The sequence below is a fragment of the Pelobates fuscus genome, chromosome 6 (assembly GCF_036172605.1).
Source record: "Pelobates fuscus isolate aPelFus1 chromosome 6, aPelFus1.pri, whole genome shotgun sequence".
In the NCBI taxonomy this organism is placed as follows: Eukaryota; Metazoa; Chordata; class Amphibia; order Anura; family Pelobatidae; genus Pelobates; species Pelobates fuscus.
This window is the reverse complement of record NC_086322.1, coordinates 279,081,479-279,211,541: the sequence shown is the minus strand read 5'-3', so window position 1 is coordinate 279,211,541 and position 130,063 is coordinate 279,081,479. Positions and strand designations below refer to the sequence as shown.

The window sequence follows — 130,063 nt, the reverse complement described above, 5'->3', positions numbered from 1 at the left end:
AGTCATAGCCAGGGAACGTGAGGCTGGTGCTGCATAAACATAAACAAACATGATTAAAAAAAAATAATAATAATTTAATTTTTTATTTTATTTTCGTGCATGGTAGAATACAATACAGCCCATGTGGTCACAACAGCCATCCGGGATTCAGGTAAAACTTTCGACAACACATAGCATATAGACATGTTTGCTTCAGACAGGTGAAAATTCTTGTTATCTGCGAATTCAGCACGAGTTTTGTATTAGATGGAGTTTAACAGAAGTCGAGCTGAGTATGAAAACCTAATGCCCTGCTAAAACCGCTTGTATCTTACTAGGATGTGTACATTCGTCTAGCGTGGTAGACGTGGTGTCGAGTACGGTCCGGGGTGGTGCACGCTGTACGGCAATTAAAGGGTAAACAAGAACTGCATATGCCTAGTGTTGTAGTGGTCAGGCAAGCCTCGGGCCTGACCGGGGGTTGTCTTTTGTGAGTCAGGCTTGCGTGCCACCTAGTGTAGCCATGATAGGGGTTACCTCAGTTATTCGGGGATACGGCCATTAGTGTTACAGTCACAACTGTGAGGCTTCAGCAGGTCCTTACTGACTTGCAGGTGAGCGTTTATCGCCCTTCAGGCGCTGTCAGGTGTATGCGTCAGTTTGGTTGTGTGTTGACCCCTTACCCTGGGGTCTCAAGAGGGGGCTGCTGAGCTGTGAGGGGCCAGGGTTTTCAGTGAATGTGCGTTAGCCCTTGAGGGCATTGTCCCTCCGCCCTAGTGTACCGTTTTTAGTGGGGGAATTACATGTGCGTAGAGTAACGTTGGTTCAACTGTGAGTCGGGATCTGTAAGTAAAACATAAACCATAGGGAGGGAGAAGAACATAGAGGAGTTCATAAACAGTATGTCATATTATGCTTGTTTTGGTGGAACAGTTCAGGTCAGGGCCCCACTTCTCTCCATGTTTCTAGAGGTGAAAGGAGTTGATCTTTCCAGGTCCCAAGTGTGCGATGTCGCGGGGTTCCCCCGTGGTTGGGCTCGAGTTGGATGCCCGCAGGAACGATTCGTCCTCTTGCAGCGAGTTGAGGCTGAGTGTGGTACCTTCTTTGGTCACCGTCAGAGACCGTCAAGCCACCTATATGGTGGGTTAAACACTATAGTGATCCTTTAAGAGTAAAAATATAGTGACCATTGCTAACACCTAACATTTCCTAACATCATCAAACATTATCTGACTGGTATATCTGAGTGGCTATTCCAGGAGAACACCAGTGACTTTGTGATTTTTTTATAGAATTGTAGCAACTAGCATGTTTGTTTTTACCAGAACGTAACAATAAATTAATTGATATGGTCTCTTTTTATCCTATTCATCCTTGATTCCCATCAGGACATTTCCATCCCAGATAACCTAGTATCCTACCATCTCAGATGCTTCATATATATTGCTTCTCCAATGTCCACTGGGTCACACTGATCATGGGCTGATCATGTAGCCCCATGTAGCCAGAGCGCAGCTAAGCGGAAAAAGGCCTTGACAGGGGTTAGGAGGCGGGCTTAGGAGGAAGTAAGCAAGGGTTGGATTATGGGTAAATAGGATGGGCTATTTAAATGAGCAGCCATCTTAGGTGAGTCATTCTAACTTTCTACCCGGTTGAGTTTGTGTTCACCTCGGTGTGCGCGGACTTTGCTCGGTTGGAATTTTCTTTGTCTCCTCTGCAGGACCAATGGACGACGTGGAGCGATTGCTGGAGGGGATCAGGTCGGCGGCACGGCATCAGGGTGCGGACTGGCTACGGGCACAACTCGGCCCTGCCCTGGCGGAGGCGGCGGATCGGGACGGCGATGGCGGGAGACCGGTCAGGGCCCGGAGGCCCCCGAGGAGGCTGAGCCCGAGCATGGGGCCCGGTGAAGTTGTCCCCGGTAACAGTGGGGTTCCGGTTGCGACCGGCAGCAGGCCCGGGAGCCGCGTGGTCGAGGCCTTGCCTCCCCGCGTGCGGACGGAGCCTCGGACGAGTGCTCGGAGGCAGAAGGATTTCGTGGACGGGGGCGCTGCTGCTGTCGGGTCGGAAGTGGCCGGGCGGCCCCCTGGCGTGGCAAGACCCACGGAGGGGAGGTCCGGGCGGGCTTCCCCCCCATCGGAGAGTACCGAGGATGACGAGGCCGGAGCCGGGAGACCGCATGACCGGCCTGGGAGGCAGCAGGCAAGTGCAGGGGGCTCCGGCCGGGGCCCTCTTGGCGGGAAGGTTGTTAAGGGGAGCTCTGCCACGGAGAGAGGCGGGAGTAGGCCAGTGGGGGGTGCCCAGGCCTTAATCCCAAGGGGGGATGGTCCCGGGGCCCCTAAGCGCAAACGTAGGTCAAAAGGTGTGAGTTCCAGGGGCGGGGGGGGGTCTCGAGAGGTGGCCGGGTCAGATAGCGGGTCCCCCGTAAGGGTGGCAGGTAGGTCCGGGCTGTCGGGGTCTAGTCAGAAAGGGGGTAGGGGTAAAGGGGCGGGGGGAATAGGCGTAGGAAAAGGGGTTACGGAGGTGGCCAGTCGGAAGAAGGCAGGAGGTCGGGGACCGGGATCCTCGGTAGAGGTCGGGCGGCGGGGGGGCCCGGATTCTGAGAGTGGTAGCGATAGTCCATCACCCGTTGGGTCGCAGGGGTCCCGGGAGGCGCGGGGGAGGTCGGGTCGGCACTGCTCCCCCTCGGACAGCTCGGCAGGGGAATGTGCGGCAGCCCCTAGGTATGGTCGGCAGGGGCGGCCTACTAGTAGAGACGGGAGGAGTCGTAGCCCCAGGGGGTCCAGGGTGCCACGTGGTGGTAGAGGTCTGCGGGAGGCTTCGGTGCAGAGCAGGCGCTCCCGGGGTCGTGACGGGAGGGGTATTGATGTCCGTTACACCCTACCCAGGACTTCTTCTCCTTGTCCTAGGTCTCGGAGCCGTTCCGCCTCCTCGCAGGCTGGGCACCGGGTGGGCTCCCCGGTCGGCGAGACAGCGGCGGAAGTTCCTCTTCCTGGATGTCGGGCGATCCGCAATGCAGCCCCCGCCGTCCCGGTTTCGGGGGGCTTGGCCGGTGAGTCCAGTGGGTCACTACACTCTACCGCATTAATTACTACACTTCAGGCACTACTCCACTCATTGGGGGCGGGGGGTGACACTAGCGGCATCGGTCAGGTGTGGGCTCCGGGCGTTGGGGCTGCGGGCTCTCGGGGTGGGAACTCCACAGGGCCTAGTTCGGGCGGGGATATGGTGTTGCCGCAGGAAGTAGGGGAGCTTGGGAGCGAGAGGGCTGAGTTGACAGGGGGCATTCCCGACGCGGCTAGACAGCACGCGTATGTGTCATTTGCGGGCCCGTTGGGGGTCCATTTGAAGCAGGAAGTAAAGGATAAAATATGGAAGGGGGAGTTTTGTGAGATCTTCTCCCTCCTCCCCTTGGAGGACTTTATAGACCTCAAGGAGGAGGATAAGAAGGACGAGAAGGAGGAGGAGGAGAAAAGGAAGCGGTATCGCAAGATTCCGAAATCCTTCGGGAATTGGCTGAGGGCCTTTTGCGTACTGGCTAGCGTGCTCGGCGAAAAATCGCCGGGGTTATGCTCCTCGCTGTTTTGTTATTTGGATGGCATTTGGGAAGCGTATCGGACTTACGGAGGGTTGGCGTGGTGGCGGTACGATGAGCAGTTTAGGCAGCGGCTGGCGGCTAACCCGGGTATGCGGTGGGACCAAATGGACCTGCCGCTCTGGATGAAGTTAATGATGGCGCAAAAGGCGCAGCCCTTTCAGAACTCGGCCGGCGCTAGGGGGCAGTCCGCCTCGTCGGCCGCCTTACCAAAGGGCTTATGTTGGCTCTATAATGAGGGCCAATGCAAATGGGGGACCGCCTGTCGCTTCAAACACGAGTGCTCCGGCTGCGGAGGCGCTCATGGGCTCAACCGCTGCTTCAAGAAAGGGAAGTCCGGTGGCGCCGGTGCGGCGGCCGCGGCCGGTGGAGGGGGAGCATCCGCTTCCCCTGGGCTTAACCCCAGTGAGACTAAGCGCGATGGAGCCATGGCTAAGCCGCTACGTTAACAGGGCGGACGCCGCTGTGCTCCGGGTGGGTTTTGAAAAAGGGTTTTTCATTCCGTTTCAGGAGCGGGAGGGGGGATCGGGAAGGCTGCGCAACCTGAAGTCTGTGGCTGACTTCCCGGACGTGGTTAGGGAGAAGCTGGGCAAGGAAGTCGGGCTCGGCCGCATGGCGGGCCCATTCACAGTGCCTCCGCTGGGAGGCCTGCGGATTTCCCCACTCGGGGTGGTTCCCAAAAAGGAGCCGGGTAAATTTAGGCTCATTCATCATCTCTCGTACCCTAAGGGAGAGTCGGTGAATGACGGTATCCATAAGGACTTGTGCTCGGTGTCTTATGCGTCTTTCGACCGGGCGGTCGATTTGGTCCGGAGGGCCGGGCGTGGGGCTCTGATGGCGAAGGTGGATATTGAGGCCGCGTTTCGACTGCTGCCGGTCCACCGGGACTGTCATCACCTGCTGGGGTGTTTCTTCGAAGGGGACTACTTCGTGGACTTGTGCCTGCCCATGGGTTGTTCCATCTCGTGCTCCTATTTTGAGAAATTTAGCACTTTTCTCGAATGGGTGGTAAGGGTGGAAGCAGGGAATCGTTTTATTGTACACTATTTAGATGATTTTCTGTGCGTGGGGCCGGCTGATTCCTTGGAATGCCTGCGCCTACTGCGGACGGTTGAGTGGGTGGCGGGCCACTTCGGGGTTCTGCTGGCGGCGGAAAAAACTGAAGGCCCGACCACGTGTCTGAGTTTCCTGGGTCTGGAGATTGACTCTGGGTTGGGTGAATGCAGGCTGCCTCGAGATAAGCTGGACAGGCTTCGAGGGGCGGTGGCCGCTGTAGCGGGGGCGCGCAAGGTTACTCTGCGGCAGCTCCAGTCTTTGATTGGGCTGCTCAATTTTGCGTGTTGGGTAATCCCGATGGGACGGGTTTTCAGTCGCAGCCTGTCAGCTGCTACTGCGGGGGTTCGGTCTCCGCACCATTTCATCAGGGTGTCGGCGGCCATGAAGGAGGATTTGGGCATTTGGGATGCCTTCTTGCAGGATTTTAATGGGACGGTGTTGTTCAGGCAGGAGGGCCAGTCATCGGCCGAGCTTGAACTTTTCACGGATGCTTCGGGCAGTGTGGGTTTCGGGGCATACTTTGGGGGCTGTTGGTGTGCGGAGAGGTGGCCGGACTCTTGGGGTTCGAGCCCTCTTATGCGCAACTTGGCTTTCCTTGAGTTATTCCCGTTAGTGGTTGCGATGGCACTATGGGGCGACAGGCTGCGTAATCGGAAAGTGGTCTTTTTCTCAGATAACATGGCGGTGGTTCACGCGGTGAATCGTCAGTCTGCGGCCTCGAGGCCGGTGGTTAGGCTACTTAGGCGATTGGTGTTGCTGTGTATGTCTCGGAATGTTGTTTTTCGCGCGCGGCATGTTCCCGGTTATTTGAATGAGGTGGCTGACGCTCTGTCTCGTTTTCAGTGGTCCCGATTCTGGCTGGTGGCGCCGGGGGCTTCGAAGGACGGGCAGGCTTGCCCGGACGAGATTTGGCAGCTGGGAACATCCTGCTTGGAGGACTTGTGAAGGCTTCTCTGGCACCGGCCACTTGGGCCTCGTACAATAAGGTTTGGGGCCTGTGGGAGCGGTCGCTGGACGGGCTGGCCATGGACAGCGGGGAGGCCCTGCGGGATGCTTTCCTGTGGTACACTTGTCAGTTGCTGGCGAAAAGGGCGTCGCCTGCCATGGTGGACAGGTCCATGGCGGCAATGGCGTTTTGGTTCAGATGGCATGGGAAGGAGGACTTTACTAAGACCTTCATTATCAGGCTGGCCCTGAAGGGATATCGCAAGGGACGCAGGTCGCCGGATACCAGGCGCCCGGTGTCAGTCCGACTACTGGGGGATTTGGTGGGTTTGTTGCCCGAACTCTGTTTCGATGGGTTCGAGGCTTCTCTGTTTAAGGTGGCGTTTATTTTGGCGTTTTTTGGGGCATTTCGAATTGGGGAATTGGTAAGCGCTAATAAGATGGTGCAGGGGGGCTTGCAATTTTCAGGGGTTCGTGTCTTAGATGGGAAGGTGGTGGTGCACCTTGGCAGGTCCAAAACGGATGTCCGCGGCGTGGGCCGGGACGTGGCACTGGGGGCCTTGCCGGGCTCGGCTTTGTGCCCGTTGGCTGCTACGACTGAGTACCTGGCGCGGAGGCCGGTGATGGGGGGTTCCCTGTTGGTGCATGCCGACGGATCCTCCCTCTCCCGGTTTCAGTTCACGAAAGTTTTTCGGTTGGGCTTGGGGAAGTTAGGGCTTCGTGCCGAAAGATTTGGAACACACTCGTTCCGTATTGGGGCTGCCACGGAGGCGGCTCGATTGGGATTGGGGGACGAGGTGGTAAAACGGATCGGGAGGTGGGAATCAGTAAGATTCCGTTCCTATGTCCGATTGGGTCTGTTGGAATAATAGATTTGGGGACCGTTTTATGCAAAAAACAAAAACAAAACAAAACAAAAAAAAAAACTGTATATATGTTGGGGTTGAGCGACTTGTACCTGGCTGTACTGTAACGGTTCTCTGTGTTGTTTGGGCTGGGGTGGGGGTCTCTGTCGGACTTCCCTCACCAATTGTTTTTCCCCCCAGGGCGTGAGGCATGGATCGTGGGCCATTCGTTTGTCTTCTGGGCCGAGAGGAGGGCCGCAGCTCGAGCGCAAGGCCAGCAGCTGGGTTTTCCGAGGGACCAGTTGGCAGTTCGCTGGTTTGGGTATCGGGGTTTCTGCTGGGGGGATGTTTGTGGTAAACTGTTCGGGATGCTGGCGGCGGGATACGCGCCAGACTTACTGGTCTTGCATATTGGGGGTAACGACCTGGGTCTTACGGCGGCTCGTGAAGTGGATGAAGCAGGACATCAATAAGTTGAGGGGCCTGCTTCCGGGGGTCATGTTGGTTTGGTCGGAGATTGTCCCGAGGCGCCGGTGGCGGCACGCTCGGGATCCGTTAGCTATGGATAGGTGCAGGAAGAAGGTGAATAGCTTGATGGCAAGCTTTGTGCGGAAGGTTGGGGGCGTGGTAGTAAGGCACTCTGAGCTGGAGGAAGGGTTGCCAGGATACTACCGCTCGGATGGTGTTCACCTCTCGGAGGTTGGTTTGGACCTGCTCAACTTGGGTTGGCGGGATGGTATCCGGATGGCTCTGTTTCTTTGGGGTGGCGGAGCTCAGACAGCTTAAGGAGTCAAGGTCTGAGCTTGTGGCGGGACGGGGAGCCGAAGGAGAGAAAATAGGCTCCCCTGGATGAACGTGAGGTGGAATAACAGATTGTGGTCATCGGTGGTTGAGAGGTTTCGAGTCCTGGAGGTGACTCAGAACCTGGTGGGGCAGGGGTATCCGGGTATACCCCTGCCGTGGTTAATGGTTGGTTGGTACTTTGGAATGTTGGTGTATGTGATAAATATGTTATAAACATGTATAGGTGTTATTATATGGGGGTCATTGCCTTTTGTATGGTAGCCGAAGGAACAGGATGCCAGGGGGCGGAGTATGGGGGGCAATGACCCATGTTTAATATGTTAATTTATTATTGTTATTATTATTACTATTATTATTATTATTATTATTATTATTATTATAATTATTGGTTAATAAAGCTGTGGACAAATTTCCCCATAATACTTAGTGTCTGTGTGTTATTGGGTTAGGTTATGGGGGTGGTTTGTCCTGGATTCCGACTGCCCAAATGGCGACTATACACCTGTCATGGGCTCTGTGAACCAAAAAAATATATACCGTATCCTGGTGGCCGAAGATCTACATGGCAACCTCCTGGCTGTGATTTCCTTCTTTTTCTCCTGCCACAGCTTTTTGATCATGAATTTGCATGGGAACTGAATTAGTAGAGGCCCGACACGGTGTGGACAATAAGTGGGAGAAGTGGAGGAACCATTGTCAGCAATCATAAGAGCCTGTGGGGTTGGATGGGCCAGATTTGTCTGGGCTGTTCCAGGCTAACTTATGCCTAGGATGAATTTATGTCCCAGTCTGTACCTGTCTACAATTATTATGAGATTCTATAAAATTTTGGTCAACAACAGCTAGATTGATAAGGCAGGACACCCACAATCTGTTATAAGTAGAGGAATTTGACAAATAATATTTTGTACCACAATTATTGCTTCTGTTTGCCCTGGCTTCTATATGTATGTACATATATAGATTTATATTTTCATGGAATTTAGATCCCGTTTCACACTATTTATAGGCTAAATGTAAAATGTCAGAATGAATTACTTTACAGTGTAGATACGTTTTATGGTCATGTTCTCTCGAAGCCTTTATTATGTGAGGTGCATGGTTCATCTGTCTCATCTGATACAGAGAAATTCCTACTACCTCCTCAGTTAACCAGAAGGAGTCACTGTGAGTCAGGGTTGATTTTAGTCACTGGCGTGCAAGTGGATGACTCATTTGGGAGATAAGATGTTTCCTCAGGCTGACATAGAGGCCATTTTGTGTATCTTGGGAAATGTTACTGCTTCAGTGCATCGAAAACCCGTCGACTGTAAGCTTGTTTAAGCAGAGACTTCTTCCCCTCTAAATATCTCCTTTCTAAAATTGTAAAGCTCTGCAGAACATGTCAGCACTATCTGAATGATTGTAATAATAAAACAGAATTATTATAGAATGTTTAAATAACACTAAATATAAAATACGACAAACACCATCGAGAGAAAAGCCGAGAGACAAAATCCAGCATTTCTTATCGTCCATAACCTCGTTATGACACACTTTCTGTCTAGTTAAAGATTAACACATTATATGTGTTAGTGTATAGAACTTTCTTGGTCTCCATAAGAATTCTAGTCGAAGGACTCCACCCATAACTACCTGACTCCTAAGATTTGAGACACACCTGGATGAGAACAGGTAGCACCCTGCCTTGCAGGCCTGTACGTGTGCTGACGAGGCAGGTCTGCAACTCTGCAAAAAACAACGCTGTTAATCTTTTTTTTATTTTTTTCAGGTTTTCACAACAGCACTCGACTTTTACAATGTTCACAGACGTGTCGTCCAACTTTTACTGGGGAATAAAAATCAAACCTAACTGCTGGTTTACATTGGTATATTTCATAGTGAAATAATTAGAATGTTGTATCCACTAATGATTCTCACTCAGAGCTAATGCCTTTTATTGAATGAGAGGGACCAATAATGAGTATCGTAAATTTATACAGTGAGAAAAAAAAAGTGTATGTCAGCTGATGAGCAATACAAAGTCTTTGGCTACGATGGTCATAGGTCATGCTTTCCACTGGCAGTAGTTCACCACTCTTGAGTCATTACCCAAAATCCAGTCCTCCTCCGGTGCTAGTTTTGTGAGTCTCCATTGATTAGAAAAGACACATCACATTTTATATGACACTATACTGTTGACACTAACAGTACAGTATAGTTTGTATATATGTCTGTTTATTAAAGGAACACTTTAGCGTTAGAAATACAGATGTGAGTTCCTAACGCTATAGTGCCCTAGTCATCATTTAGGTGAGCCAGCCCCTGCTGGAAGGGTCAACAAGGTGTGTTTACTTACCTTTTCTCCCTCTCTACGCTTGTCTTGACCATTGAGTTTGTAAATCTCATCCAATTCAATGCTTTTCCACAGGAAAGCATTACGAGGCTAGTGCGCATGCACGGCAATACGCCGCACTGCTCCCTTCAGATGGTCTCTGAGTTTTACTCGGCTATTTCTGCAATAGCGCCTCTAGTGGCCATCTGAGAGCCATTAGAGGCATTTTAACCCTGCAATGAAAACACTGCCGCACTGCTGACATGGCACCCATTGAGATGAAGTGGTCTGGTTACCTGTAGTGTTCCTTTAAATGTCTACATATAGAGACTAGCTCGGTCATCAATCCAATGATGTCAGCCGAGAATCAAGGGAACTGCAGTTCAGAAGAGCTGGGATTCGTAAAGCGGCCTCTCCCTTGTTATACGATTTGGTTATATGATTGTCCTCTGACATACTACACTAGTTTATAGCACTGACTCCTTTTGTCACACTGCTGTGTGGTGTATTGTGTTTTTCGATCCCATGATTAAGACTCCAATAAATGTAACTCAATATGAAATATGGAAAACGAGCAGCTGTCACACATTCAATGTAAAAACCATGAGTCTGTTTGGGACGTGCCCTTTTTTTGGAAATACTACTTATTTTCGTCCTTTGTGTTTCTCCGGCAGGCCATACAGATACAATAATCACATCTCATTGTGTTCTTGAAAATAAGGAGCAGATCCCAATAGAGAGCAAGGAGTGAGCTTCGGGAGAGCCCCCACCCTCTCTCACTGATGTGCTTGTGAATCACTGGTTTCACCGACTCCTGGGAAAAGTCCTAGCCAGGAAGGAACCCACTGGGTGTTTGTGTCTGATATACTCTGTGTAGATATTTTTATTCAAACAGTTTACTTAGTATCACTGCTGCAAATAAATAACAGAAACTCCATACTGTCTATACCCAGTTATTTATATATAAATATTGTCCAGTCCATTCACACCGAGTTTATACATTGTGTAATAATGCACAGATTTAAACTGAATCCCCTTTAGACACCTACATATAATCCACTCTTTTCTATAACTACCCTACCTGTATGCATTCCTTAAAGGGACACTCTGGTCACCATAATTAACTTCATTTAAATTAAGTTGTTATGGTGAGGAGGCCCACGGGAGCACTCTTACCTTAAGGGGTTAAGCCGTTCTTGAACAGTGGTAAAAAGGAAACTTACCTTTCTTTTTTTTTTATCAATGGGGAGCTACTAAAACTATTAATTTAGATGAAGTTGTTATGGTGACGGAAGTGTCCCTTTAAAACAGAGGTAGGCAACTTTCAGAACTCCTGATGCTGTAGACTACATTTCCCCTGATGCTTTTCCAGCATTATGGCTGTAAAATCATTATGGGAGATAAAGTATAAAAACATTAAAGGGACACTCTAAGGATTATTACAACTTTAACCCCTTAAGGACACATGACATGTGTGACATGTCATGATTCACTTTTATTCCAGAAGTTTGGTCCTTAAGGGGTTAAGCAAATGCAGTGGAACATGAAGCATCCCATGTCTTCTCTTAACTTAGAATGATTTGTAAAATCTGTTGTAGCTCTAAGACAGCCCCCAAGAGCTGTCAGTCATGTAGTCGGAATGTTCAGTTCCAGCCTGTTGATATCAATTATGTCCAGCTTGTATGCTGTCTGGATGGCGAGCATTGTGCATGGTGCCAGAGTGTGCCCTTCAACATTGTCTATCCTAAGACTCTGCATTAGTTTCTACCACCTCTGCTGGGTAAATATTCTATGTATTGATGACTCTGTAAGGCTTGTACATTCCTTGACAAATTATTATAACAATATTATTGTAACAGTTTAAAACTGATGAACTACTAATAAAAATTATAACATACTGGAACATTTGAACACAAAGACAGAACAATGAGATAATAATGTAATTATGGTGCTTGGTGTGTCTCTCTAATTTTCTATTCTCTGCTAAATGATTAGGAGTCACTTGGGCTAGACATACATAAAGGGAAGGGAAACTGGGAGGCAGTATGGAGATAAGTTGTAAAAAGGCTGAGAGACAGCAAGTAAGAGAAAACAAAAATGATAGACAGATCCAGATAGAGACTGGGATACTATTGAAAAAAAAACTATTCACCACAAACTCAGAGTGAAACAGACATAATTTGGATATTCAGAGGTACTCCCAGGAACCTCTTCTCAACCGTATGCTCTAAGCAATGGTACGCGGCAGGAGTGCCCTCTCTCACCGCTACTTTTTGTCTTGGCTCTGGAGCCTCTCCTATATATGATAAGAAATTCAAGCTATTTATTGAGCACTTTTCTTCCTGGCTTCCCCACTTCCTCTCATCTAGCACTCCATCCCTTATACTTGGGGATTTCAATATACCAATACACAACCTCAACTGCACAGATGCCTCTTGTCTGCTCTCTGTAACCTCCTCCTTTGGCCTTACACAATGGTCAAATTTAGCAACCCATACAGTGGGAAACACTCTTGATCTTGCCTTCACCAATCTCTGTACCGCCTCTAATCTCTCCAATATTCCTTTTCCTTTATCTGACCACAATATGCTGACTTTTGACATCGGCATACCTAAGGCCCAATTGACACCATCGTCTGAACATCAATCTCACAAAAAACCTCCAATGTCTTGACCTAGAGCAGGGGTTCTCAACCTTGTCCTCAAGGACCCCCTACCAGTCCAGGGTTTAGGGATTACCTGGGTGTGTCTAAAGTGTTTAGAAAAAAAAAAAAGAAAAAACACCTTAGAGTCTAAGGTGTTTTTTCCCCCTTTTTCTAAACACCTTAGATACACCCAGGTAATCCCCAAATCCTGGACCGGTAGAGGGTCCTGAGGACTGGGTTGAGAACCCATGACCTAGAGCATTTCTCCACTAATCTCCAAACTCTCCTTTTACCTATTTCAAACCTCACCTGTCCTAGCTCTGCAGCCTCCTTCTACAATTCCACCCTCTCCTCTCAACTAGACATCATGGCACCTCCTACATTTAAACACAGCAGACGCCCCCAACAACAACCTTGGCACACCAAGCTGACTCAATATCTTCAAAAATGCTCCAGAGCTGCTGAATGCTGTTGGAGAAAGTCTCACTGTGAGTCTGACTTTCTCCTCTATAAATTTATGCTGCGCTCATACAGCTTGGCTCTTTCCTCTGCAAAAGTAAATTACTTCAATACCCTCATAACCACACTTTCCCGCGAACCCAAACGACTATTTCACACATTTAACTCTTTTCTTTGCCCTATTGTTCCTCCTCCACCTACTAACTTAACTGCCTCAGACTTTGCAACTCACTTTACTGACAAGATCTCTACAATCAGGGAAGAAATTTCTCATCTTTCTTCTTCCCCTTACAATACTTCTCCTAACTTCACTCCCTCTGCTGTTTTATGTTCATTCGTACCCGCTACAGGGGAAGAGGTTTCTGCTCTGCTCCAGTCCTCCCACCCCACCACTTGCTCCCTAGATCCAATTCCCACGCATCTCATCTGTACTCTTTTTCTATTTCTCTACCTGATCTCTACCAGATCTACTCGCTGCAAAATCTTGTGGTCACTACTTTATCCTAATTCTCCTTGACCTTTCTGTGGCTTTTGATACTGTCGATCATCAACAGCTTCTTCTCATCCTCCGCAATATCGGTCTACAAGATATTGATCTCTCCTAGTGCTCCTCCTACCTCTCCCAGCGCTCTTTCAGTATTTCTTTCTCTGGCTCTACATCTTCTCCCCAACTCCTCTCTGTTGGTTTCCCTAAAGGTTCAGTTATTGATCCCCTACTGTTCTCCATCTATACTGCCTCCCTTGGTAAACTCATTAGCTCCTTTGGCTTCCAATATAATTTCTACGTGGATGACACGCAAATCTATCTGTCCTCTCCTGATCTCTCCCCATCCCTCTTGACTAGTGTCTCTGACTGCCTCTCTGCTATTTCTAACTTGATGGCGTCCCACTTCCTTAAACTCAACTTGACCAAAACTGAAATTCTGGTCTTTCCTCCCTCAAGTGTTGCTACTCCTGTGTCTGTCTCCCTCCAAGTCAACAGTGCTACTATCAGCTCCACCACGCAGGCTCGCTGCCTAGGTGTTCTCTTTGACTCTGACCTCTCCTTCACGCCTCATGTTAAGTCTATCTCCAAATCCTGCCACTTCCATCTCAAAAACATTGCGCGCATCTGACCCTACTTAACGCCAGATGCGATTAAGGTGCTGGTCCGTTCCACTGTCATTTCTCGCCTTGACTACTGTAATCCACTTCTCAGTGGTCTTCCGTGCTCCCAACTTGTGCTGTTACAGTCCATAATTGATGCGGCGGCAAGACTCACCCTTCTGTCAGTCCCTACATTGGCTTCCTTAAGATATAGGGCTCAATTTAAAATTCTGGTTCTTGCTCTCAAATCTCTACATAATGCTGCTCCCACCTATCTATCCTCCCTAATACACAAATATGTCCCGCCTAGGCCCTTGCGCTCTGCTGAAGACTTACGTCTATCTTCTGTCCGTACTCCCACCTCTGATGCTCGCCTTCAGGACTTCTCGAGGGCTGCACCGTTCCTGAGGAACTCACTTACCTCCTCCGTTAGATGCTCACTCCTTAAAAAAATCATTAAAAACCCACTTCTTCATAAAAGCGTATCAATTAAAATGTTAATAGCTCCCAACGGATTCCTCTCTTGCAACTGTAATTAGTCCAATACTATCCTTACCTTTTGTGTCACTTTACCCCACTCACTCTAGCATTTAAGCTCATTGAGCAGGGCCCTCAACCCCTCTGTTCCTGCATGTCCAACTTGTCTGGTTACAACTACATGTCTGTTCATCCACCCACTGTAAAGCTCTACGGAATTTGTTGGTGCTATATAAATAATAACATAATAATAATTAAAATAGCTCAAGAAGAATTTAAGGTCTCTCCCTACACAGATGATGTTCTGTTAACCCTCTCAGACCAAGATACATCACTACATTACTTACTACTTATTTTAACCTCCTTTAGCCACTTTTCAAGTTATAAAATAAACTTAGACAAGTCTATGGCAATGCCGCTGTGCTGAATGTGTCAGTTGCGGACGCGGAACTGTTGGGGGCCAAGTACAGGCTCAGGGTAACACAGACATCTTTCACATACTTAGGTGTAACACTAACAGCAGACCCAGAAAAACTTTACCATAGTAATTACACAACACTAATATGGACCCTCCTCGTTGACCTGGACAAATGGCATGAGAAACCTATCTTGTGGATTGGAAGGCTACACTCTATACAAAATGCATCTATTGCCAAGAATACTATTCCAGGCACTTTCTATCAAAATCACCAAACAAGACCTTGCACATTTACAAAGAGTGATAGATGATTTTATTTGGGACATTATGTCTTGCTGTACCTGCCCAGATCGGCAGCACGTTGAGTATTAGAAAGCTTTACAATTATTACTCCGCGGCACAAATTGTCACGTGGCACTCACCGCCGTATAAACAAAGATGGGTGGATCTTCATGTGTACAGACTTACCAAAATTTTGGGTTTGGGTGCCCAGACAGGATCGGCCACAAGTACGCCCCTCTCCCGGCCATACTAAATTCAACAAGTATTTGAGACCTGACAGCTACCAAATTTGCACGCGTCCTCCTTACTCACACCTTATCGACATAATAAAGCGTTTGAGACAGATTTAACAGCAAGAGATTTTAAGGGGTTGGAAAATACAGGCCTATTATGCTATATGTATTTCTATAATGCAGTTTCCACTCATTGTAAAAGCTAAAGCAATTATCCCCATTAACACCGGGGCGACTTCTTTAGATATATGCAACTAAAAGACTTTGCTAAGTCAGATACTATTAAAAAGACGGGCTTTAGCCCACTAAATTGTTTTTAAAAAGGTATTGCATAGCTGACACTCCAAAGAAGGGCCTCATAATAGCAATTTAAGCACACATTAGCGCACTGGAAGGGGATGACGGCATACCAAGATATATCACTCAATGGGAAGAGGACTTACAGCACACTTTAGAAGGGGGAGAATGGGAAGGTATTTGGTAAGCGGAAAAAAAAAAAAAACTTCCATCTGTGTCAACTTACAAGAGCAATCATATAAGACCATGATGAGATGGTACGTCACCTCTGTGAAATTGCAACATATGGGCAAATCCTACCAATGAAGGCATTCAATTCTCTGGTAGACTCTGTTCCATCCAACAGATGTCTGGCAGCTCACCAATAGCTGCACCAAGATGACTGGGAGCTCAAGATATTCACCAGCACTTCCTGAACCACTAACCTTCTATTTTCAAGTGTTTTTTTACTCCCTGTCCATTACCAGAGGACTCGGATTCCGAAAATTGAATCATTAGTAACTTTTCTAATATCAAAGGGTTGAATTGCTCAAAAACTATTTTTAAAATGTTTGAAATAAAAGTGTATCATAATCCATAATTGAAAACACAGATCCAAGTTGGGACCCTCTCTGTTAAGGCCACTATTTCTCGTCAGGACTTAATTTAGCTGTATGGTAAAATTAGTTCCTCTGTGTTCATTTCTAATCCCAAATATACAGGGCCGGGGCCACCATTAGGTGAACTAGGCATCCGCCTGCTGGGGGCCCCCACTGGGATGTTTGGTGGGCTTCCCTTGTCTGGGGCTGCAGAGCTGGGAGGGCTCTTGAGCCGCCCCCAGCGCTGGGCCGATCCTCAAGGTACCCGAAGGTGAGGGCGCTGAGAGGAGCCCTATCACAGGGGGGCCAGGAGGTGGCAATTTGGCCACCTCAGTGCACCCCCGATGCAAAGCTAGGTAAGGCAGAGCAGACACCCTCGTAGCTTGATGGTGCCTGCTCTGCCACTAAATGCCGGTGAGAGGGGCAAGGAGAGGAGGAGAGCATATGGAGCTGTCAGACTGCGAGGGAGCCTCACACTCCTCCCTCGCACGCCCTCTGTGATGCCGGGAGCCGGAATATGACGTCATTCCGGCCCCGGCATACTTAACGGCGCACTGGTGGAGTGAGGAACTGCTTCACCCTGGACTTCAGGGAGCTGAGTGTTTGATTGTCAGTGAGTGAGTGAGTGTCTTTGTGTGTGTTTATCAGTGAGTGAATGTATGTCAGTGAGTGTGTCTGTCTATCTGTTAGTGAGTGTATGTATGTCAGTGTGTGTATGTATGTCAATGAGTGTGTGTCTGTCAGTGAGTGTGTGTTTGTGTGTCAGTGAGTGAGTGTTTGTATGTCAGTGAGTGAGTGTATGTCTGTCTGTGTGTGTTTGTGTGTCAGTTAGTGAGTGAGTTTATGTCTGTCAGTAAGTGTGTGTGTCAGTGAGTGTGTGTATCTGTCAGTGAGTGAGTGTATGTCTGTCAGTAAATGTGTATGTGTGTCTGTGTCTGTCAGTGAGTGTGTGTGTCTGTCAGTATGTGTGTGTGTGTCTGTCAGTGAGTGAGTGACATGAGCGGGCGACAAAATCGATCTTTGCCTAGGGTGCTGGCCTGCTGGTGGCGCCACCGGGATGTTTCCTGGTGGGTTCCCCCTGTCTGGGGCTGCAGCGCTGGGAGAGCGGTTCTTGAGCCGCCCCCAGCGCTGGGCCGTTCCTCAAGGCTCCCGAAGGTGGGGGCGCCGAGAGGAGCCCTATCAAAGGCGGGACAGGAGGTGGTCATTTGTCCACCTCAGTGTGCCCCTATGCAGGGCCAGGTAAGGCAGGGCAGGCACCCATGTACCTTGACGGCAGGTGCCTGCTCTGCCACTAAATGCCGGTGAGAGAGGCGAGGAGAGGAGGAGAGCGGATGGAGCTGTCAGGCGGTAAGGGAGCCTCCCACTCCTCCCTCGCGCGCCCTCTGTGATGCCGGGAGCCGAAATATTACGTCATTCGTGCCCCGGCATACTAAACAGCGCACTAGAGGAGTGAGAAGCTGCTTCACACTGAACTCCAGAGAAGTGAGTGTTTGACTGTCAGTAAGTGAGTGTCTGTGTGTGTGTGTTTATCAGTGAGTGAATGGATGTCAGTGAGTGTGTCTGTCTGTCAGTGCATGTATGTATGTCAGTGAGTGTGTGTCTGTCTGTGAATGTGTGTTTGTGTGTCAGTGAGTGAGTGTTTGTGTGTCATTGAGTGAGTGTATGTCTGTCTGTCTGTCAGTAAGTGTGTGTGTGTGTGTGTGTGTGTCAGTGAGTAAGTGTGTGTATGTCTGTCAGTAAGTGTGTGTGTGTGTGTCAGTGAGTGAGTGTGTGTCTGTCTGTCAGTAAGTGTGTGTTTGTGTGTCAGTGAGTAATGTATGTCTGTCAGTAAGTGTGTGTGTCTGTTAGTGAGTGAGTGTGTGTCTGTCAGTGTGTGTATGTGCCTGTCAGTGAGTGTGTCTGTCTGTCAGTGAGTGAGTGTATGCCTGCCAGTAAATGTGTGTGTGTCTGTAAGTGAGTGAATGTGTCTGTCAGTGTGTGTGTGTGTGTGTGTGTCTGTCTGTCAGTGAGTGAGTGAGTGACATGAGGGGGCGGCAAAATGGATCTTTGCCTAGGGCGGCAGAAATCCTTGCACCGGCCCTGCAAATATATCAGAGTGAGCTTTGTCCCGAGGGATAACAAGAGGATGTAGATTCCACTGACAGGCTCTATATAATGAAAATCTACTTAAGACACCTGTTCATTGTCTTCAATTTTAACTACTAAAGGCTATAATCTTAACATTACAACTGAGTTTGGCAAGCTGTACCAACTCTCCGTTATTGACATATGCAGCATATTGATGCCAAAGAATGTACATTAATAGAACCACCACTAATTCAATTTTTAAAATATTTAGGGATTACATGACTGCTGACTACCCCCAGGAACAACCCCCACCTGTTGCCCAATAAAACATGTCAGATCTTGTTATGTTGGGTAATGGCAACGGCCACAGCTTTTATTGATAATCAATGCCAGCAACTATTCACCACTGTCGGCTGTTGGGATTCTTCACCAACAGACAGGTCTATCCCGTTAAAGCATGAGTCCGGAGCAGCCTGCCCCCACCATCAGCTCCCGGCAGGCTGCGACCCCCCAAGCCTCCTCGGCACCTTCTTCCGCTCATGACTGCGCTGGCCAGGACTCCCGCATGCTGTGACAAAACAAGAAGAGACAGAACACCAACGCACACACAGACATTGACCAACAATTCCACTAACCCCTAGGGAGGGAAAGTCAGGATCCCTGCACTTTTCCTAGCTGACTGTTATGTTCCCACCCAGTGGTCTCCTATATATCCAGTCCCCATATTGTCACAATGTATCCCTCTTGTCCCATCCCCTTATCTCTGCATCAGTCATGTCTCCCCCTTCCATATCAGTCTAGGGAGGGCCTGGATTACAAATTAGGTTAATGAGGCTCGCAAATCATGTGATGTGCTATGGATTGTGGAAACGTTATGCTCATCTCAGTTACAGTGTGTGTTTTTATTCCCCATAGGTGACTACATCTATTCACTAAATCTTGTGATTCGCACCCTTCTTTACATCTTTCTTAATTATGTATGTATGAGATATTTAACAAGCTGATGGGCTGTAAAAGTCTTGTAAAAGAGTCCAGCCAGGGTGGGGATGGGGCAGGCGTGCTAGTGACGAGGCTTGGGTTTGGGAACCCTCCCAGTGTTTTCTTTTCCACAGAATAACAATTTAGGACGGTGATGAAGAGTAAGGAACGTGAAGTTTATGATGCTATGTATGTGCCCAAATATAAAATGGGAAATTATATTGTAAATGACTGTACATAGAAAGTGTGTAAAAACATTTGGAAAAATTGCTTAGGAAGAAAAATCAGGAACACAGAATTCATTAGGGGGCATTGCAGGATTATGAGGAGCAGAAGACAACACATTTTGGACAATTCTGGATTATATTTTTTTGGAAAGTGAAATATTAAGGTTAATGGTCTTAAAGGAAACAAAAGTGTCCCAGTTACCTAGTGATTCTCATATAGAAAATTTGAGCCCTAGGTTTTTTACCTCTATTGGAAAAGTAGAAAAACAAGACAGTAAGTACCGGTCATTAAAGAGGCCAGACTTGACATGGGGAAGGTAAACAGGCCAAATAGTGAACTTGCAAGTATGTAGCATAGTCAAGAACAAGCCAAGGTTAACGGAATGTTAACGGAATGTGAATGATTCACAAATACAGGGACACTATAGTCACCAAAACAACTTTAGTTGAATGAAGCAGTTTTGGTGTATAGATTGTAGCGGAGCACTAGTTTCCCATAGACTTCTCCGCTGGTGTTAAATAGTAATGCAGGAACAAGAAGTTAACCCAGGATAAACAGCATCAATAACAAATAAAATAATCCAGTAATATCCCAACACGATTCCCAATAACTGGACGACACACAGTATCAGGAGCAGAACTGATCTTTTATGCCACATACCCTGCTTTTATGCATCTCCCATGCAAGGGAGACACCGACAGTAATTTGTACAGTTACCAATCCTACACAAGTTACCACCCACACATCTCCTCCCCTCAGTATGACACATAATCCACTTAAGCAGTATACCCTTTTCCCCAGTTTCTGGATGTACCCCAAATACATAGGGTACACCTCTAAATATGATATCCCCTGATAGCTCCGATCTGGGTGAACAACATACTCAAAAATCACCCAGATCGGACCAGGATTCGGGACTTAGGTGAAGCAGTTTGTTTGACCGACTGCACACGAGGTAGTAGCCGAAAAGAGTTCCATACGTTTTGGCCTTGTGGTCGACAGGTCTCTGTTCGTGAACTGAAATCTGTGGAAATACTGGGCTGAATGGCTTGTGTTTGCATTCGTATTAATCCCCTTGTTCGCATGATTCTTTCTACCGAACGGCGACCCGTTCGGTTGTTTCGACACAAATGTGTGGAAGTCTGGAGGTCTCAGCTGTGTTCGCGTGGTCGAGTGTCCGATTTGGGTTCCAGACACTCGACAACCAAACACCGCTGTGCATTTGTATGGCAAGATGGCCGCCGCCACGTGTTCGTATGCCGAACAGCGGCCATCCAGGGAACACACACCGAGCATTCGTCTAATTGCCAATTAGACTGTGGTTAAAGATCGATCAGGGGGGTAAACTAGAGGCACACTTCTCTCTGGGGTGGTCTGATTGTTCGGTAGTTTGTTCGTATGGCGAACAGAGTGGTTTTACCGAACAATCAGACGAATACTTCATACATTACAGATAGTACATGAAACGAAAATAACATTATAACCATAGTATTTAGAGACAGCCCAACACAATCCGCTACATAGATCATGCCTCTGAAGTCTCACTGCTCAATTCTCTGCCATTTAGGAGTTAACTCACTTTTGTTTCTCTTTATGCAGCCCTATGCACACCTCTACAGGCTGTGACTCACACAGCCTGCATGGGAAAAAAATGGTTTTGCTTTCAATCAGATAGCAGCTTACTTTAAAAGTTTTTATCTTCTGTCCTCTAAATTGAACTTTGATCACATACATGAGGCTTCTGAGTGGCCTAGCAAGCTATTAACAGAGCAGGAGATAATATAGTCTAAATTGAACAAAATTAGCAATAAAGGTAGTGTAAAGATTAGGTGACTCTTTATAGGAAGTGTTTGCAAGTCACATGCAAAGAGGTGTGACTAAGGCTGCATAAACAAAGTGATTTAACTCCTAAATGGCAGAGAATTCAACAGTGAGGCTGCAGGGGTATGATCTATACACCAAAAGTGCTTCATTAAGCTAAAGTTGTTTTGGTGACTATAGCGTCCCTTTAAGACAGAAAAGCACGATCAAACTCAAAATACCAAGAATTCACCAGAGGAATCTAAAGGTTCTGTTGGGTGTAGAACCCAAAAAACCCAATAGGGCAAAGGAAAGAGCACCTGAAGGGGCTGTATAGGCATCAGACATTCACTATTGGCAAACATAATTCCTGTTCGACAGAACATGAACAACTAAAGTTGCTTGAATGGTGGCTTCAAGAAGTCATTCAGAATGACGTAAGCCTTGAGGACTATAGCAGCTCATAGAGGGCCAGTGTCCAGTGTCAATTATTAAACCAGAATTATGCATAATGTCAATACAGGAGCCAGAATGAAGGTCACCTTGGTACAGCAAGTGACGTGACATATACAAAGGTTTAGGCAATCCGCGTTATAACATGATGCACATGGAAAATCATTAATGATTAAGTATTTTGAGGATACTGTTTTCTAATTAATCCCTTTATTTTAGGGAAAAAGTGATTGTCTATCAAGATTCCATAATGGGACATATACACTAGAGACTGAACTATAGCTAGTTGACAACTGAAATAAAAAGAAGTAGATTATGCAGCGTTTGCATTAAAAAGTCTGCAGGGACTGGTAATAGACACCACAACCACTACATTAAGCTGTAGTTTTTCTCAAGACAATAGGGTCCCTTTAATCGAGATGTGGGATGAACAAGGGGACAACAAATTCGATTTATGTCCAGTAAAAAACCTTGCACTGGCCCTGGTTTGAATATACCAATCAGCTTGATAAAAGCCCACACCTGGGGTTAAACTTTACTGAGATCGTGAAAACATTTTTGATTTTCAGAATTCACAGAGTGACTAAGGTATCATTTGACATGTATATTACGTAATCGGCAATGAATCTAGCCTTGCATCTCCTGTTCATAAGATTTGAAGTTCGTGAATTTCCCTCTGTTCCACGGCAGGTGAAAATTCGTGGGGCGGGAAAGCAGTTTTTAGCAAAAATCAAATACACCCCACACCACCACTCCCAGCACACTGAGATAGCATACATGCAGCCACTAGCACAGTAAAGCAAGGGTCAGCTGTTATCAAGCAGGGTAGAGCTGCATATTCAAACACGTTTTTTAGATAATCTAGAACAGAAAGGGGCATAGATCAGTTGCTAGGTAACATGCATAAACAAAACAATATGATTAACCTAGAAGCATAAATTCCACACCAGATAACATGCATGTACAAAGTATCGTGGCTGTTACGTATGTCAATATTTCCTGCATCCGGTGACAAAGTGCAGCACCATCTGCTCATCATACAATATCGTTCAATGTGGATGACCCTAAATAATTACATATATTCATTAATATAATCAAATTAATAATATCCAGGCGCTGACATGGCACTGGATATGAGAACACGAACCCTGATAATTGCTTTAGCTTTTAGCGGCTGTTATACTATGGACCGCCTGACCCTGCACCAGCTGATTCTGCAAATGTACTGAGACACCTGACTAGCTCACCCATGTCGTTGAATTATTAATGATACATTGAAATTAAATTCTGCATTTGAATACAAGGAATTGCAATTCATTATTTTAAGATGTAATTAGCTTTGTGATTGAAAACGCAACAAAAAAAACTAAATGTTTGACTTCAATAAGCAATACACCCCCATAAACATTAATATTAAACATTTTTGCTGTGATCACAAAGTCAAACATTTTGGGGGAAGAGCGTATTGGATTTACACACAGCGTTGTAGGGATCAAAGACCACTCTATGGTGCGGAGATTGATGACCATGCGCGACGGTCGCAGAGCAGGTAGGTTAAAAACAGTCAGCTGACACGCTCAGCCAATCACAGGCACACATTGCTCCTCAGGTCAATACTTCCTCTTTGGACCAAGAAGCATAGAGGGGATTGGCTGCTGGGAACTCTCATTTAGTATTAAATCAACAAAAACGATATAAAACTGAGTGGAGAAGGCCAGGGGTCTCCAGACACGATAGCCACTTCTATGAGATGAAGCAGTTACAGTGCCAATAGTGTCCTTACAAAAACAATTTCTTATAATGACACAGACAATAATTGATCCTTAAAGTGAACCTTTTAAGAAAACTCCAAAAACAGTGAATATCTGTTTTATTGTAAAAATATATATTTCTCAGCATTCCGCTAGCAAAGTGAATAGATAAATTTTTGTGGGCTTTCAGAATTAATAGATGACATTTTGTGGGCTTTCAGAATTAATAGATGAAATTTTGTGGGCTTTCAGTTTATAGAGAGGCACGTTTAAAGGACCAATATAGGCACCCAGACCACTTCAGCTTAATGAAGTGGTCTGGGTGCCTGGTCCAGCTAGGTTTAACCCTTTTTTCTATAAACATAGCAGTTTCAGAGAAACTGCTATGTTTATAATAGGGTAAATCCAGCCTCTAGCGGCTGTCTCATTGACAGTCGCTAGAGGCGCTTGCGTGCTTCTCACTGTGAAAATCACAGTGAGAAGACGCCAGCATCCATAGGAAAGCATTGTGAATGCTTTCCGATGAGACTGGCTGAATGCGCGCGCGGCTCTTGCCTCGCATACGCATTCAGCCAAGGAGGAGGAGAGGAAGCGGAGAGGAGGAGTAGAGTCCCCCGCCCGGCACTGGAGAAAGAGGTAAGTTTAACCCCTTCCACCCCCTAGAGCTCGGCGGGAGGGGGACCCTGAGGGTGGGGGCACCCTCAGGGCACTATAGTGCCAGGAAAACGAGTATGTTTTCCTGGCACTATAGTGGTCCTTTAAGAGTTTATTATGTTGTGTTCCTTCCCAGCAGAGATCTTGCCAATATCATCACTTGTTCTTTAATTAAATCCAACATGTTTTTTGTTTATTTTGTTTTTCATTCAGTTATTTACTCCTCAAGTGAGAATTCCAAGTGAATTCAAAAAAGATTTTTTGCATTTAATTGAAAGCATAGGCTGACTTAGAGAATTCTTGCAGTTTGGCTATATTCACCTTAAAGGGACACTATAGTCGCCAGAACCACTACAGCTTAATGTAGTTGTTCTGGTGTCTATAGCCTGTCACTGTAGCTTGAGCAATGTAAATGCTGCCTTTTCAGAGAACACATAGGGACTCCTGGCCACAAGAGAGTGTTTCCTATGTCAGTGCAGCACAGTGTGCAGCACTGTCGTTCAGCGTCTCCATGCGAAGAGATGCACTGATTCGATGCATCTCTATGAGGAGATGCTGATGGGCACAATGCGGCATTTTGCTGCGAATGAGCAATAGACTCCCAATGATTTCCTACTGAAAAGCGTTGGATTGGCCGAGATCATCAAGATTGATACCATATTTAGCTAAGTTTAAAATCTTATTTCTACACTCTAACACTATAGTGTCCCTTTAAATTTAAAGTTCACTTAAAATTCACCTTTAAATTCTCACTCTAGTGAATAGTCCTGTATGACATTAAAACAGAGTAATACAATGATTCAAATGTAAAAAAAATAAATCATTTTTTACTTATATATAATGAGACATGCAGAGACCCCCTCTGAAAAATGACTTTTTATGTATAGTAGCATCGTTTAGCAAGCTATTCTAATTGTGGATCAATGTCTTGAAATATAGAACCCAGTAAAATTTGAAATCTCTTAACCTCGTCAGTGCCAGCATATTAATTTATTTGTAAGCAATTTCAAAAGGCCTGTTAGTCAGCAGTGCCTCCCCCTTTCCCTCCTCCTCACCCAGGTGTGTTCCAAGGTTTTACTCTAATGTCTATCAGGGCTTGAGAAAGGAGCGTGCTTAGACAAGCAGTCAGTCCGAAAAAAGCACTTATCTCGCATCTTTGGGTGGAACACTGAAACTCAGTACAGACACAGTACAACGCTGCATGTGTGTGTGTGTGTGCTGTGCTCTTTGGCGAAAAACGTTCAGCTTATGCTCTGAGCCAATGAGCTGGCCTTGTACAGCAGCGTTTAACTCAGGGCTGCTAAAGGATGCTCTGTGCAGGAGGTTTCAGCTCTCATAGAACATCTGTATTGGTATGGTACGATGTGAGATCTTGAAGGGTGTCTTTTGTCTCACAGATAGTGTTTTTATACAGACCAGGTTTATGTTGTAGCAGGTATAGAAATTGAAGCTGCTATAATAAGATTTGCACTCTGTGGGATAATAGGGGTTCTAAACACTGGGACAAAAACAAACAAACAATAAGACTAATATATCAGATATATATATTTCCATGTCACAACCTTTGACACTTCATTATCTGTTAACCAGAACAGCTTTTATATATGTACTATTCTTACAGAGAGCAAGTAAAATCCCAGGTAAGGATTTGATTACAGATTGCTCCTGGTGTTAGTCAGAGGGTTTTTAAAGGCACACTCTAAGGTTATAAATAATTATATCTACATGTATTTCTATGTTCATAGTTTGTTTTTAATTTTACATTTATGCCCCTCTTATAAAATTAGAACAAGGGGAAAAAAAACTACTTTAAACCTACCTGTAATCTACCGGACACTGGGATAGATAAAATGATCTTAGTTAAATCCAATACTTCTCATAGAGAAGCATTCGGGGCATATGGCGCATGTATGGCAATCGGTGCTCTCTGTCAATCAGATGCTTCTCATGAAATAGCTTTCAGTATCACATGTTGGCTGTGATGATGTCAAACGTAAAGGTCATGAGGAAGTGTCTCTAATAGTTGTCCATCTGACAGCCACTATAGAAGTGCTCTCTGGCATTGACAGAGTCTAAGCACTAAAACCACTGCTTTAAGATAAAGTGATTTTAGTGCTTAGTCTAGAGCAGGGGTAGGCAACCTTTTAGCAGCACTGTGCCGATATAGGATTGTGATGTCCTGTAGCGTGCCGGTCCTATTTTTTTTATAAATCGAGGTGTGTGTGCTGCCGTATTCTGCTTGTGTTTGTACTGTAATTGCTTTGTATCATTGTATTTGTGCGTATATATGCAGGGCTGTCTTTAATAATGACTGGACCCTGGGCAAAGCATTTGCTTAGGGCCCCCTGGACCTTGTCCCCCCCTTCCCAGGCATGCAATCACGTCCTACACCTCAACACAGTGGTGGACCTAAAGTAGAGAGGTGCAAGAATTCTTGGCGGTCTCCCTGTTGCACGGGTGATTAAAAGGTAGATCCCCATCTGTCGTGCAACTCCAGAAATGCATTGACAGCTGGGGCTCTACCATTTACTCATGTTTGCAGGTCTGTATTTAGCACTAAGCAGTTTTTGTGTGTTTTTGTGGAATATGTTTGTATGTGGTGTTGGCGTGATTGCAAGCACACACACACACAGAGACATACTGACATACACACAGACATGCTGTCATACAAACATACTGACACACACACACAGATATACTGACACAGATATACTGACACATAAATAGACATGCAGACATACAAACATATTGACACACACACAGATATACTGACACACACACAGACATACTGACACACACACAGACATACTGACACATACACATGCTGACACACAAACATACTGACACACACAGATATGACACACACACACACACTGACAGACATACTGACACAAACATACACTTTAAAACTCACCCTCCAGTTTCCTACCTTTCCTGTTGGTGGCTGAAGGCGTTGGGAGTTGGGGTCTAGAGCTCTTGGCCAGCCCCCCTCCAATCTGCCTACTCTTCTTTCCTGCGCGCTCCTCTCTTTGTGGGAGGAAGTGATGCGTGGCCGTCACTTACTCCCAGCCTGCTGCCGAAAAGCAAGGGGCCCGCTCGCGCTGTTAAAGCACCTCAGCGTGTGCCGGGTCCCTGCTGACCTTTGTGCATGGGCCACCCGGTGGGCCTCCTTAGTGTGCAGATTACCAGCCAGAGGGTTAGAAATAGTTGAGGCCAGCAGGGCTCACGGTGCAGCTGCCCAGTTTGCCCCACGTTAAAGAAGGCCCTGCGTATATGAGCTATTATATTGTTTATGTTCATGAGTAGTTTATGGTATTGTGTATGATACATATGAATGTAAGCTGTGTATGGGTGCTGCTTGTGGTATTGTGTGTGTGTGGATGGATATGTGAAAGTGTGCGTTTGGTAGTGTGTGGGGTTGTGTGCATGTATGTGGATTGTTAGTGGTGTTTCGTTTGTGCGGATTGTGTGTATGTTTGTGTGTGGGCTGTCCGTATTATTTGTATGAGGGGAGGATTATTCTGCATTTCTGTGTATATCTAGCAGTGTGGGTGGCTTCCCTGGGTTCCAGTAGGGACTAGTCCGGCCAGGTACATGTCAAGGACAGGAGCTGCAACAGCAACTGCGAGCTGCTCTACTGCAGTGTGGCTTCCTATTGACAAGTGCTGGGAGGAAGTGATCTGAGATCACTACCTCTACGTGCTGCAATGCATAAATTGAGGATTGTCCTTCACCACCTTTTCGGATTAGCAGATATCTGAAGTTTTACTGGGACTCCTGATAGGCCAGAGCCTGTTTGACTCTAGCAGCCTTGAGTGCCGTGCAAAGACACCTCGAGTGCCGTGCATGGCACTAGTGCCGTAGGTTGCCTACCCCTGGTCTAGAGTATCCTCTCAGGTGAACTACATACAGACAGATAGTGATATGCTTACTATGTGTCTGTCCTCATATTAGGGCATGCACAAAAAAATTGGTTCGGCACAAAGCTAAAGTGATGTGAACGGGGAGAAAAACACAGCATGAATTTAATAGGCCAAAACCTAATAAATGAAACTAAACAAATGCAAATAGCTTGTCCTAGTAACTAGAGTGTTCCTTTAAATAGAAACTATAGGCACCAAAACAACTTTAGCTTAATTAAGCATGTCCCTGCAGTCTCACTGCATAATTCTCTGTCATTTATGAGTTAAATTACTTCATTTATGCAACCCTAGCCACTTCCTGTAAAGAGAGATCTAATGTTTGCTCTTCCTTTACTGCACATTCTGTTTAATTTAGAGTTCCTTATTGACTGCTCTGTTAAAAGCCCTCTAGATCCTGCAGGTGCATCCTGTGCGTGATTAATGTTTAATTTACAGAGCACGAGATAAATAATTCTAAAGCAATCTGATTGGAAGTGAACCCATTTTGTTTTCATGCAGGCTGTGTGAATAACAGACAGGGGAGGTATGGCTAGGACTGCTTAAACAGAAACAAAATTTATCTAACTCCTAAATGGCAGAGCATTGAGAGGTGGTATGATCTAAACTGTTTCATTAAGCAAAAGTTGTTTTGATGCTTACAGTATCCCTTTACAATTCAAAACATACCTGTGGTGTCAGACAACAGAAAGGATTGAATGTCTAGGTATGGGCTACTGTACATCTGTTCCAATGGACCTCCTGATCAACCCCCTTAACTTCTCTGAACTGAACAGTCCCTTGTTTTTAAAATTACATTTGGAATGTTTATCTGATAACATTGTTTTCATACTGTTTATATAAAAGGTTTGTGTTTGCTCAATAACATTATATCCTGCTTCAGCTCCCTTTAATAAAAATGTTGGTTGTGTTAATGATACTTTGTCCTGAGGATTATAATTAATTTCAGAACTTAAGCAAACAATCAAAGCATGATGTTAACTTTAATTCATACCATAAAAGTATGTGTCTTGAATCCCAAGGAGGCGGGGAGGAATGCACCCCCTTCCAAGCAGAAAACTTACAAAAAATACTCCAGACTCCCAAAGTGGATTGCCAAAGAAGCTTCCACATGTGAAAATTAGTATGAAAATAAAAATAACTCTATTACGGTAATTCATACAAAACAATAAAAAGCTGTGAGCAAAAGTGGAAACAGGGAGGAGGGGGGGAGATGTCTAACGCGTTTTTCACTTGTGCGCAGTTCGTCAGAGAAGATGCTTTCTGTACAGGTCTGGTGTATTAGCACAGAACTACTTGAGCAAAGTTATCAAAGAGAGAGTATATGCTCAGAAGCCAAATGTGTTCTTTGTGCCTAACAGCAGTAAAAGTCTTGGGTTTTGTGATACATAATGCATGTTTTATTAGATACCATCAGAAGCAGGGACTCTAACGGTGGGAGTGGGACTGTCTCTGTACAGATGCGGCAATAATCAATGTACCGCGCTGCGGAATCTGATGGCGCTATATAAATAATAAAATAATAATGTATAGAGGATCCACTGAAGGAAGCCTGGGGACTCAACTTTGGGATTAAACTTTGTGAAAACAAGCACCCAGCGAGTCCAGCCGCCATAACATCTTAAATGAGATGACATTATCACGGGGTTGGAGTGGCCCTTTAAGGATCTGTGGATCCATCTGCCAAGTAGAGTGTGTTAAAATTAGGCAAGCATTACTAAGTGTATAATAAAACGCAATTTGCTCTAATGTCATAAATTGTCACACTACATCATTGAATTGTAAGATCTATTTAACGCAGGATGAAACAAAATAGACGGGTGTATAAATATGGGACAGGTACTGGAGCAAATTGCTTTTTTATTACATATGTGATACCTCGTTGACTTCAAAGAATAAAATAATTGCCTTCATTTGTAGGTAAAATTAATAACTAAATGAGCGTAGCCCATTAAGGACCGATGGGTTTTAGGTATAAAGCGCTTTTGCCAGCAAGAATTATTTTGCATTTTTCGCTTAAAAAAAAAATAACTGAGCGCGGCAGTCATTAAATTAGAAGGGCTTTCGCGTTTGGAATATGATTATTAAAGTGTTACTCCAAGCACCACGGCCACTTCAGTGTTTTGAAGTGGTCATGGTGCCTGTAGTCTATTTGTGCAGTGTTTCGCTACGAAGCACTGCAAATACAGAGTTTCACTCCTTTTTTTTTTGTCTTTCCTGGATATAATATTGTGTGGGGTTTGTGCCAGCCCATGTTTTGGGCTGGCTAATGTCAGCTCTGTGTATTTTGGACATGTGACGTCCACATGCACTGCATGATGGCAACAGACATCCAATGGTAGCATAGAACCCCAGGTATCCAAAGGTGGCACAGGCCCCCTTCATGCTGCTCATGACCTCCCCTTGACCTGTCATCGGGGCATGATGTGAGTGGAGGAAAATCGGGTTGAGGGGAGAACTTGGCATCTGCACTGGAACAGAGGTACATTTTATCAGGTAAAAAAAAATCAGCTTTTTGGGTCTTTTTTTTCAAAGTTTTGGAGAACTAGGATAGAATAGTTACTCTAACCAAAACTGTATTTTAGTAAGACACTGCCTTTTAGTTTGAGGAACCCTTTAAATAATTCATTGTTATAACAGAACAGATCATCGGGGATTCATTATGGGTTAATTAATTCATTCCATGAGGCAGGCTCCAATAAATGTCACTAACTTCATAAAATATTTAATTCCGAAATGGATTCTCCATTCCCTATATGCTACAAATATAATTTGAGTTTCCTAGGTTTTTATCTTATTTTCTGCAAATATTTGCCAATCCGTGCGGGATAATTCTGGTTATATTATGCACTTGTGTAATATATTCACGCAGAATCACGATGTGTAGCTTAAAGGGAAATTTTAACTTACCAGGATATTTAAAATATTATGTTTACGTATCCTCTATAGTTAGCAAATATATTTTTGTGAGGTGTGAAAAATAAAATAAAATATAGAAAAAACACACAAACAACCTGAAACTGGGTGCCTCCATGAGTAGTGACCTTGTTTACCTTTGACCTTGCATTATGGGCTCTGGCTGTGCCTGCACTGAACTTGACTGTGATGTCATTTATAAATCTTTATTATACATTAAAAAAATGACATGGAACAAAAAAGTTAAAGGACCACTATAGGCACCCAGACCACTTCAGCTTAATGAAGTGGTCTGGGTGCCAGGTCCAGCTAGGATTAACCCTTTTTTCTGTAAACATAGCAGTTTCAGAGAAACTGCTATGTTTACCTGTGGGTTAATCCAGCCTCTAGTGGCTGTCTAATTGACAGCCGCTAGAGGTGCTTCCGCGCTTCTCACTGTAAGAAGATGTCAGCGTCCATAGATTTCCCAGTGAGAAGATGTCAGCGTCCATAGGAAAGCATCGATAATGCTTTCCTATGGACTGGCTGAATGCGCGCACGGCTCTTGCCGCGCATGCGCATTCAGCCGGTGACGGAAGAAGAGGGAGGAGAGGAGAGCTCCCCGCCCAGCGCTGGAGAAAGAGGTAAGTTTATCCCTTTCCTCCCCCTAGAGCCCAGCGGGAGGGGGACCCTGAGGGTGGGGGCACCCTCAGGGCACTATAGTGCCAGGAAAACGAGTATGTTTTCCTGGCACTATAGTGGTCCTTTAACAAGTTCTATTTAGACCAGCAGAAATTAAGGAACTGCACTCATTCAAATGAAGCTACATTTGGATGCAACCAAACCAGGGGCTAGCACAAACCCTACACAACATGGTACTCAGGAATGAGAAAAAAGGTCCAGGAACTCAAAAGTTCAGCAAGGCAAATTTATTGAAACGGAGTACACAGTTTCGACCCTACAATGGGTCTTCGCCAAGCTAAAACCCCAAATGATATACCACATATTTATAGGCAGTGCACCAAAACAATAGTATTGACACAGCAATCAAACAACCAGTAAGAGTATAATGATTAAATAATAGAATAATGATGTACTTACTCTAATGAGACATCATACATACGTGCACGTATGTATATGATGTCTGAATAGAGTAAGTACGGTACATCATTATTCTCTGTTTAATGTCTCATTAGAGTAATTAGGGTAAGTACATCATTATTCTATTAATTTATTATTTAACTATTATACTCTTACTGATTGTTTGATTGATGTGTCAATAGTAGTATTGTTTTGTTACACTGTGTCTAAATATGTGGTATTTCATTGGGGTGTTAGCTTGACAAAGACCCACTGTAAGGTCGAAACGTTGCTGTGTACTTGGTTCCAATAAATTTGCATTGCCGAGCTATTTTTATTGAAGGTATTTATTTTGATGTCTCCGTAAAAGTACAAACAGTGTCTTACAAATTGGCTTGACATAGAGTTAACAGCGTTGACAGTGTACATTTTCCAAGTAATGCGCAGGCAGTTGAGTAGCGTCATACCAGTTAAGATATCTAAAACAGCCTATGTGAACCTGGATATATTACGTCTGAGGTCAGCAGCATTAGTTCCAGAGAAATCGCTTACGTTATGTCATTCTCACTTGTGGTTTGGAGTCCAAGACATGAACCTCCGTGCCTTAGATTGTGATTACTAGCATTGTATTCAACAACTTGTCTACTGGTGTGGGTGATCATCTCCAAGGGTGGCCTGCATGTGCCTCCAGTGGTAGGCTGTGGTATAGGCCTTGTGTATGTTCCGTCACTTGCCCTGTAGTTTCCCTCCCATCTCTTAGACTGTCCATGTCTCTAAATCCATCTGAATGACTCGGTTTCCGTGGAATATGCCAGTGTACTGAGCCGTTTAGGCTATGTCAGTGTCTTAGCCTAATTGCTTTGATTTACTTGTATGTAGTCCCTCCGTCCCTCTCCCCGCCCTCTGGATCCCTCATGTCCTAGCCGTGGGGGCAAGACGTCTGGCTCTCATTTCGCCTGGAGGGTGTTAGTGTGAGGTAGGTGTCTGAAGAAAGAAGAGGGAAGGAGGAAGAGAAAGAAAGGGAGAGCAGAGAGAAAGAGAAGAAAAAAAAGTGGGGGGAGAGGAGGAAGGTGAGTGTTAGTAGCCTGACAGGTGGGGGGCGGGAAGTGTACCCTCATCTGGGCTGTCTCTGCACTCTGCGCTGCCCCCCCCCCCCCCGACCAGTGCCCCACCTCCTCTACTCCTTTGTGGGTAGGTGGTGTCCATGGCAGGGCAAGGCTTTCGTCGTCTAGGCGTCAGTCCATTGTTTGAGTCCTTGGATAGCCAGTTGGTCCAGTGGTTCCAAATTTCATGGTATATTTGGGCTTTTCCCACCGTTGTGAGGATGAGTTCCTCAATCCCTTGTATCTCCTCTATCTATCCATTCTCTAGTGGAAGGTGTTGTCTTCTGTTTCCAGTGGCATGGTATGAGGCTGCGCGCCGTGTTGATTAAGAGGGGGAAGTCCATTGTCTTCTTGTATTTCATGATTGGCATAGGAGTGATATGCAGTAGGTAGGATTCCGGAGTAAGCTCTAAGCCTACGTCCGTTATAGTGGAAATGATCTTGTGTATACCCTCCCAGAAGGGCCAGATTTTGTTGCAGCTCCACCAAATGTGGTATAGCGTGTCCAGTTCTTGCTCGCACCTCCAGCATTCTGGGTGTCAGTTGAGACCCATTGTGGATAGTCGCTCTGGTGTTTTATACCAATGGGACACCATCTTGTAGCCTGATTCCTGATATTTAGTGCTTACGGAGGACTTATGTGTGGATACGAACACATTGGTCCATTTTTCATCAGTTAGCAGGTGACCTAAGTCCCTCTCCCAGTATTTAGTGAAGTATGAGAATTGTTTCCCCCTTTGGGTGTGTTGTAGCGTCTGGTGAAGTAGTGATCTGGCATGTGGCGGAAGTGCCTCTTAGTCGCATATTGTTTCATATGTGGTTAGTTGTCTGTTGGATGAGTCCAGGTGTGGAATGGATTTGATGTGCCTTGTCAGTTGGTGGTATCGAAATTGAGTTAAGAAGCCGGGTGGTTTGGCGCCGGCAGGTCTGCCAGTGGTGTGATCCTCCCTCCCGAGTATACATCCTTAAGTCTGCATTGTGACGGCAATCCCAGTGAGGTCAGGTATCGTGGGAAATCTGCTTGTCCAAATAGTGGGTTCCCCGTTATTGGGAACATGGCAGCCACCGATGGTGATATTGCTTTCTGCAGAGCTATTTTTTGCCATTCCCTTAGGGTGGTATTGATAGTCGGGTGATCCCTTGGTAGGGGAACCTTTGGTCCTTCTGGGATCTGTCAATGAGAACCTGGTGAAGCTGTGTTCTATCACTATCCAGAGCTTATCGGGGGATGGGGGAAGTGAGTCCACTTGATAATTCTCTGCATGTTAACCTCCTTGCTGTAGTTGAGTAGGTCAGGTAGGCCCAATCCCGCACTATGTTTAGGACGGATCAGGATCGTGTAGCTCAGTCTTGCCTGTCAACCCTGCCAGACATATTGAGTGAAGTGCATTGCTGAGCTTTGAAGTGCCCGGACCTTTTTCTCTTTCCTATATATGTTATATTGTCTTATTCAGTAGTTTAAATTTCTGCTTCAAGAGGAGTTTATATTTGCTTATTATTCTCAATACACTTGTCAACTCTTCAGTCTCAAGTATACAACTTTTTACTTGCAGTGAACCTGCTATCTAGGTTTTATGTTGAAGTGGCAATGATGTAAGTCTGTATTCATCCTATAATAAAGGGCACATTTTTAATACATCATTAAATATAATAAAAATATAGAATGCTCACATGAAAAATTGAACCACAAAATGTGAATCAATATATGTCATGAGTACAGAAGCACAGAGAGACCAGGTATTTTTTATATTTTTCTGAATTGTTATGTCGAGAAAACAACTTGTTATCTCGAGAAAACCATTTGTTTAAAACAACTTGTTTTCTCGACATTACAAGTTGTTTTCTCAAGAAAACAAGTTTTTTTTCTCAACATAAATAAGAAAATTATTAAAAATACATGGCTTCTCTGAGTGTCACTGAGCAAATTAAAGGATTCTGCCACATAACACGACTTCATAAACATCTGCTAATCTATACGATCCACACAATATATTGATCCACTAACAGATCATCTGGTTATGTTATGCACAACAGGGACTTTTCAACTGCTCCAGCCAATCCAATCTCTGGAAAAGGTTAAAGCTTTGTCTAATAGCACACCAGACTGGTAGGCACACGTCTTCTACTCTAAGGGTTAAATCATGAGTTCCTTGTCGATTCCCTAAGGTTCTAAGTGAAAGAGGTCTATAAAGTGAGTAACTCTGCCCTCTGGCTTCCTGAAGACAGTAGCTGGAAATCCATTAGTGACAGAGGAGATATGACAACCTTGAGGGACCTTTTTCTCTGATAACACTGAGCTAATCAGTTGAAATCAATTACCTGACAGGGGGTGGAAGCATTTTACTGTGCTCTGTAGGACATCTCATCTCACTAATCCCTGCCCCAGGCTTCCTAAGATATTGCAGGCCTACACCCTGCATATCTGACCCGAGAAAAAGCACTTTAAGGGGGATGAGCCTTAGGAAGTATCAGTTCTTCCCATCTACTTGACTTGCTGTACGACCATTGTAAATGCATACCATTTATCCGTATCAATGTCCATGGAGATGTAGCAGAGATTAGGGAGTTTTACGGCAAATGTAGCCAAAGCGGTTCATTATTTATTTATTTACATATTCACTTAGTGTTTCTGTATACCTAATCCCATAAAAAATATCAATAAAGTTAGAGATATCGTTAAACACTTTATCATGCGTTTGTGATTAATTCCTTCACGCTCACTGCTCCAGGAGAACAGAAGAAGAGAATTTTTTTGTAATATTCTATGATTTTTTTTAATAGAACTCTCTTGATTTTAATTGGAGTGCCTGCATTCTAAGCATTGTGCGACATACATGTACAGTATTTGTAGCTGGGAAGATGCACACTCCCTCATTTACTTTCCCTGCATTTTAGAGCGGCACTGTCACCCCCCCCCCCCCCCCCTCTGAAATAGGAGTATCTCACAAAAATAGAATCTTTTCTGAAATACTAATTTTACAGTGTTAGAATTTTTTTCTGGAATTCCAACCCAGTCAAAACATATACAGAGACAAATTACCTGACACTTCTGGACACTTGGCGGCTGCAGGGAATTGGCTTTGTCTATGGAGGATCCCACATTCTTCTGGGACCATCCATAGAACTCAATGCTGTACTCTTGCGCATGTGCGAGAGTACAGCAATGACGTTGGCGCTCCAGGAGGTGGAGAGGACCGGCTGAAGGAAGTTCAAGAGGACAGTTCAATAGTGTGCAAAATGACCACATACACATGCTTTAGTACCCCTTATAAGTTATTAAGGGTGTATCAGTTAATATATGACTCACTGGTCTGGTTTCCTATCGGTTACATGACTTTATTTCACTGTGTTAGATTTTTATCACTTTTTTGACTGCAATTTGAGGTTCTAAGTGTATCTTATAATTTCTTTCCTACGTTGCTTTTATTTTTCATTTTCACATTTATACTTCCGTGTATTTGTTTGCATTTTTGTTTTTGACTCTGCAGTAAATTAATTAGGAAAATGAAAAAAAAAACATAAAATAAGTATTTGCGCATATTTTGCATATATTAGAACTCATAAAGAACTTGATAGGTTTATGCCAAAGACTCAAGTTACAGCAGTTAGTTGCCTGCAGGGTAATGTTCTTTCCAGCAGACATGGGGTTGGGAATTTATTGGTATAGAGCTATTTTATATCCGCATCTGTCTACTTTCCTACCACCGTCATGTGAAAATCATTAAATACTCAGGATACAGCACGATACCCTCAACATCGGCAGCCCATTTCATGTGACGCCAGTGGGCAGGGAGAAAGGGGGCGGGTCACTTATTTTTGTGTGAATGACACACTTTTATACCTGGGTTCCCAATTTGCAGGTTCCCAGGAGAACAAATGACATTGTGAAATACCAGGTGCCTCTGTGTTTCCGCACCTGACCAGATAATTGAATTAGCGGGCACACACCCTGGCGCCTATTAACATTATTATAATAAAAACAGGGTTCCCATGCCCACATCCACAAACCAATTCCAGCCACGGAAATCTCTCTTCCTAACACCTATACCATCCAAAAAGCAATCACACCAAAGATGTCTAGCCTGAGTTAGCAGGAAGTGAAGTTTTCACCTTCACCCTCACCATGGGCCACAACCATCCTCCAATCTCGCGCAGAGTTCCACATCGCTTTGTGAGAACTACCGGTTGCCTAAAATGATTACGCTTCCTGTCGGTACATGGAGCTCTCTCAAGTCCTTGGTATCTTGCCACCTACTCTATCATTCTTCTAAATAGCACCCGGTTTAGGTACTCTGGGACTTAGAGCGACCTCAACAAAATATTACCAGGCAGCTCTAACCCAGAGGGCTTGTAAGCGGCTTCCAGTCAAGCGCGATGTACCTCTATGCGTCTACTGACGGTCTATGATGACTCCTGGGCTGCTGGAACGGGAGGCACAGAATGGAGGGGAGAGATGTGATTATTATAGTTCTTTTTAGAGGAAGGTGGTCATTGGCAGACAAGTACCAATCCTGGGTGACTGGGTGGTCTGTCACATTAAGGTACTTGGACTGGGCTTGTATTTTGTTTCTTCTATCTTGGTTAGGGTCCAACATCGCTCCACAGCGCTTTGTGGTTCAGTACCCACTCTCTATAATTCCCACACAGCCATTATCTGCATTCTAGATCCATATCCAAATACCATCATGAGAAGAAATTACCTTTAATTATCGCTTTGACGAGATATGCAGCTTTTCATTAGTAACAATCTGACAGAGCCAATATATTCAATCTTGACATTGGAGTCTTGCTATATCTAATAGCTACCCAGCAAAAATCTTCTGTAAGGAATTTTGTTCCCTATGGGTGTTCAATATGAAAGCTCCTTACAGACAGCTAAGAAAAGATAATTTAATCTAGCTTGCATGGCTCTGGACTAAGATAGTTTCTGCCTGCGATTGACATATACCTAAACTGATTTCTGCTGTATGAGGGATGATAGTGTTCATCTTCTAAGGAAATGTCTACTGCTGGGGAAAATTCTTCAGTAAGTCATTATTTTTCTAAGGCAATTTATATACATCGAGAATCAGTAATTTATGAACATAACACTCTATCCATCTTTAAATACAAACTATATAGTATATTTTGTCTAAGTATATTTCTCATATCAGAAAGTAGTCAGGTGAATTGCTGTTTTTAGTGTCTCCGTCTTGTAATTACGTATTACGGTTTTGGCCGCCAACAAAGAAACTTGCCAGTCCTTCTTTCATGTTTGCTCGCTGCTTTTTGGTTTCGCACTCCGAACCAATGGTGTTCTTGTGTTTGGAGATCAGTGCAACGATACATAGGTTCGATGGGTCCAGGAAATACAAAGTGTGAACTGTTGATGACTAAAATACATAAAGGTCGACAGATCCAAGACATACAAAGTGGCAACTGTTGATGATTGAAATACATAAATAGGGGGAGTTTGACCATTGAGTTGGGACATGACCGTTTACTCTGTAAGGATTTACATACCTTTTTCCAGCACCAAGACTCCCTCAACGCTGCTTACGTCTACGTCTCCTGCAACATTATGTAGGAGGTATGCCTCATCCACAATGATTCAATCCAATGCTCCTACTAGAGGAACATTGGGGACCAGAAGCGCATGCATAGCGAGTGCCGAGTGGACATCCAACTTTGTATTTAATGCTTTCTTATGGACTTCCGCGCCACGTGACCAAGTTTTTCTCAGTCAGTACTATAGATGCGCCTCTAGTGGCTGTGAGTAGGTAGATTTATCCCTGGAATTTAAACATTGCAGTTTCTAAAAAAAAATTACTATTTTGCATTGCGGATTAATAGGATAGGGACCCTGCACCCAAGCCACTTCATTGAGATGAAATGGTCTGGGGGACTATTGTGTCACTTAGACTCCTTGAAATATTTTCTACATTGTGACTTTACCCTGTATCCCATTATATTTTGCCTCATACTGCCATATAGAATTATCCTGTCTCACATCCCTGTATCCAGGTTAGTGGTGTCACTATAAGGGTGTGCATATTGCTGTGTACTGACCTCTGATTACCAGACCCTAACACAGACACTGACTCCTGTATGCCTCTGCTACATTAACACTGAATTCTCACTCATGGGCAAGACTGGTACATAGGTATCAAATGCCAATCTCTCAAGACAGCTGACACCATCCATTAAATCTAGCCCAGGCACGATTATTTAACACTTTACGTTACTGCACTTCACAAGAGAAGTTGCTGATTTCATCAGCTGTCACTCAAATTACACAGTGGCGCCTGACGGAAAAAAAAGGGACATCTTCCAGAGGAGAAACTAAAAGATGCTTTGTCTGCACCTCTGTAATGTATTTTTTAATGTTAATACTAAACGCTAGGTAACCCATTAACCTTCTTAAAAAAATAAACCCAGAAACTAAACAAACATAATATATAGGTATTTTTCCCTAGAAAGGATTTTTCAAAAACTCTTGTTTACTTATCCCTATACTGAATATATATTTGCGAGGTGTTAAAAATAGAATGTCAAAGTCCACAGCCCTTCATCCTAAAACTAGGTGCCTCACAGTCAATCATCGCTATAAGCTCTGTCCTTTGCACTCTACATACTTTTATATAAACTTGTGTGAACTGGATTAAGATGTTATTTGCTAAATCTTTAATATTCATTTAAAAGAAAATTGAGCATCTTGACTCTATATCGGTGCATTGCGCATGCGCATGCGCGTTAATTTTCAATATTTTCTTCAATGGTGTCAATTTCTGAAAAGTGACATTAGCTCTTTAAATAAAACCCCATGTTTCAGATCATTAAAACAAAGCACTGAGGGTATCATCAGTGTTGGGGTGCATAGCACCCTAAAAATATAGAGGGAAAGCTAACAGCTTAGTACCCTTGGTAGAAAAAGCGCTATATAAGTAAATGTAATTATGAAACACTGTGTCCTATATAAGGCTAATCCAGTCTCTAGTTTCAAGTTAGATCAGATGAATCCTATGTGACCATTATCTGCATCCTAGATCCATTTCCAAATGCCATCATGAAAAGAAATGACCTTTAATTATCGCTTTGACGAGATATGCAGCTTTTCATTAGTAACAATCTGACAGAGACAATATATTCAATCTTGACATTGGAGTCTTGCTATATCTAATAGCTACCCAGCAAAAATCTTCTGTAAGGAATTTTGTTCCCTATGGATGTTCAATATTAAAGCTCCTTACAGACAGCTATAAAAAGATAATTTAATCTAGCTTGCATGGCTCTGGACTAAGACAGTTTCTGCCTGCGATTGACATATAACTAACCTGATTTCTGCTGTATGAGGGATGATAGTGTACATTTTCTAAGGAAATGTCTACTGCTGGGGAAAATTCTTCAGTAGGTCACTCTTTTTCTAAAGCAATTTATACACATCAAAATTCGGTAATTTGGGGACTAACGTGAACGCGGCATGCTCCTTTTGCCTGACGATTTGTTGGATTTACTTTTCGTCTCATATCTAAGACAGCAACAGATTTGTCAGGCTTATAAAAAGAACTGATGAAGATTGACAAGGGATCTCCCTCTTGCACTGTCAATCAGCAAAGAAATATACTGCATTTTAAGAGAATAACCTAATCATTGAAAACATCTGCCTGGGGCCCTTTTCAGTATTTTGATTTGTTAGTGAAATTCCAACCCAGCCATAAGATATATTGAGAGAAACATAGTAGCTTATCTCAGTATTTTTCTCCACTTAAAGGACCACTCTAGTGCCAGGAAAACATATTCGTTTTCCTGGCACTAGAGTGCCCTGAGGGTGCCCCCACCCTCAGGGACCCCCTCCCGCCCGGCTCTGGAAAGGGGTTAAATCTTACCTTTTTCCAGCGCTGGGCGGAGAGATCTCCTCCTGCTCTCCTCCTCCGATCAGCCTCTTCTCCTCCCCGTCGGCTGAATGCGCACGCGCGGCAAGAGCTGCGCGCGCATTCAGCCGGTCACATAGGAAAGCATTCATAATGCTTTCCTATGGACGCTTGCGTGCTCTCACTGTGATTTTCACAGTGAGAATCACGCAAGCGCCTCTAGCGGCTGTCAATGAGACAGCCACTAGAGGACATGGGGGGAAGGCTTAACCCATTCATAAACATAGCAGTTTCTCTGAAACTGCTATGTTTATGAAAAAATGGGTTAACCCTAGCTGGACCTGGCACCCAGACCACTTCATTAAGCTGAAGTGGTCTGGGTGCCTAGAGTGGTCCTTTAACAATGGGTAGCTCTACCACCGTCGAGCCTTGTCATTTCAATCCAACCATCACCAGTGACAGTGCAGGGAGAGTAGCTCTTTCTATTTAGAATCCTGTGGTCTAGCGGGATCCTCCATAGATCTCAATGCTGTATTCTTGCGCATGCGTGAGAGTATAGCAGTGACGTCAGCTCCTCTCCGCTGAAGCACAAAGAGCAGAAAAGGAGCTGACGGAAGACAATGGCGTTGCCTGCGAGGGACAAGTTCAGGCAAGTAAAACTCAACATTACCTAGCCTCCCCCCGGCTACCGGATTCCTAGCGGTAATGTCACTGTCAAGGGTCTTTGCAAATTGTGCAACGACTCCAGACGGTAACAAATCCACTTTAATGACCAAAACTGTTAAGTGAAGACCACGTAACTCCTAATTTCGGCATCCGGAATCGGGACACGAAAGTGAGGCAGGTAAAGGGGACAGGTCAGTTTGGCGTAGTTTAGAAACTGAACAATATTGCACTATATTTGAATCCTTCTTCTTTTTTGGGGGTTATACCAACATCTCTCCATTGCGAAAGGGTGAGTGTTGTACTCACTTGCTAACATTTATGCTCCATGGCAGTTTTGTGTGTTTTTGTTTTTCCCCATTCACTACAAATATTGGTCTACAGCTTGGCGTCAATGCCTGTCTATCTTTTAAGGCCATCCCACTAAGAGGAGATACTGCAGGAAACACTGTTTCAGTACTCTCTGCAGGGTCCTAGTACCCTAAACATAGTGCCAGCATGTTTGATGAAGTGCTTGTCACGATTCGGGAACCTAACACGCTAACAGGTCACAGAAAGGAAGGGTGCAATACCTGTCCTTAGAATGGGTGGGTTAAGCACACTAAGAATAGTCAGGAGACAAGCCAAGTAAAGGGAGCCAGAAAACAGGAGAGCGAGAAAAAACAAGCCGAGGTCTAAGGAATGGAGAATACAGGAAAATCGGAATAACAAGCCAAATAATCGGTAACCAGAGAGAAACACGAGCAACCTGCAATACAGGTATCACAAGACCACAACAGGGCACTGAGAGACAGAAAGGGTAAGTATATAAATCCTGTGCTTAATTCTGATTGGATAACTTCCAATCAGAATTAACAATCACACGTGGGAGATATTTACACCTGCCACTGTGATTATGATACTGTGTCTTTAATGCCGGGTCACGTGACTGACCTCGGCGTTCGCATAAATGCGCGGGCTCCCAGCGTGCAGCGTTATACATGCTGCCGCTGGGAGCGAGGAGGAGGACGGGACTCGCCGACAGGTAGGGGAAGGGGAGACCGCGGGCGGCGAAGGACTGAGGGTGAGTGCTGCAAGTGGATTGCAGCCTCCCCTCACAGCCGCCCGCGGGGCCCTGACAGTGCTTGTGCTATGCTTGTTGGGGACAGTTCCCTGCTGCTCCCAAAAGCAGGACATCAGGGACAAAGTTGGGACAGAAACCAAAAATCTGGACTGTTTTGCAGAAATCGGGACAGTTGGGGTGCACGAGACCAGTGAGCAGTAGAAGAAGTGACTTGGCCAATTAATAGCTTCTCATCTGTTCTAGCGAGTGCAAACTTTTGAATATAATTGTAGATCAGGCACTAGTTATGGTAAGTTTCTCCAAATAGTTGGAAGTTCTTGTAAAATAAAATTTCAATGGTCACCAACTATTCATGCCTTGGAGCCATTTTATGAAGATACACAACATAATGGATTACCCAACTAACATCATGTGTCACTGCTAATATATACCTCCCACGTGTCCCTATTTAGGAGGGACAGTCCCTATCTAGGGCTCATAGGATTGGATTAGTTCACCAACCTTAGTAATTTCTTTTTTCTTTTTTTTTCTTCTTTATTTTTCCGTACTCGGTTGTACAAATAAATGACATCTGACATCTCAGCGTATTTTCAGCTTTCAACTTTCATGCATGTAACTGTAACAATTGTTCTGACATCATTGGAGGTAGTTAACAGGGTGTTCGTTGAAATGTGTTTGGTAGGCACATTGTTTTTTTTTTTTTGGGTCAGGTTAGGTGACATGCCGAGGCCTTGTAATATGTTAGCAAGTTAAGTGTTGGTGCGTGTTGCGCTCCCGGGATACTACAGGCTTAAGGTTGATGGTGTGCTCCTGTAGTTTCAGGAGGATGCGGTGCTGCATTGGAGCTTGCTTGTGCGTATTATCAGGTTGGTTGTTGTGTGTAAGTAGTGCCAGGGTGTGTACGTCCTGTGGGCATTATGTGCAGTGCGAGAATCAAGTTTGTGTGAGTTGTAGTCTGTGCGGTATTTCGATGGTGGTCTGACATGCCTAAGGTTACCCCTGGCCTAGGGGACGGTGGGGGGGTATTTCAGACGCCATTCGTCTCTGGACAGCCTGATGGTTAGAGGCTAGTTATTTGCTTGGCGGGAGGGGTGTGCATGTTGTGTGTGTAGAGATAAAATAAAATAAATAAATAAAAGAGGGGGGGGAAACAAAGAGAAAAGAAGAACATTATGCAACAGAATATGAAACTGTGGACTCTTCGTTGGTTGAAATAAAAGTCCTGATAGACAGTTCGGTTATGATATCTAGTTAGCCACGGGGCTGAACATAGATTAGGTTATCTCAGTTCCTGTCGTGGTTTAGGTATTTGGGGGCTGCAGGCTCTTCATCGCTGGTCCGGTGGAAGTGCTAGCTGTTTGGTCCCTGGTTGCGTTGTGGTTGTCTTCTGTAGTGTGGTGTGGCCCGGTTGGAGTCCCAGTGCAGTCAGGAAGGCCGGAGCTCCCATCGGGGAGGTGAGGTTGTGAGTGGTCCCCTCATGAAGGACGAGTAAAGAGCCAGTGTTGCCCCATCTGTATGGTATGTTTGCTTTACGCAGGGTGGTCGTCACAGCGCCAAAGGTTTTACATCTAAGCAGTGTGGCTCTGGTGAGGTCTTGAAAAAATAAAAGTTTTGCATCCTCGAATCCTAGTGGCGTTTTGCCCTTCAGGGCAGTCATTATTTGAATCTTGTCATGTATGGTGACACAGCGTAAGATGACATCTCTGGGGGTATCGTGTGTGATGCGGACAGAGCTTGTTACACGATATATACCGTCCAGAGTGATTTTCTTTGCTACTGAGTGTGACAGGATCGTTGCCAGGAGGCGTTGCATGTAGTGTGGCAGTTCTTCAGTGGTGATGGTGTTGGGTATGCCGCGGTTTGTGTTGGTCTCAGGAGCATTTCCCCAATGTCCCTACCTTGGGTGCTGACGCCTGCGGTAGGTTTAGGAGTGCGTCGGCCCATGGTTGGTGTGTCCGGCGGGGAGTATGCTGGGTAGTCTCGGCCCTCTCGCCGTCCGCCGAAAAGCGCCTCTAGGTTGAGGGCTGGTGTGGTGTGGTAGGCCGTGGATTTACGCCGTTGCCTGGTTTGCTTGGCGGCTTGAAAGAACTGCATCAATCCATTCGCCCCGTCGTCGTGTTGCTGGGTGAGTATTTTATTTGGGCTGATGGTCTCTGTGTGGGGTGATATTTTCAAGATTAGAGTCGGCTATCCAGGAGCTGAAAGAAATGGCGTCCGTTCAGGTTGGTTGACAGGCTCCGCCCCCTCAACCTTAGTAATTTCAACAAGTGAGATGCGGCGGCATTGTGGAGACCGGTGCAACAGGGCATGAAAGTTAAGAACGCTTTATTTTATTGTAAACGGGGTTAGTAGGATTAGTAAGACACTATAGCAGTGGTTCCCAACCCAGTCCTGAAGTATCCCCTAACAGTCCAGGATGTAAAGATTGCCCAGTTGTGTCTCTAAGGTGTTTTTAGAAACAAAAAAAAAAAAAACACTTTAGACACAACAGGCTAATCCCTAAATCCTGGACTGGTAGGGGGTACTTCCCAACCCTTGCACTATATAGCATTAGGAATACATGTATGTTTTCCTAAAGGAATAATGTGTGCATATATATCTAATATATATATATATATATATATATATATATATATATATATATAATAAATTAAAAATAACAATAATAAAATATATTATTTTTTACCATATTTTTATATATATAAATATATAAAAGACAAAAAAATAATAAATTTAAAGTAACAATAATATATATATATATATATATATATATATAATTTTTTTACCATATTTATATATATAAAAGACAAAAAAAATAATAAATGTAAAATAATAATAATAATAATAATAGTGTGGGTACCACTGCCCTCTGAGAAGCAGTGAGGTTTCTTTTCACACCTAATAAAGCACAGACCTGTCCCAGTCACTCACACAGTCATGGCACTGAGACTATTTGTCATCACTACACACACACTGACTCACCTGCACAGGTGAAGCCTCTGACGTCACTTTAGGGCGATCCCTCTTGGAGGAGAAAAAAAAAAAACACTTTGGAAAAAAATACAACATCCTATTGGGTGAAGCAGTACATTATTGACGCTTCAACTAGCCAATAACCTATCACCTTCTCAACTTGTAGCCAATCCGCGGCGAGAAGCGGCACAGCGCAAAAGTACCCTCAGGACGAGCTGCGCTCCCAGCCAATCGGAGCGCGTTTTATTTTCCAGGGGCTGAGGCGAGCGCCGAGTGGTTCGTGTGATGGACGGACGCCTCAGCCAATAAGAAGGCGGATACGCCTGGCTGGAGGGCGTTGTCAGAGTAAAGTCGGCTGCTCATTGGCTGGGCTGGGTGTTGTCGCTGACAGCTTGCTGGCTGCTCGGGCTAGTTGTCGGAGTGGCGAGGTCTGGGCGAGTTCGGAGACGGAGATTACGGAAACTGTAGCCTTCCAGCGCCTCACACCGCGGGGTAAGGGACCTCCAGACACCCCGCTCCCCATGTCCGTGTCCTCCCCCACAGCAGTGGGTTATATCCCATGATGCACTGCTCCCTCCCTCCCTCCCTCCCTCCCTGGCTGGCTGAGCTTTACAGAGTGATGGTTCACAGCAGCTGGGCTATCCCAGGGCCAGCAGGTGTCCCTAACCCTGTATGGGGGGTCCTTAGACAGTGCATGAAAAGTGCTGCCCTGTATAATATAGCATAGGACACCCAGCTGCTGAAAAGAACTACATCTCCCATGATGCTCTCATAGCACTAAGGCTAGCAAAGCATCATGAGAGATGTAGTTCTTAGAGCAGTTATAGGGGGTAGATCCCTTATTTAATCAAGGTTAAACCTTGGCCAGCACTGATTGGCTGACTTGTCTCCCCCCAGTACATGTTGTAGGGCAGCTCTCTTCATGTGCTGCCCAACAGTATAAAGACATTGTGTGGCTGGCAAGCTAAGTCAAAGGTTAGCCAGCCCTGCTCCCTATACAGCATGCAAGGGGGGAGGTGGGGGGGGGTTGATGACCTTTGTGTTCACCTTATGTTGTGGACTGCATCTCCCATAATGCTCTTACAGCCATTATGCTGGCAAAGCATCATGGGACCTGTAGTCCAAAAACAGCTGGAGTGCCAAAGGTTGCCTATCCTTGCTAGGTTGTCTGTAGATTTTATTTTGTTATACACGCACAGTAGACGTTTTTGTAACCCCTTGTAAGATCGTTTTCCTGGATTAGTAATAATACAGATGAGGACACTGATAGTCACAGACTTATTTTTTGTTTTGTGCAAAGCCTAATTAATGGTGTGTGTGTGTGGGCATAAAATAATGATGTAGATGAAGTCATGTTTCAATACATTATTTTATTATAAGGTACCAACGTGCACATTGCAAATCTACCTTCTTGGAAAGCATACATTAAATGCTGCTGTTCTTTAAATATGTAAAGTTTAATATTTTAAGATAAATCTGTTTAGACCTGTTACTGTCAAATTCATTCTTCAGTACAATGTTTTATTCCTGTACCTAATTAACTTTTGTTGCTTGTTTGTTTTGCGTAAAACCTTCTGTGGTTTTGGCCAGAAATCAGTATTATAGGTCTACGCTTGTGCATTACAACTTACTAAACTGACTAAAACACTTCCTTTATGCCATGTAGTAAATAATGCTAAAATACATTACTTGTAGCGGTTTGGTCGACAAATACCTCTTAAACTTAACTTTTAAAATGTTTTAATGGTGGGAGCCAACCTACCATTATAAAATTACGTAATCCCCCGCCCAGCAGGTCATTATTTGAGGTTTCGTATTTTGATTGTTTATTTTAATAGCGCCAACACAATGTGCAGTATTGGATCCATTGCGTAAAAGGTGTAAATAAATTAAAGTGATAGACAGAAACAGAATTTGGTGTCCTGTTTAGATTTAGGGTGTGACCTTATTGTCTATTCATTTGTGCATTGACAATGGGTGTAGTAGACACCTATAGTTTAAACAGTGGCTTGAAAATGAAAACAGATACTTTGCTAATTGAATATGGCCATTCCTTGCAGTTAATTTGGGAACCTTTGCCAATTTGTGTGTGACTTTTGTTTCTGTCAGACTTGTATGAATTTTAGATGGTATTTTACTTCCTTATATTTCAAACAACTCTTTAAAGGCGAGACCGACCCCTTCCCTATATACTTGGCTTATGTATATTTTTACACAAGTATTTACTGCAAAAGTTGAGTTAGATCCTTTTGATATGATCCTGGAACATAATCTGTCACAAAGTGGATATGAAATCTTAGTAAGAACATTCTAGTAAACCAGTGTAAATGGTAGGTTATGTCCGTGCAGCTTCCCATTTGCTTTCAGTGTTGGCGAAACCAAGTGCATTGCCTCTTGCTGTAGTGAACTTTATACCTTGTGTTCCGTCATGCTACTTTCACCCACAGCCACCGTGCAATTAATGGGAATATTCTCTAAAGTTAAAAGCTTTGATTTGCTGATTGAGCAGGACAATAGCTGCCCGTGTGGGTAAATTCTCCTTTTGTCATCTGGAAGCACATGACTTTTGATGGCTGCATGCCTTTGTGTTTTGCCTGCCAACTGGAATTGTGGTGTGTTTTTTTGGTTTTTTTTTTTATCTTGATGTAGAAAGGGTTAAGGTTGGGGAGGGGTGGTTTTCTTGCCATTGGGTGCAGAAAGCCCCACCCAAATCCCTTTTTAGGACAAGGGCACTTTATAATAGGTTATTGTCTCCAATTATATTGTCGCTGTGTAATGTTAACTCTACAGGAACCAGAGTGGTTGGTGAATTGTAGCCAAAGAACAGGTGCAATAAATGGTATTTTTTTATTTGCGTGACTGTTTAGTCAAAGTCTATCAAATGCATGAGTCAAGCCTGGACCTTTAATAAAACAGCAGGAATGTTGGCAGCTGACAAAAGCTTCTATAGTGGGTGGGGGTCGCTGAACCTGCTCTGTCATTGATCTATCGCTTAGAATGAACAGATTCTTCCTTGAGTCACTCTAACGCCATGAATTGGCAAGCATCGGATTCCCATGGACTATCTCTGCTCCCCGTTTTAACTGAAATAGATCAAACTTACAACTTTGTCCCATATGACCTGTCAAACCTGGATTACCAAACTGCAGGTTCCATATCTTTCCAGTAATAATTTAAAAAAAAAAAAAAAAATGGCAAAGAATTGTAGCAGTTATTTTAATTTGTTTAAAAAACAAAAAAAACAAAAACAAATTTCCACTGGTTTGAGAATTCCCTTTGGTCAATTTGCTAGATCAAAAAATACATACAAATTTTAAGTTTTATTTTAGACGTGTTGTATTCAAGTTAGATAGTCAGACACAGTAAGCCGTCTGATTTCCAGTTTGAAACAAAACATCTAGTGCTCAGGTCAGCCCCACTTAAACATTCCCCCCTCCAGCTCCCTTGCACACCATCTTGTATTTCCACAAACAGTAGTTCACTTGCAGTTTTTGGGCACCAATATTTTCAAGAAGCGCAAACCCGTGTTTTGCATTGTTGGCATCTGCAAAAATCGTGTATGTATTTTAACTGGGAAATATTGGCTAAAATATGCTGCGTATAAACGGTTTCTACACTAAACGAACAATCAAAGTTAATGTATTGATTGCAATTATTGGAAACTGTAATCGCCCAACTCCTAGACAAATGCAACTAATAAACATTACACCTGGCCTGCTACATCTATAACTCCTTCACTAAACCTGTGTTTGTGGATATCTATAATGAAGCTATAAATCTGCACTTTAGTGAATAAACCTCTGTTTTCTCCCAAAGGGGCTTCTGATAAGTTTAATAAGTCTTGGCTCTTTGGGGGTTAATAAGTGTTTTTTCCATACCATGTGAGGAAAGGGCTGGGTTACTCCCATGTTTATTCATGGGAAAGCTTCCGACTACAAAGGGTAATCAGACAAGGGCAGGGCGCGGGGTGAGGCAGAGACGCTAACAGCCAGGTTATAGCCTCCCTGTAGGAAGCGAAATATAGCTGGGCGTTGCTGGCTTGGGAGGCTTGGCCTGAGTAAGAGTATTGTAATCTCACAGGAGGCATTACCTGGAAGGCTCAAGCTGAGCAAACATTTTGACAAGAGTTTCTGTTGACACATGGGTTTTTACTTTTACCTCTCACTGTCTTGCCTGCTGCCTCCCTGGGGCTATGGCATCTTTTCCCTTTAGCACTCACTGTGTTGGCTCAACTTGCATGTCTGTCATCTTTTTGATTATTTTGCTCGCTCGTACCCAAAATTAGACTCTGTATGAAGTCTTACTCCAAAATTACTGTGCCAAATTTTAAACTTGGTAAAGTTCAGCCAGAATAGCAGTGTTGGCAAAATCTCCTTCCATTATGTTCAAAACTTGACTTGAAAACTTGGTTTTCTAATCACTGCTTTTGTAAGTAACCCAAAAATACAAAATTGACTAATGTATTTTTATTGTTGTGTCCCCTCCCCTCCTTTCAGAACTGAGAAGCGTTGAAGTTTTAGTCTAGTCTGGGCCCTATATAATTTTAAAAAGTCTCAAAAGTTCCACTAGCCATAGTCAAGTGAAAACTCTGTCCCGGCTAGTAGAAATGAATACCTGTTAAATATGTAATAGACTCTTCAGGGTGAGTAACCTTTAAGGTCTGCCTAGTAGTGTACAACTGAGCATTTTGAGCCCACTATATAATAGACAATGTCCTTTTGCCTGTGGTCTAGGCTTTTGAGGTATTTCGAAGATAACAGACTGTCGGTAAACAATATGTAGATGTAGGATATCAAATTACTTGGCATTTGACTTTTTTGAAATGCAACCCCCCCCTTTGCTGGCTTCTGTTATTGTAGGCTTTACTGCCACCCGACAAAACAAAATGCATCCAATGTTTTTGCGAGGGATTAATGGTTTTTATAAACAGGATCACCGCATTAACCATGATCTTGTTTGCTTAGCATTTAAGAAGCATTATCTAGAGGCGAGCTGGTATCATAGATCTGGTCTACTCGAGCCAAATCTCCGGTCAAATGTAAGCTTTAAATGGTGGTATCCTACAGCAGACTTCTCTAGGTTTTGGTAACTATCTAACGTTTTGTATGATTGCTACAAGAATGTTCATTGGCATCATCACTTTATGTCCATTGGCTTTATTTTATATATATATATATATATATATATATTACACACACACACACACACACTTCGATATTCTGATGTAGAATGTTGACATGCACGTAGTCATTTAATGTGTGGCTATAAATTTGTAGACGCCAAAAAATGGTCTCATTTCGAATATCACTGGTCCACATGGAAGTATGCAAGAAGAACTCTCCACTGCTCGCCTGTGACATCTGGTTTATTCTGTCCTTATCACGCTAGAATGTACTGTAAGCTTTGTGTGTCCAGGGATTGTCCAATAATTCCCTTTTTTTATTTATTTTTTTTTTTTTTATATTTGGATTGATAAAGCTGTGAGGCAGTTGTACTGTCGTCGTTACTCAATATTTCTTTTCTCTGTATATATCCAGCCTCCATGGTTTTGGCTGGAGCGGTTTCCCTGGGCAGTTGCTGTACTTTTGTACCGGCTATTTTTGGCACCTCATCCTGCTCTATGGAATCTGTTTTTTGTTTTGACATTCAAACAAATGGGAATTCTTTCCTGGCAGGTTTTGTTGCATTTGAAACGGTTAAAGGGACACTATATTCACCAAAACAATTTTAGCGTAATGAAGTAGTTTTTGTATATAGCTCATGCCTCTAAAGTTTCACTACCCTTCAGGAGTAAAATCACTTTTGTTTTGGTTTATGCAGCCTTGCAACACCTCCTGACTCAGCCTGCATGAATTAAAAATGGTTTCATTTTTAATTAGATGTAACTTACTTTAAAAGTTTTTTTTTTAAGTTTTTTTTTATCGTGCTCTGTATACTGAACTAAAATCACACACAGAAGACCCGTGCAGGTTCCACCAAGCGACTAACCAAGCCGGGGATAAAAAAAAAACTAGATTAAACAGAATTTACAGAAGGGAAGTATAAACATTAGATGACTCCTTACAGGAAGTGTTGAGGAAGGCTGTGCAAGTCACATGTAGGGAGGTGTGACTAGGGCTGCATAAACAAAGTGATTTAACTCCTAAATGGGAGAACTGAGACTGCAGGGTCATAATCTACACCCCAGACCAGCTTAAACTAAAGTTGTTTTGGTGACTATAGTCTCTTCATTGTGCAGGATGCAACATAACTCTCTCTGATTTTTATATTTTTATTTTGCCTGGGCAGCAGTATGGCCTTCAACAGGCGTCTCATTATGTATGGTAGCTAGGCCTCTGGAACCCCTCTAACCTCTAGGTTGTTTCTCCGCCTGGAGCGGTGTTCATGCTTCTGGTTCTGCTGTTGCAGGTCATGCACGGTCTGTTGGAGCGTGGCAATGGTTTGCTTGTTGGCTTGGGATCATCCTTCCAGAGTGCTAAATCGGCCTGTTGGGTCTCGTAAATCGCCTCGGAGTGCTGTTACATCCGTTGGGATGTTCTTTTGAAGGTCTGCAATAATGTATTTAAGACCGCGGTGGTTACCGGTGAAGGGGGTGTTTACGAGGTGAATGTAAGTGCCAACTTCTATTGAAATTTGCACTTGTAAAATTAAACCATGACTCTTCAGGCCCCTAAAACACTTCATCATGCCGACGAGCTTTGGGTGGAGTGCCGCTGTAATTAAACGGTGGTAGTGATTTTCCTACACGAAAAATACTATTCAAGTGGCTCCGTCAATGTTGGTTCTTATTGTTTTTTATGCCATCATTAGTTATGGTGTGTGGTTTTGTATCTTCTTTATATTTTGTGGGTGTGTTTCAAATCCATGCATGCACACTTTCAGAATTGCATTTGTCAAAGTAACTGGATGCAAAAGGGGAGAAAACTATGGGCATGCTCTAACAGATGCATGCGCGCAAATGATTGGACCCTAGACGGCAAGCATAGCAAATTAGATTTGCCGATAAAGACGGCTAAGAATTGAGTGGTACGAACGTGGAGCTTGTCTTAATTTCTGCTCCTGTTTTGTTGCTTGATGGGATAAACATAGAGGGGGGAGTCTGTTTCATTGTGTAATTTATTTATTTTTTAAATAAATAGGTTTCAGACACTGGGATTAAAAAATGCAGAATAAAAGAGCATGTGGTGAGAAAATGCGTTATTTTTTTTTTAAAACAAGTGGTACTTTACAAAACAAACATAATAAACCATCTGTGAGACACTATCTAATTTGAATACACTCCTGTATAATTTTTTAAAACTTAAATTTTTTTTTAACCCCTTAAGGACACATGACATGTGACGTGTCATGATTCCCTTTTATTCCAGAAGTTTGGTCCTTAAGGGGTTAAAGCTGTAAGACCTCTTAAAAATATGCATTGTGTAGGTTGTGTTGAGGTAAATCTTACTGTTGCTTTAATTATACACATCCTTCTTATCAAAGGAAGTGTTAACCATCTGTAACTCTATTTTTAAGGTGCTCTCAATCTGTTTTTTTCATATGGATTTTTTTATTGCAAACAATTGATTACACCAGCGTAATAAGGGCCTTATGCCATAGAGTTCCATTCTGTTGAGTAACGCTGTGTCCCATCTGCTTGCCATAATTGTTTGACTTGCAGTGTGTGAGCGCTGTGTTCTTTTTAACCTACTCTGAGGATGTTTGCTGTTCTGAAGTCCTACAACTTCCATCTGTGTTAATTATAGAGTAAAATGCTTTGCTCTGCATGTAACAGTCAATGAACAAGCAAGCACGTGTACTTGGATAAATATTGAGTAATAACCTTGTCCAACTTACTTAGAAATGGCAAGATGTAAGGGCCTGCAAAGCCATTATTATAAAAGGCCAAAATAATAAGGGTTGGTTTTGATGTGACCTAGAGGAGTAAACCCTCAGTATATGTATTGTTTAAATTGAAGCCCTTTAGACCGGTATCCCACTGCCTGTTTCTGGTAATCTGTCAGCCTAACTTGGATTCCTAGATGAACAATTTTGGTCAAGCACTTTGCATGGCTCTGTAGTAAACCGTTCCTTTTTAAGACTGGCAAATTTATGACTTCTCCAAAGAACTTGGTACCAGTAGAAAACTGACACTAAGAACCAACGATAAATGATGACATTGTGAATTTCAACGACTTGTTCTTCACTTTACAGCAGAATTGGTCACAAGTCCCATTTTTAGATCTTGTAAACTCTGATAATTTAATTTGCCGAAGCTGGTGGCAGCATTGTTTGCCAGAGGCTAATGCTATTGCATTGTTGCGCATGCACAAGAATACTCAATAGACTAGTTGAAACAAGTGTGGAAGGCAAGTGATATCAGGGGACTTTAACACTGAATCCATAAAGTCTCTCTTACCACTGTATAAACGTAAAAGTTCTGCTTAATGCTATTCACAAGAGCCTAGGACAGTGGGATACTTTATCAGTGTAGGATGGCTGAATGATCCGGTCCAGTTCCCCCCCCTCTCTCCCCCCCCCCCCCCTTTTTTTTTTTTTTTACTCCTAAATTTGGGCCCACTTTGGGTAGCGCATGTACAGCATCTATTGGACCTAAACAACTAATTGGGTGTCTGAGGCAATGCTTTGTACATAAACTATGCCTGTTATGGTTAAGAACCTTTTTTATTTTAACAAAAACAAAAAATCCACAAGCCTTTCTCCACTAGAATACTTGTGTATATCAGATCCCCTAGGCAGTAGAGGTGTTAAAAAATAAAAACAAAAAACAAAACAGTTTAGTGTTTAATAAGCTGTATGTGTGAAACTACACTTCCAGGCAAATACATCTTCACACCTCCTTTGCCTACTACTACACTTTTCTTTTCTTTACTTGTTATGAGTCACATCATCACATTACTGTCCCCAGAACTTTATTACAGCCATTTACAAGCAGAGTTCAAACACTGGTGAAACAACTGCTTTTTTGGGGGGCTTTTAACTCTGAACTTTTTTGCTTTACAAGAAAAAACAAACTTTAAATCCCTGTATATAAACTTTTACAGAAAGAAAGTACAGGTACATCTGTGTGATACATAGATTCCAAGTAGTATACCCACAGAGTACTAGTACATTAGTAGCAATCCATATTAGAAATAAAATGTAACTTAATTAACAAGTTTAAAACCAAAGTAGCACAATCACTATATATCCAAAATAAAGTAGCAAAATGAGAGCGAGTATAATAGAGAAAAAAGTCAGACCGTGCCAATTCAATCAAGTAATGGTACAGGTGATTAGGGAAAAATAGGGTTAAATAGTAACTGGAGCCAAATAGCCCAACGTTATCACCCTACTTCTATCTCCCAATATCTCAAATGACTCAATTCCCCCAACTCCTACCGCTATCCGAATAAAAATCTGACCTTAGAAAAGTTAATTGTAACTAAACGTCTAGCATCCAATTAGTCTAGTGGAGAGGGTGGCTGTTTTAAAATAACAAAATAACTGCTGCAGCATCGTCCCTGTCTACCTCCCACACCCTCCACAACATATGTCCCAACGCGCGTTTCGCCGAGAATCGGCTCTTCAACCGGAACCGGATTAGTGTTCAACCGTTGTTTAAATAGCCCGCCCTCTCTCTGGATTGGCTGTTGGTCTAGCCAGGGAGAGAGGGGGGGTGGAGCCTATCCTCCCTCACAGTTAACCCTCAGTAGCTCGGTATACTGTGAAGGGGGATAGGAAAAAAGGCATACCAATACAAAAGTTAATATAATAAATTTAGATACATATAGCTGAACTAGACAGGTAATGAATCTAAAGTGATGCAGTCAATATTGTGGTAAAAGTGAAATGGAAAAGAGACACAGGGGGAAGAGAAAATTCCATTCATATGTAAACCCCTAGTGTTTCAGTATCCTATTCAGTAGATAGTACTTAATCAAAACGAAATAATAAATTAACAAGAAAAATAAAAAGTGGTACATAATTTTGCAACATTGTTATATCCAATATGTTGCTCCTTGAGGATGCAAACATGTTCTCCATCAAACTACATCTGTTCTCTCATAATCGCTTTTAGTAGTTATTTGAGACCTGATATACTTTAACAGTTGTGATGAAAGTGAATAAATAAATAAAACAAATGGTATATAGATATTGCCGTTTATCACAAAACCCTTTTTCCTGAAATTTTAGTACATTGGATTTGGAGGCATGATTTAATCGTACATGTTTGGCAATGGGTGTATCCATATGTGGATTTGTGATGGAATTGATATGCTGTAGAATCAGTCGACGTAGTTGTTGATACGTTTTGCTAATGTACTGTAATCCGCATTCACATGTTATAAGGTAAATCACATTAGTAGAACTACAGTTTATAAATTAATTCACCACTATGTCTTTCGATGTTCTTTTATTGTGCACAATTTTTGAAGGAAGAATAAAATCACAGGCCTTACAGTGGCCACACTTGAAGTGACCTTTTGTTTGGAGCCATGTAGATGTAGTTAGTGCTGGTTTTAGGTGGCTATGTGTTAAGTGGTCGGCCAAATTTTTAGCTCTTCGATAGGTCATTGAGGGCTGTTTCGTGATGGTGTTCTTAAGGCATGTGTCGTACTGTAATACCGGCCAATTTTTACTCAACACCTGTAATGCCTGGTTCCAATCTTTATCATAAGTGCCTATGAATCTCTTAACACCTGGAGTTGTTGATGTATTTCTGGGGGGGTCTGTGTAAGCTCTCTAGTCTGTCTACAGCTTTAGTTCTTTGATAAGCTTTCTTTAATATTCTGTTAGGGTAGCCTAGATTTTTAAATCTATTTCTTAATTATTTTGCCTCCTTCTCATAGTCTTCCTGGTTAGAGCAATTTGTTTTCACTCTTGGGTATTGGCCGTAAGGTATGTTGGCCTTAACGTGATGTGGATGGAAGCTTTGCCAATGAAGCAAACTATTAGTTGCCGTGGGCTTCCTAAATAATGATGTAGTGATTTGTCCATCATCTAGGATGTTAATCATTAAATCCAGGAAAACCAGTTGTTTCTCATGTATAACATGGGTTAGTTGAAGATTGATTTTTATTTTCGTTTAATGTGTCTACCATCTCCTTGAACAGCGTGAAGGAGCCTAACCAGAAAATTAACACGTCGTCTATATAGCGATACCATTTAAATATAGATGAAGTGTAAATGACATTAGAGCTAGGAAATACTGTGGTCTTTTCCCACCACCCCAAGAATAGGTTGGCGTAACTGGGTGCACACGATGACCCCATAGCGGTGCCTCGGAGTTGTACAAAAATATTTACCATTGAATGTAAAGTAATTGTGTGTTAGCACGAATTTTAGTAACGACAAAATTAACTGTTGTTCCTGTTCGTTAAGTCTCAGCCTTTTCTAGAAAATAGACACCTGCTAGTCCTTTATCGTGTGGTATATTGTTATACAGTGCCACCACGTCCAGATTTGCCAAGGACTTATATGGTGGCACTGTAAGATCTTCTAAAACCAATAGCGTCTGTTTGGTATCGCGTATATGGGACTTGAGGCCTTGCACTAAAGGTTGTAACAATTTGTCCAAGAATTGACTAGCTCTCTTGGTTAAACTGTGTTTTCCTGAGACTATTGGTCTCCCTGGAGGATTGCATAGGTCCTTATGCACTTTGGGGAGACAATAGAATGTGGCTATAGTGATATTGGACGGAGACAATGTATCTGTATTCATTTTGTGTAATCACTTTGTCTGTTAAGCCTCCTTGTAGCAATAGCTGTAATTCCCTAAGAAAACCTTTTAGTAGGATCTTCCTTTAAGGTCTGATATGCCTTTTCATCTGATAGATGTTTCATACACATGTCAATGTATTGGTCTCTCTGCACCAGAACTATATTCCCTCCCTTGTCTGAGGATTTTATCACAACTTCTGTCTCAGACTGTAATTCTTGTAAGGCTAAACTTTCCTCAAATTTCAAATTGGATATTTGGGACTGTTGGGAAGTTTGACACTCTAATTCGTTAGTGCAAATTTGGACAAACGGATCAATACAAGGGAAGTCTTTGAGGTTCGGTGTGAACCAGCATAAAGGTTTACAATCTGTAAGAGAATCTGGTAATTCCTGTTCAGAGTACCGATCTGTAGGTAGTTTATATTTTGCATTATCATCAGATGAAAGACCTAATTCCATCAGATTCTTTAAGTTTCTCTTTTCATGAAAGGCATGAAGAGCCAATTTACGACCAAAGAGATTTACATCCTTGGCCCAATTGAACCTGTTTCTAGAGGGTGTTGGTACAAATGATAACCCTTTTTGTAAAAGTGAGATGTGTCTAGGTTTGAGAACAAAATTGGATAAATGTAGTATTTTATTTTCTTCCTATTTGTCCCCTATTGGAAGTTGGACTGTTTTTTGTACCCCCACTTTGTTTCTGTCTTTGTGGTTGAGGCCACTCCTGGTCTAAAAAAGCCGAGGAGGACTGAGATGGGCCAGAGTGGTCTTCTTGTCTAGAACTAGAGTCTAAAGAAGAACCACCAAAAGTGGGATCTGAGAAGGAAATATTCCTGTCTGTATTTCTCAGAATACCTCTAGTTTGAGCTGTGGATGTATGTTGTGTGTTTCTGGGAGGTGGTCTGAATCCAAAACAAGATCTCGTTATAATAAAAACCCAAAAAATAAGAACACTATCACGAAACAGCCCTCAATGACCTATCGAAGAGCTGAAAATTTGGCCGACCACTTAACACACAGCCACCTAAAACCAGCACTAACTACATCTACATGGCTCCAAACAAAAGGTCACTTCAAGTGTGGCCACTGTAAGGCCTGTGATTTTATTCTTCCTTCAAAAATTGTGCACAATAAAAGAACATCGAAAGACATAGTGGTGAATTCATTTATAAACTGTAGTTCTACTAATGTGATTTACCTTATAACATGTGAATGCGGATTACAGTACATTAGCAAAACGTATCAACAACTACGTCGACTGATTCTACAGCATATCAATTCCATCACAAATCCACATATGGATACACCCATTGCCAAACATGTACGATTAAATCATGCCTCCAACTCCAATGTACTAAAATTTCAGGTGATTCAAAATCACCGCAAAGGAGATATCAACATCGCCCTCTTAAAAGCTGCGTCCCGTTGGATCTTTTCATTTCAAACGCTATACCCCAAAGGATTAAATGAGGAGTTTAATTTTACTCAGTTTATTCATGCATAAAGGCAAATGTTTTACCTTTTACCTTTTTATTAACCTAGGTATATACCACTAAGCTTGTTAATATATTTTTAGTAACCACTGTAGTATCATAAGATTTAAACATGTAAATGCAGCTTGGATACAAAGGTTCTAGGTTATGATTCCAACTATAAGGAAAAAGGGTTTTGTGATAAACGGCAATATCTATATACCGTTTTATTTATTTTTTTTCACTTTCTTTCATCACAACTGTTAAAGTATGTCAGGTCTCACATAACTACTAAAAGCGATTTATGAGAGAACAGATGTAGTTTGATGGAGAACATGTTTGCACCCTCAAGGAGCAACATATTGGATATAACAATGTTGCAAAATTATGTACCACTTTTTATTTTTCTTGTTAATTTATTATTTCGTTTTGATTAAGTACTATCTACTGCAGGGGTAGGCAACCTATGGCACTAGGGCCATGCACGGCACTCAAGGTGTCTTTGCACGGCACTCAAGGCTGCTAGAGCCAAACAGGCTCTTTCCTATCAGGAGTCCCAGTAAAACTTCAGATATCTGCTAATACGAAGAGGAAGTGAAGGACAATCCTCAATTTATGCATTGCAGCACGTAGTGGAAGTGATCTCAGATCACTTCCTCCCAGCACTTGTGAATGGGAATCCACACTGTAGCAGAGCAGCCTGCAGCTGCTGTTGCTGCTCCTTTACTTGAGCTATACTTGGTCGGCCCGGTCCCCACTGGAACCTAGGGAAGCTACCCACACTGCTAGATATACACAGAAATGCAGAATAACCCTCCACTCATACAAATAATACGAACAGCCCACACACAAACATACACACAATCCCCTCAAACGCAACACCACTAACAATCCACATACATGCACACAACTCCACATGCAATACCCCAAACAGCCCCCACACACTACCAAACACACAATGTGACATATCCATCCACACACAATTCCACAAGCAGCCCTCATACACAGCCCACATTCATATGTATCATACACAATACCACAAACTACTCCTGAACATATACAATATAAAAGCTCATATACGCACAAATACAACGATACAAAGCAATTACAGTAAAAATAACACAAGCAGAATACGGCAGCATATACACCTTAATTTAAAAAAATAGGATCGGCTCGCTACGCGACATCACAATCCTATATCGGCACAGTGCTGCTAAAAGGTTGCCTACCCCTGATCTACTGAATAGGATACTGAAACACTAGGGGTTTACATATGAATGGAATTTTCTCTTCCCCCTGTGTCTCTTTTCCATTTCACTTTTACCACAATATTGACTGCATCACTTTAGATTCATTACCTGTCTAGTTCAGCTATATGTATCTAAATTTATTATATTAACTTTTGTATTGGTATGCCTTTTTTCCTATCCCCCTTCACAGTATACCGAGCTACTGAGGATTAACTGCGAGGGAGGATAGGCTCCACCCCCCTCTCTCTCCCTGGCTAGACCAACAGCCAATCCAGAGAGGGCGGGCTATTTAAACGACGGTTGAACACTAATCCGGTTCCGGTTGAAGAGCCGATTCTCGGCGAAACGCGCGTTGGGACATATGTTGTGGAGGCTGTGGGAGGTAGACAGGAACGATGCTGCAGCAGTTTTGTTATTTTAAAACAGCCACCCTCTCCACTAGACTAATTGGATGCTAGACGTTTAGTTACAATTAACTTTTCTAAGGTCAGATTTTTATTCGGATAGCGTTAGGGGAATTGAGTCATTTGAGATATTGGGAGATAGAAGTAGGGTGATAACGTTGGGCTATTTGGCTCCAGTTACTATTTAACCCTATTTTTCCCTAATCACCTGTACCATTACTTGATTGAATTGGCACGGTCTGACTTTTTTTTCTCTATTATACTCGCTCTCATTTTGCTACTTTATTTTGGATATATAGTGATTGTGCTACTTTGGTTTTAAACTTGTTAATTAAGTTACATTTTATTTCTAATATGGATTGCTACTAATGTACTAGTACTCTGTGGGTATACTACTTGGAATCTATGTATCCCACAGATGTACCTTTCTTTACTATAAACTGTATATAAACTTGTTTAACTTTCTATTTGCATGTTGGATCCGAGAAGTCTTTTGAAATACACCCTTTTATAAGTTTGCCCCATTGTTATAAGAGGCACTTACTCTTATGTATGTATATATATATTTTTTTTTTACCACTTTGTCAAGGAAATGGACAAATCCATTCTCACAGTCCAGGCGATGCATATGTCAATAGGCACGAAGCATGCCATGTTAATAGGTTTTCTGCCCACGCTAATTCCATACAAAAGATGTATTGTTTACAGTGTGTAACTTTTTTATTTAGCTCTCAAGTGCAACTTGAAGATTGAATTCCCTGCAGTAGTGACTGTCCAGTAGCGTTTATGTAGCTGTAGTGTTTATGGTCATGTCCTATTGTGTTTTATACCCCACCTCCTATAGACTGTAAGCTCCTCTTCAACCTATCTTTCCTGTAAGTTTACTTGTCCTATTTATAGTTATAATTTTGTAAAGAGCTATGGAATCTGTTGGTGCGATAATAATGGTGAATAGAATGCTGCTTCAGGAGATATACCTACTGCAAAGAGCTACTTTTTGTCATGTGACCGCTGTCAGGAGATTTTTGCAGTATATGCCTGTGGCATAGTTTTGGGCATGTGTGAAAAAGATTTGTGAACGATACATTCTCTATAGTCCCTCAGTTTGCAATGACACATTGGTGTTGTGTACAGGTGACGTGAGTCCTGAAGAGAGGAAACTAAGTGAGGGAATGTATTGATCTTATCTGCTAGAAAACAAATTTAATTTTTTTTTTTTTTTTTTTGGTGTTTCTATCTAGTTACCAGCATATATCCTGCTTAAATTTGTTTAGTAAATCCTGTGAGTGAATTGCTGATCTGTAAACACTTTCACACTCTGAAAATAACTTTTTTTTGTTTTTGTTTGTTTTTTTAAAACCTTTTCTTTGTTTGAGTTTCTTGTAACCTAGAAAGGGGGCATGGGTGCTCAGAAAGCAGAATCCTCGCCCCTGTGTCAACCTGTTTTCTCTGAATACATTCACATTCCTTGCATTCTGCCGATGGGGGTTGGTTCTGTTTTCTCCCTGACTGTCAATAACCAAATTCTTCCGTGCTTCATCAAATGCCGCTTTAGGCAAGGCAGCTTGGGGTGCGGGGAAACGCTATATAAATGTGTGAACTGCGTGTAAAATTAGGAATAATCCACTGATTATTGCATCTGCTCAAGTAATGTCCAAAAGCATTATATGAATAAACTGATTATACGATTATAGAAAAATGCATACTTTTTTTTGTTTTGTTTTGTTAAGCACATTGAAGTAAGAACACTTTGAGGGTTGGGGGCCCTCTGGTTTTAGCACTCACTGACTTATTAATGCACACATTTAACTATATTGGCACTTGGCTGTAAACCAACCTAAATACTTGACACTGTAGAAAGTTGCCACATATCCTTCGGGTGTCTACAATTGTAATACATTATATAGGTCAGGGAAGCCTTAAAGGTAGATCCTGACATATTGAATAACTTTCACTCCCATGATGCTTTGCCAGCCTTTAAATTGACTAAGCAGCATGAAAGGTGTAATACAGAAATATCTCCTACATTTGAAATTCCTGCACTTGCTGTGTATGCCCAGGATTTATATCGTCTGCAGTGAGCTCTGTCCATACCAGGAGCTTGGCTTTTCCAATCTGGGTGCAATTTTTCTGATTAAGACCAGGACATGAGCCCTAAGAGTTTAGAACATGTAGCTCGGCCCTTGGCAGTCATTTCATTGATCCTATATGACGAATGGAAGTGCTGACTAAGCTTATGGCAAGTTCGCTATATACTTGGATTGGACTTGCTGTAATCTCCAATAAGCCTTCTTCATATGTCAACATCTTCTGTGGGATGTATAAGACATGGGAAAAAAATAAAACATGATTTTTTTTTTAGTTTTTTTTATTCCACTTACAAAAATAAGAGAAATCACTGAATTTAACTCTAATTTAATATCTATGCAAGGTGCATAAGTCATGGTGCATGGAGTGCCCTTCTAGCCACGGGCGTAACAGTTACTTATCAAGGCAAAACATATATGCTGTTTCGGGGACAGAGGGCTGAATGAGGAACGATCACCATGGACAACATTGAAGATTTGACATCCAAAGCACACCTGTTTTTCCTTGATAAATAATGTCTAGCATGGGATAGTACTATGATTACTTTCATGGTAGTACATTTTGTTTTAATGACTAAATTACTAGCCAGCAGCAGAAGAGAGATCCCCCTAACCCCATTGTGTTTTGTGTAATTTGTTTTTTTTTTTTAATATATAGGTCCATGTTTGTGTTATTACTGTCTCGTACTGGTGTGCTTTATATGAAATAAAAATATCATTTGCTAATTCTTTAAAGTGCTGTGACTTATGTCACACACCTAGAATGCAGTGTGACTGTGCAAATCAGCAAACTGTACTTTTCCCTTGTCCAAATTTTTAAAATGGTTTTAATTTTTTTTTTTCCCCCTACCCTCTTATAGAACTCCCTTGGCAATGGTGATGACCAAAAGGTCAAGTCCTCGTAATGGTGCTGTGCCATGTGACTTATAACTATTTAATGATGACAAGTGTGGTACTTGTTGCAGTGACTGTCAGATTTGTGTTGCTGTGTATGCAGTTTTGTTGCTACTGGCCTGCATACTTTGCCTTTGGTTATCTACAAGATTAATTTAACATGCTTTGTCTCCCCTCCCTTGGCTTGAGGCTTCACAGACCCAAGTGAAAGGGGCAGGGAGTTTGGCTGGTCTTGGCTTAATCCATCAGACTGCATACTCCTCAAAATGACTGACAAAACATGTGTAACTTGTGAAGCCACATTCTTGGCTCGTTTTTGGTTGTGTGTTTTTTTGTTTTTTGTTTTTTTGTTCTGTTTGGTGTTAACAATTTTTATATTGAAATTCTGCATCTTTATCACAAATGGATAAGAACATTATAGAGAAGATAAATGTGAGCGCTTCTGTGTAAAAAGTATGTATATACACACGACGGGTAGTTTTTTTTTTTTTTTTTTTTTTTGTTTTTTTTTTCTCCTTTAAACTTTAAAGGGTTACCCTAAACTTCATAACTATTACAGCCTGCTGTGGAGGTTCGAATGCAAGCAGTACCCTGGCTCCTTTTCCCTGTAATTGGGGGAAACCATTTGGCCACAATTTTCCCTCTTAAGAGATATTGGTCATTCATTGATTGAAAGAATCTGCCTAATAACACGCTGTGATCAGAATTTGTAATGGCCAGCCCAGACCTTTTATGCTAGGCTGGCTAGTGACGCTGCCAGAGATGGCGGTACACAAACAATAGCAATAAGTATAGAATTTCTTACTGAAACCCTCCAAATACTCAAATCACAATGACCACTTCAAATCACGCTGGCTTATGTAAAATGTAGACACTCATGTCACCATAACTTAATGCAAATGAAGTTATGGTGCTCGGAGGCTCCTGGGTGCCCTCTTACCTTAAGGTGTTTAAAGGGAAACTCCAGTGCCAGAAAAACAATCCGTTTTTCTGGCACTGGAGGGTTCCTCTCCCTCCCACCCCCAATCCCCGGTTACTGAAGGGGTGAGAACCCCTTCAGTGACTTACCTGGGACAGCGGCGATGTCCCTCGCCACTGTCTCCGCCTCCGCGACGCTCCTCCTGGTGATTACGTCGGCCGGTGGGCGAGACTAATCTCGCCCACCGGCCGAGGAGACCTAATGCACATGCGCAGAAATGCCGCGCATGCGCATTACGTCTCCCCATAGGAAAGCATTGAAAATTCATTTCAATGCTTTCCTATGGGGAATAGAGCGACGCTGGAGGTCCTCACACAGCGTGAGGACGTCCAGCGACGCTCTAGCACAGGAAACCTGTGCTAGAAACTAGGAAGTGACCTCTAGTGGCTGTCTACTAGACAGCCACTAGAGGTGTAGTTAACCCTGCAAGGTAATTATTGCAGTTTATGAAAAACTGCAATAATTACACTTGCGGGGTTAAGGGTAGTGGGAGTTGGCACCCAGTCCACTCCAATGAGCAGAAGTGGTCTGGGTGCCTACAGTGTCCCTTTAACTGTTCTTGGATGGTGTAATGCCAAAGGTTACATCCTGGTGCTGGTGTCCAGCCTTGAATGAATGGGTGAGCTACTGATTGGTTCTGAACGGCAGCTGACAGCTCATATCCAGGGGGCCTTCTAGCATCATAACTTAATTTATGGTGACTGTGGTGTTCCTTTAAATCCCTCCATGGCTGTCAGTCACAGCTTTATATGTATACAAACCGACCTAAAATCCGAATAATTTTTTTTTTTTTTTGGGTGTGCGTTCTTACATTGTAATGTTAATTTACAGGCTGTTTAGGTATTTTATTTAAAGCACAATTTTTCCATGTGGCTGATTTTTTTTTTTTTTGCAGTAACCTTCCTTATTGTTCCCTATTACTTTAAACTACAGTCTATTGAAACTGTAGCCCATCTGAAGTGTGAGCGTATAATGGCCTATAGTATTAAGCTGATGTTGGCATTATTCTTAACGCTGGAAATCGAGAACCTGTGTATTCCTGGGGGAAGATGGAATCCTGCCCATCTACCTTCCTCACCCCCGCCTGCAGCTTCCCTGTCAGTGAGTCTCATCTGATGTTATGCTAGGGTTACATTGCATAATTTACTCTTTAGTACATTTACTTATAATGCCAAAGCAGTCTTTGTTAGATCCATTGTGTGCTAATGGGTTGTGAATGGTTTGTAGGTCTAGTGAGGCTGTTCATCCCTCCTAGAATAGAAAGCAAAGAACCGGAGTGTCCAATTATATAGTCCTTTCAGTTTAAAGCCTATAATTCTCCTTCACATTGAAAAGTCCATTATCCAGATTCATATGCACGCATCTGTGTGATTTCTTTATGTAATATTTAGCAGATATAATCATTTATGCTAACTTGTTCTCTGTCCTGGTTATTTCAAACATTGGTACTTTATTATATTATATTTTTTTTAACACAAATTGCAGGTTTTATGCCAACTTGATTGTTAGTGTTGGCTTAATTATGAAAGACACTGTTTAAGAAAGCATGCAGAACTTAAGGGTAGGATTTAAAATGCATCTGATGCATTTTAAATCCTACCCTTAGGTTCTGCATGCTTTCTTAAACGGCGTCTTTGATAATTAAGCCAACACTAACAATCAAGTTGGCATAAAACCTGCAATTTGTGTTAAAAAAAAAAAATATAATATATACTCGTTATATTCTATAATTTTATAGCCTTGCAATAGATGCACATTCTTGAGGGGGTGTCGTCTATAAAATGTGCTATGTAAAATGGGTGTTTTTTAATTTTTATAGTGTAGTCTTGTAAGTTGTTTTTTTTCTTTTTTTTTTTCTGAACTGCGAGATGAGTGACCACTCCTTTCACCATTCATGCCCAACTACCTGCTATAGTGTCAACTCATGCTCACCTTGCAATTCCCAGACATAAATGCATTCTCAAAACCTGAGCCAGCATTTTGCGTTTGTGCATCAACGGTGGATGTCTTGGGCATCTAGTGACATTTCGCCAATCTTGCTTGCCCCAAGGTCTTCATTTTGGGCTTGCAGATTGACAGAAGCCAGAGATGGGAGATGCACCCGAATGCGAATTAGTAGAATACATCCTTATTGGTATTTCAAGAATGAACCCTGTAAGTATAGGGTCCTTAATGCGTTGAGTTCCATTTAGAAGAAATTTGAGTATGGTGCCTAGGTTTAGCATACTGCAGTCCAAGAATGTTCATTCCAAAAAATTGAGTTTGGGCTTTGCAAAGGTAGGAAAGTTAGTACTCTTTTATAGCAAGTCATTTTATTTATTTTATTTTTTGTAAAATGGGTTCATTCAACCTCCAATATAAAGTATTGTTTGTTTTGTGTTATTCTTCCCCCGAGGGCTGAGAATGACTTTCAAACAACTTCTTTTAATTTTATTTTTTTTAATGGCTTTCTATATGATGAATTGAAGTGGAATGCCTTGCCCAAATATTACAGCGATCTTTCTTTGTGTTCACAGAGTCATTCAGTTATAGCTCTCTTTCAGCACACTGCATTGTCTTGTCATACAAAAAAAAAAAAAAAACGCCTAAAAGGATTTTGTTCCCCAGTCCCTGGGCTACACATACAAAAGTAATCTCTGCGTACTGCCTCTTGTCCTCGCTGGTTGTATAACCAATTGCTCAGGAATCGAAATGCTAACTCTTAACTCCTGCCACAGGCCTGGCTTGCAAGTACACTGGTAGAATTGTTCGCAGCACACTTCAGCGGGACATAATACGTTGCCATTTCTTTTCAAGATTGCGCATGACATTGTGTTCATTCTTTCACTTCATTGCTACAGTTCTCTTTGGTGGGAATACCCAATTTGGGCTTGACCTGAGGTGTTTTCAGGGAAAGCATTCTGTTGCTCTACTTGAGATCTCTTTACAAAGCATGCTACTTCCTTCGATTCAGTGGATGCTTTTTATGCTTGTGGCTTTAAAAGTGTATGTGAGAGAAGGAGCAATCATTAGGAGTTCTCTAGACCTACTTATCGGGCAGTGTGGATGATTCATAATTTATTCCTATGTGCATATCGAGGGATCTCTCCTTTCAACAGCTCTCTATCCAAGACAGGGTGTAATATGAATGGTGGAGGTCCACAGAAGACTTCTAAGTAAGGATCTCATTTGTAATCACCTCCGCTATTTGCATGACAGTTGTTTGACTTGGACTGCTGCAGCTTCAAGTGCTTTGCATAAGCAAATTTATTAAAGGGAGCACCCTTTTCTTTCCCTTAGACCCTTTTTCCACTGTTCAAATGGGTTTTTAAGCCAGTAAAATAAAAAATATGAATTTTTTTTTTTCCTCTCTCCTTAATAAACCTTGACATATTTGAACTTTTTAGGAAGGGTAGCTAGAGAATCCCAGTCTAAAAGTAATGGACACTCTTATGTAGCAGCTTTTAATGTGAGGCACTTCATAGGCATAAAGCACTTAATCAAGCTGATGAACTTTATGGTTATGGAGTGGTCCTTTAAGATACTAGAGCCAAATGTAAGTATCTGTGTATTTATGTGTGTGTGTGTATCTATCTATCATGCATATTGGCCATTTCCAGAATTGACATTATTCAGTGTATGTAACACTCAAGCATTGTGTGCTACTAAGTGCATTGCGTATATCCGCAAACTCCTATAGTTGGTGTCATTATAAAAAAAGCGATCTGCAGAGATTCAATAAAATGGCGATCTTTAAAGGGTCAGGAACACAAATGTATTCCTGACCCTATAGGGTTAACACCACCATCTAGCCCCACCTTCATAAATATAGCAAAATCTTACAGCTTCAGGCTTCAATACAGTATCTCTGCATGCTGTTAAACTCAGAAAAACAAGCAGTCTGGATCAGGCCACAACTTCTAATGATGTCAGCAATCACCGTGCTTCCCCATAGGATTGGCTGAGACTGATACAAAGGCAGATCAGGGGCAGAGCCAGCATGATTCAAACACAGCTCTGGCCAAGCAGCAACTCCTCATAGAGATGAATTGAATCAATGAATCTCTATGAGAAAAGTTCAGTGTCTGCATGCAGTGGGAGGAGATACTGAATGTTTGGATGCATTGTAGGCAGCCATGACCCAGGAAGGATCTCTAACAGCCATCTGAGGAGTGGTCATTGAAGTTATCACTAGGCTGTAATGTAAACACTGCATTTTCTCTGAAAAGACCGTGTTTACAGCAAAAAGCCTGAAGGCAATGATTCTATTCACCAGAACAAATTCAATAAGCTGTAGTTATTCTGGTGACTATAGTGTCCCTTTAATCTAGAGTCTTTCAGTACTATGCAGACATGTGATATTGCACCTGAAGTACAGGCTTATACTATCTTGACCCTTGCTGTCGAAGGGGGCACTGAAAATCCATTCAGTAATCTGGTTGCAGTTTTGAGCCAATTGACATGCAGGTTGTATTCAACCTTTTATTCATCTGGAAAAGAACATGTTCACAAAATGGAAGCCAACACAAGGCAGACTTCCTGTAATAAAGTTGAAATCCTCTTAAAATGGTCCTTTGTCTCTGTATGGTCCCCTCTGTCTGACTCTGGCCGGAAACTAATTCCCAATCCTGACAGTCACCAGTGACTGCTGCAGGAAATTGGCTGTCTGTGGAGGGTCCCTAGACCTCAGAGCAGGACTCTGTAATCCACATAGAGATGGTCGCATCCATGAGGGACAGCATCTGATAAACAAATATCACCTTGGCCACCGGACCCCCACCAGTGATGTCAGTCGGGAGGGGCTGAGGTATTTGTGTATTCCCCAGATAGTGACAGAGCTTCTTTTAAAGGGGCACATATACCCCTAAAGTGCTTTATCTTGCTAAAGTGTTTCCTGTTTGTATTATTTACCGGTATTTATTCCCCATTTAGCAGAAAGTGCAGATTTTGGTAGATTAGCCTGGTTACACTCCTCTAGTCGTCAGAACAGATACCGAGTGACTACTGTTGCTTTCTGGTTGTGGAGCTAAAATCAAGAGGTAACAATTGTCCAGAACCACCTGCATTGGGAAGTCTGAGAGGTTAGAAGGGGAGGCTTGCAAAGACTTCAGACGACAGAACTACAGGTTTTGCAAGCTGTATTTAGAAACAAACGTGTTCACTGGGAGTGTATACCCCAAACTGTGATTTTTATTTGGGAAGGGGCGTGTCCCTTTAAGTTTGACTTGCAGCCCCCCCCCCCCTCCACACATGTATTTTCTGATTTCATTTAGCTGACCTTGTTATACTTGAGAAACATTGTCTAGGGAATGTATCTAATCTGTCCAGGATGCCAAATGGAAAGCTGCTGAATATATTTATTTGTGTACATGAATCAGTTATAGGTCTCTTGGTTCCATGCTCTTGGAAATGTTTGTGGGGAAAGAAGGTGGGAAATTGAGTAATTTTATAAACTATTTAGTATTCCTGTTGTGTAAAAAACAAATTTTTAATTTTACTTCCTTGATGGGTGTCCCTCGATCTGGCTGCCAGTTTCCCTATGTTAAAGGACCACTATAGTGCCAGGAAAACATACTCGTTTTCCTGGCACTAAAGTGCCCTGAGGTTGCCCCCTCCCGCCGGGCTCTAGGGGGAGGAAGTGGTTAAACTTGCCTCTTTCTCCAGCGCCGGGCGCGCGCATTCAGCTAGTCCATAGGAAAGCATTCTCAATGCTTTCCTATGGATGCTGGCGTCTTCTCACTGTGATAATCACAGTGAGAAGCGCGGAAGCCCTCTAGCGGCTGTCAATGAGACAGCCACTAGAGGCTGGATTAACCCATTTATAAACATAGTAGTTTATCTGAAACTGCTATGTTTATAGCTGGACCAGAACCAATGTTCTTCTGCACTGGGTCAGCTTCCCCCTCCCCATGTCTAGCCCTAATGCACATGGCGGCAATTGCCGCCCTCACATTAGCACTACCAACAAGCAAGCATGGAATCAATGCTTCACTATGGGGTTTCTAGCTGACGTTTGATGTCCTCATGCAGAGCTTGAATAGAGCCGAAGTGGTCTCCCTGCCTAGTGTCCCTTTAAAGCTGCTACCAGCTAGCCCTTGACTAGAAGTGCCAGGTTTCTTTTGGTCACTGCATAGATTCAGTATTACACAAAGCATAATTTATCGTAGGAGGAAAATGTCATGTCACCATCTTGAAGTGGCAGCATGTTCGATTTTTCTCTTACACCAACCATGTTCTCCTAGGACCTCATAATGAACCTTCAGCTTCCCTGCTTTGACTCCCAAATGTATTATTCAATCCCTGGCGTCTCAAGGTCAGGACCCAGTTTTTCAAAGTTTTATGCAGCCAGTACCTATACCGCAACTCTGGGACAATCTGTAAAGTCTTCTTTCATCGTACTTACAGCTAAACCTGATGTTTGATTACAAAGCAGTCTCTAGAAAGTCCCTGGAATTTGTGAGCTGCTTATCTGTTTCTGTGAGATTAATGAATCATGCTCGACTTGAACTATACTCCCCGAGCCCTGAAAATGTAACCCGCTTCCTTCTAGTGTCAGCCATAATGTATTGTGGGAGGCCTAATGCACTGAAAGGATTTTCCCACTGAATTGGGTCTGAATTTCCATTAGTCTTTTTATCTTGACAGATTGCTGTTAATTTATAAAGTGGCAAGCCTGTTTAGTATTGCGTAAAAGGACTAGCCTCTGTGTGATAACTAACTTTCAAATATAGAGCCTATTAAAATCTAACCTGGGTAGAAGTTTGCTTATTTTTTTACTACCTTCTTCTCACATAAAATAAAACAGAGCTTTATAGAATGTGATTTTAGGTATGAGACTTTGTTAATGAGAGGTCATTAATTGTAAAGGGAAAACTCAAAGCACCATAACCACTATGCCTGCTGTTATGGTGCCAGTTGGCCAGACACCCACCATTGTAAGTAGTCAAACCATTTTTAGAATTGCTTGACTACTTGCTGGGTGTCACTCACTCCCAGCCTCCACTACACCTTGGCAAGAGACAGAATGTGTCAAGACTGAGCAAAGCCTGGTGCTGCAGGGCTTGGCTGTAGTGGTTATGGTACTTGCAGTGTTCCTTTAAGATTGTAGTTGACTGTATTGGCCCTTGTTTCATTGTAAAACTATTTTGTTGTGGTGTAAACATTTGTATTCAAATCAAACTATTTATCTCTAGTTCCTAATTATGCTACACAACCAGGCTATCATCTGACTTTTCCCAGTCTCCCCAGAACTCTCATTTGTATTCACTAAACCATTCTCCTGTTGTGGGGCTGACTTTTCTTCTACAGCGAATCCCTTCTACGTCGAATCCCTATCTGTAGGTTTTAGAAAAAAATAAAAAAAAATACACCTCACACATTTGTGGAAACCTCATCCCTTGCCACAACATTCTATTTAAAATGTTACAATTACTTAAGAACAAAGCACAAATTACTTTGGTCAAGGGATTCTGCTTATCGCCTCCTTAAGTACCTACTTGTATGTTCTGTAGCTTCAACTGGTATTTCATTACCCCTACTTATACCCTTTGTGTCACTCTACCCCACCCCCTGTAGCATGTAAGCTCTTTGAGCAGGGCCCTGCATGTCCAGTTGTCTGGTTACAATTACGTGTCTGTATGTCCACCCATTGTACAGCGCTACGGAATTTGTTGGCGCTATATAAATAATCTAATAAAGCCATGTAAAGTTTGAATTGTAGGATTCTTGCACATGATCAAAAGTGACTCTTTAAAAATAAATTATCTCCATTTTTGGCTCCTTGTTACCGTAATCGTTTATGGGCTCTGCTCTTTTCTGTTGTCTAACATTGTATGTGGCAGTTCAAACTATATTTCTCCTCCATTGCAAGGACTAAAAACTAGATTGTGGGGGAAAATGGCAAAATTTCAATATAGATTTAATTGAAATGGTGGGTGCTTTCTAATAACTGACACAGTCCTACATAAGTCCACCTGAAAGCAATGGATTTGTAATTTCATAGGGTATGTTTTTACTCCACTGAAATACAAAGTGGCTGACATGTAAGGTGTGTTTTTATTTTATATCAAACATTTAAGGAGTTTTATCCGCAGACCAAGCCTTATGACTAAATTTTATCTTTGGAACGTTTAAAAATCTACTTCTAAAGGCGTTTCAGTGTTCCGTTGAATTGTGTGAGTAACTTGGTTTTCAGTGGCCGGTTTCTATGATCATGTGAAAAGTAAAGCTGAGAAGGTATTATTTATATCTGGTCCGTTGTCTACTTTAGTGGTAATCATTTGTGACGAACTAGCAAGGTTGCTGTATCACAGTAATTGTGTGGCATGTGAGTCAGGGCGGTCAGAATTTTTGCTTTAACCAAACACTCTAATGGCAAATGGATTTGACAAGGCTGAAGAAAAATTCCTTGCCCTGCAGAGAAAGCTTTTCATGTGTCTCCAGTTAGTCTGATTCTGTTACTGAAAATGAAATCGTTAAAGGGCGTTTAACTACTTAATGCTTAACTATAATCTTGTATAGCACAGCACATTTACAGCAGCATGACTCCATAGGTGAATAGTGCCAATGTTTTACTGTAGGGATTTGGTATTCCACTATAGAAGTAAACACTTGCAGTACCATAACCACAACAGCTTGCTGTTGTGGTTATGGTGGCCATACACTGATCAGAAGCTGCATTAATGATGGCGTTTGGAGTGGTCCTTTTTAAAGTTGCAACTGGCTGAAAATACGATCAGCCATGCACAATGCATTTTTTTGGTTTAAAGGCACGATCGTCACCAAAACAACTTTAGCTTTATGAAGCAGATATCGTGTATGGATCATGCATTTAAAGTTTCACAGCTCAATTCAGGGGCACGATCTATACAACAAAACTACTTAATTAAGCTACAGTTGTTTTGTTGACCCTAGTGTCCCTTTAACATTACATTTTAACATTACTATCTTAATTGATTTTGATCCTAAAAAGTATCGAAGTATTATTCACTAAGGTGAGAATTGTTGGGCCTTAAAGTTGAAAAGCACTTTGAATTCTCAAGTAGCTGATTTGGAAACCAAACTGATTTGTAGATTTTAAAAAAAAAAAATAAAAAAAATCTTTTTTCTTTTTTCTAGTTTTGACTTAAATTTGAGATTCATTGATTTTTAGGAGCGCTTCTCTTCATATGACACGTGCACAAAGCTTGTGCAGTAATTTTTGGGTGAACTCTCATTTGAAGAGATGTGACCTTTTTCTTGCTGCATAAAATCTGTCCAAGACTTTAAAAATGAATTCTTATTAAAGCACTACTCTGCTCCAGCCTACACTTAAATGCTCTAAAATGAACACAAATAATTGAATATTTTATTAATGCTTTTTAATTGGCCTCTAAACGGTTGGTTTGTTTTTTTCCCCTCAAAACTTTAACTGGTTGCTCCAATAACTGTTGCTGTAAATCACTGTGAAATGCCTCTGTTTATATGTATCACATGGCTTCTAAAAACCATGTCAGCCTTGGAACCCCCAAGGAAGTTTTACACCCCTTGATCTAAGCCTCCAATTTATAACAACTTTTAGTTAAGGAAGGAGGCTTTCTTTGAGCTCTAATGTTTTCCTCCAGTATTTCTACTTGCAGAGACTTGTTTTTAAGGATGGTGTAATGTGGATGCAATGGCCTGAAGTGTATAGTGTAAATCATGATCTCTTTTGAAATGCATACATTTCTTTAATGCAACCTTTTTAAAAGCCAGTGTCTTCTCCCAGAGACTGAGCATTCCTGTTGTGAGTCACTGATGTAGAGCAACGTGTATTCATATTGACTCCTTTTAGCCCTTGGCTTGGTCAGGAGTGATGCTTCTCACATTGCCCAAGCAGGCAGCGTTATGCCAAATCCTGCCTGCTTTTTATCTGAATCTCTGGGGTTATTCTTCAGTCTGTTACCACACCAACAGAACGATTATTAACACTTGTTTTATAATTGTAATGGATCATTCAGCCCCCATGAAAGGTTATATGCTTCTTAATGTTAATCTCCTTAAAGGGACACTCCAAACCCCTAAAGCACTTTAGCTTTTTTATTTACGGTAATTTTTTTTATATACATTTTTATACTGGTTACACAGCAGACCATTCTTACTCCTGTGACTTCCTGGTTTGGTTAGCTAATTTCCACTGAACTCTAGAGACTGCAATCTCCCTGAGCACCTGACATGCAAAGACTTTTTTCATTGGGACATCTGTGATTGGGCAGTCACAGAATGTTTGTGTGGGGTGGTTTTTAGATATTCCCCAATGAGAAAAGGCATAATTGCATGCATGTTTTCATTTGGAGTATCTATTAACGCCTTAAGGACAGATGACGGATATATTCAGTCATGATTCCCTTTTATTCCAGAAGTTGTCATTTAGGGGTTAAACAGTGACTTTATTTATTTTGGGCAGTAGAGTTGTCACTACCAGCACATACCTGCAGTGTATCTTAATACATTTGACGTGGTGCTGCAGCAACTACGCAGAGATGAAATCAATTGGGATTTTTTTGCTCAGGATAGTACATTCAAAAGGAATCCGATTAACTCCAATTAATCTATGAGCTTTAGACAACTCTGAAACTTGTTTTTGTGAAGGATTCAATTCGGCGTTGTTTTAATTCCCCTTTAAAAAAAAAAATAAAAAAAATTTTTTAAATCCGTTGCAGAGGCCTATTTTTGCAGTTTTTATTTGTATTGGAATCTAGAACGACTTCTAAGTTAGTCAGGTAACTGAGATGAAAGCAGGAGTCATTGTGCCATGTGGTCTGCAGAGATGGTCCCTCTTCTTTTGTGTTGAAGCATCCTGCTTTAAGTCAAGATTACAATGTTGGGGAAAAGCTTTTCTTCCTTAATGTTCCCTGGTCATTGACGTAATTTCCAACTTGTGTGCAGGATTCTTAGAGGCACCCTTGGCTGAGACTAAGTCTTAATTTTTTTTTTTTTAATTTCTTTATTTTTTTTTTATTGCATGTGCATAATGCAAAAGATAAACAATTCAAAACAAGACACATTTGAAGCTGCTAAATTCTAATCAAATCCCTATTTTGACAGTTCGTGATCATTGTACTCAAATTGTTATATTTATTTTGTATTCATCTTTTTGAGTTTCTCATCCTGGGCAGGGCAGTGGTTTATGGAAGCTAATAAACACTACATGGACCGTAAGGATAGACTAATAAAACTGATGGGCAAAATACCTGCAAGAAAACTAGCGAGTATGAATAATGAATGTTATGGGATATGTCTTGTAGTTCATATTTTGTTTTTAATATCTTTATTTTTTTTTTTTATGCTCTTATTTAACAACAGTCCCATAATGTCTAGCAGTTGTGTAAAAAGTAGGTTCTTTCCCAGGTACCATCCCTTTGCGAGTAGAGTGACTTCACCTTTAAATGGCAAACCATCTCTACAAGCCAGTGTCTGTCCTTTTTTTTTGCTTCCGAGCTCTGCGATCGAAAGTGGATGTGTCAGTTAGTGCATTATTTAGCACTCTAGGAGAGCATACCCGGCCACGTAAGATAATGGGTTTGACAAGCCGTCTCATTCCCTGTATGAGGAAAAGGCATCAAATCCCAGTACGGCAGTGTGTCCTGTCATTGCTTTCATTTATTTTCACAGCTATCCCGAGTGGCAGCTAGCGAAGTCTCGACAGTACACCCATTAAAGGTCTAGCCATGTGGGTGCATTGTGGGTAATATGCATAGGTCACCTGACTCTCAACTTTGCTTTGATTTGCCAAATAAAAGGGAGAATTTATTCAGTACATCTACAAATGGTCCATTTGCATTGTGTGCTAGCAATGGTGCATAACTTTTTATTTATTATATTTATGTACCAATCGCTGTCGAGCTCTGTAATGCTTCGCTTATTTTTAATGTTCTGGTAAATGATCAATATTTATTTGACATTTGCTATACTCAGATGGCTTCCTGATATACTATCTATGTGAATTTGCTTCAATGCCATTTCACTAATTCTGCCCACGTGGACATTGATATGTTGCAGGACAAACTAGTATCACATTTTACCTTTAATACACTTCCCTTCACAACAAATATGATTTTTGTTCTGTTTAGCTGTTGTCTGCATTCTGGTAAATGTAATGGATGGAAGTATGGCTGGGGATGTTGGGTGTATTTGACCGTGTGGGCAATTGGGCAAGGGTTGGCTGTGTAACAGGCGTATTTAAAACTTTAGCATGCGGATGGTCTTAATGGGCAGAATTTGTTTTTAAAAAAGCTTTCCTTTTTTTTGTCCCATGATAGTGCTCCTGGTAACGGCTGTATTTTGCAGAGGTGTATGTACCGCTTCTAAATGCACATCAATGAACACCTATGGATCTATACACTAAAGTGGGGGTTTTGCTAACAGAATGTTGCATGTTCTCTTGAGTGAGCCAAATGCAAACCTGGCTTCTATTTAGGAAGCACATTTTAAGACCTCCAGCATCTTCATATATTTACTTCGACCCCCTAAGTGTTTACATTAGATATTTGAGTGTCTCTTGTAACCTTGACATATGCAGTCCTGATGCTGTATGTTGGGATCATTGCAATGACTCGCAGAGGAATGTGTTTTTGTGGGATGCGTGCAAACTTGTTACACACATACGTGTATATAACTTTTTTTTTTTCCTTTTTTTTTTTTACTGTCCTGCAAGTTAATGGCTTGTTCAGTGTAAAGTTTGACATTTTAGAAGTGTTTTTTTTTTTTTTTTTCTGTGTGCCTCTCAGAATAGTGTCATTCTCAGTGTGATCTGCTGTTGAATTGCAGAATAGGTGGGTTTTTGTTGTCTTGCTAAATTACAATTCTCTATATAGCCCTAACCTATTCCACAGCGTTGTACAATAGGTAAACAAGACCAACACGAAATCCTAACAAAACACGATTGACCTACTGGGACCATAGGCTAGATGAAGAGTTTACAATAGTTCTAACCATTTTGTTGCCTAACCTAACTCTCTAAGGGGATGTTCTGTTTCTTAAAAGGAGTGGGGAGGAGGGAGTCATAGTGGCATCTTAAGGGCAGGTAGGTTATCCGGTGTCTGGCAAGCGTGTCAGAGTAAGGGATAGATTTTATTTATCTGTCTTTTGTTAGTTGAGCAATTTGTCTGTAAGGTTTGTTGGTACTATCCACTTTACTCATTGTTGACCGGGTTTTTATTTATTTATTTATTTCCGTTCCTCCCATGAGACTTTGGCAAAGGGATTTGTCTGAAGGAAGAGGTGACACAATTTCCTCCCTTCCCCCCACACAATCACCATGTTCTGGGTGAACCAGCTTGTCCTGCTGGCTCCCTCCCACTGCAAGTCCAGAGGAAGCCATGTCTGTGACAGGCTGACATTCCTCTTCAGGGTGTGTCTGGCTTTGTCTCTGCTTGTTTATTTAATTACTATTGTTCACTCTTCTCACACTTTTCTTTTTGCATTATAATGTTTCTAACACTCCATGCCTTTAATTCCGTACCGGAAAATCTAAAAGAGAGATACGGTATTTAATGAAAAATAGTTTTGTTTTTTTTTCTTCTTTGTATTGTTTGGGCAGGGGCTCGTTCTGTTTTGCCAGGCAAGGTAAGCTAGATTGACATAAAGTAGGAATGTTACATCATAGTAGTTGTCTAGCAATGCTGAAGTCCATATCTGTTATGATGGAAGTGATACGATTCGTTTAAAATGGTTTAGGTTACAGCCTCGCCAAACTGTAGCAGCTGAAAATCTGATGGGGTTGCAGGAACTTGGAGTGGTGGTCTATGCATTTGTTGACTTTGTTTGAAAGGGATACTTTCTAAGCAGCAAGACCACTTTAGGATGACATTCCCAGTCTCCCTACACATTTCCTGCAAACTGTGATTATTTTTTATTTTCCTTTATTGCACAGTGTTTGTGAAAGGAACACTGAAGCGCTAGGAATAAATCTGTTCCGCACTCTACAGTCCTGATGCCCCCTGTCATGTCAACCCCCCCCCCCATGTGTGCGGGAATTTTTTTTTTTATTCTCTAGTGCAGTCTCTCAGTGCTGGTGTGGTTGTTAGAGCGTTGGGGGAACACAGGTGCATGTACAGCACTTGTCGCAACGCACCTACAATTCCTCCGTAATAAATTTATTCCGTGATCCTCTATGGCGGCCGATGGCATCTTTTTGACTGTTGGAATTTCACTGAAATTCCTACAGCCAATGTGAGTATTTGATCAAGCTATTATCTTGATAAAATACTCATTTTTGGAGGGGAGGTCTGTGCTGCTTTAAAAAATAAAGAGGGAGTTAAATTACATGGATTCTCTTTCTTCAGTGTGGCCTATTATGCTGCGTTCTCCTTTCTTTCACCCAGCAAAGTGCGTTTTTTTTTTTTTTTTTTTTTAAACACGTCTGGAGTAGTCGGTGTAGTAGCAGTACCTCTAGTGGCAGTCTAAAAGACTGCCACTCAATGTGTTTAACATTTACAAAACTGAAGTTATTTGACATAATTGCACAGTTAAAATGACCTGACCACTTCATTGAAAGAGATCTAGGTGACTTTAGTGTCTAGTCCTCACGGTTCGTATGCAAACTCCATGATTTTTTATTTGATTTGTTTGCTTCCAGTTGGCCGGGTTTTTGGGTTACTGGGATTAGTGAAGTACTCTGCCAGTTTGTACGATTGGCTTTGTCGTTCTCAGTGTGCACCGTACCGCCAAGCAACCTGCATTCACCTGTCATTTTTGTTTTTCGTTTATATAACTCTAGTGGAGGTTTGCAAAACCTGCCTGAATTGGACAAAACCCTTTACAGATAACGAACATTCAATCAGGTTGGCCCCTTAACCCCTTAAGGACCAAAGTTCTGGAATAAAAGGGAATCATGACATGTCACACATGTCATGTGTCCTTAAGGGGTTAAACCAGAACAGTCCTCACTGGATTGCTGAGCAAATACTTAATTTACTAGTTTGCTAGCCCTGGCCAGTGGCTTCCAACTGTATGTAAAGTTCTACGGTCTTACTATTCATAGTCCGTTTAAAGCTGGTTTGTGTATAGGCGAAGAGACAATCTGAATTGTTGAAGGCTATACCATATTTCATGGGGGAACCTGCACTGGTCCAGTCTTACAGTGCACTGACAAGGGTTTTCAGTTTTGTGAAAACTGTTGGACACGTTAAAGTGAACTTTAATTCCAGGCAAAACTAGCTTAACTGATAAATACCCAGTCAGCACTGCGTTGGGTTCTATTGACTTAAATTTGAAATTCCTGACCAGTTCTAACTTTAAGTAACCAATATCCTCTTAAGATCCCATTTAATGTGCAGTATTCGGTATGATTGTGTTTTCTACTAATGGTTTGTTTTATGTGTGTCAATGGGCATGATCAGCACTTTGTACAGTTTTAGTGTACGTTGGAACTTGGTAATTACCTGGTTTTGTTCTAATGGATATATTGATTAAATCTGGTCTCGTAATGGTCCCTAGGGACTGGTTTGAGAATTTGCAATGTAGAGCTTATTAAATTTTATGGAATTTTATTTTAAGGTTCATCTTACAGGGTTAGGTAGTATTTTTTTTTTTTTTTTTTTTTTTAATTTAATTTTTTATTTTTTTTCCTCACTCCCCCATGAGTTTATCATTTAGCATACTTCTTGGGATGTTGCAAAAGCCTAGACTAGTCCGTAGAAGAATCCTCTCAGCCAGTCCTAGTCTGTTTTCAGCACAATGCACTGTATTACACATTACTGCATTCATCCAGAACAGAGAATTGTGTATCGCACAATGTGAATGTCCAAGATGTTTGCTTCATTCAAATCATGAATGATGCTATATGCCAGAGGTGCCCAAAAGGTAGATCCCCAGAGGTTTTAATTTACAACTACAGCTTCCATGATGCTTTGTCATTCTAAAGACCTACAAAGCATCATGGGAGTTGTAGTTCTACATTTGGGGGTCTACCTTTTGAGCACCCGTGCTATATGCTGTCCCATTCAACGGCAGTAAATTGTGGTTTTGTGGGTTTTTTTTGTGGGGGGGGGGGGGTGGGTGGTTTGGTGGAATGGTTCAGAAAACATTCTGTGCCATATTATTTAATGACCTCTTGAAATAACACTTTACCAACTGGTTTGCAACATTATTAATCTGCACCTTGGTATGATCCGCACGGAATAATGGTCTGGCTTTTAAAATACATAGAATCAGTTTTAAAAGCATTTATTCAATAAACCTTGAACTTGCGCGATTTTATATCAGCTGAGCAAAATTTTTAAGAAATAGTTGCTCTGGTTAAAAAATACCTCCCGATTGGCCAACGTATTATCCTGTATTTTGCAATTTGATATGCACTAGCATTCAGAGGTTAGTGAATAGCTGTGTAAATGTCTGCATTCCAGTGCGAATTAGAACTATCCTGTCTTGCTATAAAACATTACGTTGTCTTATAGAAAGCTTCTATATAAAACGGATCTGTGTGTATATTAGGCCATTGAGACTCAAATGATAACCGTGATGGTCTCTTCCCTTGCAGAAGAAGAATGGAGATGATAGAAGTAGCAGATCGGCCTATTAAGGTCACTGAATGGCAAAAAACGTACACTTACGACTCTGGAATAAACTCTGGAATGAACACGTCTGCCCCATCACTCAACGGGAAGACTTTACTGATGGAGGATGATGGTATGGGCTACCCTAACCAGTACACGGTGAAAACGACAACGTACACGCAGCAGCAGCAGCAGCAGCAGCAAGTACCAAGTACGTAGCATTCTTAAAGTACAATATGTCTTGAATTGTTTTGTTGCCATAACTGCTAATGTTAGAACCTGGTGTTTGGAGTGGTGGCAATGGCTTTATACTGATTGTGTTTTTTGTTTTGTTTTTAAAGTAAAATTTTCTACTGATATGACTGAAGGAGATCCTATTGTACAGTGCTACGGAACTTGCTGGCGCTATATAAATAATAAAATAATCGTACTAGAATGAAGTATACTTTTGGCTGTGTCCAAGAAGCCACTCTCATTTATGTGAGTCTGACTCATGTTTGCTAATCAGGAAAAAGGCTCTGCTGAATTTGGCAAAATTACTGCCTCCTTCCTTCCACCTGTGCCAGTAATTTGCCCCTGAAAACTTCGGGGAACCGGAATTCTTGCTCTGGGGTACTCCCATTTTCCGGATTCTGCAGACATTCCATGTCTCCATCTCTCTTTGGAACATCAGGGGGTAGCAGAGAGTGCTTGCCATTCAGATCCTGCTAGATCTGCAAACTATTGTTGGCTTATTCAAGCAGCAGATCTGGGCAGCACACGTTTCTAAGGGAAACTGTAGCGTTTCCATCTCCTACAGCTGGCAACACTAACTGTAATGTGGCAATGATTCTGTCCTTGGGTAAAGCAAATAAAGGCTTTATTGTTTCTGTGTGCTTGTCCACAGCATATTTAAGCAACCCCTTTAAAAGCTGTTACTGGCTTAATCGCCAGTTCCCATGGTGCCAGATCCTTAATTTATTTTGTGCCTTTTTTTAAATTCGTATGTCTCCTAACCTCTGCCATGTCATAATAACGGACAGGTTGGGTACAGGTAAATGGTGCACTTTGGACATTCCAAAGGTGCTTTCTGACTAATTAAGCTATAATAGAAATTGGTTAATTTCCTATGAGAGCTGCTAAAAAAAAGAATCCTTCGTCTATCAATTTCTATTCGTGACCATGTGCTTAATAGCATTTTATTCTTATTTGCATTCCGCTTGCCAACTGTGTCATGTCACCCATTTCCTTTTGTGCAAATAATCAAATTAGGCTTGGTAATTAGTGCTTCTGGTACTAATTTCTATGCTGCAGTTTGATGTCAGTCTATTACTGGCTTATGAATAGATTAGCGTGATTTGATGAGCATGACTGGATGGGTACTTGTTTAGGAAGTCTGGATTGTTTTAAATGAGTATAATGCAAGAAGTTAAATATAGAGCTGGTCTTCTGTAAGTAGGTTACAGATAGCGATATAGTTTTATTTATACTTTTGTATCTAAAGTAAAATATTCCAGTAATGTAGTACTAGGTTCCCTGTGATATACTAGATCTACTAGGTAAGGGTTTTAGTAGCCAATGTGTAGTCGATGAGGTAGGACTCGTGGCATTAGGAGATTGTCCTATTCACAAACCAACCTGTCTTTCAGACCTATAGGTAAACTATTCTAATCTGGGGAATTTTATCTATATCTCAGTGTGACTGTATCAATGTTAACTTATAATACAGTCCCATGAAGTCAATCAACACATGTCACTATTTGCTAAACTTCCTTTTCATCTTATGCTGTTGGGTCCAGGATTGTGTTTTTTATTTTGTTTTTTTGTGGGTCTAACGCTTTAATTTAATTTTCTTTATTTTTTTCCCCAGGCTCCAACATGGAGACCCAGTTAAACATGACGCGTGCTCAGCGAGTCCGTGCAGCCATGTATCCAGAGACCATAGAAGATCAGTCCTACCTGCTAACCACTCAGATTGATGGGCAACAAACCAATGTTCAGAAATTAGCCGAGCCTTCTCAGATGCTGAAATCTGCCATCGTACACTTGATAAATTACCAGGATGATGCTGAGTTGGCCACCCGTGCTATTCCAGAGCTTACCAAGCTTCTCAATGATGAAGACCCGGTATGGTTCTTTTTCACTTGGACACATTATCTAATTAATTGCATACTCTTCAAAGTGAAAAACTATAGTATAAAACAAAAAATCCAGTCGCCAACTTGTTTTTAGATGTTTAGTAGTATCTAGCATACATTTTTTTTTTTTTATAGAATGGCATAGAAGGAATAGCAAGACCCAAACCCAGGGTTTACTGTAATAAGGCAAAGTATAAAGAAATCTGTATTTGAAAGATGTTCCATAATGGTGGGATTTTTCATGGTAGGTGGTAGTCAACAAGGCCTCCATGATTGTGAACCAACTGTCCAAGAAGGAGGCATCCCGCCGAGCACTGATGCAGTCCCCACAGATCGTAGCAGCTGTAGTACGCACCATGCAAAACACCAGTGACATGGAGACAGCCCGTTGCACGACCAGCATACTTCACAACCTGTCCCACCACCGCGAAGGGCTTCTGTCCATCTTCAAATCTGGGGGCATCCCTGCTTTGGTTCGCATGCTTAGGTACATAATTTGCAATCTTTTTGCCAGTCTTGAGTCTGTAAAGGGTTTGTGTTCTCTTGAATGTTTTTTTCTATCCAAATAAAGTTACAGTGATCTTAACAAGATACATACAATTTCATCTAAACCTAGTGTGAATTATTTTTTCCTCTTCCCCCGCACTATAACTTTGTGCTCCCATAAATCAGTGTAACTGAAGGTGAATTTTTGGCTTTATCTAGGTATGGATGAAAGTGCAAACACATAACTGTCCATTTGCATGCAGATAATTTAATTAGTTTACTCTTGTAGTGATCTTAATGTCAGCAATGCTGCTTCATTCAAACAACTGCTTGTGTTTCTCAGTTCCCCAGTAGAATCTGTGCTATTCTATGCCATTACCACCCTACACAACTTGCTCCTGTATCAGGAAGGAGCAAAGATGGCCGTACGTCTGGCTGATGGACTCCAAAAAATGGTGCCACTTCTCAACAAGAATAATCCCAAATTCCTTGCCATCACCACAGATTGTCTTCAGCTGTTGGCCTATGGCAACCAAGAGAGCAAGGTGAGGGTGCAAATGAAAACAATCACGTGGTTGTACGTTTTTTTTTTTTGTTTTTTTCTTTATAACCTATTTTATATACTCAGTGGTACTATAGCTTTTGAGGCAACCTATAAATTTACATATTTCTCCGTAGCTTATAATATTGGCAAATGGTGGGCCTCAAGGACTGGTGCAGATCATGAGGACCTACAACTATGAAAAACTTCTTTGGACTACAAGTCGTGTGCTGAAAGTGCTGTCTGTCTGCCACAATAACAAGCCGGCCATTGTTGAAGCAGGTAAACTAATGGCTTCCAGTTCTCGTTATTCAAAGCTTCATGGTGTGAATTTTCAACCCCATCTATAGTGTAGCTTTATTTTATTTTTATCTATTTTTTAGCAGACACGTGATATCTTAGTGGTTTGAGCTTCAACTACAATATCTGATCTCACAGCAGTTTAAGCCCCCAGCATTCTCATATTTACCTTTCATCCTCCCTAGTCAGTGACTGGAGAGTAACATTAATGTGGGTGATCACATCCATTACCGCAGGGCACGCTCGAAGCTAGTAAAGCTAAAATTAGCCATCCTGATGAATGGAGAAATAACAATCTCTTCCAAGTCAAGCTCCTGTGGCTGTGTGCAGTGGGAATTCCCAGAAGTCCTTGCACAGTGTTCTCATTCTGTTGCTAATCTAAAATCCGTTATTGTCAAGTGACAAAATAACATTAACCTTTAAATTCTAGCTGTAGGTTTGATTAATCATTTGATCAAATTCACTTGTTAAATAAATTGCAACAAATAGCATTTAATTATCAAACTTTTATAGGATTTCTATTGGGGTATACATTAACTCATTGATTAGATGCGATCAGGACAAAAGGCACAATGGACTTGTGACCATGTGGTCTGAACTCTTATTAGACTTATGATGTAAAGTAGAACATCACTTCCCCATGTGTTTTTTTTTTTTTTTTTTAATTTTATTTATATATATTTTTAAATGTACTTTTAAGCTATTCCAGGGTGCACACACTGGTGAAGTGTTTTGCTATGGGTAACGTGACTGCTTGTAACTATAGGCATTTTTAATTCTATTTGGCTAAAGCTTTGTACACCCTAACAATGCAGGAATAGTTATTTATTGCTGTTTAACAGTCCAAAGACCAGGTTGGGTTTTTGTGGTAGTGTTTTTTTTTTTTTTTTTTTTTTTCTAAAACAAAAAATGTTTGTTCAGAGTAAGCAAGAGGAAGATGTGCATATGCATGACCCCATAAGGATTGCTGGGCCCCCAGTGCCGGGCCTTTCACATTCCGCAAGCATTAAACAATCACCTAGGTTGCCTTAATGCTTTTCTGGCTCTGGCTTCAGGCAAAAGATGTGCGAATCCTGTTCCTCCAGTTGCTGTTGGCACCCACACAACACTGCTCACTTTAAAGTACAGGGATGGGGAGAGAGCAGTTCTCTGTGCTCAAACACAAAGTTAAGAAGTCTGGCTTGGTTTGAGCAGTTAAGTATTTATACCGCTGAATGGAGAAGTGATGGATCCCCAAATGATGCTGATGACTAGGAAGGCAGAAACTGGGAAGCAGAGATTAATCTGGAAAACCAAGAAATGTCTGGGGTTCTAAGCTTTACTAGAGTAACATTTAGGGAGCGAAGACATTAAAATTCTCTCTGCCACATACTTGAGTGAAGATCCTGCCTGTACTTGTTTCATGTTGTCCTGAGGGTTTCCATCTTCAGAGGCCTGACGCTGATATTTGTGCTTCTCAACTGTGCCATGTGTAATATGTGGGTTTTCCTTTTGCCAGGTGGTATGCAGGCTCTGGGGAAGCATCTATCCAGCCCCAGCCCAAGACTTGTGCAGAACTGCCTCTGGACCTTAAGGAACCTTTCTGATGTGGCTACTAAACAGGTGGGACCAGAGACCGGCTGCCATGAAGCCAAAAAAGTTAGGGAGGAACTGTCTGTTTTTTTTTTTTGTTTTTTGTTTTTTTTTTAAATCCACTTATGGCGTGCTTTTAGAAATTGTCACTAGAAGAACTAACTTAAAATAAAGAGCAGGTCCCACTGGTTTCAGTTTGAAGGATTTATTTATTCCAGCATCCAGTTGGCCATAATCTGCAAACATGCATAATTTGTAATCCATGCTTCAAAAGTGCTGCCCTCTCCTAGCTTGCAATGCCAGTTTCGTTTATCCATCCTGACTCTCTAGCTTTTAGAACCGGTTTAGTAGCATTATGCCAAGCAATTAAACCAAAACATGGGTGTATACAGTTAAAATGTGGATCACACCCGGTATTGTCCTTAAAAACCTTCAGAACTTTGGTGCATTATCAAAGGCACACCTTGGAATGTACATCTTGCCAGTTTACCCAACTGTATTTAATGGCCTCTAACTTGAGACTGCTCATGGCCTGCTGGTGTCTGTAGCAACTTAAAACGTGAGTTGTATCAGTGTTGTAAACAGGAGTACACCTACCCTGTTTCCCCCCAAAAAATGAGCCCTAGCGTGTTTTTTTGTTTTTTTTTCGTGGGGAAAGTCTTATTTTTGGGGGAAAATGGTATATGATGACTGTTAGACTGGTGAGTGTGCTGTTGCAGAAATTCTGCAAACCTCCTAAATACTTCCTCAATAGGTATGTATGAGGCCATGCTTGCGTTATGCAGGTGGCTACAGCCAGCCGAAAAAAACAGTTAATTATTAAACTCTCAATCGTAGCCTATAGAAAGCAGAACTGCAAAATCTAGGCAAAAAAAATGAATTCTCCAATAGTAGTAGCTTGCTTTTGTTCGGTGCTATGACTGTAATTTATCTCCATTGTCATTTTGAATTCCCTGAAGCAGCAAATTTAAATAAAAGGAAGCCCTTGAGTTACTTCACGAAGGTCAATTTTTTATTTTTTGTATCGTATAAATTGTAGACAAGTTGTAGTAATGGATTCTAGTACTACGAACCGGAATTCCCTCATGCGGAACTAAAAAATGAATGGTCTCTATTCTACTAATAAAACTTGCAATGAATTTAAGCTCACAGATCTGTAGTTTCCCGGCAGAGATTAGTTTGATTCTTAAAGCGGATCTGTCACTTTTAGTATTTCATAAAGCTATGCTCTTCATGACGAATTAAGACTGTGTTGGAATTGCAATGAAATCTAAAGATCCAAGAAGTCAAAGTAGGGACTTTCATATGGTAGTCAGAGATTGACAAGAGTAGACAAAAGGTTGAGCTCTGATTTAAACTCTCGTCAAATCCCAGCAGCTGTCACAAATGACAGCTGCAGGATTAAGACATGGTCTATCGTGGATCTTGTAGTCTTGAGAGATCCCCCATAAACCTCTGTGTTGTACTCTTGGTAATGCTAAAGTACAGCACAGACATGGCTCCTAGCAACTGAAGTGTCAGAAGCCGAAGAAGACCTGCGGCTTTATGGTGGTGGCCGTAAGGGACAGCCCGAGGTTAATACTCCATACCCTGCAAGCCATGACCACCAGACCCGCACTGGGTCTGTCTGTTTCAGGGATCTTTATGCAATATGCAAAGACCCCCAAAATTGATCTGCTTTAAACATTGGCACTCCCCATGTATTTGAGTAGAGCTTGTGTGTAAGCATTTTGGGTTTTTTCCTATTCCCTCAAATTTCTTTCCCATGTTTGCTTCCATTCCCCTCCTAAACACTTGTTTCACTCACCAATCCCAACCCTTCCCTCACATTAAAGTACTACACTGCTAGCCTGGCTTTAAAGGGACACTGTAGGCACCCAGACCACTTCAGCTCATTAAAGTGGTCTGGGTGCAATGTCCCTTAACCCTACAGTGATTACTATTGCACTTTCTGTGAAACTGAAATAATTACCTCTCGGGGGTTTGCTTCACCTCTGTGGAACTCCGGGTGCTTGGACGACTTTTTGTCATCTAAATGACGCTGGACGTCCTCACGCTATGCATTAACTGCTTCCTAGGGGAAATCCTAATGTGAGTTCGGCCATTGCCATGCATGCTTATTGGCCCTCCCTGCCGGCTGACTTTGGCGAGGTAGGAGTGTTGGAGGAACCTCACCCAGATGTGAGGGACATCGGCCCTGGATTCAGGTAAGTGACTGAAGGGTTTTAACCCATTCAGCACCGTGGGAGATGGAGTGCAAGGGAGGGGGCACTGTAGGAACCTAAAGGGCCAGAAAAACTGACTTGTTTTCCTGGCATTATAGAATCACTTTACGTTGCTCACCACTGCAAACCTGGACGGTTCATAGCACACTTTCCTGTTGGGAATTTCTTCTAGTCTAGGCTAATATACACTTATATTTTTTATCACAGGATGGCCTGGATAACGTTCTAAAGATCTTGGTGAACCAGCTCAGCTCAGATGATGTAAACGTTCTTACCTGCGCCACGGGCACCCTTTCCAACTTGACTTGCAACAACAGCCGCAACAAGACTCTGGTGACCCAAAACAATGGTGTAGAGGCCCTGATCCACACCATTCTGCGAGCAAGCGACAAGGATGACATTGCAGAGCCAGCCGTCTGCGCCCTTCGCCACCTGACAAGCCGCCACCCAGATGCCGAGGTGGCTCAGAACTCTGTGAGGTTGCACTACGGCATTCCAGCTATTGTCAAATTGCTCAACCAGCCCTACCAGTGGCCACTTGTCAAGGTATGTATACCAAGTGTACCACAACCCATATGAAGAGAGGAACACAGGTATTGTTACGAAGATAGGATTTTGTATACAGATTGGTGTTTAGTAAACACTGTATGGTCTAAATGTAGATCTAAAAGCCTTGGTATATCATATTGCTGAGATCATATGAACTATCTAAACTGTCTGCATTTACAGGGTTAAGCAATATCTTTTTTTTTTTTTTTTTTTTTTTTAAATTCTTTATTTTTGACAATGCAGCATGAGGTAGACAATTTTCAAAAGACATGTATACATATGTACGTTATGAGGCATACATTCAGTTAATATATAAGGTTATCCATACTGCACTGTTTTTTTTTTTTAGTTTTTGTTCAAGAAGTCAAATAGGTCAAGCGTGAAAAAGTCTCTACCAGCGTAGCAGCACCCGGGGGTCACAGTCCTATACTGTGGGTGATTGGGTCAGAGAGTGGGACTGCGGGACTCCCCACGTGTCGGCCAGCCGTGGGAGAGAGTATTTAATGTACTGGCGTGTTAAGGCTGTCTATGTTAGCAGCTTAATTTAGTGTGTAAGTGGTGTCGGAGCGGGGTCTTATTCAGTAATGTCTCTAGGGTACAGATGTGTCTTGCTGACGTGGGTCATGCAGTGCCCTGTCAGGGGTAACCCTCCTCCTGGTTTAATTAAGGAGACACTTCTGTGTTGCGCTGTACCGTCCAGGGTATGGGGGGGGGGGGGGGGGGGGGGGGAGGAGGGGAGAGTGCTTCTTACACGGTGTGTGGAAATTTGAAGGGCGTGAGTGTCATCGGGAGCCAACTCGTGCAGATACCAGTTATGTCGGTCTGAACATAATGACCGTTGAGACACACGTACGAGGCATAAAAAAAAAAAAAAAAAAAAAAAAAAAAAGGAAAAACAGCAAACCAGAAATAAAATAAGCAGTTAGTTTGTCAACCTTATTTAGCTATGGAACAATGTACATTCGAAGGAGCCTGATGGGTCAGGTGTCTAAGCGTCCAATGGTGGTGGAGTTGGAAGGAACCTAATATGTCCCTAAGGCGGGTGTCTCCGCAACTCTGGATCAGGGCATTATCGTGGGCAAAACTCGCATTAGCAACAAATCAATAAAATGTTTAAACCAAAGTAAAACAGAGTCATGCTTAACTGGTGCCCCTGTCAGGAGCGTTCAGGTAGGGGCCGCAATCCGTGAGGCTCGGGCCGTGTCTCTCGGTACAAAAGTCTCTGCTGTGGCAGGGTTCCATACGTGGGTCGTGGATTGTGTGCAAGGTTGTCGTAGGGAATCCGGAGGGAGGCCCAGAGGGACGAGGTGCGATTTCGCCTCCTGTAGGTCCGAGATAAGGTATGTTTTCCCATCCTTTGTCACCTGGAGCTTGTGCGAGGGGCGCCAGTGGTAAGTAACGGTGTGTGCGCGGAGCAAGGCGGTAAAAGGCCTCAGGGTTGCGCGCCAAGCCACGGTCCCCCTGGAGAGGTCAGCATATAGCGAGAGGGTCATATTTTCGAAGGAGAGGGGTGTGTTGCCCCTGGCGGCTGCCATTACCACCATCTTGTCCTGCCGCTTTTGAAACTTGACGATTAAGTCTCTGGGTGCTGTCTGAGGGGCTGTGGGTGGTTTCGGTATTCTGAATATGCCGTCCAGCACCACTCCCTTGGCCTGTTTCGGCGGGAGTAGTTTGCCGATTAGGCGCCGCATGAGGTGAGGAAGTTCAGCCTCTGGGACCGTCTCCGCGATGCCTCTTATCTTCAAGTTTTGGGCCCGGCGTGAGTCTTCCATTGTCGCCATTTGTTGTTCCATTTGCAGGTGCCGTGTGTGCAATGTTTGTACCTCCTGTTGGAGCGTGGTTACGAGCCTCGAGTGGTCTCGGCTGTCTTGTTCCACCGTGTTCATGCGGTGCGTTAGGCCCTGAATGCTTTTTTTCATTTCGGCCATGTCAGATTGAATGTTGCTGCGAAGTTCGGCCAGCAGCTCCCTCATTTCTGCCTTGGTGACCGGGGCAGTGTCTGGCTTTGGTTGGGGTTGCGGCGGGCTGCGCCTTGCGGGCGGGCATGCTTCTTCAGGGTCAGAGAGACCTTCTTCGGAGTCTTCTAAGCCCTCCATGTAGGAGTCTAGGTCTGGTTCCAGAGCGCCACGTGCGCGCCGCCATAGGTCCCCTATGCTTGCACCCGGCCGGGGCATGTCTGGTTTTGGTTTTTTGTTTTTTCTGCCCATTAGTGCGTTTCTTGCTGTGTCTGCAGCAGTGGGTCAGCTTTGGTAGCCTTTTTTGGGGGTAAAATAGTCGAATTTTGCTCGTTTTGTGGTTGTGGATCTCGGAGCTCTCATGAGATGCGACCAGTCAGTTCGGCTGTTGGCTCCGCCCCCAAGCAATATCTTTTGATGCATTTTATTATTCTTGGCTGTAGTTGGGTTAAAATTCCCACATATATTTAGTTGTAGTTGTCTACACAACCATGGCTATTAATTTATATTTTAAGGGGCACTATAGTCACCAGAACAACTACAGCTTATTGTATTTTTTTTCTGGTGAGTAGAATCATTCCCTTCAGACGTTTTGCAATAAACACACTTTTCAGAGAAAATGCAGTGTTTACATTACAGCCTAGGGATATCGCCACTCCGATGGCTACTATGCTTCTTGGGGCATTGCTATACACTGTGCAGGACTGCCATTTAGTGTCTCTGCCTTTTGCATGGAGACAGTGAATTTTCCTCAGATGCATTGATTCAGTGCATCTGAGAAGATGCTGATTGGCCAGGTGCTGGCTCTGATCCTGATCTCTCTTTAACAGTCTCTGCTTCTGATGTCAGACAAGCAGGCAGATCAGGGGCAGAGGCAGCAGCTGCAGACTTGAATAAAAGTAATATTTTACTATATTTAGGAAGGCATGGGGTGGGGGGCAGGCGGGCTAGATAGTGGTTTTAACTCTAAAGGGTCAGGAATACAGGTTTGTGTTCCTGACCCTATAGTGTTCCTTTAAATACTTTGAATATGCAAGCATATTCTTACAAAGAAAGGTTAAAGGATCTTAACATGTATAGCATGGAGGAAAGACTAGACAGGGGGATATGATAGAAACATTTAAATACATAAAGGGAATCAACACTGTAAATGAGGAGACAATATTTAAAAGGAGAACTACCACAACAAGAGGGCATAGTCTTAAATTAGAGGAGCAGAGGTTTAAAAATGAGACCAGGAAGGATTATTTTACTGAGAGGGTATTGGATGCATGGAATAACCTTCCAGCTGAAGGGGTAGAGGTTAACACAGTAAAGGAGTTTAAGCATGTGTGGGATAGGCAATAAGGCTGTCCTAGCTATAAGATAAGGCCAGAGACTAATGAAAGTATTTTGAAAATTGGGCAGACTAGATGGGCCAAATGGTTCTTATCTGCCTAGGGATATCATATGCATATACTATACAATCACGTGTGCCTGGAGGTTTCCTTCAGTAGTATCCTGCATAGAGTTGATTTTATGTGCTGCGTCTGGCATACTGACAGTATGTAAATGTGTAAATATATATATATATATATATATATATTTTATTTTTATTTTTTTTGTGTGTGTGTTAAATACAACCTATGGATCTTAGTTGGTGTGGAAATCTCACAAGTGACCGTTGTGCTTTTAAATTTAAAAAAATAAAGTTTTCATTTATTTGTAGGCTACCATTGGCTTGATCCGAAACCTTGCTCTATGCCCTGCCAATCACGCGCCATTACATGAAGCTGGTGTCATACCACGGCTTGTCCAGCTGCTTGTAAAAGCTCACCAGGATGCGCAGCGACACGCGGCTTCAGGAACACAACAGCCATACACGGTGAGTGCCGCTATCTGGCAATATTTCTTCCTTTCATTTTAAACCTCGTGGCTTACTCTGCACATCTAGTCTCAAATACATCTTTTTTTTTTTTTTATTTAGCTTTCTTTATACACTTATTTCGTACATGTAAATATGTACAACATAATCACATAATTACAAACAAAACAAAATAGAACTTGGTGTTGGTAGGTGCTATGGTAAACAATATCAATACCCTAGTACAAATCTAGATATCTGTGCTACACTAGTCAGAACTTTGTTGTAAATAATTGCAATTTTCTACCAGATTCTACTAATCATTATTGGTATTGTGTGTGTGTGTGTGTATTCTCCAAATACTTTTTAATCCTGTCTCCAATATATAAACTCTGAATTATATTTTAAGAGCTCAACTTAACATGGGTATGAGACTAGCCATTCTCCCAATTACATCTATGGGTAGATTTCAAGAAGATATGCTGAATCCAGCTCTTGGTGATGTTGCCATGGCAATAAGGGCACAAACTAGTAAAGTGCTGGATAATTTACTATCCGCCTTGTATCTATGTAGCCTCTTGTCTTCAATCAACGTGTTGTTTTAGCCTCATCAATGCTTAAAGAACAACAAAGAAAAAAGATTTACGTACAAGGCTGTGAATGTAAAATTGATCTTCACATAACCTTTAGTGACCTATAATCATCTTATAACCTGTAAAGACCATTCTTTACTCCAATATGTTGGACTCCATGGCAACTCAAGAAATGATTGCTTTAGTTCAACTCTGTATGTTCTAATATAAAACTTGTATTTGGTTCTGTTGATTGTCTCAATTATCCCTAACCTAGGTAGCAGTGGTTGTTTCCGTTTTTTTTTGTTTTGTTTTTTCGTACGATAATTAGTGCCATATCACTTTTAAAAGACCACTTGCCTTCAGAAATGAGTCAGTCCTATGTGAATTATTTAGTAGTCATGGGAATAAAAGGCACCCACTTTTGTTTTTACCATCTGTCTTCCGTATTCTCTACCCTCGAAGAAAAGGCTGTCTTTAATGCACCTAACCCAGGGCGATCTACTTTAAGCTCACCTTCTCATATATGGAGTGAGGCAGCTAAAGTATCACCAGACCAGAATGGTATTACAATCTGTTAGCAAATGGATAGATTAAATCTTATTTTTATTTTACTTTGTAGCTGATGCCTCTCCCTCGCCCTCTTCTGATGCAGAGGCAATAGACAAAGGGGTATATCTCTTGCCTTTTGTCTGCCACAATGTTTGTTTTGAAGTGGTACGGTCACGTTATTGATATAAATAGTATTGTTATGAAAACCTTGTAGGCTGTTATCAGTGCATTTTTAATGGGGTAATTTTATCAAACTGTATTTTGGGTAGAAATGTAGCAAAAGGCATAGCTTCAAGTGGCATCTGGCAGTTTAACTTGTGGCGGGCATCGTCTGTGGGCAATGGATGCATATGACTTTTGTCATTCTGTATACTCTATTTTGTACTTGCAAACCCACTGCACGTGCAACCCAATAGCTGAAGTGAGCTGAACTGAAAAAATGTCAGTGCTGAAACAGGAGCGCTTCGGTTAAGGGGTTCACTGCACATAGACTCAAAGCACAATCACCACTTCAAATCACTGAAGTAGTCATGGTGCTTGGTGTAACTCTACCCATGAATATTGACATTGATTATAGGACGGTTAATTCATTAACATGGATTTTAATAGGTTTTATGAAATGGAGAGAAGTTCAAAAATACATGTTGGGATCTGAGAACTTGTCAGTTATGCTTTAAAGGACCACTTGTTTTCCTGGCACTATAGGGTCATTAGGTCCCTCCTGCTGGGCCGAAGGGGTTAAAAACCCTTCAGCCACTTGTCTTTCTCCAGCACCAGGCTCCCTCTGTGCTGGGGAACTCTCCACTCCCTGCCGACGTCAGATCTGAATGCGCATGCACGGATAAGAATATGTTCAGTGCAGCTGTTAATCTGCTTTAAAATTCCCCAACTTTTCTGGAGCAACAAAACAATTTGTCTACATACTGGGGCTTCTAGGCAAAACCTAGATTTGTACGATAACCTATAAACTTGTTTCTTCTTGTGTTCTCTACAGGATGGTGTGAAGATGGAGGAGATAGTGGAGGGATGCACTGGAGCACTTCACATCCTTGCAAGAGAACCCATGAACCGAATGGACATATACAAGCTCAACACCATTCCTTTGTTTGTGCAGGTGAGTGCTTTGTGCTGTATTCCCCGTTTATTTACAAGTAACCAGAAATGAATGGAGGCGGCTAATGGTTATTGTAGGACCATCAACCAGACAGACTATAACCCTTCTGTCTGCTACTGATTGTCCTGATTAGTTGATGAATGGGATATTCTCTGCACCTATGGCGGTTAGTGCAATAAAGAGTTGATTTTGTTTTGTAAATTTCAATAATTAATATAATATATCTGCCTTTCTGGTAGGTACCATGTTCCTATTCTGGGATAATCTGCATCTGTTAATGGTGTCATGTTAATGTGTATAGTTGTTTGGGTTATCCTAATTTCTGGGTTATCAGGCAGTCACAGAGCACACTGATTCAAATGGGCTGGTCCAAACAAATTTCACCAAAGCCTATTTAACCCCTTAAGGACACATGACATGTGTGACATGTCATAATTCCCTTTTATTCCAGAAGTTTGGTCCTTAAGGGGTTAATTCATATCAGAATGAATCTAATCTGTCTGGGATTTACCTGTAGAGTCATATTAATTGAATATTACCTGTAGAGTCTTCTATTACTGTGTAGAAATAATTTCATTTATATTTTCTTAAGCTAATTGGAGATTGATGTAATGTTGCCATAGTTTAAAACGTGGTAAAATCCATAAATCCCGTATGTACTAGGATTATAGGATACACCTAGTGCTTCCTCAGAAAGGTATGGAAACAGAAGGGCTGGCTAAAAGATTTGAGGCTTTTCCTGGTCTAATGAGAAATCATGTCCAAAATGGCATTAATTTATTTTTAATACAACATCTATTAAAAGGGAGCATAAACTCCAAAACATTATAGGGAAACTATAGAATCCCCTTCCCTCGCAATTACCTTTGCAGGATTAAGGGGCCTAGGACATGGCACCCAGACCCCTTCCACAAGCTGAAGTGGTCTGGGTGCCCATAGTGTCCCTTTAAAGCTAATCTGTGTACACGGCTTGCTTTGTTTTTTTGTTATGAGACTGATTTTAAATCTGAAAGTCCACAAGTATCCCTGCTACATGTGACTGTAATGTTTCTGATTTTTTTTTCTTTACTGTCAGACTGTAACAACATGTCTCACCTAGCTTTTACTCCAGCGATGGTTCTGTTTTTGTTGCACTGATGTAAGAAATGAACTTCAGCTTGCTGCCATCATTGTCTTCCTGAGACAACGTTGCAGTTGTTTTGTAAAAGTGACTGACATGCTTAAGGCTGGAACTCTGAGATTCAAAATTCTATTTTCAGTCAAGATTTGACATTAATGCATCCATACGAAGCGGCATTTCTTAACATTTCCTTGGCAGGCCCTAAAGTGATTGTCAAAAATGTTAAAATTGTTTAATCAATTTTAATTGAATAGTTATTAAACGCACTTTTATGTACATACTCTTCATTGCACTGGAGACTCATGAAATAGGACAGTAGTACTAGTTCATGTTCAGCCAACGATGTTTAATAATCATCGCTATAATGAGCTAAACTACAGCCATTCGTATAGAGAAGATGATTTCGGTATACAGACCGTATAAATGTACACTTCATTTTACAAATCTGATGGCCATTTCAGTAACCGTGTATAATTTTTTACATAATGGGAAGGCACATTATTGAGCGTATTTTGCATGACCCACATTTCATACATTATACAACTAAAATATAAATTTGGATGTTTGAATCCAGTCCTATCACTCTTTGAATGTAGACGGTGTGCAAAGTTAGGATTTGATCAGGAGAGCTAATGGTTTGTGTATGCCCCATTATGTGAACTAGATACTTAATTCCACAGCTTAGAGCCACTCTGTGTACAAGGTGATTGATCAATATGAGCGTTCTATGGTGCCTCATTAATTAGTAATCACTGTGGCTAATTGCTTTATTATAAAACTAATCCCTTCTGTGACATAATTATACTTCAGGTCATGCTGTCTTTTGTAAGACGGATTTAGCCGGTCGAAGCCATAAAATTGGTACTTGTTGTATATGTAAAGAGATCTGGTGCATTTTTTTTACACAATAATATTTCAGGTTTCTGGAAAATGCATTTGATTTAAGTTTTGCTCATATAAAGGGAATCTCTAACTTGGAACTATTTGACTCCCTGTCCAGCTCCTGTATTCACCTGTAGAGAACATCCAGAGAGTGGCAGCAGGAGTCTTGTGCGAACTTGCTCAGGAGAAAGAAGCTGCAGATACAATTGATGCAGAGGGAGCTTCTGCTCCTCTGATGGAACTGCTGCATTGTCATAATGAGGGCACAGGTAAATCTCCAGTAAAGGAAACATTGTCTGGAGGGAGGTAAAATGTAATGATCCACAATGGCTATTAAATAAAATTTGCTGAATGAACCACAGAGCCTGTTGGGGATACACATGAATACTTTGTGCATTTTTTTTTTTTAAGTAAATATTTTTTCTAGGGATCGACCGATTATCGGTTTTACCGATATTATCGGCCGATATTCGGTATTTTCAGCAATATCGGTATCGGCCAATATAGCTACCGATATTGCTGATAATACCTCCTAGGACCGGCAGGTTTATTACAAGCCCGGCGGTCCTGGGGGGGCCGGCAGCAAGCGCTGACTTACCTTGCCAGCAGCTCCTGCAGCTCCATGTCTAAATCTCGCGAGACCCGCGGCCGCAGAGCGTTGCCCCGGGTTTCCATGGCAACGCTCCGCGCGGCACGAAGGGCCGCGAGATTTACACTGGGGAGCTGGAGAAGCTGCTGGCAAGGTAAGTCAGCGCTTGCTGCCGGCCCCCCCAGGATTTAACAAGCCACCGGACCACCAGGGAATACTATATCCCTCCTCCCTGGTAAGAAGCAGGGAGGGGGACTAAAAGAAACAAAAAACAATTTAAATATAAAATAAAAAAATAATTAACATAAACCCCCCCCCCCCCCATTTTACACAAATTACATCACTACACAAACACACATTACATACAAACACACACACTGCATTACATGCATACACACACTACACAAACACACACACTGCATTACATGCATACACACACTACACAAACACACACACTGCATTACATGCATACACACACTACACAAACACACACTGCATTACATACATACACACACTACACACACACACTGCATTACATGCATGCACACACTACACAAACACACACTGCATTACATACATACATACACACTACACAAACACACTGCATTACATATATGCACACACTACACAAACACACTGCATTACATACATGCACACTACACAAACACACATTGCATTACATACATACACACTACACAGACTGCATTAAAATACATACACACTGCATTAAAATACATACACACTGCATTAAAATACATACACACTGCATTAAAATACATACACACTACACACACTGCATTAAAATACATACACACTACACACTGCATTAAAATACATACACACTACACACACTGCATTACATACATACACACTGCATTACATACATACACACTGCATTACATACATACACACTGCATTACATACATACACACTGCATTACATACATACACACTGCATTACATACATACACACTGCATTACATACATACACACTGCATTACATACATACACACTGCATTACATACATACACACTGCATTACATACATACACACTGCATTACATACATACACACTGCATTACATACATACACACTGCATTACATACATACACACTGCATTACATACATACACACTGCATTACATACATACACACTGCATTACATACATACACACTGCATTACATACATACACACTGCATTACATACATACACACTGCACAAACACACAAACACTTCATTACATACACACAAACTGCATTTCATACATACACACTACACAAACACACACTACATTACATACATACACACTACACAAACACACACTACATTACATACATACACACTACACAAACACACACTACATTACATACATACACACACACTACATTACATACATACACACACACACTACATTACATACATACACACACACACTACATTACATACATACACACACACACACTACATTACATACATACACACACACACACTACATTACATACATACACACACACACACTACATTACATACATACACACACACACACTACATTACATACACACACACACACACACTACATTACATACACACACACACTACATACATACATACACACACACACACACTACATACATACATACACACACACACACACACTACATACATACATACACACACACACACACACTACATACATACATACACACACACACACACACTACATACATACATACACACACACACACACACTACATACATACATACACACACACACACACACACACTACATACATACATACACACACTACATACATACATACACACACACTACATTACATACATACACACACACACTACATTACATACATACACACACACACTACATTACATACATACACACACACACTACATTACATACATACACACACACACACTACATTACATACACACACACACACACACACTACATACATACATACACACACACACACACTACATACATACATACACACACACACACACTACATACATACACACACACACACTACATACATACACACACACACACTACATACATACACACACACACACACACACACTACATACATACACACACACACACACACACACTACATACATACATACATACACACACACACACTACATACATACATACACACACACACACTACATACATACATACACACACACACACACACACACACACACACACACACGCACACACACTACATACATACATACATACACACACACTACATTACATACATACACACACACTACATTACATACATACACACACGCACACACACTACATACATACATACATACACACACACTACATTACATACATACACACACACTACATTACATACATACACACACACACTACATTACATACATACATACATACATACATACACTACATTACATACATACATACACTACATTACATACATACACACACTACATTACATACATACATACACACACTACATTACATACATACATACACACACTACATTACATACACACACTACATTACATACATACATACACACACTACATTACATACATACATACACACACTACATTACATACATACATACATACACACACTACATTACATACATACATACATACACACACTACATTACATACATACATACATACACACACTACATTACATACATACATACATACACACACTACATTACATACATACATACATACACACACTACATTACATACATACATACACACACACACTACATTACATACATACATACATACACACACACACTACATTACATACATACATACATACACACACACACTACATTACATACATACATACACACACACACTACATTACATACATACATACACACACACACTACATTACATACATACATACACACACACACTACATTACATACATACATACACACACACTACATTACATACATACATACATACACACACACTACATTACATACATACATACACACACACACTACATTACATACATACATACACACACACACACTACATTACATACATACATACACACACACACTACATTACATACATACATACACACACACACTACATTACATACATACATACACACACACACTACATTACATACATACATACACACACACACTACATTACATACATACATACACACACACACTACATTACATACATACATACACACACACACTACATTACATACACACATACACACACACACTACATTACATACACACATACACACACACACTACATTACATACACACATACACACACACACACTACATTACATACACACATACACACACACACTACATTACATACATACATACACACACACACTACATTACATACATACATACACACACACACTACATTACATACATACATACACACACACACTACATTACATACATACATACACACACACACTACATTACATACATACATACACACACACACTACATTACATACATACATACACACACACACTACATTACATACATACATACACACACACACTACATTACATACATACATACACACACACACTACATTACATACATACATACACACACACACTACATTACATACATACATACACACACACACTACATTACATACATACATACACACACACACTACATTACATACATACATACACACACACACTACATTACATACATACATACACACACACACTACATTACATACATACATACACACACACACACTACAATACATACATACATACACACACACACACTACAATACATACATACATACACACACACACACTACATTACATACATACATACACACACACACACTACATTACATACACACACACTACATTACATACATACATACACACACACTACATTACATACATACATACACACACACTACATTACATACATACATACACACACACTACATTACATACATACATACACACACACTACATTACATACATACATACACACACACTACATTACATACATACATACACACACACTACATTACATACATACATACACACACACTACATTACATACATACATACACACACACTACATTACATACATACATACACACACACTACATTACATACATACATACACACACACTACATTACATACATACATACACACACACTACATTACATACATACACACACACACACACTACATTACATACATACACACACACACTACATTACATACATACACACACACACACACTACATTACATACATACACACACACACTACATTACATACATACACACACACACACTACATTACATACATACACACACACACACTACATTACATACATACACACACACACACTACATTACATACATACACACACACACACACTACATTACATACATACATACACACACACTACATTACATACATACACACACACACTGCATTCACTTTACCCACTATACACACTACATACTACACACTACACAAATACACACGGCTCCCATGTCTAAATACACTGCATCCACTACACACACGGCTCCCATGTCTAAATACACTGCATCCACTACACACACGGCTCCCATGTCTAAATACACTGCATCCACTACACACACGGCTCCCATGTCTAAATACACTGCATCCACTACACACACGGCTCCCATGTCTAAATACACTGCATCCACTACACACACGGCTCCCATGTCTAAATACACTGCATCCACTACACACACGGCTCCCATGTCTAAATACACTGCATCCACTACACACACGGCTCCCATGTCTAAATACACTGCATCCACTACACACACGGCTCCCATGTCTAAATACACTGCATCCACTACACACACGGCTCCCATGTCTAAATACACTGCATCCACTACACACACGGCTCCCATGTCTAAATACACTGCATCCACTACACACACGGCTCCCATGTCTAAATACACTGCATCCACTACACACACGGCTCCCATGTCTAAATACACTGCATCCACTACACACACGGCTCCCATGTCTAAATACACTGCATCCACTACACACACGGCTCCCATGTCTAAATACACTGCATCCACTACACACACGGCTCCCATGTCTAAATACACTGCATCCACTACACACACGGCTCCCATGTCTAAATACACTGCATCCACTACACACACGGCTCCCATGTCTAAATACACTGCATCCACTACACACACGGCTCCCATGTCTAAATACACTGCATCCACTACACACACGGCATCCATGTCTAAATACACTGCATCCACTACACACACGGCATCCATGTCTAAATACACTGCATCCACTACACACACGGCATCCATGTCTAAATACACTGCATCCACTACACACACGGCATCCATGTCTAAATACACTGCATCCACTACACACACGGCATCCATGTCTAAATACACTGCATCCACTACACACACGGCATCCATGTCTAAATACACTGCATCCACTACACACACGGCATCCATGTCTAAATACACTGCATCCACTACACACACGGCATCCATGTCTAAATACACTGCATCCACTACACACACGGCATCCATGTCTAAATACACTGCATCCACTACACACACGGCATCCATGTCTAAATACACTGCATCCACTACACACACGGCATCCATGTCTAAATACACTGCATCCACTACACACACGGCATCCATGTCTAAATACACTGCATCCACTACACACACGGCATCCATGTCTAAATACACTGCATCCACTACACACACGGCATCCATGTCTAAATACACTGCATCCACTACACACACGGCATCCATGTCTAAATACACTGCATCCACTACACACGGCATCCACTACACACACGGCATCCATGTCTAAATACACTGCATCCACTACACACACGGCATGTATATTTTGTGCATTTACCGTTGGAGTTTATTTTTTCAAAATGGTAAATGTACAGAATATCGGCAAGTTATCGGCTATCGGCGTGAAAGTTCACAGATTATCGGTATCGGCTATAAAAAATCAATATCGGTCGATCCCTAATTTTTTCCTATCTTTGATTTCTGACCATCTGCTGCCATGGGGTATGCATGAAGTATTTCAGAGAGAAGCTGGCTTTCCAAAGTGACAGGGCTATGGTTTCCTTATAAGTTTTGGTTTTAGGTTATTAAATCTGTTCCGGCCGTAACGTTTTCATATTTATTTAGAGCATAGGATCGTATAACTATTTGTCTGAATGATCTACACTATGATGATCATTATCTTCTCTTTCAGCCACCTATGCTGCCGCTGTTCTCTTCCGTATCTCAGAGGATAAAAACCCAGATTATAGGAAGCGCGTGTCTGTGGAGCTTACGAACGCCATTTTCCGCCAGGATCCAGCAGCTTGGGAAGCGGTAAGTTCCATATTATTGACCTCTATCTGGCAGTTAAGAAAATGTGTAATCTGCATATTAATTTTGGTTTGCGTTTTAGCACAAACTCTGCTTTGTGATAGAAATCAATTGTCCCCATAGTGTCTACTGTATTCTAACAATGACATCAGTTGGTGCTAAATAAACCGTAGATATTGAGGTAGGACTGTAAAGTCAAATGATGGGAAATGAGGTCTTCTTGTAGGCTCAGTTCTTTCAAAAATTTCGGTGTTGACTATATTTATTTCTACCACTTTAAGAGTATTTTTAATGAGGGCCATTGACACTAAGAGAAAAAATTACTTGGAGGCTCGGTTCATAAAATCAGAACTGCTCAATGTAGGCAATGACAAATATTGGATTCATTGTAAGCTCATATCAATTGTATTTACTCTCATTGTTCCTGATGTGCTTTCTCACTTACTAAGAAATCAATAAATGCAATTTTTTACCAATACTTTTTTTATTTTATTTTTTTGAACTCACAGGCACAGAGTATGATTCCAATCAATGATCCTTACTCAGATGGTAAGTGTGATTGAATATCTCCTAGAACAAAGCCCGTTTCTGTAACGCATGCAAGCTTCCTTTAAATTTCATGCCCAGCAAAAATTATTTATATATTTATTTATTTTTGTTCTTTTACAAACTGAACGTGGTGAAGATTGTTACAGGCGGGGGCTGGGAACTGGCACTTCTTAATACCTTTAATTCTAACTCTGACCTTTCCTACTCTCTAGAAGTGGAGCATTACCGTACTGCCGGCTATGGAGATGATATGCAAATGGATCCCATGATGGGAGATCTTGACGGAGATTATCCTATGGACGCTTACAGTGAACACGCGGGAAGAATACACATACCCTGACAATGTAATCTGATCTTGCACAAGGTAAAATCTGGACTGTACATGTAGCCTTTGTAATCTGTCATCCTTGTTGGGGGTGGAAAGTTCTTATGAATTTGATAGTTGTAGTTGTTAAAAAATACTTTATAGGTTTTTTTTGTTTTTTTTTTTTATATGGAGCAACCGTGGTATCCTTTATTTAAAATAAAGGATGGGTGCTCTTTCAAGTGCATCTAAATTTATCTGTATACTTTATACACTAATTTTATCATGTAGTGGTTATGGTGCTCGTCAGACCATTTAATGCTTTAACTTCTTACCTGTGGTTTGCCAGGGTGCTGTTCCCTTACTCCTCTAACCAGACATTATGGCAATGAGCTAAACCTGGAAGTACAGGTCTTGGCTCATTGCCTGAGAGCCATCAGCTAATGCTGTCAACCAACGAGCTGGCTCTGCACTGCAGGACTTGGCTAAAGAGAGCTAATGGAGTCTTCTGGCGCTCAATTCTTGCTGGGAGGATGTGGGGGGATCTGCACCAGGTGAACGACATGTAAGTCAAATCGTTGCCAAATAGGTTGACTACACTGGGTAGTACCAGGGTACTCTTTGCATCCTACCCCCTGCAGCTTGCTTGAAGTGTTCCTTTTTAAGTTTTAAGAATTGTTTACATTTATGACAAACTGTCCAAATTAAGTAAACCACAAAAAATGAACTGCTAGAGATAATTTAACAGAGGGACATGTCTGAACCCAAAGTCTTTCTTTCATTTTTCTATTCTAGTTCTTTACCACTGAAGAGGATGATCCAAGACTGAAGTGCCTACAATAAACATGTTTCTGCCCTCGCCTTCCCCCTCCCCACATTTTAAGAGCTTTTATTTCATAGACTTTGCACGAGGTGGGCTTTGTAAATGCCCCCAGCACATTGGTTTCTGCTTACAGAACGCTGATTATCAATCTCTGCGTGTGTGGCTTCGAGGTTAATAAACTGGTTTCTTTACTACTTTAAATCCTAGAAGTTTGTGTTGGACTAATGCCTTTTTTTTTTCTATAGATTATAAATATATATAAATATATTTCATTTTTTTTTTTTTAAAAAAGATTTTAATATGGCACAAATCCTCCAATCTTGTATTTTTATTTTTCTTATGCTGTCACCTTAGAAATATTTTATTTTCTTTTTGGATTATGTCTTTACAGTGCTTTTTGTTGCCTTCATTTGTATAACTTTTGAGGGGGAAGAACCTAAATCCAACACCATGAAACCTCTTTACAGAATCTTTATCGTTTGTTCTCTTAGCAGGCTAGTGTGTCCAGAATACTTTTTCAGTGGTAATCATTTTAGACCATTTTCTGTCTGTATGTGTATTGCTATCTCCTCTCCTTGTGTATCAGAATGTCTTTCAGTTGGATATCTGGACAGGAAGCAGACATTGTGTGCAGTTCACGGAGACGGGCCTTTCTTTATCCCCCCCTGTCCCTATAAATGCACAATGTTTACAATTGAAACCTCCTGGTATCCAGGCACCGATGTTTCTCAAAACCTGGCTCTTCAATTCACTACTATTGTAATTGTGTTTAATTTTTAATCTTTTATATTTTTTGTTCACCAAAATCTCAATACAGTAAATGTTGAAATCCTGTCTTTATAAATGAGCAATCTGTATAGCTGGTTTAATTTCAACTTCGTCATTGTGCCCAAAAGGAGAGAATATTGCATGCACACAAATACAACAGAAAAAAAAAAACCTATTGATATAAAATGGCTACCACTACGTCAACTTTTCACATTTTGTACAAGTCCTTTAAATACATTCCTCGTTTAACAGTATTTTAAAATTGCAAACGTTCTACGGCCTGTTTGAAGGTATAAAATGTTTGATTTTTGCCTTTAGCCAATTTTTTTTTTTTTTATTTCAGTTTACGCTAAGTTATAATTTTTAAGGTTCAGAAATATAACAAGTGACTAAATGGTAGAAAGAGCAAAACTTTGCTCCAAATTGACAAACTTTTTGTACCTGATATTTTTTGAGCAAAGTGATGTTGTGCAGGACTAAAACATTTTTAAAAATGCTTTTCAGCAGTCTTTGTGTTTTTGTTTTATTTTGGGGTGTTTTTTCTTTTTTTTTTTTCTTCTGTTCAAGGCAAATATTTTTGTGCACATTGTAACAATTAAATTCATGGGGAAAAATAAACACTTCTTAATTGTGGTTACATATTTAAAAGTGTAAAATCTTTTTTCCCCCCTTTGTAAAATTATCTGTTTGGCAATAAATCTTAACTGCTGCTTTGTGTCATGGCTTCATTGTGTTCTTTGGAATGTTGTTGGGGGTGTTACACTTTATATTTTTTTTTTATTTCTATTTTTTTCTCTATAGACTCAAAGCATCCAATAATATAATAAAAGTTTGGAAAGATTTAACTGTAAAAACGCTTTTTTTGTTTGTGTGATCTTATTTTTTTTTTTTTTTTTTTTTTTTTTTTTTTATTAAATGTTTTCCTGGGATTAGGGGCTTAGTATTTGACCCTCCAACTTTAAAATGTTCACCAAAAATGCATTGCGTTCTGATCGAGTAGTGATATTAACTCTGACTGTCTGGTGCCTCCTTGGAGGATTTAAGGAAGATTATGCAGGAGGAATGCAAGCTTGTTGCTGTTTTTGGTATGATTTTCAATAAAAGTTTTTTTGGGGTGTTTCAAACAAAATAATGGTAATGTACACGTTATTGAAGGCCATATAGGAGACCTTCTAGGTCTGATTTTAACTAAAATGTTGAAATGTAATTGGTTTTAAGAGCTATTAAGCTAAATAACTTCTTTAATTTTGAACTGTAGATTTTACCCAAGCTTTTTTTTTTTTTTTTGGCTTAATATTGACAAACGTATTCCTGACCCTATATAGTGTTAAAACCACTATCTGGCCCCCTTTGCCTCCCTAAAGATAGTAAAATCTTACTTGTATTCAAGTCTGAAGCTACTTCCTCTGACATCAGAAGTGGTGGCCTGATCCAATCACAATGCTTCCCCATAGGATTGGCTGAGACTGACAAGGAGGCAGATCATATGCAGAGTCAGCACAATTCAGACACAGCCCTGGCCAAGTCCGCATCTCCTCATAGAGATTAATTGAATCAATGAATCTCTATGAGGAAAGTTCAGTGTCTGCATGCAGAGGGAGGAGACACTGAAGTTTGGATACATTTTAGGCAGCCATGACCCAGGAAGGATCTCGAACAGCCATCTGATGAGTGGCCAGTGAAGTTATCACTAGGTTGTAATGTAAACACTGCATTTTCTCTGAAAAGACCGTGTTTACAGCAAAAATCCTGAAGGCAATGATTCTACTCACCAGAACAAATTCAATAAGCTGTAGTTATTCTGGTGAATATAGTGTCCCTTTAAGCTGCAGTGGTTCTGGTGACTATAGTGTCCCTTTAAAGCTAAATATTAAAATATTTAGTTGACCGGTTATTTTATTGAAAGTTTGTCGCTCCTCAATGCTCTTCAAGAGGGAAAGGGGGATAGGTAAGCCATTTATAGAGTACAGTGGGACAGGGCATTCACATGGCACGGTAACAAGGCTACTTACTATAGTGAACTTAAACACTCACCCAACCCCCATCACAGGTGACTTGGATAGCCCAGAACTGTTCCAGGCTCTGTAATGTTAATTATGTGCATAAATTACGTCTGTCAGAGTGCACTGCACACTGACAACAGATGTAAAAAATCTTCCCCTTGCAGGCGGAGCGCCTGGAAAGATAAGAGATCTCCCCTGCTTTGCTTGTGGGGGACTCTCACCTGCTACACTTTTTTTTTTTTTTTTTTTTTAAATCTACTTTCCTATATCCATAATTCCCCCATTCTGTCACAAAATGGGACCGTGATAAGACCAATCTAACATTTAGCATAACTTTGATATTGAGTAGTGCCCATTTTTTTATAGCTTCACTACATCATTGGTGCCCACGTCCCATTTTTTTTTATTTATTATCTGCAATTGATTGGAAATGAACACCTAGTTGAGTCTTTTGCTTAAGAGTTTTTTGTTCCAGCTATGCATCCTGGTGACTATTTTGCACAGAAATCATGCTGTTGGAGTTAAACCTCTGAAACGCTGCACATGCAGAGGTTTCCCCCCCCCCCCCCCCCCCCCCCAAAGCTGCACATCCAGACTCTTGGCACCATGACCACTTCAAATCACAGCATGTATGAGCTTAAAGGAACCATATAGTGTTAGGAATACAAACACTATAGTGTCCCTCTTCTGCAGGCCCCCCAGTCATTAAAGGGTTAAATTTCTCACTTAAGGGATTCCTGCCCCTAGGTCCCTCGGGCCTGAATCGGTTCCCTCCTGTGATGTCATATCAATGGGGTAACTTAATATGCAGAGTGCCACGTGCACATTAGGGATTCCCTATTGGAAAGCACTGGAACTCTGTATAGCAGAAACTGGCCCGCTAAGTTTATCTTCTTGCCTGAAGTAGCAGTGGGTATTTGTTGTACTTCGGATGAGTGAATTTGTAATGGTGGAGTAGATTTGAGTATCACATATAATAGAGCTTTAAATCTGCTCTAGGATACAGCGCATGGGCGGAACAATCCCCACCTGAGACATACAGGTGTCTTCTTATACTTGGTGGGATTCCTCTGCAAAACATGTAATGGAAAAATTCCACCAGGTGTAGTCGGCGGAATATATAAAACCAATCTAGTGCTCTGTAGAGCACAGCCATGAGTTGAATACAAGTGCCACTTACATTTGTCTGCACAGTTGGTGGTATAGCTCCTTCATGTTTTAGTGACTAGTATCCCCACTAAGACTGTAGTCAATGTAGAATAGTTCTAGATGAGGTCATTCAGGTGCAGGATAAATGTAGCTTTTATTAAACTGGTATGAAAAAAAATATTAAAATGTAGCAAGAATACACTTTGAAAGTCTTTTTGACAAGGGGATTTTTTTTTTTTAAACTTTGAATCATCTATCATGGGCGCTCATGACTCATTGATACATGTGGGGAGTGAAGGCTAGCCCATCTGGTCAGAACACCGCTACCGTTGCTCAAATTGATAAAAAGGAGTGAAAAAAAAAGTGCCTTCAATGGGATGTGAGCATCAGAACTGGACTATGAAGCAATGGAAGATGGTTACCTCGTCGGAATGAATCCCTTTGTCTTTTAAGTCTGTGTGATGGGCAGTATCCTGGGCTGGAAACACAGGGTTCCAGATTTACTATTGGAATGTGTGGGTGTCACAGTAACCCCCCCTGAGAATGGGGTCATATGGGATAGGATTGCATTTGGGAGGAAGCCCTTTCTCAGCTTCCCAGATCCTTCTTATGTCTAAGTCACTTTATTCGGGGCATAGGATGACCGGGAAACACTGTGTTGCCTGTCTAAACCAGACTAACACAATCTGTTAGTAGGGCTCCAAGCGCTCGACCGGGACACACCAAGACACTGCGTGGAACTGCCAAGCAAATAGGCACATCTCAGTTCAAATTAGATAGAGCACGGACCCCCTGCGGTGCATCACAGTGCTGTTTGGGGGCCAAGCTATCTGGGGTTAACGTGGAGTTTACTAATGTATAAATGTGTTTTCAGGGATCTTCAGTTAAGGTGCTCTGTTATCTAATTAGATTAGTGGTTAATTGATCTGGTTATCTCCCAAATAGACCAGTGCCAGGAAGGGACCCTTCTGTCACTAGTTATGACCCCCTGTTATTGTCCCTATACATGTTTGCTTTGTGACAATGTGTGTTTTACTCGATCATTTCAGCACTGTCTCTAGCGAGAGGGAACTTTTCGCTGAGATATTCAGCCAAAGTACTGGAGCTCTGGTACAACCAGGTGGATGGTTGGGTGTGTGGTTTTACCTGGGAAATTGATGTCAGCAGGATGAACGAAGGGGAGGAGGCCATGTTATGCTCTGGACAATGTTTTGCTGTGAAACCTTGGGTCCCTGCAGTCACGTGCATGTTATTGTGACATGTACCACCTACCTAGAGCTTCTTGTAGACTATGTACACACCTGCATGGCAATAGTTCCCTGATCGCAGTGAGGTTTTACCTTGGCCTCGAATACCCAGATCTAGATCTGATTGAGCATCTGTGGGATGTGCTGGAACATGGAGTTCCCACCTCGCAACTTGCAGGACTTAAAGGATCTGCTGCTCATGTGTTTTGCAGGATACTATAATTAGGCAATTGTTTTCAGCAATTCGAATTGTTCAAAAGAATGCACGAATACAAATTAGAGTATGAAGCTAAGAACAAATTGCTTGCTTGCTTAATTTCGTCCATGTAATTCGTTCTTTACATTTTTTTCAAGGAGGGAGCCACAGGTTTGCTGCTCCTTCCTTGTAATATTTAAAAAATAGAAGCTATCTGCTTACATATGACCCCCATATTAGTAAGATATTAACATAAATAGCTTGGAGCAAAGGGGGGGGATTGGTGGTATATGATAGAAACATTTAAATACATAAAGGGAGTCAACACCATAAAGGATTTTTTTTGTAATATATATTTAAAAGAAGAAAAACTAACAACTAAATTAGAGGGGCATAGGTTTAAAAGTAATTTCAGGAAGTATTTTATTAAGAGGGTAGTAGATTCATGGAATAGCCTTCCAACTGAAGTGGTAGAGGTTAACACAGTGAAGGAGTTTAAGCATGCGTGGGATAGGCACAAGGCCAGGAACTAATGAAAGTATTTTGAAAATTGGACAGACTAGATGGACCGAATAGTTCTTATCTGCCGTCACAATCTGTTTCTATAAGGAAGCTTAAACCCTCCCTACATGCCATGCTGTGAGCAGCAGTATGTCTACTAACTGGCAAGCAGGGGCTGCTCCCTGTTATAAAACAGGAGGGGGGAATAAAATTTGAACAAATAACGGGCAGATTTTGTTTGAAAACGAATGCCTAAATGGAAGAAATTTGGTTTAGCCATTATTTGGATAATTCATTAAACACCAGATTTTGTCAGATGCATTCATAGTCTGTTTAACAATCAAAACTTATTTATATATATATATATATATATATATATATATATATATATATACACATATATACACACACACACAATTGTATAATGCAGCATGTGAATTACTAGCAAACCATTATAAAGTAATCCTTTGGTGGCATCTTGTGGCGTAACTCTGTATTACACCTCTAATGGAGAGTTTAGCCTCAAAGCAAGATGCACTGTTTATTTTACACATTATTTTATTTATATAGCGCTGTACAACACATAAACCTGAGCTGCTAGTGACAGTATAATTATGTATCACGCATATTCCTCGAATATTTATTAATACCGCACATTGCTGCTGATTATGTAACTAGTACTGGATAGATGTTTTTCTGTAAATGACACACTTTCTCTAAGATTAATGAGATATGCAGCTGTATGGTCAATGCATTGATGTTAATCCGGAATCAGACAATAAGAAAGATACATTTCAAATGATTGTTAATGATTTAATTATTTTTTTTAACATTTTAAATTTTAGCTGAAATTCTTATATTTAGTTCATTGATGACCCAAAGGAAGGCAAATAAAAACCCTGGTGAATGATGATTGGGGGAGATAAAAGGTACAGCGATTACACATGAATATATACAATATAAAAAAAAAGAGGTCTCTGTTCGCAGAGTTTAAATTATAAAATTAAAGCAAAATTTTGCACATAAAGCTTACACAAGAATCTAATTGAGACACGAGGTCCATGATGATAGAATATACACTTTTACCCCTAAGCAAGGTTTGTACTCTAAATTGAAGGTTACAAACAGTGGGAGTAGGTCGGTTCTCACAGAGCTTGCACTCTAATGGGAAAGGTGCAGTAGAGAAAAAGGAGGCTTACCATCTAATCTGGAAGGAATGATACAGAGAAAAGAGATCCATGCTCACAATATATACCTGCTAATAGGGTTTGCATTTTAATTTGAAGGGTACAGCAGAACAGGAATTGACAAATTTGCTTTGAATCTAGAAGCCAGCTAAAAAGTTAGGAGCCAGGAGTTTTATTTTCAACAACAAAAATAATATATCTTAAAGGGACGCTATGGCCACCAGAACCACTGCAGCTTAATGTAGTGGTTTTAATGTCTGTAACATGTCCCTGCAGGAACAGAAAAAAGATAGTGTTCACATTGCTGCCCAGTAACACCTCTAGTGGTAGTGACTCAGATGGCCACTAGAAATGTTTCCTAGCCCATTGCTGCACCCACGTCCAGTGTCTCCAACCACCAGAGAGGCACTGAACGTTCATTGATTCAATGTGTTTCTATGAGATGCTGATTGGGCAGGTGAGACGGCCGTCCTGCACGATACTGAATCCACCCAGGGATATCTTACTAACCCTTCTCCATACCCGCAGAACCGGTGACCGCAAGGGTAGCGGTGTGGGTGTCCTCTCATCTCACTGAACGTTTTAGCTTATTCCCTCTGTACCTTCACTCTTTCTCTTCCTTTGAGATCCATGCCATCTGCCTTCGAATGCCCCCTGGCTACTCTGGCCCCTGCTTGGAACACTTCTTAGCTTGGTTCATTCACTTGTCTCCACCTCCTAAGCTGCAATTTCTTCTTGCCCTCACGTGTCACACATAGACTGCACAAACCTGAAATCCTTTGTTCTGCAGCAGTTCCCCACTGTTATCCAACCTCTGCTCTCACCCCTCAACTACCACGTATCAACTCATCACGATAACGGTCCTTTCTTATGTACTCCAGATAAGCTATGCCAACTCACTGCCTGACCTGGCATACAAAATCCATCCAATACCTCCAAAAGTGGTGGAAAATCACTGGAGGAATTTTCATAGTATGGCTGACGTTCTGCTCTACAAATTGTGTTCCTTCATAGACCTGTACTATCATTACTGCAAAACAAACTTACTTTACCCCCTTCTTCTCCACCTGCTTGTATGATCTCAATTGTCTCTTTCAAGCTTTGAATTCACTAATGTTAACACCATCTACTAATCTCACTAATCTGTATTCTCTCCAGAAGAGAGAGATCACACACAAATACATATGCACACATATAGACACGCATGCACGCCTGTGCAAAATGTACATTATTTAGCCACCCTACTGTTTCCTACCTCTTGGGTGCAGGAGTGTGGCTTACCTGTGGTCCAGTTTGCTGGCTTAGGCTATTGTGAGTCAGAGGGTTTCCCGGACCGCGCCCCCTCCTCTCTGCTGCGTGGCTCCATGTCTGTAGGCTGGCAAAAGATCTATGAGGGTGGGAGGCAGTTTACATCCAAACAGCAGCTCTGGGAGGCTATTCTGACATCTTGCAAACAAATTCAAGCAGAAACTGTCCAAAAACGTACAAGTTCAATGGATGCAAGACTTGTGAAGCTGCTATCAAATAAGGGGTCCTATTTTAAAATGTAACGTGACCTGTTAAAATGTTTAAAAAGTTAAAATGTTGTTATAAGTTTGATTGAAATAGCTTTTGATTTCAGTAAATATGCTGCAAACACAACAAATGACAATTTTATTGCTGTGATACTTTTTACTGTTTTGAAACACAAATATTTGTGTTCAGCGAAGTCTCCCGAGTACAACAGTACCCCTCATGTACAGGTTTTATGGTGTTTTCAAAAGTTACAGCGTCAAATATTAGGCTTGTGTTTTATTTTTTTCACATTAAAATTCGCCAGATTGCTTACGTTGCCTTTGAGACCCGATGGTAGCCCAAGAATGAAAATTACCCCTATGATGGCATACCATTTGCAATAGTAGACAACCCAAGGTATTGCAAACGGGGTATGTCCAGTCTTTTTTAGTAGCCACTTAGTCACAAACACTGGCCAAAATTGGCGTTTTTTGCATTTTTCAAATTTTTCACACACAAACAAATACTAACGCTAACTTTGGCCAATGTTTGTGACCAAATGGCTACGAAAAAAGACTGGATATACCCCATTTGCAATACCTTGGGTTGTCTACTATTGCAAATGGTATGCCATTATGGGTGTAAATTTATTTCCTGGGCTACTATACAGTCTCAAAGGCAACGTAACCAATCTGGCGAATTTCAATTTCAAATGTAACACGCTATATTTGACCCTGTAACTCTCCAAGACACCATAAAACCTGTACATAGGGGGTACTGTTTTACACGTGAGACTTTGCTGAATACAAATATGTGTATTTTATTGCAGTAAAAGCAAACAGTATTATGACATTGACAGTTAAAATGTCATGTAGAACTAAAAAAATAACATTTCTTATTTTCTCCCCTTTTTTTTCATATTAAATTATGTTTCATAGCTAAATATTTGATATTAAATAAAAGCCCTGTTTCCCCTGAATAAAATTATATATAATAAGGGGGGGTGCATTTAATATGAAAGAGGTGAATTACGGTTGGACAGACATATAGCGCAAATGCCAGGTTTTGTTTGCGTTTTGTTCTGTTCACAACGTGTACATTTGGCGCAGTCCTTAAGGGGTTAAACAAATTAAACTCCACCTGTAATATAGTACTTGGCCACTAGGTGACAGACTTGCAATGCGTTACATTTGTAGGTTTTGTATGGATGCACTTTGGGACGTTCAGGGCTAATATAGTAATCAAGAATTCAATGAGAATTTGAAATTTAAGGCCAGAGTAGTCAAAATGAAGGCATGGCTGACTAAGATAATGTTTCCAGTTTGACAATTATGGCCTTAAATTGGAAATTCACACCTTCGTAAATAACTCTGCTTGGATTTTGTAACGCATTCAATTCCCAAACCAGTTTCCCATACTTATTCTATGTCTGTCTATCACTGTGTGTGTAATCATGATGGGTCTGAGATGTACAATTGTTTAAAGGGCTGCTCCAAGCATAGTGAACATTAAAGTGATTTGAAGTGGTCTTGGTGCCTGGGGTTTGTATGTTCAGGGTTTCAGTATGGCGATTAACCCCTCTGCTGCTGGTAGAGTAACTCCACCTCTCAAACAAGTGTTCCAGAAGGCTAAAGTCAATCATGTGCAAAAAGGACATCTGATACCAGCACACACAGCATGCTGGCACTAGACCCACTTCCCTTGTTCCATCAATGTCACCCTCTCAGCCCATCCTCCCTGGCATCTGTCCCCCTCCCAGCAAGGGGAAGTGATGTCAGCAGAGGAAGATCAGGCTACACTGGGCTGTAACGGACTGGCTATTAGGCAAACCGGGCAAATCCCAGTGGGCAACGGTGGCCATAGGCCGAGGCCAACAGGGGAGCTCAAAGAATATCTCCTGTCTAACTGATGTGGAATTATTAAAAATTATTATTGTACTTGTATTGAATTATTGTACTAACTCCATTTTAACCTTATATTGTGACAATCCTCCATTTTGTCCTCCTAACCGGACTTCTTCAAATCCTCCATTTTGTCCTCATGACTTAACTTGTTCATTTTAAAACTACATTACGTGACTGAACTTCTCAACCCAATTAATATAGTAGACAAAGACTGTGTTTTCCTACAAGGACAAATGCCAGGAGGTGCTGGGTACTCCTTAAGACTTGCTGGCTACTCCTTAGAACTTGTAAGATAGTATAGTTTGAAGGCCACAGAACACAGTAGTAATGAAATGTTCTATTCATAAGAGACCTTGCACCTGGACATGAAGTCTGATATTATTGACCGTGTAAAATGACGCTTAGGACCCCCTTATCCCCCCCCGTGTCCAGAATAATCCCACCTCTGATGGGTGGGCACGGGACTAACCTCTTAATTTTACGAACCAATAGGTAAGACACTAACCCCGTCACTTAACAATTAATCCAATTGATGATGTTTATTTGCTGATATTCTAATAATCAATGATGACGCAAAATGCCTCTTAAAAGGGCCTGCGCGCCCGCTTTTACTGCACTTGCCAATAAACTTTCTCGAAGTTATTTTAACCTGAACCTCGTGTGTCAGACTTAATTACTTCAGCGTATATACGCAATTTAATTTTATTGATTTGGACAGGAACAGATAGACTTTGAACATTTTGGTTTACTCTCAAAAAGTACCATAACAACTTGGCGCCCAACGTGGGGCATCGGGCTATGTCCGGCCGGTGAGCCGTCCTAAGGAAGACAAGGGTGGACGGAGGAATCCAGGGGGAAGGAAGGGAGATTGATCACCTCCAGATACACGGTAGAGACTTCTGCAGAGCCACCGGTACGTTCCGGCCCCTTTGATTGACCCGTCCACGTGTCTGTGACTGCTTCCCGGGAGGACATCAAAGACAGGTAATATCTTGCCCGGTGTCTCGTTACTCACTTGTTTACCTGCATTTTAGTCTATCTGTTGCCTGGGTGTGTTTGAATTGTGTTTGAATTGTGTTTGAATTGTGTTTGAATTGTGTTTGAATTGTTTGCCTGTTTCCCCATTTTGAGATAAAGGGGGGGGTGGACCTGCAGGGGACTTGCCTGGGGTTCTGTCTTGCTTGTTTTCCCCTTTTTGGGATAAAGGGGGGTGGACCTGAGGGGACTTGCCTGGGTCTTCAGTGTGTCTGTCTATCTGTTTATATTTTACCCCTTTTGGGATAAAGGGGGGTGGACCTGTGGATTCGTTCCTGGGGGTCTTCTGCTGCCTGTTTTACCTCTTTTAGGAACCACGGTGCTGTGGTTGTAAGGAAAAAGGGGGGTTGACCCGTGGATGTGTTCCTGGGGGGTCTTCTTTGCCTGTTTACTTCTTTTAGGAGCCTCGTGGCTGTGGCTGTAAGGAAAAAGAAGTTTGTGGAACTGTGGGATCTGTGTAGAATCATAGTTTCCTGTGATCCAAGTTTGTGTCACTTTGATAGCCTAGCTAGCTTCACTGTGCGCGTTCGGACTATCCAGCTCTAGTTGAGTTGGGGACGTCCTGACCCGGACCATCCAGCTCTAGTTGAGTTGGGGACGTCCTGACCCGGACCATCCAGCTCTAGTTGAGTTGGGGACGTCCTGACCCGGACCCTTCGGCTCTAGTTGAGCTGAAGGTCCACTGATTATTTAATTGTGGTAGGAGACTTAGCCTTGTGGCAGGGGACTTTGTTTCCTGGGGGAATTCAGGCAGGTATTGCTTGTTTTTCGCATCACGTGGTGGTGAGACTTATAAAGTGGGTTTTATAGGGGCACTACGGGAGTGAGGATAGACGTGGCCACATTCTTGTGGACTGCAGAGTAGAGAGAGGCTGACGGAACTCGGACCGGTGTCAGTTGTTTTCCGTGGCCGCTGGTAGTGAGACTTATGAAAGTCGTTCTCCGAGCGGGGACACTACGAGGTTGAGAAAGGTGACTTTGGAGTAAGCACATGTAGAAGGAAAGGGATTATTGTTGATTTTATTTGAACTGTAATGCATGCACTGTATTTCAATTGTATTGTTGTCTTGTCTGTTTTATTAGGAGTCTCATGAACTCCTGTGTCTGTCTCTAAGGATTTTTCCTTGCCTTTCATCTTTTCTAAACTTCCTATATTATTATACTATCCACTCCCATTTCTCTTGAAAGAGAAGTGATTGGTCACACACTTCTCACCTCGCTCCAATCCGTGTCTACCACCCCGGGTAGGCGGATTCAGTGACTAGTCTACGTTTTGGGAAGACGCACCTGAGAAAGTCCCACGATTCTTGGGTGGCAGTCGAGCATTGTAGACGTTCTTGTTCAGTTTTCCTTCTCTCTCCCTATATCTAGGACGCTGGTATAGGGGTAAAGGGATTATGGGACAGGATTTAAGCAAGCCCAGTAAGGGCTGGTTAGCATGTGATTTAGTCGAAGACAGAGAGGGTGAGGAAATGGTTAAAGGTGTTGAAAAGATTGCGAAAGTATGTAGAATTGCTGTACCGACATGTGGAAGATTGCAACCAGAAAGTTGGCGTAGGTTACTGACAGAAAAGAAAGGCAAACTTACAGATAATGGTTTATTAAAGACTGCTGAAGCATGGTATAGAGTAGCGAAGGCTATTCAGCTAGAAGGTTGGGTTGAGGAAGAGATAAATCACAAAGGTGTGAAATTGTTTGTGTATCATAATAATTGTGTTGCTGGGGTCTACCCTCAGCCAGCGCCCAAAACCGGCGCCCAGGGAATGTCTATCCCCAAGGTTCAGTCAGCCATAAGTGATAGCCAGCTGACTATGTTCCCCACTCCCAATCCTCCTAACACCCATCCCATTACCTCCCCTGTCTGCCCGGTCCTGAATTCCGATGGATCTTTCTTTTCCCCTTCCCCATCTTTGACATTCCCATCATCCTCATCCATCCCTACGCTACCTGCTATACCTTCCCCTAACATTTCATCTGCCATTCCTTCCCTACAATCCCTCTCCATTAATGATCCCCTCCCCTCTGCATCCGCCCAGCTAACCACCTCTTCCACCCTCACCCCGGCTCCTCCCTCTACACCCACCCCTACCAATCCCTCTCCGTCCCCTCCCATCTCCGCCCCAGTCCAATACCCCACCTCCTTTCCCTCCCCAGCCTGGCCCTACCCCTTCCCATATCCCATGGCCCTGCCCTATCCCGGATATCCACTACCCCTTCCCCAAGCCACTCCCCAGGTTCCGGTTATGCCCAGTCCGGCACAGGTTGCTCCAGGCGTGCCCACATCTAACATGGCCGCCACTCCTTCCCTTAACCCTAATGTAACACCTTTTCCGGCCACCAATATGGCGGCCCCCAGTTCGGCCCTGATGCCGGTAATTCCCGGTGACTACCTATCCCCAGGTTATGACTCGCTAGCCACCCCTGCATCTGGGGCTCGTTCCCAACCACCGATCCTTTCACCTCATGCGGGCCCTGCACCGCGCAAAAGAGCCAATATCATAGAATTCGATGATGACGAGATGGACAGGGTGTCCCATGTCTCATCGGAGCTTGCCGCGGGAGCCCCAACTCATCGTTCTATCGATGACCCCTTTGGCCACAAGGGTCGGGGAGAACAGGCCCCTCCTAAATATGTTGCTTTCAATCCCACTCAAGCTAGTGCTCTAATGAAATCACTCCCTGACCCAGAAAAACAGCCTATGCCCTTCTACCGAGGGATAGTTCAAATTCAAAAGACTTATTCCACTGCATGGCGTGACCTACTGAGCATTTGTGCTATAAAAGCAGGGGATGCATATTGGCCAAGTATGGCCCGACACCTCAGTACAGATCTGCTCAGCAGCGATGTTGATTACCCCTCTGGAGTAACTTTTTGCACCCAATTAAGAGAATGGGCTAAGGACAAACTTGCGGATCAGGCTGCTGGCCTTACTGATGTTATTCAAGATAAAGGAGAATCAGTGGAAAGGTTTCATGCAAGACTGTATCAAATGTTCACAGATTTGGGGTTTGATCTTACAGACAAGATTCATTCACAAATGCTGTCAGGTGCGTTTGTCCAAGGTGTTAAAGACTCTATACGCAAGGGAATCATTGCTGCACGTCCTGAATACAAGGTTGTTCCCTTGGATACCCTGCTTTTAGTTGCTAGAGGTCTGGAATCTGTTCAGACCCCAAGAAGACCCAATCCAGCTCCACTCATGGTGGCCCGCGCTACCCCAATCACCTCTGGCACCAAGGGTGTCAAGTTAGAGGATGTAACTTGTTTTAATTGTGGGGCTCAGGGACACTACAGAAGTGATTGTCCGGAACCTAAAAAGGAACCTGGGGCACCTAGAAAGTTCTCTAAGCCTGCCCCAGGCCCCAAGACCGAGAAAAAGATTCCAATTATTGAAGAACCAGATGATTAGGAAACTGGCAAGCCTGTGTCTGTAACCCCTGTAATGGCAGCGTCTACAGGGGATAAGGGAGGGCCACTTGCCACAGTGACTTTGCCCATTGAAGACCATCCTACTACATTCCTAGTTGACACAGGTGCAGCCCGTAGTGTTCTACGAGAACAAGACCTGCCAGACCCATCCTTCCTGTCCAGTATTGATGTCTCTTGTGTTGGAGTGGATGGCCAGCCAAGACGTAGCCCTTTAACAACTCCACTACGAGTTGGCTCTAGCCTGCTTGCTCGCTTTGTAGTATCCTCCACATGCCCCATTAACCTGTTAGGTGCTGATGTTCTCTCACGCCTGCAAGCATCCATCACCTTTACCCCGGATGGGCAGGTAGAAATGTTTACACCTCTATCTGTATCAGACACTTCAGCCCTGTGCTCCTTGCCTCTGATGTTACATTTAGAAAAGCCCCATGAGGAAGCAGCAGAATTAAGGTCTAACTTCCCAGAGGAGTTAAAAACACAAGTGCCCGCCAAGTTATGGTCCTCAGGCCCAGAGGACATAGGTCACCTAAATGTTCCCCCTGTGGTGGTAAAACTTGTTTCAGGAGCTAAACTACCAAGAAAACCACAATATCCATTAAAACCAGCACAGTCTGCTGCAATTTCTGTCCACATCAAGGCACTCTTGGAGAAGGGTGCCCTTGTCAAATGTAAATCTGAATGCAACACCCCGTTATTTCCTGTGAAAAAGAAAACTCCAAAGGGTGAGCCAGAAAAGTACAGGATGGTCCAGGATCTCCGTGCTGTTAATGAAGCTACCGTCCTGGACACCCCTCTTGTACCAAATCCTCATACTCTGCTCTCTGGAGTCCCACCATCTGCAAAATTCTTCACAGTTATTGACCTGGCCAATGCCTTTTTCAGTGTCCCACTGGACCCATCCTGTCAATACCTGTTTGCTTTCACTCATGAGATGCAACAGTATACCTGGACTGTCATGCCCCAAGGGGCACAAAATTCTCCAAGTCAATTTGCAAAGGCCATGGGCACCATCCTTGACCCATGGCAAGCTGACCACCCAGAAGTTGTCCTGCTTCAGTATGTGGATGATCTACTGCTGTGTGGAGATGATATGCCCACTACTGAAAGGTGTTCACTTAGTCTTCTTTCCTATTTGGCAGAACAGGGATGTAAAGCTTCACTCATCAAGCTACAATTCTGTCAATCTTCAGTGATCTTCCTTGGACATTGTCTATCTCAAGGTACCAGACATCTTACTCGGGACCGGGTGAGAGCTGTGCTAGACATTCCGCCTCCAAGGACTTCTAAGTCTCTTCATGCCTTCCTAGGCCTCATTTCCTACTGCAGAGCATGGATCCCAGAAGCCTCTCTGCTTATGCAACCTCTCTATGATGCTCTTAAGTCCGACCCCTTCGGTCTGACCAATGAAGCTCTGGGCAATTTTAATGCCCTCAAACGTGCCATTGCTTCTGCTCCTGCCTTGGGCCTACCTGATTACTCCAAACCTTTCAAATTATTTGTCTCTGAAAGACAAGGCCATGCAACAGGAGTTCTCACCCAAACTAATGACCTAAGAGGCCGCCAGAGACCTATTGGGTATTTCTCATGTCAACTGGACATTGTGGCCAGAGGGACCCCTTCCTGTCTCAGGGCTGTGTTTGCTGCGAGAGAACTCATAGAAAGAACCTCAGACCTGGTCCTTGGCCACCCTCTGGTTGTTTTGGCCCCTCATGACATCTCTGCCATCATCAACCAAGTCCAGCTCAAGCACGTGTCTCCAGCCAGACACCTGCGCTTACAGTGTCATCTTCTTTTGCCTGACAACATTTCCATCCAAAGATGTCAAGTGCTTAATCCGTCCACTCTTCTTCCACTCCCTGAGGGGGGTATCTATTATGGATTTATCACAGATGAAACCTACATCTACCTGCTCTGTGGATGTATCAAGAAAGTCATGCATCCACACTTGTCATTTCATGAAGATGAGACACCTCTTTGTGTAAGCCCGGATTACGCCTTCTGCACCATGTGGTACAAACCGAACATTACTCCTGAACCTTGCTATGAAGATGAGCTTTACCACCGGACCGATGTAAAGCTCACTGCACAAGACTTCTATTGTGACTCTGAAGGCAATAGCATGGTCTTGATCCAGCTACCTCAACAACTTAACTACCTTTACCGTCACTGGGATACTGCTATCCCACATATTCCTGTTACCAAGTTGAAGACAAGGTCATGGAATGATCTTGGGCCCATGGCAAAACTATGGGCCACCATGAATGAAGAACAGCTACAGGAAAATGGTATTGTCAAATACCCAACAACTGACCTTCTAGAAGCATGGCCACGCCACTTCCTGGAAAAGGAATTTCAAGATCTGGTCATAAAGAATGATTATGACCCAGAAACACCTCATGACTGTTTTGAACAGATGAAAATGGAAACAGTGCACTTACCAACTGTGCATGAGAACCCATTACCAGATCCGGATTTTACCCTGTTTGTGGACGGATCGAGATATGCCGATGAAGGAGGAACATATCACACAGGATATGCCGTAACCACAACAGATGAAGTTATTAAATCATCATCCTTACCGCCAACAATGTCTGCACAAGAAGCTGAACTACAGGCTCTGACTTCAGCATGCAAAATTTCCGAAGGAAAACGTGACAACATCTATACAGATTCAAGATATGCTCTGGGTGTGGCACATGACTTCGGCCTAATTTGGAAGACTAGAGGATTTCTTACCACCGCCGGTACACCAGTCAAACACAGCACTGCAATCAAGGAGCTAATGGATGCCCTCCTACTCCCCAAAGAAGTGGCCGTTTTGAAAATTAAGGCCCACGGGAAATTGGATACAGATGAAGCAAGGGGCAACCATTTGGCTGATCAAGCTGCTAAGTTAGCGGCCAGGGATCTGCAGGAAGTGGATGAAGAAGTGTCCGGACAAGAAGAAGAAGAAGAAGAAGTCCCTATTTTTGCTTTGCAAACTCTTCCTACTGATTTGCGAATTTTACAAGAACAACAAGCTGCAGTAACTCCTGAGGAAATCCAGAAATGGAAAAAGAAAGGAGCTGTCCAAAAGGACGGAATATATTACAACAACTTCAAATTTTGTCTTCCCAGAAATTTATACCCAGCAGTGGTCCAATGGGCACATGGGCCTGCACACCTGTCAAAAGAACTGATGGCCGCCCTCATACAGAAGTATTATGAAGCACCCGGAATCACAACATTGATAAGCAACTTCTGCAAAGCCTGTGTTATTTGTGCAAAATGCAATCCGGGAAGACCAGTCAAGGTGCCTGCAAAGAACCTGGCAAAGCCCATGTACCCCTTCCAACGAATTCAAATTGACCACATCCAAATGCCCAAGAGTGGGCCCCATGAATATGCACTAGTCATAGTGGACATGTTCTCAGGATGGCCAGAGGCATACCCAGTGGCCAATATCACTGCAAAAACAACCGCAAAGCGCCTACTTACAGATATTGTATGTAGATTCGGACTCCCAGAAGTCATTGAGAGTGATCAAGGCCCAGCCTTTACAGCAACTGTGACTAAAGAAATTTGGACTGCTCTAGGGGTGACTCTAGCCTTCCATACCCCTTACCACCCACAAAGTAGTGGTAAAGTGGAGCGCATGAATGGCACTCTAAAAACCAGAATGTTAAAAATGTCACAAGAAACAAAGATGCCCTGGCCAGAAAGCCTACCAATAGCTCTATTTAGTGTTAGGCACACACCTAGAGGGAAGCATTCACTGTCCCCATATGAGGTTCTATTTGGGACAGCACCCAGACTAGGTTGTTATTATCCGCAGCAGTTGCAACTCCAATCAGATGTTTTAGTAGACTATGTAACTGAACTTGCAAATGTCCTAAACAAAATACATGCCCAAGTTTTCTCTTCAATTCCAGATCCCGAATTGGATACAGGTTCCCATAACCTACTCCCCGGAGATTGGGTCCTGGTTAAGAAGTTTGTGCGGAAAAATACCCTAGAACCGAGATTTGACGGTCCATTCCAAGTTCTCCTGATTACCGCAACCTCCGTCAAATTGGCCGGTAGGCCAAATTGGATCCACGCTTCCCACTGCAAGAAATCTCCTGCCCCAGAGGAAGCGAATATCGCACAAACATGTATCTCTGGTACATCTTCTCCTTAATTAGCCTTATGAAGGCCCAGCAAGTAGCCATTACCAAAGACATTAGTGGGTACACCTTCTGGTATAATTCATCATGCACCCAGGTGGCTACTTATACCTTTGACTACTGTGATATTGTAGAATGCCCATTTCCCACACCACAAATCCAGAGCATCTATAGAGATATCCCTCATTCGAAAGACCCATATGTTTGTGTAGTTGACAAGCAATGGGGGCACAATTGTGACCATTGGGGGGCGGCGGGGTGGAATGCCGGGCCTGCCTGGGGTTACAAACCAAAAAGTGCCGTAGCTAAAGTAGATGATCATGGTAGATCGCTTCTCCAGAGAATGACTTTAAGAAAGCCTGGGGGGAGCACACCAATGAAATTAATCCTTAACATTGAGCACCCAAGCCCAACAGATGCAGACCAGTATGTGATGGGAATGTATTGGAAAAGGGGTTCCTACCAGAAATTAGGACATTTCTACCTCAAAGATATGTGCAACTCTTCTGAGTGGCAAGGGGCCACCCATATGGTCCCTAACCCATTAAAACCTCATATCCAGACCTTTCAGGACATGATGGCCATTGCTAACCCCACTTTTGAAGATACCATGGCCGCTGAAACAGGTTTTAATGATGTAAATTTATGGTTAGAATGGATGAAATATAATGCTAATAAGCATAATAGAACCGCATGTTATGTGTGTGGCGGTGCCCGGCCTCACCTGGGTACCGTACCTTTAATCCTACCCGTAGATATAGAAGAATGTGTTTTAAGCCTTTTTGCCTATCACTATAATTTTAACAGGTCCATATGCATTGCATGGACAAAGGAGTATCCTCTTCTAGCCAAAGATGTCAAACCCCCTGATGGTATTACCGTATATAAAGGTAACTACACTTGCTATGCCATGTACGATGGTATTGGTAAATTTGTAGGTAACTTTTCCAAAGGTTATTGTGCTACATACAGAACTGTCCCTGTACGCTTGCTGCAACATCACACTAGGTCACTAGGAGACATTTACTGGTTGTGTGGGGATTTACAGCTAAGATCCAGAATGGACACGGAATGGTGGGGGGAGTGTACTTTGACTAAGGCCATTATGCCTATACACATTATTTCTGACACACACCTCAACACCCATGAGTCCAGCCACACTAAGGTTAAACGTGACGCCCCAGTGAAAGGAAGTTTTGATCCTCATGTGTATATCGATGCCATTGGAGTGCCCAGGGGGGTACCCAATGAGTTTAAAGCAAGGGATGAAGTTGCCGCAGGACTTGAATCAATTTTTACCATAGTTACCGCAAACAAGAATTTAAATTGGATAAATTACATTTATTATAACCAACAGCGTTTTGTTAATTACACCAGAGACGCCCTCCAGGGGTTGGCCGAACAGTTGCAGGCCACATCCCAAATGACTTTCCAGAATAGAATGGCCCTAGATATGATCTTAGCCGAAAAAGGAGGGGTTTGTAAAATTTTGCCCGAAACCATGACATGTTGTACCTACATCCCAGAAAACACAGGCCCTAATGGTAAAGTCACACTGGCCATAGAAAAATTAAATGACCTGTCTGAAGAGTTAAAAAGGAATTCTGGGATAAAAGATCCCTGGGAAAGATGGTTTGGTTGGATGACAGGATGGCAAAAGGCTTTAATGCAGATTGGTATGGCTATACTAATTTTTCTTTTTATTTTTGCTCTTCTCTTTTGTTGTGTCCTCCCATGTCTGAGAAAATCCCTCATGAAGACTGTTGACCAAGCAGCACCCACTTTGACCCATCTCGAAGTTGATGACCAAGAATTCCAAGACATCAACTCACCCTGTCTGCCGCTGCAAACATTCCCTTTTGTTGATAAAGTGCAGGAATTCTAGGAAGGGACTAGCTCAGGGACAGCATCTGTCAGTGAATGGTAAAGGCCCCGTGCGGAGAAGTGGTGGGTTAGCTGCCATGGGACACCCATGGGTGTGAAGTGTTCGAGAGCCATACTGATGGATGAGTTAGCCTATTAGGGTCAGTTCTAGGGACAGACTTGCACTTTGCATTAACACCTAGCTAGCGGCCACGGGGTTTCTGTGCCTTTGGGTTAACACGTCTTCTGATACTAACATAATAAAGTTTTATCTCTTAGAATCTAACATTTCATAGGGGGGACTGATGTGGAATTATTAAAAATTATTATTGTACTTGTATTGAATTATTGTACTAACTCCATTTTAACCTTATATTGTGACAATCCTCCATTTTGTCCTCCTAACCGGACTTCTTCAAATCCTCCATTTTGTCCTCATGACTTAACTTGTTCATTTTAAAACTACATTACGTGACTGAACTTCTCAACCCAATTAATATAGTAGACAAAGACTGTGTTTTCCTACAAGGACAAATGCCAGGAGGTGCTGGGTACTCCTTAAGACTTGCTGGCTACTCCTTAGAACTTGTAAGATAGTATAGTTTGAAGGCCACAGAACACAGTAGTAATGAAATGTTCTATTCATAAGAGACCTTGCACCTGGACATGAAGTCTGATATTATTGACCGTGTAAAATGACGCTTAGGACCCCCTTATCCCCCCCCGTGTCCAGAATAATCCCACCTCTGATGGGTGGGCACGGGACTAACCTCTTAATTTTACGAACCAATAGGTAAGACACTAACCCCGTCACTTAACAATTAATCCAATTGATGATGTTTATTTGCTGATATTCTAATAATCAATGATGACGCAAAATGCCTCTTAAAAGGGCCTGCGCGCCCGCTTTTACTGCACTTGCCAATAAACTTTCTCGAAGTTATTTTAACCTGAACCTCGTGTGTCAGACTTAATTACTTCAGCGTATATACGCAATTTAATTTTATTGATTTGGACAGGAACAGATAGACTTTGAACATTTTGGTTTACTCTCAAAAAGTACCATAACATACCCATGCCGAGCCAGCACCAGCCTTGCTTCGTGCATTAATGGCAGGTGGGGAGATCAGCAGAGTACGGAAGCACCAATCTACACCTTCGCCGAGTGCGGTGCATTCCTTGTGCGAGCTCCACGGTTCAGAGCGTTGCCATGGGTTACCATGGCAACTCTCTGACACAGATCAATGCCAGAGCTCGCGAGAAAAGGGTTATCAATCTGCACCCTGCACCAGACCACGAGGACTTTCAGTGCCCCCTCCTCCCCGCTCCTTGCCCAACAGTAAGAAAAAGGGGAGGGGGAATATAAAACATTTTTAATTGTATATATATATATATATATATATATATATATATATATATTTTTTTTTTTTTTATGTTTGTTTGTTTACTGGATCCCCTACACACAAACACTAGACCCCCTATAAAACACACTGCATCACACAAACAGCATTCCTGATACACACAGTACATCCCATATACACATGTTAGATCCCCTATAGACATACTGCCACCTACACACACACACCATTCCTGGCACACACAGTTATCCCTTATACACACCATGCATGAAATATGCACACACTAGATCCTCTGTACACACATATACACACACTCACACACTACACATTAACTACATCGCCTCTACACACACACACAGCATCCTCAATGCACACTCTCACCACATCCACCTGTAGACATACTACAGCACATATACACACTCAAACTCTCTACAGCCAATAGCAGGGCCGGACTGGCAATAAAAAGTAGCTCTGGAAAAATGTTATACCAGCCCTATAGAGAATTGCATCCGCTAAGTGTACAAATACACAGGTGGGAATAAAAACGTATGCTGACAATTAGTTCCCCAAGAACGTCATAACATGCCTAATTATACAAAGGAACGGCCTCTTTTTAATGCACGCTGACGTGCTTTATATGTTAGGTGTGTGTTCCACCAATCTACACCTTCGCCGAGTGCGGTGCATTCCTTGTGCGAGCTCCGCGGTTCAGAGCGTTGCCATGGGTTACCATGGCAACTCTCTGACACAGATCAATGCCAGAGCTCGCGAGAAAAGGGTTATCAATCTGCACCCTGCACCAGACCACCAGGACTTTCAGTGCCCCCTCCTCCCCGCTCCTTGCCCAACAGTAAGAAAAAGGGGAGGGGGAATATAAAACATTTTTAATTGTATATATATATATTTTTTTTTTTTTATGTTTGTTTGTTTACTGGATCCCCTACACACAAACACTAGACCCCCTATAAAACACACTGCATCACACAAACAGCATTCCTGATACACACAGTACATCCCATATACACATGTTAGATCCCCTATAGACATACTGCCACCTACACACACACACCATTCCTGGCACACACAGTTATCCCTTATACACACCATGCATGAAATATGCACACACTAGATCCTCTGTACACACATATACACACACTCACACACTACACATTAACTACATCGCCTCTACACACACACACACAGCATCCTCAATGCACACTCTCACCACATCCACCTGTAGACATACTACAGCACATATACACACTCAAACTCTCTACAGCCAATAGCAGGGCCGGACTGGCAATAAAAAGTAGCTCTGGAAAAATGTTATACCAGCCCTATAGAGAATTGCATCCGCTAAGTGTACAAATACACAGGTGGGAATAAAAACGTATGCTGACAATTAGTTCCCCAAGAACGTCATAACATGCCTAATTATACAAAGGAACGGCCTCTTTTTAATGCACGCTGACGTGCTTTATATGTTAGGTGTGTGTTCCACATAGTGTAGCTCCCTTCAGTTTCAGACACTTGTCCAGAGCTCACCTTCCTTGCAAAGACTAGTCATGAGCTGTTCTGGAGTTCTTCGGCCTTCTATTCCATATCCTTGCAGGCTTTTTGTTGTAAACACTGTTTACATTGCTCCGTATGGACACCTCTAGTGGCCACTCCTCAGATGTCCACTAGATATATTTCGTAGGGCAGTGCTGCTGATGTTCAGCGTCTTCGAACTTTCCTCATAGAAATGCATTGAGTTAAGGCATCTCTACGAGGAGATGCTGATTGGCCAGAGTGGAATTTGGCTCCGCACCCGGCCTGCCTTCTTGGCTGAGATCATCAGAATTGTCGATCTCAGCCACTCTAATGCTTACCTATGGAAAAGCATTGTGATTGGTTGAGATCATCAATTCTGTTAGCTCCAATAGCTGGAAATAAGGTAAGTTTTCCAGCTTCAGTATCCGCACATCGGAGAGAGGAACCGATACAGCCAACCTGGAACCGGAATTTTCATTGTGGTATGCACGGGGTATTGACTGAGGACAGCTGATAAGGCTTCCCTCAGTCCTTCTCCTGAAGTCGGACAAACGGTCTGATCTCTGGTAACCCTATTGTGGACACTGCTGGCTTTACTTAGCTTGTGACTTAAACAAGCCCACTCACAATACAGTTGCAATAAAAACCTTTTATTTTAGCTTATGACTTAACTTAACCATACATGTTGACGCTCATATACTTACAAGCAACCCAGTGGCTACTATATCTTGAAGTTCTTGAACCCACCGGTTCTGTTAAAGGGACTCTCCAGTGCCAGGAAAACAAACCGTTTTCCTGGCACTGCAGGTCCCCTCTCCCTCCCACCCCCCCATCCCAAGTTGCTGAAGGGGTTAAAACCCCTTCAGTGACTTACCTGTATCCAGGGTCAGGGTCTGCCCACGCTCCTCCCCCACCGGCGGGGGAGACCTATTGAGCATGCGCGGCCGGCAGCCGGGGG

The 130,063-nt window shown here is 42.2% G+C and overlaps 1 protein-coding gene across 2 annotated transcripts; it reads left to right on the top strand.

The window, feature by feature from the left end:
• Nucleotides 1–45,864: 45,864 nt before the first annotated feature.
• JUP (junction plakoglobin) lies at nt 45,865–106,557 on the top strand. 2 transcript variants are annotated; one of them, XM_063459246.1, is made up of 15 exons: nt 45,865–45,982; nt 80,760–80,983; nt 82,622–82,878; nt 83,138–83,376; nt 83,719–83,920; nt 84,054–84,198; nt 85,715–85,818; nt 88,221–88,559; nt 92,226–92,381; nt 94,479–94,598; nt 96,719–96,869; nt 103,498–103,619; nt 104,126–104,165; nt 104,378–104,529; nt 105,265–106,557. In XM_063459246.1, the coding sequence occupies exons 2-14, from the start codon at nt 80,764–80,766 to the stop codon at nt 104,503–104,505; spliced, it is 2,223 nt and encodes a 740-aa protein (XP_063315316.1). In that variant the 5' UTR covers nt 45,865–45,982; nt 80,760–80,763; the 3' UTR covers nt 104,506–104,529; nt 105,265–106,557. The 2 variants fall into 2 exon arrangements, with proteins under 2 accessions (XP_063315316.1, XP_063315315.1); XM_063459245.1 differs by having other exon boundaries at nt 45,866–45,982; nt 80,757–80,983.
• The last annotated feature ends 23,506 nt before the right edge of the window (nt 106,558–130,063 follow it).

What these genes read in the sequence shown, in the direction of transcription:
- JUP (XM_063459246.1), top strand. Translation starts at nt 80,764, where the DNA reads ATGGAGATGATAGAAGTAGCAGATCGGCCTATTAAGGTCACTGAATGG. An exon ending in GCTTTGGTTCGCATGCTTAG is followed by an intron (nt 83,377 to 83,718) that starts GTACATAATTTG and finishes TGTGTTTCTCAG; the next exon opens with TTCCCCAGTAGAATCTGTGC. An exon ending in CAATGATCCTTACTCAGATG is followed by an intron (nt 104,166 to 104,377) that starts GTAAGTGTGATT and finishes CCTACTCTCTAG; the next exon opens with AAGTGGAGCATTACCGTACT.